Genomic DNA, 144,179 nt, shown 5'->3' with positions numbered 1-144,179 from the left:
TCTACCTCCCTTAATGACTCTAATCTTAATGAGAGGCAAATGACATTTTCAGAATTGGATATCTTTAAATATATTGGTTAGCTTTTCATGGTCCTGTTTGGGAACACTTCACTGTCCTAAGAAGCCACCAGTCTGTAAAAGCAGCACGATTTACAAAGGCAACGAAGTTTGACTTAATTAGATTTCCTTACCTTCTTCCATTACAGAGAGGGTAGAACAACACAGCTAATTACATACATAACCTTTCAGGGAAACTAAAGACGTTACAGGGTAGACAACCAGGCCTCAATCTATGCTAGGGCAGTCTGCTCTCAAGCCTTTGAATTTCTAATAAATTAATTTTTCTGTGTAACAAGACTTCTTTCTAAATTTCAGCTCTTAATCCCAGCAATAGAACTGTTCAACAAAAAAGGAGGAAGTATTAAAAAGAAATAGTAAGAAATGTGTATGATTTCATATGTTACTTTTTTCAGCAATCAGTTATCTTGTTCTCCAGTTTTAAAACTCAAAGGTGCATGACAGGGGAGGTTCTCTTCAAAACTACATGTGGTAGTTCACATTTCTACGCACCCAGTCATACTTCCTGGCTTAGGAGTAATGTCTTGAATACTTTTTTCCTCTAAATCAAAGGGTCAAAAGCTAAATTCCTCCAGAACGAAAGCTAGAATTATGTAGTCTCTGTGTTTTGTTTTGTTTGGGTTTTTTTCTTTTTTTTTAAAGAAAACATATGTAAACTAAATTTTCCCTGTTAGTTACAGACCTGGTTTTAATTATTGTGCTGTAGAACAAACGTGATCAACTCTCACTCACTTGGGACTTTTCTAATACTAATACTATTTTCTCTAACATTGTCCTCAGTATTGATTAAAAAAAAAGTAGTTTAAAAAAGAAATCTGGCATTTACACATCTAGACACTAGAACTACTAACAGTATTTGTTCTCTAATATCTGGGAAATTAGTCCTCAATGGCCTCAATGGCAGTTTCTCCAATTAGTATGAGGAAAATTTTTGTCTGTATATATTTTTATGTAAGATATAAATAATCAAGATGAATTTAGAGCTAAAGACAAAAGAGAATATATGACATTTTGGCATACTCCCAGCATAAATGCCACAGTCATTTAAAAGACAAACAAACCCCCAAAATACTCCAAACATTTTTAATGCTGAGCTGTTCCAAACAAAAGAAGCCTTACGCTTGTTACAGTCTCTCTTTACTTCAACTGAACTTCAATCATGGAGAAGTCACTGTATGAGAAGTCACATATGGGATTGCATCTCATTGATGCACTGCAAGGGAAAAGACTATTAAATGAGACAAATTCAGCTGCCAACGCTGAGAATATCAAAGTATTTAAATGACAGCAGAGCTGGAGTTAAAATAGCTGAAACACAAGAGTTTAAGAGATGACCTTCTCTTGAATGGTGACATGATTTGCCAATTATCCATCAAGCTCTTTGTGGGTATTCAATACGTTTATCACATATAAACGCATTCATTTTAATATAGTGAAGAGTGAGGTTTTATTCATTGTGAGCTAGCCTCATTATTCCATTGTGCTTTGTTATAGAGACAGCATAGCCACCTTTTAATTTCACCTCGAATGGTCTTTAAGAGTGAGAGATGCTCACCTGTCCTAGCTAACAGTTTCACTAAAAATATGTCCGTTAATAGCGGAGAATTAACTGCTTACCAAAATGAATATACCATTCCTCAGTAGGATTACTACACCCATCCCAATTACACTGCACTTCCAGATGCAGCACATATCTCTAGCTTACTACCAAGGGACATTACTTCTCCAGCACAGACTCTCTGGGTGATCCCTAGCCTCTAAGATTTATTTCTGTCTGCAGAGAGTTTTGATTTTTTTCTTGCCTTAAGTGAGTAGACATACTGCATTTTGGTAAATGCATTGCAAATTTGTCTGGAAGGAGCCAGTATACATTCAGGAAATAAACTACAAGGGACTGACATCATGGAGACAGACTGACCTGCTCTATGCAGATGGAGCAGAAAGAGCAGAAAAGAAAGGACAATCCATGACTACTGGGAAGAGGACATGAGTTTTAGCTCCTCATTTTACAATAACCTCTAAAATAAATGAGTGTTCTTAAAAAATGAAAGACACACGTTTGCTTCTTAAATTTCTCTAAAGAATAACTATTTATATATGATAAGGATAAATGAGATAATTCAGACTAACAGAACTGCTGAACATTGACTAGATAACGGTTGTCTTATGCAAACTCAGTCTGACTATAATCAATACAAACACTGAAGGGCTCTTCTGAAGGTGATGGAGATGAGAGAAGATGGTTCTTGTTGAGAGAAGAGAGGATACAAGAAGCATTGTTAGGGTGTGAGGAGGTAAAATGTCAGGAAGACATGGACAGTCTCTGGAGCTTGGAAGAAGAACAAGGATGAGTACACACAAGTAAAACGAGATTATGTGAGAGTTAGAAACTAAATGAATAGTTGTAGTCCCACCCCGTTATACTCATGTACATTCTCTGACCATAAGCAAACCCTGTCCAAGGAGTTGTTGTCTCTAAAGGAAAGTAAGAACCGACATGATGAGAAGAAAGCCCAAAAATCTCAATCAAGTGATTGAACAATATCAACAAAACCAACATAAAAATCAGTATGCATAACTTTGTCTCCATTGCTTGTTAACAATTTCAGCTAAAATGTTGTCATCCTGAGGTTTGCAGGTTGTCTTAGGAAAACTAGTAGGAAAATAATGTATTCCAAGGACAGAACAGAACAGAGAATGTATAAAGTGCCCAAAATACAGAGTGTATGCCTAAAAGAGCAGATAGTACAAAAATGTAGAAAAAGGACAAGGTGTATCTCACATAGTAAATCTAAACAGTGGCATAGAAGGCAGGTAGAGAAGAATTGGATGCAAGTAAAATACTGTGCTGTAGTGTAAAAATACTGACTTATTTCGAGGATTTGAAGAGGAAATAAGCATGTCATTTATCCTGGATACACTAGACAGTTTTCCCCATTCACTTTCAAGTTGTTAACTCAATAGATAGAGAAAATTCAATCAGATTGATCACATTCTTACCTTGCTTGGCATAAGGTGGTCCATCGATACTTGTTTTCCTGACTTTGCTATTACTCACACTTGTAGTAGTAGAGTTCAGGGGCTTGGACAAAATGCCCTTTCTCCACCTGGCAACATTTCCTTACTGAAATAGAAATTAAAAAAAAAAAAAGCAAACAACAAAAGAACAAAACAAAAATATAGTATAGTAACATATAACATGAGAATTTCTGAGTTGCAGCCTGAAATATGAAAGCCTGATAAAAACTGAATGCTTAACACGAGTAAAGGAAAGCAAGAGAAAGAGTCAAAAATAATAATGAGCACTATGAAAAAGAAATCCAGAGTCCCTCTTTTTTCTCCTCACAAAACTGTAGTCACAGCTATTAAAGACAATTAAAGTCTTCAGTTCAGATAAAAATCTCCATCACTAAATGTTACACACACACTCAGAGAGGATGAGAAATGATTGCTGCCTCAAGCACTGGCACTCTAAGAGGACAGGACAAAGGACAGAAGATAAAATAGGGGCACAGAGGACTTCTTCTTGAAAGATGCTGCATTCTTTAGGTTCTGAATCAACAAAGGTTTTATATATGCACAGTCTTCCTTTGAAGACATAGTTCAAGGTGACTGTTTCAAGATGAGTACGTGCTTAAGTGTCTTGATGGACTGGAGCCAAGTTTCTTGGCAACTGACAGGACTGAGCCCAGATGTCTTGTCTGTGATTGTGTTGAGCATGGGCAAAGGAATAATTACAGCCTGTTGATTTTATTGGTGTGAGCCCTAGTATCTCTGCTAAGCTGTCTCTTGTCATAGGCACTCATAGGCACACGCAGAGTGTCAGGTCCATTCAGGGCTGCTCCTTTTAATAAACGTAAAAAATGGCCAAAAAATGCGGAATCATGTTATGAAATATGAAAAACCTTCCAGTCACACTTCTATGCTGTGCATGTGGTAAAGTACAGAAAAATAGCCCAAATATGTATAATTTCCCTGAGAGAATTTGGAACACTTGAAAACACTAAATTGTTAGGTTCCACCATCCAATCTTACAAACATAGTTGTATGAGGTATCAGGAAAGATTGCAGAGAGACAAGCTGTCCAGTGGGTGGTATAAATTAGCAAAGAAATATTTCAGACACATAAATATAGAAAACATCCCACAGTTTTCTTACTTAACGCAAAACTGTCGCAAATACTGTTGTATACTTGCATATTTTCTTAGCTGCACCAGCTGAGGTTGAAGAATTCAAGTTGCATCAAGCATTGTGTATATATCTGGATTAAACAGAGCACACACTACCCAAGAGACAAAAGAGTCAGGATACATTTGGTGAGCAGGGATTTCCTTAACATGGACATAAAATGTACAGAATACAGTGCCCTGACAAAACCTGCCCTACAACATCCCATCCTTATCCCATCACAGGGAAGAACAGAGATGAAGGAGAGAGGAGAGATGGAGTGAGGAGCAGGGAGGGAAATCAGCTACTTGCAAATGAGCTCACTGTCATAAAGACTGAATTTTAACCTACAGAGGACAGATGAAAATAAGCAACCATTAATGGCTGGATTTGCAACTTTACCCATGAAGTCTGTATGTCCTTAGGTTGGGAAGAAACAGTTTTCTTCTTCAATAAATGCCAAGGTTCAAAATTAAAAAAACCAGAACAACGACAATAAAACAAACCACGAGATCTGTGTTGTTTGGCTATGTTGAGTCATATGTATTTTGTCCTCAGGTATTTGGCCCTTTGAAACCACATTTGTCTCTATGTACATCATGTTTGCAGGAAATAATAATTGTGAACCCTTAATGAGACTCATAAAATTTTTTCTGTTATATCACAGCAAATTAATGGTAAATAGTCTACCTCTGTGTCTCTCTGCCATACTGTTCTATCTATAGCCACAGAGGTCTTCCAGAGAGTAGGAACTATTACTAGTTGATTGCTGATAGGAGCTTTCAGAAGCTCTCAGCTCCAAAAGAAGGCAACACTTCTTAAAATCTGGTCAGCAGCATCTCTCACTCTGGGAAGCATCTCTCTATGTATGAAAAGTTTCACCAATGCTGGGGGTATTTTAAAGACGTGTTGGTGTGGTTGGAACATATCACATGGATGGGACATGGTTTGGTGGTAAATATGGAGGTGCTGGGTTAATGGTTTCACCCATTGAGCTTAGAGGTCTTTCCAACCCAAACAATCCTATGGTTTTACAACTTTTCAGTTTTTCAGTGGCTATCTGATGAATTTAGTACCTGTCCTAGCTTAACAGATTTCGGAAGTGGCACCAGCCACTGCAGCTATTGATGGAAGGTTTTAGAAAGAACTGGGTAAGGAGTGGAAGGAATTGCGGTGGTTCCTTATTACTTAAGAGAATTGCATGATTACATGAGAGACTGAAAAAAACATGGCACAAATAAAATAAATAGCTAATGAGAAACTTACATATCAAAAGAAAACAAAGTCTTAACATTAATTTCACATGAATACTATTGCCCATGCAATTTTTAGATATTATCTCTTTCTTTTCTGTCTTCCGAATAACAATGATGCCACAGACCAGCAATAATGGACTCAGAGGATTGAGATTCATTCCTTTATAGTTCTTTCCTGGGACATTTCAGGATTTGCATTGCTTCTAGTTTTTAAGAGTGGCTTTATTTAACTATCAGCTTGTAAGAAACGCACTTCTCTTCACCTCCATGCACAGTTCACACTGAGACAGGAAAAGAAATGAATGAAAAGGATTGTGAGACCAACTAGCACTGAGAAAGAGGAGGTGAAAGGAATAATATATATGTCCCTGAAGGAAAGAACGTTGTTAGAAATAAAGATGAAAAACTAAAGTAGATTTCAAAACTACTCAAACATACAAGACTGATTGTACTAAAAGTGAGAAGGAACACATTCTTAAGTTTTCATACTTAGTTTTACTTTCTCTTTCAACTTTGCAAAAAGTTCTCTGCTAGTAGAAGTATACATTTCTAATAAAAGAATTGCATTTAACATTAACAATATACCTTTCACCTATGGCACTTAAGTTGCTTCACGAAATGTGGTTCTCACAGTTGTTCATAGTTATATGAACAGGGCAGTTTAATTAGGTCCATCTCACTCTAGTAAAAAAGAGGAAGAGAAGGTGTACAACACATATTCCCAACACTTAAGTGTTGTCGGTTTCCTTAGATACTGCTACAAATCTAGGACTCTAGGCTCAGTTAAGGGGACTTAAAGTGTAGGGACTCTCTAACAATCTTCACTGATGTCGTGGTGACAAAGAAGCTAACATGTAAGGCTTTTGACCTGTGATCCTTCGCTCTACATGAGGCAACCTTTCAATAGGTACTTGCTCTAGACTTCTGACCTCCACTTAATCTCATATGTCAAAGGAATGATCAGCCTGGGTTAATTTAGACCACCGGGCTCTCACTGTCACTACCATGCCTCAAGAATACAGCCCTCATGCTGACATACTCCTGTTGGTATCACCTGTAGGCAGTGCAGTAGATTTTCAAGATCACCATTCTTCTGGCTGTTAGTACAGCTTCCATTCTGAAGCAATGCTCCTGCTCCACTGGGCATTCCCTGGTCACTGAAGAGCAAACAGCCAAGAAGACTTGGATACAACTTTCTTTCTGGTGGGCAATGCTGCTTCATCCATTGAAACTGTTTGAGCAGGGAAATGCAATGGTAGGAACACAAAGGATAACTCTGTCTTCCCTGTCCATTATTTTAGCCCAGCAAATTTAAGATGAACAGGAGTCTCAAACATATGTCTTTGACAAATCCTCAACAGCTTCCATAGACTTCAGAAAAAGCTTCAGAGGCTACCCTGAAATTCTTGAAGTAATGCAAAACAAGCCCAAAAACCACAAAAGAAAGAAAACCAAAACTTCACAGCATTTCTCTTCGGTCACACATTACTGTTGGATTTTTTTTCTCTTTAATAATGTCTGTCAATAAAGAAGTCTAGAAATCATATTCCAAGGAAGACCATCAAAATTTAGAGATGGTCCCTTTACGTTAGGACAAGTTTATTTCCAAAAAAAAAGATGAAAAATGAAATAATTCATGTTTGTCCTGTTAAATCTGACTAGGCATTTTTCATGACCCTTATACATGTACTGAATGAGACATGACCTTAACATTGGTCCTGTCCTGTAACACAAGAAAGTTGGATTTTTATTGCCACTAATTATTACATAAGCAGAGGAAGAAGAGGCAGAGCAAGAATTTTAGTGTACAAATATTTATAGTCACAAATCAAATAGCCATACAGTAATCTACTACACAAGGCAGTATCTTACACTGTATTTCATTGCCTAAAGAGCTAGCAATTGAGATCAGACTTCCCACAGGATTAAAAGTATACACTGAATTTGTCCATATTTAAAGTACCAGAAAGACAGATAAAAGTTTGAATGCCATGAGACTGTAAAGGGAAAAGAAAATCAGAGAAAGGTCATTGGAGGCCAGCAAGCAAGAGACTAAAGACAGCTTGCAGAACAAGAAGTTCATTTAAACACAGTAATTTGAAAACAGACACAACAGGAGACGATCTATATTATCTTTTATTTGCTGAATCTTTTTGCTTTTACTACTGCCAATTCCTCCCCTGCAGTTTAGACCTGGCAGCTAAATCTCTGTTGCTTTCCAGCAGCTTTCAGAAAACAGATAAGGAACCAAGCTAGTAAAGAAATAGACTAAAATATTCTCTCATTCTCTGTTCAAGTACAGTGAGTGAATCTTTCTTTACAGCATCATCTAGAGGCTTGGGAGCTCTTGACAGCAGAAATCTCACACTGACCTAGAAACGTCCAAGTCTATGACTACCATAAACTTCTTGATAATGGTTTCCTAAGTTATTTTATACTTTTCAGCAGTATGGTGTATATCTTGGCAAAATAATGAGACTTAGTTCAAGCTCAGGCCCCACGAAGGTGATACTCTCTTGATATGTGAGACTCTGGAGTGGTTTGGAACCTGCAAAGAGAAAAAGGAGAAAAAACCTCTAGCTATTATCTCGATGGCACAATCATTCTGCAGAGAAAGACCCATCATATTTTATAAGAGAAATTATACACAAAAGATGTTTAAAAAACCAGCATACAGACTATTCTGTAGCTGTGCATTTGTTGACAGACTTTTATTTTTCATAGAAATAAATATCTACTGAGACCACATGTTCTCAAATTATTCAGAAATATTTTCCTCACATCCTTTTGAGAAGCAGTTGCAGTATCTTTTTAAACTATCAGTGTCTGTGCTTGAATCTAGTTATTTTTGCACTTTGTTGACTCTGCTTAAGGGTTTTAAAAATAAATAATCAATGCATTTTGCACGTCTTTACTATTTAGAAAATAGTTGAAATGCTATAAAGAGGGGACAGAATTGGAGAACATGTCCTGCGTTATATGTACTTGTGATTACTGAACTTCAATGGGAGTGCTATGCATTGTCCTCGCTTTATAAAAAACTAAACTTTGAGCCTACATCTCACTGTCTATCATGGTACAACAGTGCAAAGCAAAGAATAGCTTAGAGCTCTGGAAATTTTGTCTCCTCTTTCCCAGGTGGTGAGTTACACTCTTGCTAAAAGCACTAAACTTTACATTCCTCCCAAGGCAAAGTCCAAAACGATATCCAGATTTGATCCTCTCACCACTGTTTTTTGATGATGCCTCACAGCTGAAGTTCTCTAATTTCAAGAATTCTGGTCTCAGGCTCTGTCTGATGAATGGTTATGAGTTCTGCTTGCTGCTTTTCCTTCAGCAATTTACTCCTATACCTTCCTTACCAGTAGTGATATGCCTATGACTTTCTGTTCAAATGCTACTCCTTCTAGTTGAGAAAGTTCTGCCCAACCATCAAAACAAAGTTTACAGACAGCTTTTCAGCTCCTGTGATCAGAGTCCCGGACTTTCACCTCTCTCCTTGGTTTCTCTCAGCACAAAGAAAAAGAAGGTTTTCTAGAGTGTCCTTGCATTCATTGCTTACTATTTTGCCATCCTTGGAAAATGTAGGCTCAAAATTCCTCGTTCTCAAGCGCAGTCCTGTGTGTGCATTTAGCCTGAAACACAAGCTGTTTTCCAGCTTTAGTAATTTTGCTTGTTATCTTTATATAGTCCATCCTGCTAAACTACTGATTATTTTGGTAAAAGCATGGGATAGGACTCTCATTCTCTGACCTACAGATCTGACCAGCTATTTGTGTCAGAGGAGACCTGGAACTGGAGATGATCAATCATTTCTCAAAAAAACTTTGATTCAGTAAGACAGAAAACTTCTCAGGAACACAAAGCTTAAGTTCTTCTCTCAAATAGGACAGACTAGACAAGAAAGGTCTGCTATTTGGCACACTTGATAAAAAAACCAAAAAAACTTAAAAGACATGACCCAAAAGACACACAAACTATACAGCTCTTTTAATCAAAGCTTGCAAAAATTTCTTCGCATTCAAACCATCAAATCATGATCCCATTAATAGCAAAACATCTAGAAGCTTAATGAGAAAGTGAGATTTAGGTTTTTTTTTCAGCAATGCTGGAATGGGTATGTAATCAACTTCAAAACAAATTTAATTCAAAGACTAATTCTGAAAGCGTATTGATACAAAGGGACCAATGCAAACACCTACTGAAATATGTAGGAGCCTTTCAATTGCATAATTTTTAAAGACCATTACTTGATGTGAATTCATTACAGGCTTTGGTCTTAACTTAGGAAAAACTTCATGAAGTGATAGAAGAATAAAGTAATGAAAAAATCTGAATGAGACTTAACATGATCCAAATCTTCCCAAACTCTGATGATGATGATACTGGTATCAGTCTAGGGTGAAAAAGACATAAGATTATACAAGTAGAACCAAAATATAAAAAAAAAAATCGTTGTGTAATATTGAAATTTAAAAGGCTAGTTTCACTTGATTCATTGGAACTTGAGAAGACTCAAAATATTTTACATATTTGTTATGATAGAACATGCAAAGTAAAACAATATCACTTGCAGAATAAGGTTTCTTAAGCTCATACTGTAAAAGTCAACTGGGCAGATGCAAATTGATCAGTTATTTTACTTCAGAGTTGAGAAGGAATAAGTAAAGACAGCAATAATAGGCACCTATTGAACCATTTCGAGTTTTCTTGTGCTATAAATTTCTTACATAAATCAGCAATTTTTTTTCCTTTATTGTGATTGCTACAAATCCCAGGAAAGCATTTTGTGAATTGGTCAATGCATTAGCTCTGCAAGCTCAATTAGCTAATCTACCATCAGGCTGTGAAAATCTACAATAAAAATAAAACAGCTCTAGCCCATTAGATTAAAAGTAACTACAAATATTAAGTGTTGCTCTAAATTGAATCAACTTTTGGATATGTCATCTGATTTTTGAAGCCTTGTTTAAGATTTAATTCTCAAAGGACATTGGCTTGTTTTCTTGCTACAGAGTATTAATACCTCATGAGAAAGCATATAAAACATGCATTAAGGGAACATCTATTAGTAATTAAGTACAGCTTTGTTCACACTCTATTTGCACTTTTTTATTTCATTTTTCATTGTGTTTCTTAAAAAGTTATTTGTTTTGAAAAAGAAAGCAAAGTTGGTCAGTAACAGATACAATTTCAGTAACCAAATACAGCACTTTAAATGGGTTGCTTACAAAACAAATGTAGATCCACATAAGTTCTAATAAGACAATTTTGATTAATAAATCACCTCTTTCAAATTAATTTTTCACATTTGAGTGCAAGGCATTACTGCAAAATAAGATGAAACAAAAGAAAATAAAATTATTTCCTTTGCCAATTCCCATGCCCTCAGTGATTCTGCAGTTCTGGGACCTGCTGTCTTTGTAGAAGACCTTAGGGAAGCAATGGTACTTCTTAATGAACCAGAGCAAGTTTCTCAGTGAGGTTCTGGGTAGGCTCAGAGAAGGGGAACTCATTTATACTTATAAAGACCCAACATATGTGAAATCCCACTGTTGCAATGCTATTTACAAAGTTGTAAACTTCCATCTCTGAAGTTTATTAAAACCCAGGAAAGCCAGCCTGCTGCTATATTTGCTGGATTTGCTCATACAGTTATCCATATGTAAATAGGAGGCCTATCTGAAGAAATGGATATAGTTCATAGTTCATGTGAAGTTCAACCCTGTTCAAAAGGCTAATTAAGGAAATCCTCAGTGTGTAGTACTAGGATTCACCTGTGGGCAGAAACGCAAGAAGACACCCAGACAAATCTGAAAGCACTGCTTCATGATCCATGACAGTACAACACATCCAGGTTTGCTCCAACTGTAACATAGCCTTGTAAATAAAGAGGGACGTTTAGCAAGGACAACGACTCTTGCAACTATGTGCTTTCCAGACCCTGACTAGCTCCCGATTCACATGGAAAATCTGTGCCTGCTCTGATGTGCCCTTTGCCAGTGTCATGGACTTGTTAGTACTGCTTCTTTATTTGTCTAAATCCTTGTATCATGCCCATCACTGAGGTGGCCAAAGATATGCCCCTGCTACAGACAGCTATTTTGTGGCACTTGTGGTTTTAATTCATCTATTTTATACAAGCTGAGTGGGACTTAAACAGCTCTATCTCAAATTCAAAACTTGCATGTGCATCCCTTTAAGTTGTGTTACTGAGGATGAGCTGGTAAGGACTCTGTTTCCCTCTCTGTTCTTCTTTCATGATTAATAGTGACAGTTGAAAGCAAGTGGCAGAAGGCCAAACAATCAAAGGGCATAGCAATAATAGCTCTGTTGCCCTGCAATTCACAAATTATTTCATTACCTTTCAACATTGCAATCAGGGTGCAAATCCAATACTATACCAGCTGCCTGGGTTACAGTCATTCAGGTGAGTTTAATCTGATTGAGTAACGCCCACTGTCTCCAAAAACCTTTTCAGCCCTAAGAGTAGACAGACCACTGGAAAATTTGATATTTTGTCTTCAAAGACCATGTCAATTGTACTTGACTACAAAGAAATCATTTCTGTGCAAGCACTGCAGTCTGCTGAGTTTGAAAGATCTGAGTGCTCATGTTTTGCATCCGTTAAAAAATGGAATGCGTTTTTCTACCTACTTTATAATCTGATTGTCAATATACTTCAAAAAAGACAAGTGGAAAAATATATTTCATGATGTTTTTAAATCATCTTCTTATGGGCTTTCTGAGATTGACAGCTCTGAAGAAAAAGAAACATTCTTCATTTGAAATTAAATAGAATAACTTGCAATATCTGAAATTGTCAGGAGGCTTTTTGAAAAGATGTCCTTATGCACACAACTGCAAGTCCATCTGTTGTTTTAATTTGTCTCTCTAATAATTCCCTGGAGTTTCACTTGGTTTGAATGTTAGAATAAACAGAAAGGAATCAAACCATGCATTCTTTAAACAAATTTTATCCAAAAATACAGTTCTGTGCATTAACTGTTGCCTGTGTCAGCCTCATTTCAAGTTTCGCCGTTTTCATTAAAATTTGCTGAGTGTCTATTTAAAGAAAATATTCATTCCAACAGTTGCTCTGCCTTAAGCAGAACTTTATACAGTTTAGAACTTAAAAATAATTGAAGTATGCAGCTTAGTTAAAACAGATAGCTGTATAAACCATATCAACTGTTTGTATTTCCAGATGTTCTTAAATTGTCAAATTTTTCCTAAACATGTATTTCAACTTTCCAAATAGTTGGCAACAAGAATAATATGTTAATAGTTAAAAAAAAATGAAAGGCAATTTGTTTACGTAATTTCAAGTTATTCTATATATTTGAATAAACAAAGAATAACACACTGTATATTAACAATTTTGCTAGCACTGATGCATGATTCATCTTGCTGTGTACAAGTTAGTGAAATGTGAAACTTGCTACATCTTTTTCAAAGTCTTAGGAAATATTACAATCTCTGACTCAGTGCTAGAAACACTGAGGATCCAGGCCACTTCTGGACTGATTTAAAGGAAAGTTTTCAATTACATTTAAGTAGCAATTAAAAGGAGAGTATAAACTGATTCTTTACATTACATGAACTGATGGTTAACATTATTTTACAGCTAGAAATAAAATCAAATATTTGCTTCTAAACTCTGTAAAGTATAGCAGTCTAAAGAGGCAACGTCCAGATTTTTTCAATTTTTCCCTCAAGCCCAAATTCTACTATTTGTGTAGGTGGACTAGATGTTTCAAGCAGAAGCCAAATACTGATCTTTGAAAATGATAAAAACGCATTGGAACCAATATGCCAGAGGCTATTATACATGCAAATGTTATGTTGCGTTGAGTATCATTTCCTTCTGTTAAAATTGACATTTGGAGTGAATATATTGGAATTGGGTCCTAAAATTGCATAGTAAAACATAGCCTTCCATTTTTTCACATATTAAGGTCAATTGTTTTTGTAGCTGACAAGAAAAATCACACAGAATCCAATGAAGGAGACTTCATTCTCACTCAAATGTCATATGAAATTTACTAGTACTTACAGATGTGCCATTAAAATCTTAAATTGGCTAAAAAAGAATAAAATATAGTGAACCACACACTTTTAGTTATGTTTATTTTCATGCCCATTTTAAAACCCAGGCTAATTTCTGAACAGTTATTCTGGATTTTACCTGTCCACTTCCACAAGTGATGTTGCTGACTTAACGTGTGCTCTCATTGCTTTTATCTGTTGTCCATATGAGGTAATGGTGAATTTCCCATTACATGTAGATGAATTTGAATTGGCATCCCAGAGGCCTCTGCATGTGCTTGTTCAGTTTCACCTGAACATGGATATGATGGAAAGCATTCTATGGGAAAGTCAAAATGTTACAGACTCTTAGTCAAAACTGTTACAGCCTGTGCTGTGATTGTTTCCATTACCTACTTCATAGTCAAACCTTCACCTGGTAGAAATTGGTACAATTTTGGCAAAAACTGCGGATTAAAAGATTGGAGAACACAGAAACAAGGAGACAAAAAATAAGTCTCTGACTTAAAGTTGTATTAAATCTCTTTACTTACCTAAAACACACAGACATGGGGGATTTATTAGTTTTATTCTATATATCAAGGAGGACAGGAATGCATATACTGTACAGCAAAGAGCAGTTCCTTCTCCAGGTTCTCCTTTCAGGTTCACGAGCTACATGATTATAAAAGCTGCCTTCCTCTCACTTGTGTGGAGGCCACAGGCAAACTGATTCTCTAGTCTTCACCTGTGCTTGCTCAAGAACTTCCACATCTGTCTTCCCTGCCACAATACTCATGGCAGGCTGCGAGGTCCCACTGACAACCCTGAAAGTGTTAACCATTAAAAAGCAGGCAAAAGGCATGACCAACTACCCAAACATATTTTTACTAGCCCAGACTAATTTAACCCAAAGGCTCAGTTGGTACATAAGCAGTGTTGCTAATGTCTCATACATATCTGACAGGACTAAGACAAAGAAGGGCCACAGAAGTTTGATGTGGCCCTGTGGACAAAAGCTTCTTTCGGTGATTCAGATATTTGGAAAGGTAGTCCCAGGGAATATCAAGTGCAAGCCAGGGAGATATTGAAATTATTTTTGCATTACTTATTTTTACAGCAATGCATAGTCATGTCTGATTTTTCACTCCTTTCTATTGAAGCCTTCCTTATTCAATACTGTTATGACTAAACTACATCATTTCGTATTGTTTTTGCAATACATTGCAACTCAAGCACCTCACTCTTCAAAAGCATTGCTCATAACTGTGTTAGTTTTTCCATCCAGTATCACCACGTTACACTGACTTTACTTAAATCAGCATCTTATAAATGGTTAATGTCCCTCTCCCAACCTCTGTGAGATAAAACTGTTATAAAAACTGTGAGCATTGAAGTATGTCAAAACGGCAGGCTGTCCAGCATGACATGCTTGTTGAGCAGAGATGCCAGAATGAAGACAAGCTGGATTTCTGCTTTGAAAGGCCCAGACGCTTTAACCTCAAGCAAGAGATGCCAAAAACTACATACCAATGTTCAAATACAAGATTTTGTCCCTTCCTCCCCTACCAGCCCTTGGTCACCTGTGGACTTGCTCCATTTGCAACTATTAAAGGAACAAGGTTTTTAAATGATACCTTCAGTAACATGCAGTACACCATTAGGTGCCCAAACACATACAGAAGAATTATTAATTCAGCTGCCCAAGAGAGATAATAATGATTCCTGAAGGCAAAAGTATTCTAGTTGTGATTGTGACCAACACTGCTGCTTTAGGTAGTCAGAGAAAATAAAAGAGGTTAATAGAGATGTGGGAAAGCCAACATGAAAAGCTGAAATAGTGAGGGGAAAAAATAATCACACTTCTTCCACTGGAAGAGTCCGCTCAGCTGTAGTCTGTATGAGGTTTCACTGAACTAGATCACCTCCTTAAAAAACACAGATTGCTCCTTGCTGCAGAGAAATAATCAGGGAGTGCAAGAGGGGAAGGCTGAATTTAAATTCTTTGTTTTCCCTGCTTCCTTCTGAAGCTGCATGCTTATTTACTGTCTCTTATGGGCTGCTGCGACTAATGGCATAGTCAAGTATGCAAAGTTCTTCGAAGACCTAAAACCAGTGTGGATCCTGCTAAAAACACATACATCTTTCCCTCTCTGGGACCATGCAACATTCTGCACATCCCTAAGGCAAATGAACACTCAGATTTTAACAGTGACAATGTATTAATTTTAAAAATCACTGAAGTGTTTTTGGCTAGAGGGAGCCCAGCCTAATCACTAACACTCATTGCCTCAGGGAGGACTGAAGACTCTAGTTTCCCAATATTTCTGTATTAAGTCTTTAAAAAATATATAAGACCTAACCAAGAGCAAAACAAATCTCCAAGTTGCTCAAATATTCTCCCAACGATGCAAAATCCCCGCAGCCAGAAATATGCTTTAGTTGTTAGTTATGCTGCTATTAACTATGAAAACACCCTCTGAATAAGCAGTGGGTTGCAGACAGTTCTGACAGAAGAGACAAAAGCTTGCTATACATAGGCAGTGCCAAGTAAAAATCTTCAGCACGGTGCACAGACATTAAACTCCATCTAATTCTCCCACAGAAAATGTTTCTCTTTTGTTTTATTGGTTTCATTCATCAAGAATGTTTTGCCAGACTTTCATGTTCTTTTGGGACAAATTCCAGGACTCTCTCAGCTGCTGTGCTGATGGGGACCCAGCAGACCAGCAAATTATGCTGCATCATGCACAGAGAGTACTTAAAGGGAGTTTAAGACCAAATAAACCTTGCAAATATCATCACTGGATTTAAATTACATGCCTGGTGAATTCAGTTCTTTTTGTTGGATCTAATCTAAAGAGGATTTTTTTCACTCTCCTTCCTGAAGGATTCGTTTGCCCCTGCTGCTTATTACTCATCAAAAGTCATCATTTTCTATCTGTGACATCCGGATAGGCTGTTGCCGTGGAAAAGATTATGAAGCTGAAAACAAGGAAGCTGATTTGCATTAAGAAGTGAGTTTCAAAGAGTGCAACTTCTGTTCACAGAGGGACTAAAGACATATTTGATCAGGCAGAGATAACGTTACAGGAGAAAAAGAAAAGACTTGACAAAGACCTTTGCTTTTTTCAATAGTGTGGTGATTGGTATCACAAAGCAAATTATAAAATCAAATTATTAAAATTATTTTTTTCAAACACTCCTTTCCTGAATGTTCTTCTCCAGATTACTGAGCTCTGGAATAACAGAATAAACTTCCCACTGACCTGATATCCTACAGATATGGCTTGGTATAGCTCCATTAACTTAGGGGAAGTTGTACCACTTTACGAAGCAAAGGATCTGAATCACTCCTTCAGAACAGAAATAACATGGCACATCAGGAAAAGTAACCTCTCTGGGCAAAAAGGATCACTTGACTGCAATCAGCCCTTGATGTACTAGCAACTAAGTGTAGATGAGCGTAGCTAACAACTGCACTGCTTCATGGCATTTACAGCTACCAAAAAACAACTGTTAATTGATTGGAGCACGAGATAAAAGTGTTTATAATTAGACCTAACAACATTCACACATCTTGATTTGAGATGAAAGCATCCTCTTACCTCTGAGTTCTCTTTTTGCAATATATAGCACTGCAGATGCCTGGCTTAGCAATAGAAAATTCTGCTGAGGTGAGGAAGGGAACAATTTATTACTCCTTAATGTAGGAATTGCATGGAGATGCTTTGCTGCTTTCCTTTTTGTGCTTCTCTTATTTGAGTAAAGAAAGAAAACCTAATTACCTTTGAAGTCTATCTGTGCAGCTGGATTTCTCTACTCTTTGACCTACCACAGATTCCTCTTCCTGATATTCAGTACACCACTCAGACCCAGAAAATCCAAAGATGGTTCCAGAAGTCAAATGGTTTGGTGGGTCCTTCTACCTCTTAAGTTAACAGTTTGTCTGCAAGATGATGCTGGATAACTATTAACAGTGGTGCCTATATAGATGAGTAGCCACACTCAGCTATATATTTTATTGATTAGAGCACTACTTTTGTGGTGAAGGCTGGTCTCCAGCAGCATAGGCTGTTGTCTTAGTCGAGATCCTTCTGGGAAAATATCACCTACTTCATGAAGGATGAAGTCCAGGAAGATGCAGGTAGCTCTGCCAACCTGCCTTTTCCAGCAGCTGCCTCTCTGACACTTCAGGAGGAGTTTACAGAATTTCTTATTTCAGTCTTAGTTTTTGTTGTGCTCATACAGCAGTGCAGTAATCAACTCTACCACTTATTTATTCATTCGCAGAACACTAAAAAGTGATGAATTTCAAAATTCAGTGGCTTAATTATTTTATTTTCTCTCCTCTTTCTTTCATTATCTTTGTTCATTAAAACTAATATTCTTGATGATATTATTAAAGCACGACACAACATTAATTTTACAGCCATTTCCCTATGAATATAATAAATTAGTTTATAATAGACCCAGACCATTTTAATTTTAAATAGCATATTACAACAAATCTTACTGAATTCATCATTATATTACTGTTAATCAGTTAACATAAAGTAGTTTTGAATTTACTTGTTAAGCTTAAATAATAACCTTTATCTATACTGTTGACCTTTCCTTATAATGTCCTATAATCTTGCCTTTGTTCCAGCATTTGGAGGGATCTTCCTAGAATGTTTGCTTTGTGAGGTCAAAGGCCGCATTTCTTTAGGAGGTTTTAATCAATGCTCTGAAATTCATTATTGAGTACAGAGGAGATGGACAATATATCCCAGGGATTTTAGAACTGGTTCAATAAACTGAATATTTTTGTGAAGTAATTAAATAGTGGAAAGCATAGATTCTGGGCCTACAGGTTTTGCCACTGAATTCAAAGACACAGTCAAGCAAATCAAATGAACATTATGCCCCAGAGCAAAGAGATTGAAAATCAAGAGCAGAAAGTCCCTTTGCCTTGAACCTGTACAAAGTACATATCTCTTGACTGTTCATCATTACGTGTGAGAGTTGCTTGACCCCTCAACTCTGCTGAGTCCACTCCCTCCTCAGAGCTAGAAAGCAGAGAATCGCCTGTGCCCAGTGTATTGTGTTGCAGGCTGCCACACAGCTGCATGTCACAATGTGTCTACTGGCACATACAAGCTGCATTAGAAAAGAGTAATCTTAAGACATCTGAAATCAGTGGATGTTTTTTACCTGCTTTGCATCCGTCTAGAGGAGGATGGTCTTCAGTGCAGTCACCTGATGGCAAAAACACCTTTTGAAGAGTGAGTTCAGTTTGGCCACATGTGTAAGGATTTACAATAGGGAAAAAGACATCTGCATAACTAAGTGAATGCTTTTCAATACAACAAACATTTTAACTCTCTGCAAGCCTATCCTAGTCCTGAAAGCTAACCATCATGCAATGTGACACATAGTGAAAGGGGAAAAATCTCTCCAAGCTGAAATTAGGTGGTAAAGAGGAGGGTAGGAAAGGAAGTCAAGACTTTGAAGGTGTCTTTTTCTTCCTCCAGTTTGACTACATTTTTATACTAAAAATGTACTAGAATGGCAGATAAAGATCTATAATAAAATTCCAAGTGCTTATTTGATCTGCTAATCACCTGCTTAATGCTTGTACCTATCTTGCCAAAGCAAAGAAATACAGCCTTCATTATGCAAGATCTTAAATCCTCCAGTGCCTGCAATGATGATGCTGTTGCATTCTCTACCCCTAGGAGCGTGAATATATAGTCTAATCTCCTCCTACTAAAGCCAATGCAAGTAGGGGTTTGACCTGCTGGTTTTTAGCCTCTCATCTCCATAAGAGAGAGAAATAGATAACTACAAATTTAAAAGTTAGATTGTTTCCTGAATATTTTTCTATGCTTTATTTAAAAGTGCTTTGAAAGTATTTTGCCTGTTTAGTCTTTGCAACAAGTAGGAATATTTGCCTGAATGTTGTATTTTAGTCACATTTCACTTACAAGTGCTCCAACAAGAATTTGGCACCATTTTTATATTTAGTCCTTAATGCTTATTTTGTCAGGCATTAAGATTATCAATGGTTCTGTAGGTCTCTGTATGCAGCTTATTTGAGATTATATCCACATGTCACCTATTAAATTTGGACCGAGACAGCTGCTGATTGTTTTGAGTTTGTGCTTTTTTTTGCCAAAAAAAAAAAAATGGGGGCCTTAAGCAAAAAAAAAAAAACCAAAAACAATGAAAGGTCTAGTCCTAAATATTTCACTTCTTTGGGATGAATATATTTGATGAATTTTATGGGAGCTTATGGAGTTTTTATCATCTTAAAACAGCATTTTACATAAATAAAATTAAATTGTTTTGAGTGTAATTATATAAAACTATAGAAATGAGTTCCAAGCTGTTGGTCATTTAGAAAACAGGGGGTTAGCAAATAGGACCCATAAAATAATTCTACCTTTGCATATTATATTTTTGAAACCTATACTAAAATGCTTCAAATGACTCGGGCATTCTCATTTCTTAAGAGTTGTTGACAAATTGAAGGACATGTGAAAGGAAGCCAAACAATTTAGTTTAGGTTTGGAGAAAGTGCCTTACACTGAGAAACATAAAGATCTCAGTCTCTTTATTTTACCAGAAAGAAGATTGAAAGGTAGTTTGATTACAGTGTATGGACATCTTAAATATGGAGGAAAAATGGGTTGCACAAAGGTGCTTAATCTATCAGGAAAAGGCAAAACCAAAGCCAAGAGCTGGAGTTTAAAACCAAATTGAAATAAAATTAAATTAAATAAAAAAATTAGTATAATAATAAGTAGCAAAAGACTATCTGGATTCTCCACCTCTTTTTAACTCTCTATATAAATGGGATGCTCTTTCAGAAGACAAGCTTTAGCCAAGACAAATTGTTTTAAATTTGAAATAGTTATTACAGTCAATATTGGGTGAACTGGTTAAAGTTTAAAGGCCAGTAGTACTCAGGAAATCAGATTTGGAGAAAGTATGTTGATTCTCTACTAATGAAGTATAACTTACTAGCAGAGCAGAAAGCAAGACTGGACTGAAAATCCCACAGAGGACATTAGCCTGGGCTTTTTGCCAGTGACAGGGATGGCAAAGGCAAAGGGCTAACAAAGTACTGGACTGCAGCTTGCTCCATGATCCTTGGTCTCAGAGTCTCTTGGCCTCAACCTCTACAGAAGACAGGCTAACAGTGCTAATTTGTGAAGCCAGTGCATAAAAGTTTTGGCTGTAATAAAAGTATTTAATAACATGAACATTCAACACTTAGAATGAATTTCATCAGCATTGCTGTGGACGATTCAAAGTGAAGTGCAGCAAAAAATGGCACTTAAAGTGCTAAGTCATCAGAAAGCTACTGTTGACTTCAGTTCCTCTAGGAATATCAGCTATCCCAAGCAAAGACCTCTCCAAACACTTTGGAGTACACTGAATAAATATATAAATAGATTATAGGCATTTTAAATACTTTTCTTCTCTTTTTTCCTTTTCCCACCTTCGCCTCCAACCTTGCCAACCAAAAGAGCATCAACAGCCACGTGATATGCTGTGTGCAAGATTTTGTGCAGCTCGCTCCCAGAGAACATGAGGACTGACAAATTAGACATCACAGATATTTCAAAGGGCTGGGGACAGGCCCTAAATAAGAATATTAAGATGAACTGAGTAATTTTGCAAAGTACAAGGGAATAAAGTCTTTCAAAGATTCCATCTATGCCTAGATGCATATGGGCCAGAGGAAGAGGAGACATTGAAAGTAAGGTTACTGAATTCTCCAAATCAATCGCTGTCATAGAACTTAGTAGAAAAAAAAGTTGTAAAACTAAGTTCAGCTGTACAGGGAATTAGTTGAGATTTTATACACACACTGACAAAACACACATCCACTTACAGAAGAAGTTTCAGCATCTAGCAAGAATTAATCACTTCCAGAGAGAGACCTTATTTAAACTAAGGACTTTGATTAGAATTAAGATAAAGTCAGATATAAATAGGCAGAATGATATGGCATTGAAATCAAGATCCTCAGCATTAAGAGAGGTGAACTGTTAATCAATTCATATGGGAATATACTGACCAGTTGACGAACAGCAGAAATGATCATGCTGGTATCAATCTTTCCACAAGTGAAAAGCCATTTAGTATGTCAAAAGAAACCTCAACATTTTTTTTTCTCGAGCCAAAAAGCTCTGAGTCTCATGAGCAAAGAGAGCAAAGAGCATAGGCAACACCCCTCCGTTGCTCTCTTCTTCTCTGTTTACACCCCTTCCACAGGATCTTTTAAGACCTTCAGAAGTAAAAGCTATCAATGCAGGAGAGAATGTGAGATTGTGATTCCAAGCCCTTCTGAAGCTGGAGACCCAGAGTAAGACAATCATATATTAGGTTAATGACACCTATTAAAAGAGCCTCATCTTCTCTCACATACAGGGAGGGCAGAAAAAAGCCAAGAATGAACCATATATATGGAACTTTTTGATTCTTGAACACATTTAACTCTAGCTATCAGCATTTGTAAGACAAAAAATGAAAATGAACTGCAAGAATAATAAAAAGGGTTTTTCTCTCCCAGCAAAGCTCACAAGTGGTGCCAAACAAAAACTTTTAACTAAGCATACTAAAAAAGATGAAAATAAATAAAAATGACACCTTCTATATGTTTTGTCTTGGTTAACAATGCTATTATTTATGCCAAAATATTAAAACTAGCTGTGGTGGTTTGACTGTGGCTTGGCACCAGGTGCCCAAAAAAGCCACTTTAGCCCTCCCCTCCACAAATGAACAGAGGAGAGAAAATATAATGGGAGGCTCCTGGGTTGAGATAAGGATTGGTAGAGATCACTCACCAATTACTTTTATGGACAAAACAGGTTCAACTTGGGGAATTTTGTTTAATTTCTTGCCAATCAAATCAGAGTAGGGTACTGAGAAATAAAAAAGCAAGCCTTAAAACACCTTTCCCCTGCCCCTCATTCCTTCCTGGGCTGAAGTTCATTCCCAATTTCTTCTACTTCCTCCACACTAGCAGCAGAGAGGGACAGGAAGTGGGGTTGTGTTCAGTTCATCACACATTGTCTCTGCTGCTCCTTCCTCCTCAAGGGGAGGATTCTTTACACTCTTCCTGTCCTCCAGCATAGGATCCCTCCCACAGGAGTCAGTTGTCCATGAACTTCTCCAAAAGGAAGTTTCCATGGAAGTTCTTCATAAACTGCTCCAGAGGGATCTCTTCCACACGGTGCAGTCCTTCAGAAACTGCCAGTAAACTTGCTCCAGCATGGGCTCCTCTCTCCTTGGGGCCAGATGTTCTGACAGGAGTCCGCTCCAGCATGGGCTTCCCACCGGGTCACAGCCTCCTTTAGGCACATTCACATACTCCAGCCTGGGCTTCTCCACGGGCTGCAGGGGAACAGCCTCCCTCACTGGGATCTGCACCATGGCCTGCAGGGGAATCTCTGCTTCAGTGCCTGGAGCACGTCTTCTACCTGCTTCTTCACTGACCTTGGTGTCTGCAGGGCTGCTCCTCTCACATATTCTCACTCCTCTCTCTCAGGTGCTGTCGTGCAGCAGTTTTTTTCCCCTTCTTAACTATGTTATCCCAGGGGTGCTACCACCATCGCTGATGGACTCGGCCTTGGCCAGCGGCAAGTCCATCCTGGAGCAGGTTGGCATTTGCTCTGTTGGACACAGGGGAAACTTCTGGCAGCTTCTCACATGAAGCACCCTGGTAGTCCCCCTGTCACCAAAACTTTGTCACGCAAACCAAATACAGTAGTTTACTAGTATTTTATGAGGAGTGTCTGAGGCAGGTGGGGTCATTTAGCCTGATGAGAGGGAGGCTCAGTAGGGAGCTTCCTGCTCTCTACAACTACCTGAAAGAAGGCTGTGGCAAGGTGGTGGTTGGCCTCTTCTCCCAGGCAACTAGTGACAGGACAAGAGGAAATGGCCTCAAGTTGCAGCAGGGGAGGTTTAGATTGGTTATTAGGGCAAGTTTCTTCACAGAAAGGGTTGTCAAGCATTGGAACAGGCTGCCCAGGGAAGTGATGGAGTCACCATCCCTGGAGGTATCTAAAAGACATCTAAATCTGGCACATAGGGATGTAGTTTGGTGGTGGATTTGGCAGTGCTGGGTTCACAGTTGGACTTGATGAACCTAGTGGTCTTTTCCAATGTAAAAGATTCTATGATTTTATGATTCTATTCTTCAAACCCCATATCTATTATTATGATGAAAAGTCTCATCCCAAGATTTTTTAAAATAATTTTACCATACAGTAGAATTTATCATTCTCCCTCCAAAACGAGGAACACTTTAAACAGTGGATATGTGGTTACAGATCGAAATTTTAGTTCTTTGGGACTAGAAAAAAGCTTTGAAATATATACACATACATATACATATGGCATGTATATAATACAAAACATATATAGAATATAAATATACTCTTTTTATGCATACAGTGTGTGTGCACTACAGTTATATTAGTGAAGAGGAAACTACTCATCCCTATTTTGTTCTATTTGCAGGCCCTTCAGTGTGCTAAATACAGCATAGCTTGTTGAGTCCACTTTAGTTTTGGCTAAGTACCAACCCAGTTTTTGAAAATAACTTGAACATGTGCCTTACTACTTTCACAAAATCAGAATTTTGCAAAAAAATAAGATACAGTAGTATCTTATCTGATTTGTCTCAGCTGAAAATCTTGCCCATTGTCTTTAGGCTCTAATTCATTCATGTAGGAATATGTCTAGTTTTAATTCTCCTGATTAGAGCTAATTGCTCAGCATGCCTTCCTTCATCAAATGTTTATCACAGATACCAAGTATCTAAATTATATCACAGTTTTTGTAGACAGATTAGATCTATATCTACATCTGTAGTCTTTTTCCCTTCCTCTCACTTAGTCCTTGACAGAAGTCTTATGTTTGTTGAAGACCTATTAGAAGTGCTGTTCCCATTGAAACAGAAATAGCAAAGTGTCTTCAGAGGATGACAACAAAAGAACAACAAAGGAAAACTTTTTTTCAAAATGCAGTGTATTTCCATGTGGAAGCCCCAGGATCTGTACCTGTATTTTCATTTCTTACTGAGAAATATTCAAACCCTGTTACTATTTCGCTGTTGTTTTTAAATGCAAATTCAACTGAAACTTTTCATTTTTCAGAAGGAAGAGAAACCTTTGCTTTTCGGTTACGTTTTAGAAGAGCTTTATTTTGATAAGTTTGTTTTATTGTTTTCCCACAGGTTTCAGGTAAACAGTTTCGCATTCCACTGCTTGATGTATCCAGGATGTGACAATGTCATTTCTGGGGAGTGTTACTGAAAAAAAAAAGGATTTTAGAGAAAACTTAGATTAGTCCCACTTTTTGCAGAGTTATCCCAGTTTTGGCTGTGCCATGTCATGCACAGTTAAATTAAAGTACCAGGACATTAAAGAAAAGAACATAGCAGTTATATGCCTACATATAATTCCATAACCACTACCACAACAATTACAAAGCCCAATTCAGCCACATGGGGTTTTTGACTGACAGATAGTTTTTTTTTATAACACATTCAATACTTCCCATAACTTCTGGTTCTGAAAATTCAGAGAGAGCCGACTACCTTTTCACTAGGGCCTTCAATATTGTTGCTTTCACTTGTAGTAAAATCAGGAATTAGTTATAAAAAAATTAGATTATCTGAAGACAGAATTACTGAAGTTACACCACCTTTAAAGTCAATATCATGCCCTTAAGATGGCCATTTCTTCCCTGCCTTGCACTGTTGCATAGTGCAAACAGAATCAGTTCAGATATATGAGATACATGAGCTACAGAAATATTATCATGTATGGACTATAGGCTTCTCTGCAGCTGTTATCACCTTCCTGCCCACAAGCCTTCTCAAGTATGAACCTTGTGTAATCAGTGCTAAAGTAGCCTAAAGAAGGTACAATTTGTTTAAGTCCTATATTAATAATATTATTAATAATATTAATAATAACAATAATAATAATAATAATAATAAAATTTATAATTTATCTATGAAGTTAGCTCATAAGAATCAAAGGATTTATGAGAAGGTCTAAGTATTTCTGGTGTTTATCATATCACACATTTATTTTTTTTCAACATGAAATTTTACAAATCATCTAGAGTACATAGATGTATTATGACTCAACGATATGAAAAAATTAATAGGTCTTAGTAGACTTTATATGTGACTTACTAATGACACTATTTACAAGAAAACAAATATTGTAATCAGTTCTCCTTAGGAAAACACCTCTAAGTTAGTATTGCATGAAGGAAGACTTGCTTATATTGTAATAGATAAAGCTCTGAAAAATACTCTCTTTAATTTAAGACCAGGCATTTCAGGTTTTAAAAAACACTTTTAGCACTAAACTTTGCACATCCAAAAGTTCAAATTTATGATCTACTTTTTCATTTGTTTTCCATTTGACGGTGTGTGGAAGCTGGAATGCAGACAAAACACGGATTTCTCTTGAGCTGATATTATAGTTCTGTTTGAATACAACAAACTATAGTGTATAAATACGACAAACCTCTCAGGACAAGAATTCAATTTCACCTCTTGTGCTGAGCATTATTGCAATTACTCAAATGATTAAAGTTATAGATGACTTTAAGCACTTCCCTGAATCAGGGATTTAATGCTTTAAAATCCCAGGATCAAATCGAGCAGCACCAATATGGTTGTGATTAAGGGAGGAAGGCATTTTTCTGGTCTCCTGTTTTCTTCTCACATAATTGGGTAACATAGCATACGTGGTTTTACTTGGCGAACTTAGAAACATAGCACGGGAACACAAATTCAGTTTACTGGAATTTGTGGAGCCTTTATGAAAAATTAAATTAATGCCAAATCAACTTAAATAAAAATCACAGTTGTCTTTAGATCAATATCTTGGCTAAAAGAAATTAGGGCAGAGAAAAACTGTCATAGAAAAAGTAACCAGTCTTCTGAAATTGCGAATAAGTTCTCCATAAACCCAGGTTCACCTTTCATAACATAATAGCTTATAGAAACTCACAATAATTAATGAAACATATTTCTTATGCCACTCGAAGTGCAAGGAACACTTATTATAGGTATTATTGACAAAATCAAATGGGTAAATACATGGCTTTTTGTATTTGAGGGGGTTATTGGTATTTTTCGCTTAAAGAATGTTTTCCAGAGAAAGCCAAGAAAAAATTTTGCTTTTAAGCCTGAGACAGACATAGGCAGACAGAGAAACTCCACCCATAAAAATCTTCGTAGCAGAAAAAAAAATCTCTAAATAAGCAAACAATAACTCAGTACTGGCAGACAACATAACAAGGGACAACAGCCATAAATTGCAACTCGGAAGGTTCAGACTGAACAACAGCAAAAACTATTTCACTAGGACAGTAGTAGGTACTGGAACAGGTTGTTCTAGGAGACAGGGTTTTTTTGTCTTTGTCATGAAATTAAATGATGACCTGTGGAATATATTGTTCATTTCTGAAGGATGGGTAAGGTAAAAAAAGTCTAGGTGAGGTTAAATACAGCAAATATCCTTCAAAAGCAAAAAGCAAAAAAAAGGATGACTCAATTCCAATTTCCATTCAAATGCCCACGCATATTATTTAAAAACACCTGAAAAAAAAATAGGTACATGAATGGCATGCTGTGGATATATCATAAGCAGATTAGATCAAACCAATTTATTTTCCTTCTCTGACAGAGAAATAGATTTTGTAGAGAGATGAAGTGGTCTTTTACGCATCTCAGCTTTAGTAAGGATTTACCTCAGATAGCGCTTTTGTTGCCCAGCTCAGGAATAACTAAAAGGTCTAGACAAATGTACCAAAGATGCACAGGTTTTTAGAAACCCTTTCTCAAGGTAGTTATCAACAACTTAATGCTAAAAATGAGGGCATCATTACAGGATTCCTCCTTAACTATAGTATCAATCTATACAGTCAATAATAACTTGATGAATGAATATAGTATATGCTTATTAAACACTATTCATGGTACCAGACTAGGAGGGACACAGTGTACAGTGAAAGTACCTAATTCAAAAGGTTTCTAGTAAATTAGATATCTGATTTTGAGGGTAAAGAGATTACAATTCAAGAAGCAAGCAAAAATCAATTGTAACAGAATTATAAAAAGATTATTACAATAGAACTATAAAAATCCCAAACTGTCTACCCATCAACATCATGCCAGAACAACATCGTGAAAAGACCTCATGTAGTGGGAGGCATTAATAGGCATACAGCCTGTCAGATACAGAATACAGCCCTCCAGTCTTATCCAATCTTGGAATGGCCTCAAAGTATTGCATCTACAAATATACTTCAATGAAAGGTATAACCAACTGAAAAGGTCAAGAGATGAATAAGGAGACTCAAATGGGTAAAAATAAGAACTTAATGGCAGGTTAAAGAAATTAGTGTTGGTTTTAATCTACTGGGGGAAAAAAAACCCAGCCAGCTTGAACAAGTGGTTAAATAGTGCTGTTAAAACATTTTAAAATCTTCTTTAGAGTATGTTCGTCACACTCACAATCATTAGAAGGAGAAATAATAGAGTAGAAGTGATTCATGGGAGTTTCAGATTAGGCTGCAGGGAAGACTTTGTAAAGGTAAGAATGGTAAATTACAAGAAGCTGCCTGCAGAAACTGTAGAGTCTCCATCATTAGGAAACACTTTAGGGCAAAACAGGCAAGCATCCATCAGGAATAGCATAGATATAACTGATTCTGCCTCAGAGTAAGAGGAAGAACTTAACCTTTCCAGTCATCTGATGACAAAAACAATCAAACAGTTCAGAAGAGACCCAAGGAATAGACATCAAAACTGGAGTCCTCAAGAAATTATTTTGGAAAACAAGCTATGACACACACAAGGGTGCTTTGAATGTCAGAGTAACCAGGTTATATTTGACTGTTCATGGGGATGAATGGTCAGGCACAGAGAATTAAGGAGAAATACACTGGAAAACAAATGGTGGAGAAAAAAATGCACTATGTAGATAATGCCCAATACAGGATTAAAAATATGCTCTTGTCTATTGTTTCATGTGACGTATAAAATCAATAGAACAACAGAGGACAGAAAAAACGAGAAACGTATCTAAAGAGGTTTTTAAGAGAAATGAGAACTCAGATATCTACCAAATTATGCAGCAGTAGTCTCCCATATCCATACTGGTCTCCTCAAGAGATACCAGATAAATTATTCAAGTTACTTGCTCTCTGACTGAGCAATTTAGGCTCATTCCCTTTTCACTGTATAAGACAAGACCTCATACATGCATCCAAAATAAATGGGGAAGAGTATAATATATTTTCTTCTTGCTACTGAGATGAGAAAATCTAGGAGAAATGGCTGAGAAAATATTGTCCATGACTCGCTGATGTTATGAAGGCCTATTATGCAACAAAAAAAAGACAAAACCAAACACACCCCAACCCCAAAAAGTACTCCACTGGCTTGGGGGACTTAATTTGCTTGTACTGAAATTTATTCTGTGATTGGTAACAGTTTTATTAGAAAGAATCTACTTTTGATGATATAAAGGGATATTATCTGAATGAGATTCTAATTTGGAGGAGCAATAGAAGAACACAATGAAGTATTTTTGGTAGCTCAAACAGAGGGGAAGGGGAGTGGAAAACAAGAGAACAAAATGTAGTAAGAAAAAAATTTAATGAACAGAAGAACAAATAAACAAAGGAAAGCAATATATCAAGGAGAAAGGAGAACTGCAAAAAAATGCACAGTATTTGGAAGCCAGTGCTGATCATGCATTTCCCAATAAAAGCAGTTATAAGAAGCAATGAAGAGTTTCCTTTGAGTGCAAATTCAGTTTGGTAACATTTAGACAAACCAATACAAAGTGTGTGTTAACCCCTACTTTCAATGAAAAAGTCTCTTGAATTAAGATCTCAGTCAGTTTCTCATTCTAGGAGTTGTTTTTAACAATATTGTCAGAACTGGAGACCAATATCTTCTTTTCCTTTAGTGTCTGAAATGTCTAAGTGTTGATGTGTGCAAAAAAGAAAAAGCCTCTTTGGCCTTCGCCTACCAGTGTAAAAGGTTTCACATCTTTATTTATGGGAGGCCAGTGTTAGATGAAATTGACCATAAACTACTTATTGCTGTTGCCAAAAAAGATCTGACAAACACTCCCACTGAGAAAAGAGGGAGGTTTTTTTCTTGCTACAAATATAGGATTTGCAAATTGAACACAAACCTGGAAAGATTTGTGGCTGTAGGCTCACCCTCTAGAGCATTTCAGCAAAACAAAGCAGCTGAACAAAGTCCAGAACTAAATTAAATGCACGTCAGTCTGAGGAAACAGAAACATGTACACATCAACCACCAACTGTCCAATCTCAGATAAAAAACAAATGGCAATTGTCAGAGCTATGGCTAAGAATGCAGAGAGTAATGAAGGCTGTGATCACAGTCCTATTATCAGTCTGAAGGACAGCAGCTCACAGTAAATGAGTTATTATTTAAGGGCACAAGATGGCAATTGCCTAAGCAATAATGTTTAAATATCTAAAGAAAGAGACCTTGTTTCTTCCTCATTGAGACAGACCAAAAGCTCCTTTAAACTGTCTAAAAAAGGTCACTACAAACCCTACAATAGTACAGGGACCCATGGAGCCACATGCTGTAACCAGATCATGATGTTTGATTCCAGCCAATGATTCTGTTTAATGTTCATACAGACATTTCATTTTCACATCGTTCATACTTTTCACCTTGCTTTACACAAAAAGTTCAGTTTGGTTGTTTTTTTAAAGCTGATAATTTCAAACCTGATAGCTTCATTCATTACCCTTAACCTTTTGTATTAGAAAGGTTTGTGAATAACAATTCCTTATGTATCAAGGTGGGATATCAAGAATGCCACATTGTGTTCAAGGCATGAGCAGCATCATTATTTATACAGTTGTATACTGTTTTCAGTTCTGCTCACTGCTCCTTTATTAACTGGCAGGAATCTATGTGTTTTTCATGACTGTATTTGAGCACTGACCAGCTCTCATTGCTGCAGTATGACAACTCATTCAAATGCCGTCTCTGAGGAATTACTTTACATTTACTCATTTACTTTGTATGAAAGTAATTAATAAATGAAAAAAAATAGAAAATCTCAAACAAACAAACAAGATAGAAGAAAGGGCAGTTCTCGTCCTCCTCCCTTGTTGGCCAAAAAGCTACTACAGAAGTCTCAAAGCTGAATAACTGAAGAAATTGAGTGTCAGATCTATTCCAAAATATAACTAAACACAACAAACATCACTGAAATAGTGTTGTTACCTCCAGACCAAAGATCCTTGAAACAAAGTAGAGTTATATTTTTAGGCTGAAACAATCCTACCTCAAAACAAAAATAGCCTTTAGGCAATTACTGGAACTCTCATACGATAAAATTATCAAAAGATGGTATGTCTAAATGAGTATTTGGTCTTATAAAATCCATTTTCTGTAGACAAGGCTCTTTCTGACAGTTGATGCTAGTTTGGTGAGGACAGTGCGAACTCAGACCTTTAAAGTTCTTATTTCAAACAGGCTTATTCCTGACAAGCAGAGTCTGCTGAAATCTCTTAACATGACATAAACATGCCTGTTTCATGGCTTGTTCAAAGCATTAGCAAGCTAATCTTAAATTATTTTTCTATTAAGGACCATGTATCTCAGTTACTTTTTAATGTTCTGTTTTCTTACAATATCCATTTATTTAGAAGGTTTAATTTTTTATCATACTTGGATTTCCTTAATTTTTTTTGCCTCCACCACCTAATAATAATCCAAAACTCTTTTCTATAGACAGGAAAATACAATGTGGTCCCCTTAGAATTCTAGTCTTCATACTTAGGGATAAAACCAAAGGTATGAGACTCATTTTTTAGACATCAAAAATAGAGTCACAGGTCATTTAATTCTTAAGATTAAAGAAGGTTAACAGAAAAAATGAACTGAAAATCTGCTCATCGGAAAAGACAATGGATTCAGATGTCAGCTGTAATGAATATTCTCACGTATAACTGCTGAAGTCTGCTAGGGCATAGGTAATTGAAACACTCTGATTTCATTCTGATGCTTAATATGAACATAAACACAACCCCCCTTAGTGCATCAGCTATACTGTCACAGCATATCTCATATCAGAGTGTAAAAAAGACTCTGGATCCTGTGAGCAATGCAAAGTTATCTCTGCTGTGAATTTGTGACTTCACACAACCAACAGAAGAGATAAATGGTATACTCTCGTGTCCTCAAAGAATTAGTCACTTGTAAAATCAGCAAATTAAGAAATAAGCCTTAGAAGGCACAATTTTAGTGCATCAGATGCATGAAAATATAATTTCAGACAAATGTACAGAATAGCTGAAGCATTTAGAGACACATAATAGCCCTGTAAATTTTTGAAATAAATAAAAAAACTTTTTTCTCTACCTCCCACACAGTGTTTTGTTAATGAATTCTACAGTTTGCACAAGTTAAATAAGATTTTCTCATGGAAAAGACAGACACAATCTAGGAACAACAGAAAAAAAGTAATTACACTAAAAATCTGTACTAATAATCATGTTAAACAGATGAGAAATCATCCTCGTATGTAATTAAACCACCAGCAAAGTTGTTTCGCATCAAAATTATAAAGCAAACTTTTATATAATTCCAAATTGCTTTTAACTCAGAACTTAGGAATGTATATTTTTGCCTTTATATTTATCAAGTTTTCTCCTTGTCTTTAAAAGTCTAATATATTCAAGGCTATCAGATGCTGAAAAATTAGTTAGCATGGTAACATTCTTTGTCTGCCACAGAGATCTCTAGGTAAAGCGATAAAAAATTTAAAAAAAGAGTACTGTATTGCAAAACAGTACACATATAATCAAGCAATACGCTGAGCTTAAAGTGTAACTACAGCACTCACTATACACATATCTCATCATCTGTTGCAGGTTCTTTAGTCAGCCTCCACTAATTCTTTCCCGGCTACATCAATACGGCAAAAGACTTGGAAAGGAGGCATTTATCAGAATTCATCACTATTAGAGGAAGCATTCAGAAACCGTGGCAAAACAGACTCTAAACATTCATACAAGTTAATAAACAGATTCACACCAAGTTAACTGAAATCACAGCCTCAGAAACTGCTGCATGCTAGCAGTTAGGTAAATGATTTCCTAATCTGATTTAGTCTGTTTCACTGTGCATTCATTCTCCAGGATATCAAATTACCTCAGGGACTACTTATCAATACACAGCTGCTAATCAAAGCAATTGCTCAACATTTGAGATACATGTTGCTCATACAGAAAGGTTTTGAACACTTGGAGATAAATAACCTTTCAATAAAGTAATAAAAATGACCTCTAAGTACAACCTTTTATTGAAGATGCCCACTAAAATTATTTAAACAGCTTTGACAACATTACATGCTTAAAATATTCTTCCTCTAACTCACCCACACAATTTTAAATATTGAAAAAATATCTGCTTATGTCTGCATTTTATTCAAATTAATCTTGAAAATTTATGTTATACATTTTGATGCCATTTGAAGGTGAAACATTTGGTGGATTTTATATTTTCTTTTTATTATCACCATTATAAATATTAACTTATAGTAAACTACAATAGTGTGGTTTTTGCCTCTAAATATTTATTTTCCAAAATTTTTACAGGAAAAAGTATTTCCTTGATAATCTCCACAAAGCACTCTGGGAAGATAAAGAGAGTACTAGTTGCATGTACTTTAGATGAATACTATTCAGTTTATGAGAGATTGAATGTGTTGGAGAGAAATGGATTATAGGTGACTTTGAGGCTAGATTCCCAACTCAAATCCTCTCCTTCTCAGCTTTTTTGAACACTTGAGTGCCACAGAGATTCTTTGTACTAGAAAGCATTAGACAAAATGAAGGCCTGTGCTCCAGAAGTACACGCCATATACTGACACTTTTCATGATAACAAGAGCATTTGAGATCTGTTGAACCTTACAGGAGAACAAGTCTGAAGTAGATCAGTTACAGAAGAAACCACCATTACTTCCTGATTTCATACAAATGAAATAAAATACTAGTGATAGAACACTTTCCATTAAAGAAATTTTAAAATACATGAATAAAAAGAAAAAAAAAGAAGCATAATTTATGACTGTGCTATGGAAGGAAACACCTTCAAAATGCAGTTAAACCACTACTGAAAACCTGTCTGAGAACTTTTATTTGCACTGAAACTTCAGAAATTAGTTATGCTAGTCTTTCATTGTGGATTTATGCAGAGAAGACAATAAGCACAGACAATAAGATCTCTGGTACATTATATGTTACTTTTAAAGCTCTACATTAATAGAAAAAATATTATTATTATTATCTCAAGGTTGACATTTTATCAACATTTACATGGCTACAATGAGGTTGTCAGTTTATGGTGCATGTGGATGAGCCATTCTAGTCTTCACAGTAAAGTATTTGCTTTGCTCTTTTTGTAAACATATATTAAAAATGTCAATAACAAAACACAGAAGTAAAAAAAAAAAAACCACAAAAAACCCAGAAGAAATAAAAATAAAAAAACCTTCCCATAGAATATTTGAAATTTCAGTTGATAGCAAAACATATAGATAGAAGAATGAAACAGTAAATTGTACTCTACTTTTGGGCAAAATTATGATAGACAGAACAAAAAAAAAAGATTGTTCACCATTAGGTAATTTAAGACTACCCTATGTACAATTTTCCTCCTTATCTTGGCAGACAAAGCTGTAATCAACATGCAATTACTAATATTAGTGAAATACATTTTTCTTCAAAAGACAGTCATATCATATTTACTCAAAAATATGTTAAAATTTTTCAGTCTGTTTCAGCAATTACACGATACAAAGTGTTAAGATCTGATGAAAATAAGCAATTGCTATAGAGAGAACATTTTTTTGAAGGTGGTAGACTGTCATCTCTTTTCAAGGGCTGTAATAATAGTGAAGATGAAATTACAATTCAAAAAAATGCTGCATAGTCACATTAAGTGTTTGTGTTGATTCCAAAAATCCCAGCTGTCTCACCTGAGATGCTTATTTTGGTTTTTGGGAGAATTTTTGTGTGTGTGTGTGTGTGATTCTTTTAGTGCTTTAAATTAGTATCTGAAGCACTGCTCTTTGTGTGTTGTTAATCAGCCCCTTCAACCAGTGTAATGTGAATTCAGAGCATTAAATTTCCATTAGGGATACTACACTGACATAAGTGATTGCACAGATTGGCCTTATCTGTAAGGTACTCTGCACCTGTAATTTCTATTCCCTTCATTTGAGCTGAGGCAGGTATTCAATAGTCGGTTCAAAGTTTCAGTGCACTTACGGGATCCCCCTAATTTTTTGGCTGGTCACAGCTGGCTGTACTTTAAAGTAATAGGAGTCTCAGATCATCTTGCTGAACATCCTTGTCTAGGATGTTCACTTTACACCATCCCAGTCTCAAATACTGTCCCAAATTTTTCTAGGAACAACACACTTGCATCAAAGTATCTCCATATTTCAGCACAGAATAGGAACCAAAATATCACCTTGGACACCTTGCATCCAAAATAGTGCCTTGGACACACTTAGCCTTATGTAGAATCGCCGATTTCGCAGAATTGGCACTGTCTAATGGAAAGAAAAAACAAAACATAACTAAAACGTTAGATGGAATAACTGGCAAAGGGGTCAACAGTGTTTAAAGGGCTGGTATGTTTTAAGCCAACGTTGAGGACACCAGTACATTTTCCAGCTTTCAGAACATTAAGGAACTAGTGCTAAACATCTAAACATAATCAAATGGACTGTGGTGGGTGCAACAACGTAGCTACAGCCTCTGGTCCAGGTTCTAATCCTAGGTAGGCATAGTACAAGATCTTGCAGAAAACTTTCATCAGTAAAAGATGAGTACCTTGGGAAATGGAAGGCAACCAATTTCTTTCTCATTATGTGTTCATTTTTTAATTTGCAAGGGATAAGTTTTGCTTCTTTGTAAAGCCTTGCTGGAAGTAACAGGATTTGCATAGGTGTAAATGAGGGCAAGATATGTCCAATTATTCTAGGCTTCGAAATTAAAAAAGGAATTACTACTAGATTGCTGTGACCCTTCATTTTGCAAAACTACCAACTTACCATCCCTTTGTTTAAGAGAGTTTTTGTCCTTTCACTGTAAGCACTCACCACTGATTTGCAGTCAGATGACCAGAAATGCATCGTTTTCATCCTAGAGGGAGACTCTGCACTCTCTCAACTTATGCACCACTTGGTAAGACTGAGACTTAGAGATGTATATTCCATTTAACATTGTTTACCTTTTATTTTTCTAAGAGCAGGAACTTTTTGGTTTAGTTCAGGGAGTAATAAAACCTCAGAGGATGCAGATCAGCTGTGACCAGAACGCTTTGCTCCTTCCACACTCTTGGCCTTGTGTAGAATCTCCAATTTCACAGAATTGGCAGTGTCTAATGGAAAAAAAAAAAAGAAAAAAGTTAGATGGAATAACTGGTAAAGGGGTCGACAGTGTTTAAAGAGCTAGTAGGTTTCAAGAAAATATGCCCACTTTGAAACTTTTCTAATTAAGCTCTGAAGCTTTTCAAAGCTACTTAGCTCTGACTAGAACAGAACCTTTTTGGCAAGAATAGCAAAACTCTGATGATTATTTATGGCAAGAATCTTCTATAGTATTATAGATGCGGAAACCAGGCTAAAATATTCAAAAAGGCAAACAGTCCCCTCTAAGGAGATCTAAAGAGTAAATGCAATACTAGTATGAATCCCTTTTCTAGATCCTCCCTTAAAGAATATGACAATAAAACATAATGTTATTGATTTTTTTAACTTTGTGGACTCTGAAAAGCAGAGCATTTTACTTTTTCTCTTTTCTTTTATGGCTGACAGAAATGAAGGGAGAAAAAAATGTCTTCAATGTTACCATAAGACAGGTAAAACTGAGTGAATTATTGTCAAGCAGTAAATTGTACTTGCATCAAAATCGTAAGGAAAAGCAATGACTTATTTGGTTTGACTTGTGTGTTCAGACTCTCTGATTAATGTCCTCCTACAATTTCTTTTCTAAGTTGGATATCTTGTGAAGTGATGCATCCCTATAAAGAGGAAATTTGGCAAAAATGCCAGGAGGCCTCCATGGATGGATAAGGAGACGCTGAGCAAACTCAGAATGAAAAAAGAAGTTTTTAGAAGATGGAAAGGAGGACAGATGGCCTGGGAGGAACACAAGGAAATTGTATAGGAAGCTACGGATAAGGTTAGGGAAGCCAAGACTGAGTTAGAATTGAGTTTGGGCTGCATGAAAAGGAGCGTGACCAGCCGGCTGAAGGAGGTGATTCTGCCCCTCTACTCTGCTCTTGTGAGAACCCACCTGGAGTACTGTGTACAGTTGTGGGGCCCCCAACATAAGAAGGACATGGAAGTGTTGGAGCAAGTCCAGAGGAGAGCCAGAAAGTTGATAAGAGGACTGGAGCACCTCCCCCACAAAGACAGGCTGAGAAAGTTGGGGCTGTTCGGCCTGGAGAAGAGAAAGTTTCATGAAGACCTCACAGGAACTTTCCAATACATGAAGGGGGCCTACAGGGAAGCCTGAGAGGGACTCTTTTTCAGGAACTATAGTGACAGAAAAAGGAATAATAGGTGCAAATTGAAAGAGGGGAAATTTAGGTTAGATATAAGGAAGCAGTTCTTTACTGTGAGGGTGGTGAGATGGTGGAACAGGTTGCCCAGGGAGGCTGTAGAAGTCCCAATGCTGGCAATGTTCAAGGCCAGGTTGGACAAGGCCTTGAGCAACTGGTCTAGTGGAAGATGTCCTTGCCGACGGCAGGGGTAGTTGAGACTAGATGATCTTTACGGTCCCTTCCAACCCTTAACATTCTATGATTCTGTGACCTTGTCTGCTTTCCATTTCCCCTTTTTGCTGAAACTGCAGTTAATCATCAGTAGCTACCTGTCAGACATTGTACAGGAATAGCTATCATAGCAGAAGGAAATTAAAAATAAAACAGAAGACAGAGTTAAAGACAATCTCCTCTACCTCCCTAGATTTCCTAGAATTGTTTATGGAATCATCTCTGTCAACTCCTGACTTTGTCCATTCCCAAGGAACAGCAATTCATTGAACTCCAAACTGCTGCATCTGCTACTTTTATATGATAGGTATTAAGAATACAAAAAAAAAAAAAAAAAGCAAATGTTGGTGATGTTTTCTGGAAGCTGGCATAAACAGATCTGAGTTATTATTGCAAGTGTGCCAACCCCAAAAATACCTGCAAAACCAAAAATAAAAGTATGTACCTTATCCTTCCATTTCACCTTCTTCCTTTCTATTAGACCCAGTAATTTCTTATGTCACATCTCATCACTTCCCAGTATAAATATTATTTGTTATACCAACCTGCCTTCATTCACCTTCTCAACGCAATACAGCCAATTAAATGATGATGCTCAAGGAAAATAAAAGACGAGGTATCTGAACCTAACAGTACTGATCATTTGGATCTTCATCTTGTATCAGCTGTAACTGAGGGACTTTTGTATTCTTTATGTGCTTCTTTCCTCAAGGCTATATATTTCTCCAGTAAAGCCTGCATCTTCTTCTGTACCTTGAATCGGGTGAACTGGATTGAGCATACTGGATTAAATCAAACAACTGCAGCATCCCTTTCAATTATTTTTGAAATTTACAAGTGCTTACTGTAGTTCTGAGTTCTGAGTTCAGCTGACAATACAAAAAGCAAGTATTCACCACTTTTTGTAAAAGGCAGGCAGATAAAATCTGGTGCCTTGAACAGTGATGAGAGGAATGCAAGTCTAACACAATCTGATGATTGGGTTTGTTTCTTGAAGAAAATAACGTATTCTGAAACAGTACAAGAACCATCGCTAAAGAAATTAGACAGCCAGACAGGGTGACAATTCCTTCTCTTGTGCTTTGTACTGTTTCATTTGGTGCTTTAGAAGTACTTTCCTGTAATTATGTCTAGAGGAAGGATTAAAAAATTTATTAGGCATTTAAGCTGTGAGGGTAAGGTTAACAATATATCAGGACCTGCAAACAGAACTCCAATGGGGATAATTGGCTTGTAGGAAGCCAAGAAAAGCTACATTAAGGCTGTGAGCTTCTGGTTGTCATGATTCACTCCCCAGCACTCCCTCAGTGACACAGCTCTGCAAGACTTGCTTTAACAGAACTTGTACACTTTCAGGGTATACCCGTGTCTCTCAGTCCTTACATACATCTCCCTTACACTCATGTTCTTCTTCCTGCATGTGTCAGAGACTGCAGGAAATAATTCATCAACTTCTCAGAGGCAATGTTAGGGCCATTCTTTACAGGACTATCATTGAACACTTTCTTCTGTCAACGCTGCTGGCTCTCCAGGCTGCTGACTCACCTTTTCTTTTCCTACCCACCCTACATGTCTACACCCTCACTCCAACAACCAGTGCCTCCTTGAACAGATGTAGAAGGAAACAAACAATACTATCATGGGGTTAGTCACTACCTCCCCTCTTCACTTTCTTCATAGGCTGAGAGGACTCCACATAGCAAGTGCTCCACTAACCTGTGTGTCATATTAAATCTATGCTATAGTTTAGTTGAGGAAAATCTTGCCTTTTTACAATCAAATAAAGCTAATCTTTATTTTTCTCATTTATTTATTTACTTTCTATTCCCATAAATTCTGCTTTACAGACTAATTTAGAAGAGTTGCATGAAGAAAATAAAGAATTTGTTACCTACACTTCAGCTGAAATATTAAGAAACATTCAGTCAGAATGACGACACCTGTGGCAAAGTTGCTCATATTTTGCTTTCAAATGATCCATTTCTTTTCCTTAAAACAGAAGAAAGAAGAAAAGCTGGACAAGTATAGAGAAATAAAGCACAGTTTTGTCTCTCAGTTGTTCAACACAAAGGATTACATTCTGGGCCATTAGAAGGGGAAATTAATACAACTGGCACAGGTAGAGCTGATGAATTTGATACAAATTTCTCATCTCTGTTGAAGCTCCTGTAGATGAACACTGTCATTTATGCTGAGTGACCTTTAATCCAGCCCTTTTCTTAATGCACTACCCAGAAATTTGTAGGGGTATTACTGGAGATATCAAAAACAAATTCAAAAGTAACATGACAGGAAAAAAGGATTTTATTTATTGCCTCTATCTTTAACTAGATAAAGAGCTGTTGAACCCCATGCTGTTACAGATGTCTCTATTTGATCTAATAGACTCTCTTGTGCCTAGTACAACAAAGAGCTCAGATTTTCAGCAGGAGGATTGCATGCACACAGTGCAACTACACTAATTGACATAGTACCTGTTAAAGAATGGTCTTATTTAATTGAAGTCTTGAAACAAAAAATTGTTTGAACTTTCTGGACAGCACTGCATCACCTTTAGAAATGCTCGCTCTGGGCTTGTTCTCTGCCTAATTACATGACAGGCCTCGGCCTGATTCTCATTATAATCAGTCTAGAAGTTCCAGACCAGACACCAGCTAGCCTGGCTCAGCCTGAGCATGATTTTGGAAAGAGAAATAACTGGGAAAAACTCTAAACTCTCCCACAGGCAAGTCTTTCAAACTTAAATGCAGCCATTAGAAAGCATTTGTGTCAAATCAAATTGAGAACAGAAGCAAATATCCCAGATTTTGCTAACTTCAATCCTACAAGCTCTTCTTTCAGAGGGCTCAGCCTGGTCCCTGGTCTCCAGACCAACTGTGGATTTTTGCTTCTGTACAGCTGCTTTCATATTAGCATTTCCTAAGGGCTTGCAAAACTGTTTTATTTCATCTGAACATACCACAATCCCTTTGGTACATTCTTTATTTGGAGAGCAAGTTGCAGCGCCTAGCTCTCTTTTTTTCTCTTGAACTGTTCACATAGCACTGCTGGAGATAGTGATAATTGCTGCCATTCTTCTAGACAAAAAAAATATACATATATATATATTTACTTTAATTACTATTTGAACTAGAAAAAGCAGAAAGTTTGTTTTCCAGCATTTGATGATGGCTGTGTGTGTGCCTCACAATTTTACAGTAACACAGACCTCATGGGCACTTCTGCTTCTAAAGATGACAACAGTTTAAACAAAACAGGAAGTTTCATAGGGAAAAATAAATAAAATTACTAGCTACTACCAATGCATGGTAATTTATAGTTCCAAACAGCAACCCTAACTACCGCTAGTAACTCGTAAATTGGAATGGATTACTAAATTTCACATTGTTCTTGTGACATGTTGTTTTTTGGGAAGTGAGGAGAATCATAATGTTACTATGAAATGCATAATGAAACTCTGCACATTTTTTACCATGTCAATAACATAACTAAGTGTACTAAATTATGCCACATAGTGAACTAACAAACAGTAGCATTATCTGAAATTACCATAAGATCTTGCTTAAAAGCTCAAAATTATCAGTGATTACTAAGAGCGAACATACAAGACTGGATGTCAGCACTGATACTGCACAAATACAAACATGTTGCTGTGGGTTGCCCTTGGCCACCTGCCAGGTGCCCACCCAGCTGCTCACTCACTTCTCTTCCTTGACAGGGGGAGAAAATGAGACGTAAAAGCTCATGGATCAAAACAAAGACAGGGAGATCCTTTACTGAAACAGACTTGACCTGGGAAAATTAGTTTATTGTCAGTTAAATAGATTTGGACGGTCAGAAACAAAGGAAAGAAATGGAACACCTTCCCAGCATCCTCCCACTTGTTTTCCCAGGTTCACTGTCACTCCTTCACTCCTGACTCTTCCACCTCTTCTCCCTTGAGCAGCACAGGGAGATGAGGAATGGGGTTTATGGTCAGTCCATAACAGACCCTCTCTGCTGCTCCTTCCTCTTCCTGCTGTATCCATGCTCCAGCCTTGGGCCTTCCCACACATTGTAGACCTTCAGGATAAACATTCTCCAGCGTGGGCTCTCCACTGGCCATAATTCCTTCAGGGCATCTCCACCTGCCCCTACAAGGTCTCTCCCAGGGCTGCAGGGCCATCCCTCCCCTCCTCCCACTCTGCCCTCCGGGCTCGCAGGGCTGTTTCTCACGCGGTTCCCCTCCCTCAGCCCTGGCTGCCGGGCAGCATTTTGCCCTCCCTTGCCCAGGCTTTCCCCTGGGCTCTTGCCCGCCCGCCCGTGGTTGAGGGGCTCAGCCGTGCTCTGAACTGGAGTCGCTGGAACCGGTGGTGTCAGGGAGGGTCAGCCCCAGCCGCCCCTCCAGGGCTGTCACCAGCACTGGACATCTGCACATGGTACAACATGTTCAAAACTAACACTTTACAGTAGCAGCAAAAGATTTACCACCCAATGGAACAATTGGTTTACAGGTAAAATAGCAAATCCCACACACTTCCACCCAGTGAATCAACATGGATGACCGGCTACAGACAAACTTTGGTCCTATTTACTGATTTTATGCTGAGTGAAAAAATCTTTGTCTTCCTTATACATAAGTCCCAGTGGTATTATAGCTCCCAGCCTTAAAATCTGTGAACTCATCCTCCAGAACAGAAACATGATGCTCTGGCAAACAAACTAGAAAGGAATGGCTGCTTATTGCAAGGCTCCCCATGCTGCCCTTGCAGCACAGGTCACAGGTTATGCTTGTCAGCAAGAGCAGTGTAAATCCACCCCAGTTAACAGACAGATGAGAATTGTGCAGCAGGATCTAGAAAAGCACTACAGAGCTCAGGAGCATGGATAAATAATCCTGTTGTTCTCCAGGACTGATTATATTAGCATGTGAATAAATGAAGTGACTTCATCAGCTCAGTAGGTAAGTAATGCATAAATAGGGCAAGTATCCAAAGAAGTTACTCCTTGTATGCAGTATTTGTGGAAATCTCCCTCCTCTTGCAGGAATGGAAGTCACTTGATAATTTTGATCAGTGGAAGTGCAGTTGCAGTGGGTAGCTCATAATAGTGCATCATCATAAAATTTGCTTGAGTTTTAAAGAGCTTCTAAACAAGCTGTTATGAAAGACAAACATGTTCTTGTTTTAACAGTAAAACAGACTCTATGTGACAAACACGATAGTGAAGTTTTTGCCAATAACACAGCACGTTAGTCAAGAATATTTATCCAGCTCCAAATATTTCAGACTCCTTAAATTCAAACTAATAATTATTACAAGAAATTAGGCCTGTTTCTCATAGTCTTTTGCTATTAATTTGTTATTTTCTCCCAAAGCAGCTGCAAATGTCATGCTGTGCACAATAAAATATTTTAAATTGCTCTCCTTCAGATCAAATCTCTAGTATTTCATTTTGGCTGCTCCTAATGGAGTATACTTAGAAAAAACTTGCAAGTGTGTTTTCAATCTACTAAGAAATTCTAGTCAGGATTAATTGGAATTCAGATATCCCTCTTACAAATCATGACTTCTTGATCCAGACCCCATAGGAGCCTTGAATTTTGATTTTCAGGTTCTGCAGGCAGGTGTTCAAATCTATGCTTCCATCTGTGGCTGGCACTGCTCTGGCCTTGAATACATGGCAAAATTTGTTATCCATCCTGTGCTTTTATTCTTTATCAGACTCAATAAAATTACTGTTCCTGTTCCCAGATGTTCTGAAGGAGGATTCATTCTCAAAAGATGCCTTGTGGCTTTTACCGTTAACCCAGTAATTGCCACCACTGTAAAAAAATCAGGCAAGTGAGAATTATAGGGGAAAAAAAGCTATTTTACATAAAAGGTCTGCAATTAGATCATTTATTTAGGAAAAGTAGGACTGGAATAGATTTCTTTCTCTGCTTGCAAAGACACATTCTCCTTCCAAGGTCCATTAGACTGGCTGTACTATCTAGAGGCTATACATGTTGGTGGCATGCAATCCATCTTCTTGAGAACTTTCTAACAAACAGAAGAGATATCTTATGCTACAGATAGAAGCTCAAGAAAGAGCTTGAAAAAGTAGCCTAGTGATTAGAATGGTCATCTGGAAAGGAAGTTTTGTGGTTGAAATTTCTGTTCCGAAGAACAGTAATATATTCAATGACTATGCCATGTAACAGGGAAGGTAATAGATAGGTTTGGAATGGGGTTTCCCCTCTTTTTCCTTTCACGTCTTGCTGGAATCAGAACTCCGAAGTTTTTGCTGTGAATCAAGTTAAACTAGATTTGTATCCAAGGGACCAATTCTCTACTTGACTAAAAAGTTTAAACATGGGGATCCAAGACTGCCTGGTCTTCCTATCTGCATATCCTTAGAGATGGCTGCCAAGAGTACTAGAATATTAACAGAAATGACATTTATATGGCAAATAGGCATTACATACACTTTCATGAGCTAAATGTAGGTAAAATAAATCAAGTGTTTTGAAAGTCTGGATACTTCCTCAGATTTGTACAGTTCTAAGACCTATGAAATCTCTTAATCTTCAAGGAAACAAGAAGATTTGTTCTATTGTTGCTTATTTCTAGTATAGTTGTGAGAATTTAGGAAGAAAGCCTAGCTTTAGCTGAACATATGGTCCAGTTATACAGTTTATACCGTAATGAAACATAAATAGAAATGCTTGTGTGACACTTTTAAGAACAAACTGGCTTGAAAATTTCGAGTGCAGCATTTTATTGACTGAATGACACAATGAATTCTAGCATCCCTCTGCACTGCCAATGGATAATTATGATTATTACAAGGAGCATGCTTTGACTGAGAAGTGGAGTCTCCATTTTCTGTAGCTCTGAAAGACTACTTCCCTCTAGAGGCCATATGCAGAAGCACAAAGCAATTTTATATTACAATTTTCATTTTGACTTTTTAAAAAAAATAATTAAAATGCATATGAATTATACCTTTCACCATCCAATATAATTAAGGGGAAACAGGATCCATAGAATTAAGAAGTACTTCAAGTACAATATGGGATTCATACAGCCAAGTACATCCATTTTAAAGCCACTGGAGCAAAGCCTTAAACAACTAGATGCAAACAAAACCCACTCTGCCAAATTCCGCAGATCATTATCCACTATTGAAAGAACCTAAAAAAGTGACTTACGAGAGCTGAAATAGTGCATATATTATTTCCAAATTACAGACTGTCAATTTCATTCCTTCCAGAAAAAAAGAAAAAGAGAAAAACCATGTTAATCTGATGAAACTAGGCGGTTTTTTAATGTTTTTCACTGAATAAGCAGAACTCTTAAATATTTCAATTTGAATGTTTAAGAAGTGTGTCCCTACACATAGTTTAACATACAGGACATTATACATCTTTATCCACTTTCTCACAGGACGCCCGAGAAAGCACACATTACTAGTAGGAAATGCTAATAGACTGCTTTCTCAAAGTACTCTTAAATGAAGGAGTTTTTGATAAAGTATCCACAAATTTAAAAAGCAAGCTAAATATCAAAGACCAGAAACTGCACCTTGTGTTCCCTAACCTATCTGTACATACTTCAGAATGCAGGGTGGAAACCCTTCAACCTGCCACACATACCTCTGTCATTTGAGTAAATGGAACTACCCTTTGAGAAGTTTAGTGTCTACAGCTGGAGCAATCTCTGAAGGAATAGACAAAGTTTTCTCATCTTGCTTCTCTTTTCCAGATCAGAGCCAATTTGTCAAATATGCAACTGTGGTTTTCTCCCTAGTTTTATAGGGTGAGTGACAGCCAGGGATTCAACTTTTTCCTTCCCATTCCTCTTCAAGCTTCATTTCCCAGGTCTTTCCACACAGTCTTTGTCCAGAGCCTCATCCTTCCCAAACCCATTGAGCCTAATGTCTCCCTCATACCGTGCTTCTTACCTCTACGAATTCCAGTGAGCTTCTTTCTTCCACTCTACATTCCCAGCTTACCCAAGCTGTCCCACTGAATTTGACTGTGATTTGGCCATGTATCTTCCCTGCCAGCCCTCAGATCCTTGCTGGAGGCAAAGGGTATCCAGATGATACCTTTGATGGAGCCAATGGTGTTTAAGCCTACAATTTAAGCAAAACATAAGCACTACCTTTTAATCTTGAATAGGGGTTGCTCATGTGAGCTCCTTAGAGTACCTGCTCCCAAGTCCATGAAATCTCCTGCCAGCTGCTTTCCCTAATGTCCAGTCCTGTTTCCTAAAACTCTCCCTTGCACATTACCACAGTCCTTTCCCCCTCTGCAAATATAAGCTGTTTGGCTTCAACTATTCTAGATATCTGAGAGAAAAGATTCCTACAGGGATACAGAGAGGCAACACACAGTTTCTGAACAAAGTCAGGTTCTTCCTGAAGGTAATGCTAGATATCACAGATGATTAGGTAAACTCTTTTACTGTTTAAAATTAGCTCGCCTTCATCAGACATTCATGGAGAAAGGTAGGAGACAGATTTACTTAAGAGGAAGAATTCCCCTGAATTCATTTTGTGGCTAGAAATCTCTCTTCAGTTTTCTCAGCAAAACGTAAGGCTTCTCAAGGTGGATCCAGGTCATTTGGGTTGATCCCAGACCTCCCTGCAACAATTTCTTTCTTTCTGACCATCTTTTGGCTCAGCATTTTGTTCTAAAGAGTCCTTTGAAAAAAATTCCTCCTCCAGCTTAGCACCTTATACACCTACCCAAACTTTCTTACCAGTATTGTAGTCTAGACTCCAAGGTCTCATCTGTTTTTTAGCAGTGACTATCCTTATTTCTTTTCTCTCTTTTTCATCTGAAAGATAGGAAACCCCACCTTCTTACTTCCAGTGATCTCCTTACATGATTTATTGCTGATCAAAGTGTTTTCATTAAAATCAAGCATGGTAACACTACTGTAGACTAAAATATGTATGGAAAGGCCAGGAACATATGCTGGCAGAAGCATTTTAACAGTAATTTTAATAGCATCGCTATAGAAAGCTTGCAGTAAAAGCAAACTCTACAAACGTAAATTGTGTAGAAAACCATGCCAAATCGCAGTGCTGCTTTACTCTACTTCTTCCACCTGCATAGGAAATTCTGTTCCATTTTGAGATCTTGGCCTGAGGCCTCACAGGATGAGGTTAGAATATCCCCCAGCAAGAGGTAGGGAATGGAGCTCAGTAGAGGCAGTATATGAAAAAATTAAGTTTTCTGAGTCTACTAAGCAGAGTGTTTCAGCAAACTAAAACTCAGCAGCACCTAAGCAAACTATGACAGGAACAAATGAACACCTTGATAAGCATGCAAAATTTGCTTCTGAAAAGCATGTATATATTAAAGCTTTTCATTGAAATAGCTGTGACAGCTCATCATGAATATGATGAGTTATGCTAATATTACTGTCAAAGACAAACCAAAAGCCCAACAATGGAACTGTTAAGACAGCACGAAGAAAACCCCCAAACCTAATAGTTACAGTTAAAAGTTTGCTTTTTTTCATGGGCAACAGCAGAGTTTACCACTGTGCCATCTGCGATAATCTTGCTTTAGACCATCACATCTGTGAATGTGGATGCACGACCCAGATCAGTTAAAGTTTTCTAGAGCCTGATATATAAACCTGCTGAGTGAAACATGGTCACTTTAACTGGCAACAGTTGAAGCATTTAGTTAACAAGAAGCATGAATCATACCCACAATTGATGCAATTCACACCAGCCCCCAGGATGCATTCTCATGAAAGTCAAGCTGGGCAGTGTGTGTTGCATCATACTAAGAGTCCTCAGTGAGGGATCTGGGCCTTTTTACATAGGGTGCCCTGAAAAGCAACACTTATATTCTGAATATAAAGCAACACTTATTTGCTAAACCCACAGATTATGCCTGGAAGCAACCCCTAGTGTTATTTTTTCCCCTCTCCTGCATTTTCTACAATGTATACTGTAAGGATTCACTTTAATTTACTAGATAAGTTACTAATTAGAAGCTGCTCTTCAGCTAACTAAGAAGAGGTTGAAACAGCTTTTATAGTTAGTTACATACACTTAGGTGAGTCACAGGGAAAGGCATACACTCATTTTCAACTTTAGATTTTCAGGGCTACGTTAATTTAGTTCTCAAAAAAGTAAAATTAGACACATACAGAACATTACTCACTATTTTGTTCCTCTTATGGGTTGTCTTTGGTATCAAGGACACTAAGAAGGACAAGTTATTCTTCATATGGCACTATTGTTTCATGGGCCATGGCACTATAAAAGGAGTAGCGTCTTCTAATTGATCACTGGTAGTACATCTTTCCAATTGCAGTGTTGAAAATGGGATTGATGACAGCAGGGATGATTTAAGTTAGCTTTTACCACAACTTATGGAGAAAAGATTGACAAGAAATTATTTGAGGTGTAGATGGCTAAACTCAATCAGACAGTTTCATTTTCTTGCTATTTGCTTTGACAGCTGTAGCTCAGATTTCTAGTTTGGGTTGCTTATTATGTTTCTTTGTCCTTCTAGCTTTGCTGTCATTATTACCTTTTACTTATTACTTACATGGTTGATGGTACTTTTTCCATGTTAAAAAAAGTATTTTCTTTTTCAGAACAAACATTCAGACAGACTTTCATCCCACTTCCATAGAAAAGTACATATGGAAATGGGTGTTATTTTTGTGAGTCAGATTAGACTCTGCATCTATCACGATATATCTGAAAAGGAAACAAACTGTACTTTTGCAGGAGATCTAGTAGACTGACTATTAAAAAACGCAAGTAGTGAAGTATTTTTTGTTTGGTTGGTTTTGGTTCTGTTTTTTGTTGTGAGGTGTGGGTTTTTTTAAAATATTAACTCTGCTTCTACAGCAAGGTAATTGAAAGTCATTGACTCTGTTCCTGAATGAGTCCTGTCACATCAATATAAACTTTAGATGCATGATCTTTCACAGAAACTGTGACACATAGTATCTGGTGTCCCTGTCTGAATGACTAGTTGTCAGAGATACAAGACACCAAGAGAAGTAAACCTGTCCTTTGAGTGAACATGAGCACAAAGACTACCACTGCCAGCTTGCTCTGAACTGAAGTCAAAGGTATAGCTCAGTCACACAAGCAGCACTGAGGCAGCAGAAACCCCCTTGGTGCATGTTTTCTGGGTCCTCTCTGGGATGCTCTGCTCAATAGCTCTGGTGCTTTTACAAGCTCTCAGCTGTCACTCCTTTCCCCACTCCCCCATTTGGTTTTCTCATAAAACCAACTATCTGTCCTTAAATTCCTTTTTCTTCTAGCTAATTCCCATCCCAGGAGCTCTTCGTTGAAGGTCGGACAAACATAAAGCCCACATAGTAAAATAACAAAAGGTCCAAGACTGGACGACTTGAACCATCCAAGAATTGCTTTTACTTACTTTTTTCGAGGCACGGGAATTTCAGTATGCTACCTGTTGTTTTCCTTGGTCTCAGTTCTCATGTACCCATTTGTCACTTATACATTTTATGGAGCAGTTTAGATCAATTTAAACGTAAAATTCTTGTCCATCCAGAGACACATAATTCTTTTAAAAGAATTATGATAAAGAAATTCATGAATGTCAAGTATGATGCGTCAGGTTTGAACATAGGGTTTTGTTCTTCCTTTCTCCGTTGCTTGCTGTCTTTCACCTTAATCTAGGAAAAAATGGACATTCACAACACAGAAAAGAATGACAAAGAAATGAATTGCATATTGTGATTTTAATTCCATTTAATTAAACGGCTATATGTTTAACCTTTATGTCTTTTATTCATGGAATATCAATTAACTTTAAGTTCTTCAATTATTTCAACAACTTAAAACAGTTCAATTTTCCAGATTTAATAAAATAAGTTATTTTCTTCTAGGAAAGTACCCTGGGATGGCCTAATGCTATAATTACATCTAAAGCAAGTATAATAAAAAATACTGTTAGAACTTTACTAATTCAATTATGAAAGGATCAAGAGATGCATTAAAAGCTACTTTAAAAATTCATTGTAATTCTTACATACTGTTATAATTTTGGTATCCCGTCTAAGTGAAAATAACTCGTCTTCCCTATATGAGGCTAAGATACAACTCTGGCTTGTTTTGGAGGCTTTTTTTTGAAACCTGAATTGGAGTTGGTATCACTAAGAGAAGTAATGGATGTTTTAAAAATGTCAGTTATAATAAGGAGAAAGAGGACCCCCTTCTAAACCTCCACAGGATACTGTGGGTTTGTAGGTCTAATAGGAACTCTACTGCTTACTTTGGAAAGGCTGGAAATGGAGAAATAAGAGGGAGAGAGCCACATGTAATAGCCAAGACCAATAGCACATGCGTACAGTGTCACGGAGACAGAGCTGAAAACAGGATAAGAGACATAGCAATATAGCTGTACCGTGTGAGAGAAAGGAACAATACAGTTGTCTGGTAGATGCAGTAGGCTGTTTTTCTTCTAAGCAAAATCACCAGAGAGGAAAGAAGTAATTTCGAGCAGGACTTTAGGCACAACTTATGTAGTTATACTACCTTGTTAAAAGTTGTACAAGAGATCTAGGCAAATACTATTCACCTTCTTAAAAGGAGGTGTCTTTGATCTTGGTGGTGACCTCCACCTCTGATATAAAAGACCACAGACTTCTACTTATGAGAAAGTTAGATGGTAAGTATTAATTGCTTTGGCCTCCAGGGAACAGAATATTAGCTTGAACAATAGATAATAGAGCATATATCTTCAAACTATGTGTATGGATATAAACACCTCTGTAGTGTCTTCTCCCAGTTCACAAACATAGCATCAATCAGCTTGAATTTCAGTAGATGGCCTTCATTCAAGCTCTCACCTCCATTATGCACTAGGTAAATCACAAAGCAGTGTAATGCAGACAACACAGCAATCTCTCTTCATTACCCGTTCTAACAGCACATATAGGCATTGGCCAGGAGATGGGACAGGAGAAGATCCATCAGGATCCTATCTAAGAGTCTCCTTGGAACAAAACAGCAGTTACTGAGCATGACCCTGCTATTATTTATCCTACCTAGTTTAATTGAATGCCAAAATATGGTCATGGTTATTAAGAGAAATATGACAAATTTTCCTCTATTAGGCTAACGAAATAGCACACAAGAAGTCTTTAGCAGCCTTAGCCTCTAGCATTGCCAGCTTTGAAGGTAGAAATATTATCTTCTCTAGTGAGTTGATGTGGAAGCAAGAACTATCCCAGTCCTCCAGAAACACCATCCCCAGCAAACCTAGGTCCTCCTCTCAAAGGCGTGTCTGGATTTAACTAAAAGCAACTGAACTGTCCATTCGACTTCTTTCTCTTGTTGCAGTCCTTCTGGCGGGTATGAAACACTGGACAATTACAACAGCAACATTTTAAAAAACAATTTGCGCAGATATAAATGGCTATCCCATGTACAAAGCGATCACTTTTGAACATCCAAGTTGATGCTGTCTGGTCTAGAAGAGAAATAATTCTTTTCTCCATGCAATTAAAAGGGAATGAGAAAAAACAAACCCCTAAAATATCTGTTATTTCAGATGGGTAATCTACTTGCATTTTAAAATAAATAAATTGCTTTTTCAAAATTTAAAAAAACCCTTTAGGGTATTAAAAACCATCTGCACAATTCCTTGACTCCAGATGCTATTAATATAAACAAACAAATTTAAGAAGTTCATTTTGCATAAAGGATGCACATAGTTCTCCGTAATTCAGCTCATCCTTGACACTACACATGGGCTCCTGAGTAGCTATTCAATGGGGCAAGGCTGGTGAAGAAAGCTTCATTAGCTGCTTTGACCCTATGACAGTTAATTACTCTGAAAGAATTTGTGTGTGGAAGAACAGAACAGGGAAAGCAAAGCACTCATAGTGGAGCTTTTCATCCTGTTATTATGCTTTGTTGGTGTTGCTTTGTATTTCAAATCAGAATGATTGCAATATCACTTCTGAGAAAGTCAAGGGCATGTGAGGATGGAGTCCCTGAACATGTGCACAACCAGAATCTGATCAATCTCACAGGGATAAGTACATAAAAAATGTAAAAAATTTCTCTCCAGAACATGAGATATATTATTTCATTATTCTTCTTAGCAGAGAAACTTCACAGGAAAGGATCAGATTAAAAACTATCCAATATGAATTAAAAAAAAATAATCTCTGCAATGAGACAAGCTCTTCAAGAAGTGACACAATTAATTGCAAACTGAAATGAATGTCACAGAGAAGCTCCTCACATTCTAAAGACATCGTGTAGAAGGGCTATGCTGAGTTTATGGTTGTCTCATGGTCAAAGTGATATGCAGTGCATGCCTCTGGAGACAGTATAACTTCTACAAAGTACAGCTACAGGTAAAACTTGCCACATACATTATGTCTCAACAGCAAAATTAGTTGTGTCATTTACACTGTGTTACAGGATGCCAATAGCCTTGTAATAATTACCTGTACAGCATTTTACTTAATCTTCTTGTTACTTGTATAAGGTGACATCCACATAGCAGAAGGAATCCTCCTTCAAGAAATACAACAAAGTAACCAGAAGCATAAATTTAGATGCACATGCAATATAGGGGGAGGGGAAAAAAGCTTACTTGCTTCATGAAGTTATGGAGGTGAATATATTCAAGAGCATCAGAGGTACAATGATGCAATGGTTTACCTAGTTTTACAGTGTCACCACTAACAATACTGGACCATCTTTCCCTGCCCTGGAACCAGATACAAACTTTTCCTGCTGTTCTGAAATGTCCTGAAAGGTCTCAGAAGCTGTTCACAGTGAACAGCCTTCTAAGAAAGCATCTACCTGCGCATGGCAGTTATTCTTACCCAGTGCTGCAGCTGGTGTCAGCTCTCTCAATACAAAACTTTCAACTTCTACATTCCCCACAAGTGAAAGAAACAAAACAACACATGACTATGAAAAAAGAACTTGTCTGTCTGTTCACCAGCTCCCACTCCCTGTATGTTATCCACCTCCCTCTCAAGCATCCATTTTATCTCAGACCACCACAGTCAGGCAGAAAAATGTTTTGCTTAAAATCAAAAAAATTCTGCAAGAGAGCTAGGAAACGACTATTGGTCCCCTGACTCCAGATTTAATGCCTTGCTTTAAATCCACTTAAATTGTGATGTGGACTAAAAGCAACGTGCCCTCCCCACTCCACACATAACAGTCATCTATTAGCAATTCCACAACTGAGGCAGTAAATAACCTATTTTTCCATTGTTTCATATGCAACACATGAAATTAATTTCCTATGCTCCCTGGATCTAGAAGTGAGCTCCTTAACTGGCTCTCTTGTCCATGTTCAAGGTAATCTTTCATAAGAAATTAAAGGAAATCCAGATGTTCACAGTGTTACCTTGGAGTTTTTGATTTTTTATTTTTTTTTTTTTAAATTTTTATAGGTTTTAGAAGTAGTTATGTAGTGAATGTAAGTTTTAGAAGTAGCTGTATTATATCCCTTACCCTTTAGCATGGTAGTTACACATATACACAACCCTATTACCCCAATTCCATATCAATTCCCCTAAATTCCAGTGGAATATTTAGTCTTTTTTTAAGGTAGGCCTTCATTCTGTTTAAGAACATTTGCACCCTGGCCTGGACAACCAGATATCACCCAGTCAAAGCAACCTTCAAGCCCAGAACTTTGGGCAGTCTCCAAGGACTTTATGTGCTGTGAAGAAGAAGAAGATGAGGTAGAGAGGGTCCCAAAAGGCCCCCAGACTCAATTCCTGAGGAGCAGGCCAGGGGCGGAACAGGGCAAAGGCCAGGGGATGGACAAATGGGGATGGGCTGGACATCATTATAAAATTGTAACGCTTTGGTCGGGGGGTGCATGCGTGGTTTTCTATTTCCCAGAGTCTAAGAGGCTTCATTAAAACCTTCCCTTATCTTACCTCCTTTCTAAATTTTCTTGAAGTTTTTTTTCTCCTGAATCTTTTGGTGACAACGTGACTGGAGAAGAATTGAGTGGCAGCACATAAATCAGCAAGAATGGTCTCCCAGAACAACTTGTTAGCAACTGATGTAGCATTTGTAGAAAGATGTCTGTGACAGTGTTCTTTCTGAAAGCAAAATATCCACTAACTATTTGCTAGAGTTTTCTCCTCCCCTGCTAAGTAAAGCATCAATTAGATCAGCACCATTTAGAGTTGCACAGTTCGACATTTCTAATCCCTTGAAGGCTGCTCTTGTGCCTTCCCTGCATGCTTGCATAAGAATTACATGTTGCTTGTCAGCTTGAACAATTATTTTTCTATTTAAAGGAAAAAAGAACACACAAAAAGGAAGAAAAAAGAACAAAAAAGAAACGTTTCACCATAAAATATACAGAAATTTTTCCGGAGGTAGTGAAGAGGGATAAGTTTATCCCCAAGTCACCCTGAATCTGAATCATATCTGATCAGAGAAAACAACCTACACAATGTCATAACATGGTCTTTCTGTAATCTTTCCTGTAGCTGATTCTGTTATCTTATTTGGTAAGTGACTAAAAAGTGAAGGGCTGTGGTCTCACACGGAAGGTCTGACTCTGCAAAACAGATTGTTCCCAAAAAGAGCCACTGAAAGATGCTCAGTGAACTGTGTGAGAGCGAGCATGCAGGGAAAAACAAGATTCCCAGAACTTCCCAAGGCTCTGAGCTCCCTTATATACTTCCACCAGTTTTAGGTCAGAAAGATTAGACTTAAAGGCACTTAGGAGATTAGTGTAGAAATAAGAGGTATTTTATCTTGTTTAAATACTCGTAGATGGTCCCAGTTGAATATTGGCCTCCACAGCTATAGCATCGGTTGCATGACTTGTTACTTCCCCTCCAAGCCCTTTTTACATCAGATAAAACAGTTGTTACAGATCAAAACAGTCAAAGAGGAAAATTATTATGGAATTCTCAACTGCGCAACAGATGTTACTGGGGTTACAACAAAACATCATCCAATGCTTCATAAATTTTTGGGTTTGAGGGACACACCAAATGCCCAGCACATTCAGAATACACATTAACCCACTGAAACAGGAATGAAATTTTCCTTGGAGACTGATAACTCACTTTTTTGCTGGCTTTCAAAAGGCTTCTAAAAATTTGAGCAAGATCTAAAATCATCTGCTGCATCCAAGGGGCCAGAAAATCCCTATGGAAAGAACAGACATACAAACCGCACAACTTGAATCAGAGTTCTGAGGCAGAAAAAAAGAAAATACAGATTTGTACACCTGTTTTAAAACACCTGCCTAAATGCAAAGCTGCAGTAAACCAGGTCACAGCAATGTGCATGCTAATAAGAATCCTGTTGTGCCATCCGAGGGTTCAGGAGGAATCATGAAAAGCATTTAATGTTCCCTTTTCTATCCCCTCACAGTGTGTGATTATAGTCAAACCTTTTTTTTTTTTTTTTTTTAATAGACTTAGAAGAATGCAAATGGTCTTTTTAATTGTTCATGAGATGTCATTAAATTTTCCTTTTACGCTTAGAGTTCATTCTTTTAATCAGTTGTTTGGTCCCTTCCAGACAAATGTAAGACGCTTCATAGTTTCTTTTATTTTTCTTCTTTAATAGAAAATGGAACTTCAAAGTGAAATGATTGGAGATTTTAATTTTTTTAAAAAGCATACACTTGGGGGGTTAATTAGCATTTAAAAATGGACTTTTGTTATCAAAGCTAAACTATCTCACCTCAGCTTTGTATACTCATTTTGAATTCAGATGCTCCTCAAGGAGCCTGATTTATGATAAATTATTAATATTTTTCTACCTTCATTTTGCTGCATGCAAACCACCACCACAGATCAACAGTTAAAAAACCTAGGAGAATTAAAGACCCTATTCCCAGAAGCAATGGATACATTTCAATAGACAAGGTGGTATGAACACCACCTTTTTTTTTTCCTTTTCTCAGTAGGAGAGCTCTTCTCAAACTCTTTAGAGTGGGAAAAAGATACTCAAAGTCAGCCTTAAAACAGTAACTGTACAAATGTTCTGTTCAAGCATAAATGGTTGCAGGAACTAACAGGAAGACTATTGGAAAATATAAAAAAATTGTCTTCAGAATACGTTATACCAGCTTTATGAAGACTCCTCCCAAACATTCATCAGACCTGGGAATGACAGGAGGGGCAGTATATCTCCACAGCCAAGCAAAGGCTAAAAGTTTAAATGGAAAGGTCATGAATACTACAAATAAAAAACAAATATTTAACTCCAGTGGAACAAGCGATGCTCCTGTAAGTGTGTGTCTGTTTTCAGTGATTGGATTAGACTGCAAAGGGACTCCATTTTATATGCAGTTTCAGTCTTGTAAATCTAAGTCTCGTGGCCTTATCCCAGTTCTTTCTTGTGGATATCATAAGACACAGCACAATCAAAAACCAGGCCTAGAAAACAGTTGAATTGTGCTTTGGTGTTGCCAACATGCATGAGCCCTTACAAAACAACTAGCCACGTAGTATTTGCTGAAAAATCAATCTAGATAGCCTCAAAGATAAATGAAAGCCAAATTAGCTAAGCTAGATACCACTGTCAGTGTGATCATACATATTTTTTAATTTTTTTTTCTCTACTTCTTCATATTGTTGTTGGGGGACAGGGAGGAGGGGATTTTTTTTGTTTGGTTGGTTTTTTGTTGTTTAGTTAGTTGGTTGGTTTGTTGTTCGGATTTTTTTTTTTTTACTCGTTTTTAGAGTAAACTACTAGAGTTCTACGAGTCCAGAACCTTAAAGTCTTCCTCTCTTTTATGAATCTGTGAATGCTGGCAGGTTTGTCTGGCAGTATTTTTTCTTCTCTTTCAAAGGTAACTAAGACTTTTTTTTTTTTAAAGCCATTCCTGATTTCAGGACTGGATTGAAATATTAATAGAGATAATATCTCTGCTGGTGAATCTCTGCTGGTAGGTTAAACATTTAGCAGGCATCTTGTGATTGCTTTCATAGAAATAGGGCAGCAAAGATCCCCAAACACTGAAGTGACCTGTGATTAAGCCATGTTCAGTGACATAGACAGACACCTACAGATACACCTCACAGGGTCCTTGAAGACATCAAGTGTGCAAGAACATGTTGCTATCAGTGAATATCAAGTTCATCATTATAGCCTGAAACAGAAATAGACTTTAATCACATGATTATTTTAAAGATACAATTTCTGCTGGGAGAAAAATAGAAGAATGTAAACTACAGACTCTTGCAGCTACATATTTGCTTGGCTGTAATCATCATCAGTAATCGTGCGGACAAATAAATCAGAGACATATACTAATTTCCTTTTCTTCTCTATATTTCTCATTTTGACGTATTTTTATCATGCAACAAAGCAAATGTTGGTTCCAAGAATAGACCACCAATTCTCACAATTCTTATCTATAGGCTGAACTTGCAAGCTCAATTCAGAAGTATTTACTTAGATTAGTTACACTGACTGAAATAAGACAAAACAAATCAGTATGTTTGTTTTTACAGCCTTTAGTGCATAAACATTATGTTAATGGGGTCACTATAATACAGGAAGTATCAGGCAAGATCCTACAGTTTCATGAATACAAAAGAAAATATTCCTTATAGTATTTATAAAATTTCTATTAAGAATACTAAACCCCCATATATATAAAATCTCCTTATTTTTAGCACTGTAGACTATCCAAGGTGTTTCATAGAAACTGTTCATTTGTGTTCTACTTGTGATTTCAAAGCTTTTAAATCTTGCTACTGAGGGGCAGCAGAAATTTTTAAACAGGGTGCCTATAAAGAAACCTATGCATTGCTTATCGACAAACTTAATCTAAAATCTTACTGAAAAGACTAAGACACACTCCATGGTTCAATCATTCTTCTTTAAGTTAAAAAAAATGAAGGTTTCCTGACTACCACCACCAGAGACAAGTTTCTAATACATCCCTCCCCTCCCTTCAACAGGTCACAAATGCAAAACTGGGAGCAAAAGTACAGTTTCCCACACTGAGATTTTACTCTCACTGCAAAGCCACAGACTCCGAGTCAGCTTAGTTTATCCAGGAAATTACAAGTTTGGCTTAGCTGTAGGACACAGAAGCCATTCTGAGATCTGCTGACCACAGGATTGTCCTGTCCAAGCCTTGCCCTGCAATGGGATGACACTCAGATACACCCTTGTTCCTCAAACTGTTTCTGTGGCATGGGAAGACAATAGCATATTGAAGAGCATTATACAATCGAGCAGGTCAGGAAATCTTAAAATGCTGAAGTTCTCATAGTAAAATGAGGAACTTCTATCTTTCAACATCAGACACACTAACAAACCTTTGATGATTTCATGTGATATTTCTAGTGTGTCTATTACAGCATCCAAAGCACATGCTGCAGGCAGCAAAATTATGGCTCAACGCTGTAGACACTAATTGATAGATGAGATTTCTGAACTCTTGCCTTGGTAAAAGTAGGATGTATTTTCCTTAGCAGTTCTACTGATTTTGCTAATATGAACAACAAGTTCTATTGGGAGAGAGACACCTGTAGTTGCACTATTAGTTGTGCTTTATTTAGGTGACCTATTTATATTAGGTGACAAAACATACAGCTTTTTGCATGTTGATTACATCATCTGAAATCAGCCTCAAACATCTTAATATTCACACTTTTTTAACCTTTGAGATATTCTGTTTTCGGTATCACAAAATCCAAAGCTCAGACCATATGTTGAGATTATAATATCTTCCCAATAGAGAAATCTCTTGTTTCAATGTCTCTAAGCTCACGTAGTCTTGAGCCCATTAGACATTAATTGCATATTTTATAATTAAATGGGACATATTGGCAGATAGCAAAATCTGAATTAAGTCAGCCTATGATTACTACAACAACAAAATCACAGAACTTATCAAAAAACCAGGCAAAGAAACAGTCTGTTCAAACTACTGAGTAATAACTTGTAAGTATTTTCATACAGTGATTTGCTAATTCAGATAAGAAACAGTGATTAAAGCTTTAGCAATTTTTACTTGTAAGGGAATGAAAATTTCATGATGCACCATGTTACCATTAAGAGAGAAAGCATAGATTTTTCCTCAAAAGAGTCAAAGTAATTTTCATTTTGTAGGTCTTGAACCAAATTATTTTGGAGAAAATCATCCCTTGCATTATACTATTATCTACTAATAATCTTAAAGGATAAATGTTTTCCAACCCAGTAACACCTCCTAATACAACAACATCACCTTCAAATCTTCCTGTCTCTTTACGGTCTCCATTTTTGTTTTAGCCAGTTAGACTTTAAGCTTCTTACTCTCTCTACTGAGCGTTTGTATAATGCTCCCAGCATGAGGTTGCAGGCTTGACTGGGATTTCCAAATATTACCACAATAGTAGCAAAGCTTATTTGACCTTGTATCTCTACTCTTCTCTTCCCACGCTCACCTCCTACCAGGGGTGGGTAAGTATTCCCACTAATTTTACAGAGAAAGCACTACAAGGAAATTTATTTGAGGGAGAGAGCAAGCCAGAAAAGAGACCATCTGACTTCCAGATATACAAGACTGCCATAGCACTAACATACCTCTCCTGCAGACTCAGTTCCCATCTGTGTGCTTTATCCTCATTGGTACAAACAGACATTAAGTACCTGACTCAAGGTTTTTCTGTGATTCAGGTCCCTTGGGAATTAGAAAAGACAGATGCCAGAGGGTGTGCATGAGTGTGGGAAACAACACAAGCTAAGTAAAACTCAACACAAAGTATTTATCAGATGATCATCATCATGGCCAGGCTTTGTGAATGAAGATTTAGGAAGGCTCTATCCACATTTGTTACAAGCCCGCTGGTGGCTAATGAGGTCAATACAAGATAGACATGTCTGATTGCAAAAGGCACAGCAGAAAGACTCCTTAGATGGTGTATTCTGCAAGACATGATTCTTTCTGTGTTGCCTTTTCTCCTCAAGAGTGATCCTGCGTGCGTTCTCAAAGGAAACAGCAGCGTTATAGGTGGCGTGTCTCCAGGCCTCCTGATTGGAGGCCAGAGTAGACCAGATATGTAGATCAATATGGTCGAGGCTGAGATGTTGTTTCAGGGAGTCCTTGTATCTTTTCTTCGGGGCTCCTCTCTTGCGGCAGCCGGTGGCAAGTTCACCATAGAGCAAGATCTTAGGGAGGCGGTGGTCCTTCATCCCTGAGATATGCCCTGCCCATTGCAGCTGTGTTCTCACTAACATGGCCTAAATTTATCAGATGATAGACAGAAAACAAATTTCTCAAACAGTCTGGCACCAAGCAGACATATTAACACTGCAGATTTAATAGGTCAGTTCCCAGGTAGAAGTATGCTGGGAAAAGCTAAGCCTAAAAGAGTTAAAATAGGCTAGCAGACAGTGATGAACTGCACGTAGAATTATTAATAAAAAGGTTCATTTGTAATTGACACCTCAAGCAGCTAGAGTCATGACCATTTCTGGTGTGGTACCCATTTGCATAAGTCCTATTAGACTTGCTGAAAAAAGGCTTTAAACTGGGAAAAATAAATAGAAAAGAGGAAGAAAAAAAAGAATCTGTCTCCACTATGACTTTAAAACCAAAAACAATCTCCTCAGCCTGCCCTTCCCCAAAGACCACAACTATGCAAAGAATGCACAAGCATTATCAATTGACCAATATTGTAACAGCAGTGTCAGTCCTTTATATGTACTGAATTGCAAATAAGATTTTGTGGATTGCTCTCAAGCATGAAAATTATGGTACAGAATAGGCTTGAAGTTTCTAATGAGCAAAACTTGCAAAAGGGAGAGGGATACCAATGAATATCAATTTTTATGATCAGTTACTGGTCATGAGAGAACCAGTTTTTGAGATATAGGCATAAATTGTCAATAAGTGAGAGAAATAGTAGAAGATTCATTCAGGCTGTTTGGAGAAAAAAACCCCAAAACAACAGCAACGCATCTCGTTGGTCTTTAAGAAGTTTTCTACTTGAACAGATAGGGATTTGGATTTAGATTATGCAGAGATGTTGAAAGACAGAGTGCTCCGTTCTGTACAGATTTAATTTGTAAGAGACTAAGCTAGTTTCAAATGAAGTATATCGAATAGGGAGTTGTTGCCCAGATTTTCTTGGGTAATCCAGCAAAGACCTCATGAGGACCACTCCAGTCAAATAATTAGGGCAGTCTTAATGAAAGAATTTTGAGGTTGCTTTCTGGCTCCTGTGGATGGATAGCACCCTTCCCTACACAGCAGAAAGTAGAACCAGTTCCTTAAGTGAAGTTGTTGAACCAAGTTATGCTTCGGCTCATGTTTGCCAAGGATCCAGGCACTAGTAAGGCATTTGTAAGTGGGAGACCTTGGATTTCAGGCTTAGCTTAGCTTGAAAAGGTTCAGGGTCCTTCCTTAAAGGATGTTGTGACCACTGCTTAGCCTCAGAATTGTCTTTCCTTCTCCTCCTCCTCCATGAATGATCCCTGAGCAAAATAGCTGCATGTTAACTGGATCAGATAGTGCTTTCTGTCCAAAACTTGGCTTTCCCACTTGTCATGGTTGTTGGAGGAAACTGGGCTTGAACCAGCTCACAATAAAAAAGAAACTGAACATCATCTATGCACGGCAGCAATCTAAGCAGTCAGCTGTTTTGCAAGATGATCTGTCATATGCTCTTTCTCACTAAAATCCATTTTAGAAGGAAGTTGTAAACACAAGTGAATTTTGTAGGTAATTCTTATCGGTCAGTGTGCTTTAAGTATCATCAAAATTAAGTCACTTCAGGAGTCTGACAGAGTAACATTTCAAAATGTTCCCACCACTGATTATTCTAATAAATCTTATTATTGTTATATCCCATTTTTATAGTGGAAGGAAAACTAAATTTCCAGGCAGCTCTGATCTGTAGTAAAGTTTGGTTCTCTGAAGGCTCCAATCCATTCAAATATCCCTGAGGGGTAATTCTGTCCTTTCTGAAGAATTTAACTTTCTGGAGGTGTTTTCAGAACAACTGTAACAAGTAAGCATATTTCTTCTATTCTTATACCAAGGCTTGTTTGTTTTAATCTAAAATAAATTAAAAAACAGTCTAATACTTTTTTCACTAATCCTCTCAAATTAGTGCAATACAATTTAATTCAGCTTTTTCAGTCTCCAGCAATCTATTCTCACAATCACCACATTTAAAGAATGCCATTGCCAGCAGTCAAACTTTAGAAAGCAAGCAAACAATGCAATGGTTCTGATTTTCCACATCAATCTGATCTTGTTGTATTTCAAAGACAAAAGTGGTTCAGATCTGAGTTCAAGTGAATCCTTCCTTGCCTTTAAAGTTTGGAGTCAAAAAATCCAGAGGAAAGTGTCACTAGAAATTTTCCACCTTGTTTTTAACCATGAATTATTAGTGATGAAGTACACTAGGCATTAGATCTAAATCAAACATGAATGCAATTCAGTTGAAATAAGGAGAATATGATACAGCTTAGGACAACTTTCTATTTTTAGTCTAGATTTATGAAATTTATGGGACAATAAGCAGTACTTGGCGTGGTACAAAGCTATACTATACATTGAACTAAAGAATAAAGAACTAATTTTACTCAATAATTTGAATTAACACCAATTCAGCATTTTGGGTCACATGGTTGAGATGCTTAGGACATTTTTAACTGATAACTGTAAATGCTCAGCTAGATTTATTGTATCATCAGGCCACAAACTCTCATCTATTTTTGTGAATATGTGATTTCACAATCGGTTAATTTCTCAATCCTGTGAAGAAATTGTATAGAACAGCAACAGTTTAAAAAAGTAATTTTTATGACACAATCCCTCCCATTTTGGATATATTTTTTGCAGCAACACGATACTGTTGTATGACTAGGACTATAATAAAATGGAACCTGCAATACGTACAGATTGTTCACATTACTATTCTTTTCAGTACTCTCACATCAGAAAAGCAAATAACAGTAAGTGTTGCTGGAAGAGTCTTTGGCCTGTGTAAATGGATAGCACTCATTGACTTCAGTGGAGTTTTGCAATTTACATCAAAAGTTCACTTCAGATGATTTTGAGCTTTCAGCTGCATGCATAATGAGAAAGAAATCAGCCATGAAACAGGGCAAACCTTTCATAATAAGATCAAAAAAACCAAACAAAAACAACAACACCCCCCCCTCTCCCAATGCCCCTAGGTACCTAAAAACTAAACTGCACACAATGGATTAAATGGGAGAGAAATATGCAGTCATGGCTATCGGCAGAGGGGTATAGACAGAATGCTCACAGATCAATATGATTGGCAAAAATGTCCCCTTTATTAGAGGAAAGACAGCTTATATACTGCTTGTGACACACAGACATGTGATTCTTTCCCAGGTTACATTGGATACATAAGGAAAACATACTGTGTTGTACAGTACTAATTGGACCACAGCAGGTGTCCATAAAACTTGTTTACCTGCCAAGAGAACTCCTCTTTCACCTTGGCACAAGGCCTGCAGCCATATTAGTGGTGCAGTATTTTTTACTATCTGCACCCAGCCATGCCAAGGTAGAGGTCGCAGAAATGCAATAGAAATTGTTCACACAATTTCTGTCCTCCAACACATGGCTTTCCTCATGTTTTGTCCTAAGTAACTTCTCAAGAACTTTAGGTAAGGTCCAGCATACATTGTGCAGTTTTCTCTGTGGATTCAGTATCTTCAAGTGGGATCTGGAAAGATTCAGGATATCTAATACATTCCCTTACAGGTGGTTTCATTTCTATCTTGTTCATAAAGCCTTCCATTTTCATGGGACAGGTGAACAAGATAAATCATTATAAATATATTCAAATGTGTCATCAGTTCTGCACAGTGTAGCCTCCTGAGTTACTATATTCCATGATCAGTGACGAGTAAGCTGTTGATTTTCAAAATATCAGCTTTAGGTATCCCCCATGAGTAGTTATCTCAGTAAAAGCTGAACTAGTTTTATTTACTACATTACATTTGCAACGATTCATATTCTCAAGCATTTTTAGTCTGGTAGAAATAAAAAAGCACTGATTTAGAAACAGCAACAGGGCTACAGTGACACACAGACCACCAAGGACAACTATATCATAATGTTTTCAGCTCCCCTGACTGGTAGTGGCATTTCCACTATGCAGTGGTGGGATTTTTTTTGACCACCATACCCATGCATCATACCCACTAAAGGGTGGTATGCACCCCTGTCTCACAAGAACCCTAACTCCATTTGCAGGTGGGAGGCAGATAGACAAAGCAACTGGGAAAGATCCCTCTGTTCTCTTTCTTTGGCTCTCTTTGGCTTGAGGAAGATGGAGCTTGTGATAATCTGGATCCTTGAAACTTACTCATCTTTTTGCCTCTACCACCACTTTCCCCTAAAGCCTTGTGTAACAGACTTACTATAGGTGGCTAAAATAGATCACTTGTACAACAGCAAATGCTAGTTTGCCACCTTGAGTTCCCCAGCTACCAGCACAGGGGCTGTGTATCTCCCTGGGTCACGCAGTATCCTGCCTTGGCAGGCAGCCCAAAAACTGAGCAACTGGGGAGCCAAAAACCTCGGAGGACTAAGCAGCTAACCAGTGCAGTGACAGAAATGCCTTCCAAAATGCTCAGCAGCAGGTTTTCAGCTAGGAACACTCAAATAATTTTTCTACACAAATATATTAATTAATAAATTGCATCTATTTTTTGTCAACACTGGAATGTTTTTGTTTTCAAAAAAACCCTGATTTTTTTTTTTTTACACAGAAAATTTTATTCCACAGTTAGGTCTATTTACTTCCCTGTATCCTATCTATCCTCTCTGATGTGTATTTATTCCCCCTGGGTTGCTGTTATTTGTGTGCTGCCTAACAGAATGAAGCATTACTCTTAGCTGGGAGATGAAGGAGGCATTGTAATGTGAACAAGTAATTATTATTATGAACATTTAATCAGGAATAGGATGAGCTTTGTCTAATACAAGCAGCCACGTCTTAATCTCTGTGTAAGAAGAAATGTGTTCAAAATCTGTATTTACTGTGTCTTGTTCTTGGAAACATTTTGAAAAAAGAACAAACCAGAGCTATAGTAGGCCAGAAATCTTCCTTCTGGCTGGATATGGGATCATTAACAAGTAGAGCATCAACAGTAAGCTGCCACAATCACACGTCAATCCCCTTCAGGGAGCTGCAAGAGTGGGTTGCTTTTTACAGGGTCAGCCAGGGACTGAGGATGACAGCAAGGCAGGCACAGGCAGTGTCCTCATCAACAAGGAGCACAGTACTGTGGGATGCTAAACATAGAGAGCAGGGGTACTCTGATCAGTGATATTAAGCAGGGTCACCCGGGAATCCAGACCATGGAGCCAGCCCATAGGGATGTGACAGGCCTGAGGTCAAGTCAGGAAGGCAATAAGCCAGATCAGGTCAAGATCAGTAGAGTCCATGGACTGCCAAAGGTACAGCTGCAAAGTAGTCAAGGCAAGGATTAAGGGCAAGGGGCTGAGCATAACCAAAACCCCTGAGTAAGAGAGGGGCTAGGTGAAAGGCATCTCCCAGCCTATTCTCAGATGGTTTTTCTGCACAGTAACATAGCTACACTGCATCAGAGCTAGACTTGAGCACAAGTGGCTAAACTTTGAGAGCCCTGAGAAGACATGCAGTTTTCTGTGTCTGTACAAAGAGAATGCTTCCACACTTTTGTGGTCTCAGCATCAAGAGAGAGCACTAACCAGGTGACACATCTGTTCAGATTGGGCATTGGAAGTGTTTTGGAGTCCTGTGTATATCTGTAGAGATGAATTTAACACATCTCCAGGAATATGAGGGATCTAGCAAGATATACTTCAGGGGTTTTTATTTAATTTTAAATATTTTCCCTCTGTTTTCATTAAACTGCACATGGTGTTCTAATAAGTTCTGCTGCCATAGGGTCAGCCATGGCCTCTAAAGCATCATTTACAAGTGAGGTTTTGTATCACAAAGAAAACCTACCATCTTAGCACAAGAATATCAACAAAAGTAAAAATATGGAAAGAAAATTGGAACAATGTACTTGGCTGCAAGATCAGGCCTTTTTGGAGATATGATGAACTATCAGCCTCAAAACCAAAATATTTCAGTTTGTTTTGGTAGCAAAATTGCCATAGAGAGACCACCAGCTCTTGTGTAGAGAGCAGTAAACACCTGTGCCTTTTCTTTTTTTTTTTTTTTGGTACAGCTTTTGACCGTAAACTGTTCAGTTCAGACTCTAACAAAAAATCCCAGTCATATACCTACTTCCTAATTTCACTCTGGTACTTCCAGTCTCTAGCATTCTTATGCAAGAGAAAAAGAAAAAATTTAGTAGAGTTCCAACAAATAATTTAATATGGAAATTTAATTTGATTTACAAGAACTGTTTGTAAATAAATCACATTTACTAACAAATGAAATCTCATATATTTGACACTTCCTGTGTTAGATCCCAGACTAATTTAAACTCTATAAAGCAAGGGAGCTAAACTAGTAAATGCTGAGGCTCTAAACCCACAGAACTCTATCCTGTTTGCAGGACTTTTTCAAAATCTCCATACAGGTAGAATTTTGTTACATGCTCTATACGATCTTGCTTTTCTCCCAATATATTTTGATTATATTAAATAATAGAATAATGGAATTGTTTAGCTTGGAAAAGACCTTTAAGATCATTGAATCTAACCATTAAACCAGCACTGCCAAGGTCTCCAGTAAACCATATCCCCAGGTGCCACATCTACGTGTCTTTTAAATACCTTCAGGGTATTTAATACCACTTCCCTGGGCAGTCTGTTCCAACACCTGGCCACCCTTTCTGCAAATAATATCCATTCTAAACCACCCTGGCACAACTTGTGGCTGATTCCTCTCATCCTACCGCTGGTTGCTTGAGAGAGGAGGCTGACCCTCACCTTGCTACAGCCTCCTTTCATGTAGTTGTAGAGAGTAATATGGTCTCCCCACAGCCTCCATTTCTCCAGCTAAACAGCCCCAGCTCTCTCAGCCATTTCTCATAAGACTTGTGTTTCAGACCCTTCACCAGCTTCGCAGACCTACTCTGGACACAAACCAGCACCTCAATGTCTTTCTTCAAGTAACAGCCTCAGAACTGGACACAGGACTTGAGGTATGGTCTCATGAGTGCTGAGTACAGGGGGACAATTACTGCCCTAGTCCTGCTAGCCACACAAGTCTTTATATAAGCTAGGATGCCATTGGCCTTCTTGGCTACCTAGGCACACTGCTGGTTCGTATTTTCATGTCTGGGCAACAGCATCCTCCAGGTCGTTTTCCACTCAGCAGCTTTCCAACCAACTGCCCAAAGCTTTGTAGCAAATACACATCACACAGTGGATTAAAACTCATGTATTCCTATTGACAGTAACCAGCAATCCAAACACTTCATTATTTGTCTATGAGCTCATTTCTTCCAATCCTGAAGGTAAAACTTCCTTCCAGAGATATCAAGGAAAAAAGCCCTTTTAATTTGAATAGGCAAGGACTTTTCCTCTCACTTTTGGTTGTTACCTTGAAAGGAGAAAAGGGTCAAATTAGAGTCCTCCCCCCCTGTATTTTCACAATTCAGGAACAAAACCACTAAAGAAATAATGAGATTCAATACCATTTGCAGAAGAAAGCCTTTTTCGTGCATTCTGAAATTTTTTTACAATTCACAGACTCACAGAATATGCTGCTTTGGAAGGGACCCAGAAAAATCATCAAGTCGAACCCTTAGCCCTGCACAGGACAATCCCCAAGAGTCATACCATGTACCTGACAGAATCATCCAAAGGTTTCTTGAGCTCTGGCAGACTTGGTGTTGTGACCACTTCCCTGGGGAGCTTGTTCCAGTGCCCAACCACTCTCTAGGTGGAAAACCTTTTTCTAATATCTAACCTAAACCTCCCCTGGTACAACCTCAGTCCATTCCCTTGGGTCCGATCACTGATCACCACAGAGAAGGTATCAGTGCCTACCCCTCTTCTTCCCCTCATGAGGAAGTTGTAGACTGCAATGAGGCCTCCCCTTAGTCTCCTCTTCTCCAAGCTGAACAGATCAAGTGACCTTAGCTGCTCCTCAAGGCCCTTCACCATCTTCATTGCACTCCTTTTGACACTCTCTAATGGCTTAATATCTTTCTTACATTGTGGCCTCCAAAACTGCACACAATATTCAAGGTGAGGTTACACCAGTGCAGAGCAGAGTGGGACAATCCCTTCCCTTGACCGGCTGGCAGTGCTTTTCCTGGTGCTCCCCAGGACATGGTTGGCCCTCCTGGCTGCCAGGGCGCTGCTCACTCATATTCAGCTTACCCTAGATCAGAATCCCAAGTTCCTTACCATGACACTGCTTTCCAGAATCTCGTTCCCCCATCTGTATGAACAGCCAGGGCTGCCCCATCCCAGCTGTAGAATCTGATACTTTCCCTTGTTGAACCTCAGATGGTTGGTGATTCCCCAGTCCTCCAATTTGTTGAGGTCTCTCTGCAGGGCCTCCATACCTTCAAGGGAATCAACAGCTCTTCCCAATTTTGTGTCATCTGCAAACTTGCTTAGTATCCCTTCCAGTCCTGCATCCAAGTCATTTATGAAGATGTTGAAGAGGTCTTGGTAAAACCAATATAGATGGAAAATTCTTTTTTAAGCATAAATCACAGTCACGAATGGTTTGGGAGCAACCTTTAAAAGATCATCTAAGTCCACCCACCTCTGACTTGGCTAGAACATTTTTTACTAGATTAGATTGCTCAAAGCCCCATTCAACCTGACCTTGTACACTTCAATTGATAGGGCATCCACAATAGGGTTGTCTCTGGACAACCTCTGTCAATGCCTCACCACTCTCATAATAAAAAATGTCTTCCTTATGTCGAATCAAAACCTACTGTCTTTCAGCTTAAAGCTGTTACCTCTTGTTCTGTCACTAGAGACCTTGGTAAAAGTCTTTCTTCAATATACAAAGCCAATCTATTTTGAAAGCCCAGAGACTTCCCTTCTCCAGGCTGTGCAGTCCCAGCTCTCTCAACCTGTCCTCATAAGAGAGGTGCTCCAGCTCTCTGATCACTTTCATGATAACTAAATGTAAGCATCACAAAAGTTATGGTGTACAGATTGTATATTCAGCTCTCATTCTTATGCTAAAGATGATTATTTCCACTGTGCCATCACAAATTTACACTGTGCCATCAGGTATATTTGCAATACATAAAAGAACTGGAACACGGTAGTATTACTGTGCAGCTTAATCTCTCCCTTAACTTTACCTTCCTGGACTGTGTTTTCCTGCATATAGAAAATTTTCTGGCTTTTGTGACATACTAGTAGTCTTTGCATCTCCAAATGTAGTGTCATACTCCTACTTGTTAAGTAGTTGACAGTGAAAGCCATAGAATTTAAAGGTGATGAGGAATAAAAACTGTTCTCTATCCATAGCCACAAACCACAATCTGTCTGCAGGTTCACCCATCCACTGTACAGGAGGATATGCACCCACATGTCAAAACCCCTGGTTTACACTTACAAAAGTCTTTATCAACATATCAAATAACCTGTAGGTGCAAGCATGACAGTGCCAAGCATATGCAGTGCTTTGAACTTCTCTAAAGTCTCTAAGAAGTTGTTGGGTTGGGCTTTTTTTGGGCATTGCTGTTCTTTTTTCTTCCAGAACATCTTAAGAGTAGTGCCAGTGAAGAAAGAACAGGCTTGCCCTACAACACATTCTGAAGCAACACACTACACACCTTCAGGCACATAAATCACTTTGGTGAAACAGTGGTTTTGCAGTATGGCCATAAATGGAACAGTCTGCCAGGTGACGGAAGAGATTGCACATTAGATGAAGATGGAAAATTCAGTATGTGGTGCCTTCATTACAGCTCCATAGCGGAAACAGATAGATTTGATTTTCATTCTTTTCCTAAGAGTGTTTGGGATCTGATTTTCCTTCAATTTACATTGGTATAAACTAAGGGGAAATCTGGTAATGTTATTGGGTTTTCACTAACATAAAGTTGGTGTAATGAATGGAAAAAATTACACCATAGCTCAGCATTTTCATCTTGTAGAGTTCCACTAGCAAGTTGATCCGCACACATATAAAGGTTCAGCTTGACTCACTGGTACTGCCTTTTAAAGTAATTTGGTACCTTAATTGCAGAATCCAGAATATTATACTTCTTATACATGAGAACAAATTGTGACAACCCAAGGCAAGCAGTAATACAGTTACAAACAGATCTTTTTATAGAGAAGAAAAAAATATGGTTTAATTGCAATTAAACAGAATGCTAGTGTTTAATTTTCTCCTTAAGAAAGAAAAAATGGTGTGAAGCAAGACTCAAGAGTTGTGTGTGCTGCAATTAAAAATGCACAAAACATACAAGTAGAGCTGGCTGTAATATTTAGCTTCACAGGCATGAGTCATGGCAATATACAATCTCAAAGACTGTGTCAAAATAAAATCAGGTTGGCTTGGTAGAAATTTTATTTTATGAAAAACTTTGTAAATAACTCTAATAAAGCCATTTGCAGAATGAGATGGTTTTTTTGAATTTGCTTTATTTAAAAGCTGTAAAATAAAACAAAGCAAAGAAAACAGTTGATTGTTAAACTTGATCCAGACCAGTCTCACGGGTTTCATTCCAATTTGGAATGACAGTAAATTTATAAGTCCTTGAATAATACTTCTGCAGAATCACTGGGGAGGTTTTGTCTCTTTGTTTTACTTTATTTGCTTTTTAATGACTTCCAGATGCAAATATTTTTTTCAGGAAAAATTCTTAGGAGAGTTAAAATTTGGAGCTTGCATAGATTTGAAGAACAAAAGACAGCACTGTAGATATTTTGACTATGCTCCATAACACAAAGCCCTCTGCAGTTGTTTCTACATCAGGCCCATGCCAAAATTCCTGCTTGAATAACAGCCTCTTTTCTAGAAAGATTTAGAATATTCAAGTGATGGAGAATCAAGATCCTTCTAGACAATTTTTTTTCCAACATGATCTATTACTCTCACTATCAAAAAGCATACCTAGTTTTTCTGTTATGTATCCTTGTTGACCTGTTTTGTAATAACTTCTTATTGACCTCTCATATCGGAGGGTTTTTCCATTTATCTCATCATATCCCTGAAAACTTTCAACTTTAGAAAAGACCAAGATAACATTGTCATATCTCACATCGGAGCAGTGTCCTTTCCCTCAGTTGCAAACATTACATTTGGCAGAGTCAACATTCATCCTTTTCAATGTAGACCCTTTGTCCAATTGCTCTGATTGACTCCATATGAGTACTCATCATTTACTACTTCACGTTATGAGACAACCCTAAATTTTACCAGCAGTATTTCTATGTCTGATTTCCAAGCATTAAGCATATATCCACTTGTTTACGGAAAACACATTTTCCTTTAATGTCACTATCAAAGTCCCCTAACAAAATTGCTCCTTGATAATGCCTCATTTGACAACCTCCTTATTAATCACTTTTTAATATGGGCTACATTGACCACAAAATTTAACAGCCTAAAAAAAGAGGCTGCCATTTTAGACAATGCCAGAAACAATCCGCAAAATTCTACAACTAATTGATATATAATCTCAGTTTTTCTGCCTTGGCTAAAACCAGCAACTTACAAGGAAAATGTCTGTGAGGGTTGAGACACTCATCTTTGTATGATAAGTTCAAGCCCTTAATAAGATCACATGAAGACACAGTGAATTCAGTATTTTCCAAAGGTTTCAGTACATTTTGGAATTTGTTTGAAAATCCATCTGTCTTTTGCAGGTTTTCTGCAGCCCATACATCTTGCTTACAAATCCCAGCTATGGACTTAAATCTGACCTAGTATCAATCTTGCTTTGCTCCACGCTATTGTAGCAACTTTGCACTATGGCTGATAGTATCTCAGCACTATGAACCTCCTCTGCCCGAGCATGGCCCACCTGCAGGTTGCAGTCCCTTGGGGTAACTGCTCCCATGAGCACATCCTTAGCCATGCCTCCACATCTGCTTTTTCGTGCCCTCTCTGCCACTTCCTCAAACATACCTATGCAGCACACTGCCACAGATGTTAAGAACTGGCTGTGACCACCTGGAACACTACCCCCTGTGTCTCCAGGTGTGACACTGCCAGACATGGCTAGCTCCTTCACACAAAGTGCCACCTGGTTCAGAAGACAGGAGCTCAGCTGACCCATCCTGTTGTCCTGCATGTGCCCAACCTCCTCAAGAGGCCAGAGGGAGCCTTTGGTCTGAAAGCACTTAGTAGAGCCAAGGTCACAGCTAGTCACAGAGAACTGACTTGGGGTTCAAGCACATTTCACTCTTACAAATAAAAGTCACAATATATAGTTCAGCTGTTGCTGTAGCAATCACATAAAAACCTAGGATCCACAAACCTCCCAATTTGTTTTTGTTATTAAATTTTAAATGAGAAATAACCATAACAATTGTATTTAATTTGGATACAAGTTATTATTTACACTGTTCAATGAAACCATTTATTCCAATCAATTGCACTTGAGTTTTCTCCATTTTAAAAGAAGCAGACAATTCATCATAACCAGATCAAATTTTTTCTCATTGGGGAATTCAGTAAGGATGGGAAAAGGCATTGTCACCAGCATTGGACCCTCCTAGGACACGAGAGTCATTCATACAGCTAAATACCTTAGTGGGAAGCCATTTCCAACCACTCTGTGGCTCCAGAAGGACTGGTACAGTGCAACGAGGCACAAGCAAACATTGCATAGCTCTGGGACAAATTTTGGTGGCCTGTCCTGGTTCAGGCCAGGACAGGGTTAATTTTTTTCCAGTAGCCCGGCTGGGGCATAGCCAGAATCTGGAGGTTATTTGATACCACCTCATGTAATTGCCAGCAGTGAGAGAAAAGGACTCTATTCTGGAAATAAGGTTTTTCTTTGTGTGTGAACAATTTATTTTCTTATATTTTTTCTTATTAATATTATTGCTGTTATTGTTCATTTTTTAATTGCTATTTCCAGTAAACTGTTCTTATTTCAACCCATTATTTTTGCCTTTTGTACCTTCAATTGTCAACTCCATCCTGCTGCAATGGGAAGTGGAAGGGGAAAAGGGGGGCATGAACAAGCAGCTTGTGGTTTGAAGGGGGAACACAAAATTGGTGAATATCATTCCTAAGCTGTGACGTGCCCTAAGCAGAGATGTAAGGAGATTAAATACAGTTAAAGGAACCTTCCCTTCCCATAGTTTTCAAGTGTTGAGACAAGTGCACTGATCTTCCGTGAAAGAGTAAAAAATATACACTTGGCAAAAAAAAGGTCATGTGGTTTGGACACAGAATGGGAACCAGGCAGTATGATGAAGGTTGGAAGGACCTGAAAAGAGAAACTCCAAACTAGAGCTGCTCTGCAAGTACTGAACAAATATGTCCCAACATGTGTGAAGAGAAGTTGTGAGTATAAAAGGGAAATTGAATCAACAGAAGGTGACTGTCTTTTGTTTTTATATGTTTTTTCCTTATTGTTTGTCAAACTCTGCTGGGTTAGTTCCACAGAATTGAAACAACTAGATGCACTAAAGTCAAGGAATACTTCCTATAGGCTTCAATAAGGTTTCCATCAAGGTTCAAAGTAAATAAAACCAAAGATCTGTAAAATCCCCTATCTTTCTTGATACAAGGATCTATCATGGCTAGGCTTCACGAACGAAGATTTGGGAAGGGCTATACCCACGTTTGTTACAAGTGCACTCGTGGCTAAAAAGGCCAACACAAGGATCTATATTAGAGTCGTAAGTGATCAGGTGATTTCCCCGGGATTTGGTTTACAAATCCGTGTAGTCCACTATCAAGTCTCCAACAACGGCCGTTAGAGAAACTTTGGGGCAAAGTTATGAGAAGTAGGATGAACATAGGATGACTTTCCCTCTGATAACCTCTAAGCATCTGCCAAGAACCATCCTTTCATTAAAAACCTTGGAATAATCTTATCTTAAGTTTATATCATTTATATTGCAGACAATCCTGGGTTTTTTATTATTCATTCATTTATTCCATGTAGTTCCCTGCCTATCAAAACCATCAGGTCCAAATGAGAGAGATTTAGGTAGTCTGATATGCAGATTCAAGCATGAAAGGGTCATGTACTTTTCAGAGGCTTTTCCTTTTACTCCTGCCTTTGTTCTGTTTCTGGGACTCCTAACCTGGAAAACATTGCTTCCCTCTCCTTTATCTCACTAAGAAGGGAACAAGGGAGCTTCTCTAAAACCCTTTAACCCTCTTTCTTCTTCACAAAATATGACTCATGCCTACCATTGTCAGCTACATTGCCTGTATGCCTTTCAGTGAATTAGTATTATCATGAAAGTGTCAGAAAAGAAGCAGGGGCTTTGTTTCTATGTTTTCAGGGTTGCATAATTCAGAACTGAATGTAATTTTCAAAGTAGAGTCCTTTAATTGGCGTAATATATACTTGACCAACTGGAGTTCCTTTCTTTTTTTGTTGCTTTTTTGCTTTGTTATAAGTATAAGCTAAGATTTGGCTTGCATTTAGAAAGACAGAGTGAAGCTTCAAGTTTTCATATCTTTGAAATAGTTTAATGGACAATATAATTTTTCAATGTAAATAATCTAGCCTTCTTAAGGCAGTGTGATGTAGTACAGGCCAAATCCTCAGCTGACACTTTGGCATAAATCAAATAAAGCCAGTGTTTTCAGATTAAATAATTGCAGAAGTGTAGAAAAACTGAAGAATATTTATAGATGTTATCCATAGGGACGCGATCGCATACAGAACTGAAACTAATAATTCAAAAACATCTAAATCTATAGTGTGCACTACATTTCTGTGAGGAGGAATATATAACTAGAGGAAAAATTCACAGGCATCTTTTTTGTCTCACATGTTAATCATTTTAGCTCAGATTTTTTCACAATATGTGAGCTTCCTCCCATCCCTTTCCCAAAAGAATATTATAGAGCAAATCACCTCCGATTTTACCTGAGAGAATTAGTAAGATTTAAAAGCGAGGGTAGACAGGACAATCAAGATAAATTTAGAGTCACCATTCTGACAATTCTTAACCAAATCCAGGAGACTCCCAAGTCCTAAAACTGGGACAGCCCCAATGTCAGTTAATAAAACATTCTATAAATGTGGAGACTTTTAAAGCTCTATATTTGACTATGTTACAAAGTTAACTTTATAAAGAGAAAAGAGATTTATTTGTAAGAAAGTTTTATGTGAATACACTTCTGCCCCTGCTCACATGGGAACAAGGATATTTGCTACTCACATTATCCACCACTGACTATTTTGCTTTACAAGTTTCAGACATCCAAGCTGAACCAACAACAAACATTGGATGCAAAGAAAAGCCAGCAATCAGAACAAACAGACTAAAGAGAATTGTCGCATTGAAAACTGTTTGAGCAGACTATTTGGTAAAGTCTTGTAAACAGTAGAAGAATCCAAAATGCTAATCAACTTGCAACTAGAAAAGAGTTTCCATGAGCTTCGTGGTCTTCAATAAATTGGTCAGATTATATCACTGAGTTTCAGATGTATCCTTACTTACTAGGTAGCATAGCAACACTAAGGAGATATGACCTATCCAAAATCCTTGTCTGGATTGAATCTCCATTTGCTTTCTTCTTTCTCATGTGCAATCTGAGCTCAGCACAGCAGGGTAGAGAGCTCCTATCAACAAAGCAGGTCCTCTTTCTTCTACTGCTTCCTGAGATATTAACATGCCTTAGCAGAAGAGGAGAGCTTGTTCTCTTCTTTCAAGAAGTCTATTGTCTCTATATACACAGACTTGGACAAGATAGTCCACAGATCAAAAGACCAACTTCACCTTGTTCTCTTCAATGACTGCTGCTTCAGCTCACCAACCAGACAAAACCAACAGTTCTGAAGTAATCTCTTACATAGTCTCTTATATACTATGTTAAAAAGTATCTGGGGTAGTGTAGGAATGTAAACTAAACTGAATCCTCCAGATTCCAATTCTTTTTTTAACTATGTCCTTGAAATTATCTTTCACACTGGAAATATATTTTTTCTTTAATGAAGCCAGTGATGGGAATTGTTTACTACCTAGTAATAAATCTTTTTCATATACAATACTTGACACGGAAAGTATTGTAGCAAATAACACTTAATAGCATGATATTAACAGAAGCATTAAGTTGATCTAGTTAAGTTTGAGTGCTATCTTATTGTGCAAATTAACCTTGGTAAAAACCTTGGCAAAATGTCAAGGTCACCTACCTAAATTAAGTGCATGCAGCCATGTTTTTGATCCCTGGTGGAAGCATCCTCTACTCATTCTGGTATGCATCTCTAATACCAAACATATCCATAAGGAGAATTGTAGCTAGTCAGTACATTGGAGCAGGGTCCAACATACAGGTGTCAGAGACTGAAAGAGTTAATGGCTTAAACTTTGTAAGATCACCAAAAGTCTTTTGCAAACTGAAAAGGAACAGTTCCACAACCAGCAAAGCCTATCCCTCCCTGAATATGCCTACTGCTAAAGGACCTTCAGGTCAGTTGAGTGCCATTGTCCCATCATCCCAGGGGCAGAAGGGTAAGCATACCTGCAGCTACAAACTGGATTTCCAGATAAAGGAAGAGGCTAATAAGAGGCAAATCCTATGAGGTGGAATAATCCTTCTTATCATGCCAATGTCCTCCCTTACACGTGACTTTGCCGTAAAAATCCCTCCGGGGACCTTTGAAGACATTTCGCATCTAGCCTGGGCTATTCATCTCAAATGTTGGACCATGATGGATCATGACTGATGCTGACATACTAGGCAGCTGTAATGTCTTAGGAGATGTCAGAGACTTGTAACACCTCCCGTGACACCATCCATTGTAAAACTCCAAGGCCCAGGGTAGGTACAAGGTGTTCCTATATAAGCTTGAAGTATATAATAACTCATAAATCTTTGAGTTTGGTGGGCTTCCCCCACCCCCAACAGATAAAGACCATTGCTTCAATCAATATATATCGAGGCTGCAACTACCAAGTTTCATCACTGGATCTAGCAGTGACTATATATATGTCTTTACACTTTTATCCTTTCTTTCTCTTCCTTTCCTTATTTGTTTCCTTAAGTGTTGTTTTTATGCTTTAATATTACTATATTACTATAGATGATAAAACCCAAAATGGCAACATACCTGTTTACTTTTGAAACAAAATTATTCTAAAATAAACTCTACATATTTATGTTTATAAACACCAATTTTTCAGTGTCATTTCACTCTAAGCCATCCCAAGGGATTTGTTAATAGGAACCTGGGTTACCCTCCCCTTCTGGGGCGGGTTGTAACAACAAGGATACAATACACAGGATGTAGAGAAACACAGTTTTCAGGCTTAGACTCTTTGAATCAGTGGAATGAGATATTCTTATTATATTCATATGCTTTTTTTGGATCTGGGTCTTACTTCAGTTGGGTAACTTTGATTTAGGTGAGCACTTATGCTAAATAGCTTAATTTTGCAAATGTAGTTAACTAGCATGATTCAGAGTGGGGAAACAAACTCAAAATTAAACTATTGCTGGTATTTCACTTATTTCATTCCATATAAAACTGTCTTTCAATTGTATCTTATCTGTAATTTTAAGATGTATGCAGCTGGTGCTTAATAAATTCTTTTCTACTGCTTATGAGTGTCATTTCTCACTATATCTCTTAGGTGCAATTTGCACCAGAAAAAAACCAACCAAACACCTTAGGATTAAAACATGATTCTCACGTCTGGTAGTAACTACTGCAGTAGGAAGAGAATTGACATTTTGTTATAATTGGAATGCATAGTTCTAAATATTTAATGATTTATAATATCTACTTCTACCCCAACAGTAAAACACTGGGTCAATCTAGCCTGCAGCTTATACTACCATTATGGCATTCATTTTCATTTGCAGTTACAAAATTCAGTTTTAAAGAGAAGGAAGGTGGAAAATACCACAATTATTAAGGACAGAAACTGCTTCTTTCAGGCACAACAGTTGTTGCTGTTGCCCTTGCTGATTTCAAATGAGAGGCAAAAAAATCTCACTACACTAAAACATGGAAATATAAAGCTGATTTTTATTCTGTCCCTTCTGACTCTGGGAAACCTTTGTATTATATGTCGATGGAGAATCAAGTGAAAACATTCTCCTTGTGGTCTACACACAACAGTTACTCCTCACTGTAGCCTGCAGAGTAGTGTGTAAGTCAGGAGGAGGAAAAGAACACAGAAGTTAAAAGGACAGTTCTGGTAAGGACTTCAGGGAAGATAAAGACCACACAGTGTTATTTATTTCCACACTACTTTTTTGCAGATGGGAACTTTGTGACTAGACATGTTGGAGTAGACCTTAATCTTGGTCTTCCCGATCTCAAGAGAGGGCTCTGAAAATTCTGGCCATGGGCTATTCTGGTCCTTCTTCCCATTAATTTCAGGTCCTGTATAATATATTCTGGTATTTATGACCTGGTATTTTCTAGCCTTGTGTTAGTTCACAGGCAATTCCCTACTTAACACAAAATAGATCAATAAAAACGAGATGCTAAGGCTACTAGAGCATTTTACCTTCCTTACAAAACCTCAGCACAGTTTGTACTCTCATATATTTATCTGATTATATAACATCTGTCTTCCTGATATCAGCCACATCAGGTATTCATTTAGCTCTGGCCTTACTGGCAAGCTGCCAGCAAACAAGAGATTTAAGGGTAGATGGATCCTTGGCACAGGGATAAGAACTCCAGCATTTCACAACAGAAACACATTTAGTCCACAGGACAAAAGTTCAAATGTAAAGAAGGAAAGGCATCCAACAGACATCTGCATCTTAAAAAGGTTTAAATAATTTACTGTCTAAGCTGTTGCTAAAAAAAAATTATGGATGCAGGCAGAAGGCAAAAGGATATTATAATATGGGAGAGAGCTGGCAGGGAGACTTCACCCAGCAGAGGCCAGAAGACTCCTCATCTAAGCAGTGAGCATGCAGAGACATTTCAGGGGGAAAGAAAGTAAGGCTTTTCCTAGGGACCCGGGCTAGATTGTGTAGAAAGAAAGGCACCAATTTACTAGGTTGAAAGTAAGACTAGAGAAAAGGACTCACCCTGAAAGAACTCAGAACTGAAAAAAGATATAGGCTTAAAAGCCTATTTTATTTTCAACTTACTTTGTATTTTCTCTAGTCTTTAAGAAGTTTACTTTTCAACTTTATATTTGATCTTAGTGACTAGAAACCTCATTTTTAAAAAGGTGTGGGAAATCTAGCTCAAAGCTCTGGGTTACTGGAGGATCATAGAAGTAACTTCTTTTTTTACTTAAAAAAAAATAAATCTATAGGCCAGTGCTATTTATCCCAAACAAATCTGAAACACTAAAGATGTGTGCTTCATTACTGTGAAAGCTTCTTTCAATTACAATGCATTTGCTTAATACAAACTATTCCAGAAGAGGAGTTGAGACTTATTAAAAAAACCAAAACCAAACACTTGGTCTATTTGACCCTGAATTCTAAGATTATTTCAGAAATAGATCATAGTTAGTGCATCAATATATATTTATCTTCATGTATATATTAAATAATGGCTAAAAATAACACAGAAAGTTTAATAAAAATATAGCTTTTGCTATTGTAGATATTATATGTCTTTAAATCAGACAAAGTCAGAAACAGATTAGTGTCTTGTTTTTTGCCTCAAATCACTTATATACACTGGTTCTCATTGAAACAAAGTAATACTAATATTTATATCAGCAGACCTAACTGATATGAACAGCACTCTATAGGCAGGTTCACAATGCATAAACCAACAATGTTAATTGTTTATAAAATAATATATATAACTCTTTCTATGATGATATTTTGCCTAATATCCAATCTAAACCTCCCTGGCACAACTTGAGGTCATTTCCTCTTGTCCTGTCACCTGAGAGAAAAAAAAAAATCAACCTCTACCTTACTGCAGCCTCTTTTGAGGCAGTTGAAGGAATTTAACTCCATTCACCACCTCTCTCTGGGCTCAGCCTTCCAGGTTTTTTTTTACCCAGTAAACCACTGAAAACTGATGTATTCTGGATAAAACTTCCTACTCAGATTTACAGGAGATACCCAGCTGCTGTACTGTCTTATCAACCTGGAATTCTGCATCAGGGTGTGTCACAGACAATTGTTATGAAACACTGAAACTGTAAGAAGGAATTTCTCCTCCATTGTTTTTATAGTTGTTTTGAAATTGCCAGGCCAAAGTCATTATCCAGGACAGATGCAGGTGTGGAGGATTCTATCATTTATTTATGAGGAGAAGCACTGTCCATAACATATTATGCTATGGACAGAAAAAGAGTTCTTTACTGTCCCACCTTTCTCCTGACACTGGCCTATGAAAAAACTACATCGTGTACCAAGAAATTGGAAGACGACAGAAGAAATCGCAATGCTTAAGGTAAAGGAAAATCATCCTGCAGGTTTCAGACTAGTGTAAGAGCACCTCTCAGATTTTGTTCCTGAACATAAAATTTGCACCAAATCAATTGAAAATGGAGAGTTTTAAGCATTGCTTTGAACTGGAATAAATCCCTACAAATGCATTGTTTGAAATTGGAATATGACTCTTCAGTTTAATTCACTGAGCTACTGAGTTCAGTTTAGTCAATATTTTATTTATTTTGATTTAAATACCTGAAGACACCTCTCCAGCATGTTCAGCACCTAATATACTATTAAAAGCGCATTTTAAAATTAAACAGCACAAAGCAATCGATTCAAGAGAAACTCACCCAGCTACTTATTGAAAACTCCTTATTCCTTTTTGCGTTTCAGAAGTAAACTTTAGCCTGCCTAAGAAAGAGAGTTTGCAGCAGGTCAGAAACTCAGTGAAACCAACTCTAAGACAGATGTGTCAGCAGCAATTTAAGTCAAGTTAATTAGGAAATCGAAAACCAAAATGGTCTCAATTGATCTAGTTAAACTCGCGTATTATGCTTTTGAGAGCAAATGTATCTAAGATAGGATAATATTCCAACTTTGTTACTGAGATACAAGTGGCTTTTAGATAATGTGCAGCCAACTAATGAATAGTTGTGCTTATCAGAGAATTTAATTTGGCTCTAGTGATATCATTCCAACTAAATAGATAATTTGCTTTACATATGAGCTTGATATTGTAAAATGCTATAGCTAGTACTGCATGAATACATTACTGGGAAACACAGGGTTTGTAATTACCCATCTTAATTATGTCTCTATAATCAAAGTGAATGCATAAGTTAAAAGAATGAATTAAAAACCTGCAGTTTATCTCTTAGCCTATTAATAATATAATATAAGCACTTGTTTTAACATGCTTATGTTCTATCTGTAATTTTTTCTTTATATAATATTATCTTAATATTAACCTAAATCCTAACAGCATCTTGAAACATCAGGAAACAGGAGGAATAACTGCTTCCTTCTCTGTAGGAGGACAGTTTTGCTACTGCTTCGTGTGCCATCAGACCTCGTATGGGACTGTTCCTTTCCTATAGGATTTGCCATTTGAAGACGAGAAAAAAGGATCTCCAAAGCAGTTGTCACTCAGCTATAGCTCTAAGAGGTGATTTGTCCCCTTGTGCAACTGCCCTACACTACCTCAGCATCTTCTGCAGATTCCAGTGAAGGAAAACTTTTTTTCCCTCCTTTTCCATTTATCCTCTAGCAGCTGGAGACCTAGGTGCCATTGATTTTATGCAACTCTCCAAGCCCCTTAGGCAGCTATGAAAGAGTCCCAGTCCACACAGTAAAAATAATGAAAACTATAACTGGTCTGCAGAAAATGAATGGGTCCAGAGCACATCAATGGCCTTTCAATTGCCATATACTGTAATTTTAATCTGGCAGACTAAGCATACAAGAGACAGTGTTTGCTTGTACAGCCCAGGGAGAAGAGCAATATACAAATTGTTACTCAGACAATTCAGTCAGGCTTCTCCAAAGCTCTGTGGGGTAAATAACTAGCAACACTCCTCTTTGTGTGCACTGCTGGGGAAAGGCCAAGGCTCTTCATACATATTAAATATTTACATCAAAGAGAAGTATCCAACTATAGTGACAGTTTTCTTCCCGAATTCTATTACACTTCATCTTCAACATGTGATCTTTAGCTTTTTCAATCAAAGTCTTGCTCACAGCAGGATGAAAAATGTATTTACTCTAGAGACAACAAGCTCAGGAACCAATAAACCATTCTAAGCAGACAATTCTTATGGAAAATAGTGAATGTTGAGTCCCTAATGCTCTTGTTGTACCCCTCCCTATGTGACAGTCCCTACCACAAGATGCAACCCATTACCATTGGCTTCATGGCTCAAAAACATTTAGAGTGCTATTATTAATGAAAAAAAGTAAAGTAATGCTCCCCAGACTGTTAGAATTGAGTTAGACCTGAAGGGGAAGGTAATCTGTGGTCATTTCTCCTCCAAGTTCTCTGCCACAGTTTGTCTAGTCTGCCTGATGGAGTTTTATGTAATGCCACATTTTAGTGACAGTGCTTACCTCCGGTATGTCAGCCTTTCAAGCTGCTAGTTTATTTTTTTTTATTATTTCCAAATTTTTCCTCTGGGACGTGGCATACAAAGCCTTTTACTTCCATTTAAAAATTTGTATTTGCTCTGATTATCTGCTACCACTTCTAATTCTTCTTTATCTGTGGTCATAGAGTACACATCTCAGTAGCAGGGCTCTATATCAACCTTCTCTATCTTAGCCAGGTTAGTTTCATGTATTTCCCACTTCCAGTGAACTGTATTTCAGAGACCTCTATGTTTTTTCAAAAAGACCAACACAAAATGAAGAAGTTCATTATTGACCTAATGTTGAGCTAGGAAATGAAAGGTGTACTGATTATAAAAGTACTCTTAACACTAACTTTACAGAGCAGACTTCTTTGAAGGACTAAGCACCACAGCAGGTTACACTGAAGTGCAAGGATATTAGTAGAAAATCTATGCACAACTCTTCCACAATCTTTGAAAACACCAGTTCAAGTTCATTTGTAGGACACATTAAAGTCTTCAATGTTATCCTGAGAAATAAACTTTAGGAGTTATGTCGCAGACTTGTGCTACATGTTACAAATTCTTCAATTTAAAGCTAATGTCACAATTCAAGTGTTTTAATAAACAGGAGTGAAACCATAACAAATGTTACATTGAACAATGGAACTTCACTAGGAGTTTCAGGGCTGGCGCCTTTTCTGACCCAGAAGATATACCACAGGTCAGAAGTCCATACAAATAGAGAGTAAAAATAATTTATTGCAGAACTACTAGCATCTCATTAGAGGAGATCTTCAGCAGGACTGAGTATTGAGTGAAAACTGGAGCAAAGATTTTAACATAAAACTACTAATAAAAAACTAAAAAAAAAAATGTGGCAGAGGCAAATCCTTTTCTTTTACAATATCGGTAATTGTAAGTTATTGACCTTGGGTTATATTTACAGAAGTAAAAAAAATTTTTTTCCTAATTCACATCTAGTTGCAAAATTCTTTTAAATAGAAGTGTGCTATGAGGACGTTAAGAGGGACTAAATAATTAGGCGATCTCATTAATACCACACAAAGGTTTGCAAATAAAATATTTTCACACCATAGTTGAAAGCATAAGAAGATTGCCACTTGAGACAGCAAAGAACATTGCTACTTATCTTCAGAAAGCATAAGCAGGTTCAGTACCTTTTTTAAGCATTCACCCCATGTAACGAGGAGAGTGTGACGTTATTTAGCAGAATAACTCTAGAGAATGAAGCAGTGTTTAGGTATTCTTTTGCATTGTGCCATTTAAACTCATCCTTAAAGGACAGAAATATCAGCAATAGGGTTAATCATTACAATTTGTTGATTTTCTTTTCCTAATTTAGCAAAATAACTTGAGGAGAACCACTGAGAATACCATGTTTGTTTGTTACAGCTATTGTGCAATATGATAGTCAACTCCTATGAGGCTTAGATATAAGCAGGTAGTATGTCTTATTAAAAGTTAGCTCTCACCATGCAAGCAGATTTACCAGTGAAATTTCGGCCATGAGATTCATCTAAAACAAGTAGTTAGCACAGAAACCTATCACAATCATGCAGCTTTGATTTTCAAGAAGCCTTATGGTGATTCCCTTGAGCTGCTCCCATCTTCCCTACCCTCTAGCAGATTTTTTTAACAGAGGAGGTTTCCTCAAGTCCTCTCATGATCTATTTAAATCCCTAAGAAAATAGGCAATGTCACTGCCCATGATAGGGACCTAAAACGCCAAGTTAAACCATGGGTTGACAAGCATGGATGAAGTTAAATTAGATCAGCTTGGTGCAATAAAGACTGTCTGAATAGCAAATTCCTGACCTCTACATGAAAGCAGGTGGCTTTGTAAACCAGCTTCATAAATGCAGTAGAGAATAGCCATATGGGGGTCTAAATATTTTATAAGTTTAATATACAAGGTTTACACTGGAAATCTTGACTACACTGACACAATCAGCATAAGCCAATTGTTTTTTTTGGAAGTCTCTGTGCAACAGCATAAGGAGAGAGAAGAAAGTTTACCAGTGCCTTCAACTCCCATTGAACAGAAGGTAACTTTATTAAAAAGAACGTCACAAAGCACATGCCTTCAGACCTGAATTTCAGTTCTTAGGAGAAAATGTAAGAAGCAACTGGGATGGGTAGTCCAGAAAAACAAACAAACAAACAAAAACCCAACCCAACCCCAAAAGGTCAATAAATAACCTGCAATACACAAAGGGGCAGTGGCTGAAGGAGTCAGATACTTGCTTTTGCTGTTAGACAAGAGGACATTAGAATCTTCACTAAGAAGATCAAGCTCCTTTGCAGGTCGATGAGGAGCTTTAGGTACCTAAAAATCCCATCTATTATTTCTACACCAGCAAAGGTTCAGAGGAGAGAATGCTGATAAAGTCATTATAACCTCCCAGTCTCAAAAACTGTCAAGCCTTTGAAAGGTCCTGTCTGCCTGAATTGTGTTAGTTACCAAAGAGTAATTTTCAACAGAAATTTCAAATTAATGAAGTAAATCATTAAGATTTGTAATGAAGTAAATCAGTTAAGAATCTTTTCTTGAAACATTCTCTCTGCCAGAGGCACAATAAAGGGTTTGGGTTAAGTCACTACAGCAGCTGTGTATAACATGAAGACTTTCTCTACATAACAGAAAGAAAAAATAAAATTCTTCACCTATCCAGGTATGCGAGTTACAAAGAAGACTACTTTCACTTTACCTCTGAAAACAGAGGGAAAACTTCTTGCAGTTGTTACTCTTAGCCTGAATATGCCAATTGGCTAAAGCAGAGTAGTGTCGTATGCAAAATGCACTAGCACTTAATTAGTTTTAAATAAACTCATTCAAGTGGAAAAACAAGGATGGTGGGTACAAATCAGGAATGTGTTGCACACCTCAACTTCAAAAATATAAGTATGGAGAGCCACATGCACACATCTAGACAACATCAGCGGAAAATTCAGCCATAAGGAGGCATAAATCTGTAAAAGGCAGGTTAATTAGACATGTGGGAATGATGAATAGCAGATCACACATGATTACTGGATGAGGGAAAAAAAGGACCAAAGTGTTCAACTGGAAAAAGACCAAATGGAAGTGAAAATAGTTTAAACGCTAAAAGAATGAAGAGCAAATACAAAGTCATAGTCTATGCGTAAAGAAGGGAAAAAAAGGCAGAGAAGTACTTCAGCTACAGTCACGGGAAGAGATCAGAAAAGTTTCTTCATGTCAGAATTCTCTAAGACAAAACATATCAGCTGAACTGTCTAAAAGAAGAGCATGCACCAATAAAGAATGCTATGTAAGTGAACATTGATAGCAGAGGGTAAAACATATTTTGATCTTGATAGGGAATAAGAAAATGTAAAGGGATAATAATAGGAAAAAATATGTCTAGGACGAGAACAAAATGAGACAAACCTAATTCTAAAGTAAAAGGAAAGCAAAATGACAATATAGTCAGTGACAAATTAACTAAAGTAGAAATAAAGAGTTAGCAATGTGATTAATCATAATGACAAGTCCTAAGATATCTTCAAAGAGAAGTCAAGTGATTAAATAGAAGCAACTTAGGGAATGTATAGCAATAAGTTGGGTATATTTATCCAGGATAAGCAAAGAAAAGGGCATAAAATATGCACATTTCCACAGTTTACAAAGCTTCCACAGAATAAAGGAAAAAAATAATTCCTTGGCTATGAATCTGTCAAGAAGTTGTTCAACCAGATAACCATTAACAAACTACATAAGTAAGGTTTCCCTCCAGTGTGGAAGAAGAACAGGAAATCCACTCCAACTTTCTTTAACATTTCTCTTTTGCAGTCAAGTAAAGAGGTGATAATTGCACCCCTGTGAAATATCAAGGAGAAAAAAAAAAATGAGTGATTTTTTGTGAGTGATCACCTCAAAAAAAAATATAATGTCCTGCTTTATTGATTTATTTATTGTTATTTAAATCCGCATCAGATTATGATTAGTCACAGAAAATGGTTCTACAGGATATCTTGCAGCAAAGTCTTCTCAAGCAATGTAAGTTATTGTTCATTGATACACCTTTCTGATCACATAGATCAGATTAGGATTTGGGATTGCATTTTTTGTTGTTTTATTAGGGGTTTTCCTTTTTTTTTTCCTTTCCCTTCCCTGTACTTTTTCTTCCAGAATCTGGTGCTTCAATTACTGTAGTCAATCGAATGACCAGGTCATCAGCAATTTATCACAGTACTAATGACTGTTTCCTAATCAGCCTCAAGTAGCTGCTAATATTCTTCTGCATTCCTGCTCTAAAATAGTTGCACAATTTCTGTGCCAGCTCTTCACATGCAGTACACTTCTTTTTCCTTTACACACCCACAACATTGCCTTCTCATGCTTGCCAACATAAATCTTCCTGAGCCTAACTCTGGGCAGATTTTCCTCAAGTTTCCTCTTGCACGTTAATTCTATTATTTAAAAGTCAATTCTAAATAGGCTTTGTGCTACACCTAAAGCAAACATTGATGCCAGCATTTGACCTCACAAACCTGGTTAAGTGACATAAATACCTTCACCCCTTAGCATACCAACCATGTGATAGACAAACTGATTTATAGCAAACAATTCAAACCCACTCCCCTTTTTTTTTTTTTTTAAGTAAAAATTTTGTTCCCCACTCCTTGTGGCTTTTCTTAATCATTGTGTAAAGTTCATGCCTCTATTTTTCATCACCTTATCTTCCAGTTGGAACAGATAATCTATGCTTACTAAAGAAATAAGATTATGAAATTGTAATCCTGCTTTTGGTTCCCAGATAGCTCATCAGTTTAGCTTTTACTCTACACAAAATGGTCAAATGTATGCTATTTTACAACATGACTGAACTGACAACTGAGCTACTTCTCTCTCAGGGGCTGAAAATTTTAAAGCTGTTTTTAATTTCCACTGTGGAACTCCAAAACAGTTAGAGAAGGTAAAAAATATTTTTAAGCACAATTAAGACAAACTTTGTAATCTTTATTATTGAAGAGTACTTTGAGGAGTGCAGAACAAGACAAACAGTGAATCCAGCAAGAAGGAAGTACCACCACATAGTCAAAGACATGAAAAAGGGAATAGCAAGTCTAAAACAAGAAGGTATGCATCGATAGTGAACACAACAAAATTTAAAAAAGACTGATGGAGAGAGGGCTGAGACAGTTCAAACTCAGAAAACAAAGCACAGCGAAGAGAGTCTTAATTATTGACCATTATTGCTATAGCATATCCTACTGTCCAATTGAACAAAACCATTAACTGATCTAAAATGATGGAGGTAAAAAAAAGACAGAAATTTCATATGTAACTTGTGACTTTTTTTCAGTCTTATCAGGGAAAAAGGGAGATGATATTCTCTTAATCCAGAGAAACAGTAGAGCTTCAGGACAAACCAACTCCATAGTTACTAAAAAAATAAAAAGTTTAACCTATAAGTATCCCAATACAAATAAGATTTTAGAATATTTGTAACAATAACTAATTTAATAAGAGATGGAGCAACTAACCATTTTGGTCAATTTGGAATTGTCAGAAAGTTTATTTAACAGATTGATTTCAAAATGACATTTCAGAAAGTAGGGAGAATTGGTTCAAAATGCTTTTACTGGTGCAGAATCCAGGATATAAATCAGATTCAGCACTGAGGAAGGTGATGAAACGTTTGACTCTGCTATCTAGGATATTATCTGTGTTGAATGTATCAAGAAAACTCTGCCTGGGATCAGCAGTCATTCAAATAAGGTCTTTATTTTCTCCATCTCTTTGCTAATACACTCTTCCAGTTTTTTCCACAGTATAATCTGCTTTATTTCAAGGTTTATTATGCATTTTATTTGTAGTAGCTGAATTAAGAAAACAAACTAAAAAGCACAAAATCCCAAACTCCCTCAGTACTACAGTGAAATGTAACACTTAAATAAGGTTGTCTGACAGTCATTTTTAAGAGATAGTTACATGTAAACAATTTTATTACTTGAAGTAATTTATTATTCATTATGGTGCTGTATAGTCACCTGATCCATGTGAAATGCAATATAGAAGAAGCCAGAATAGCAGTAATTATTATTTAATACTAATTTTCATTACTTCAGTATACTTTAAATATTATTTTGTGTAGTGTTACATTACTTATAATAATATGATAATATCATGTTAATAGAGTAAAATATATTTTATATATAATACATTAGTAGAGTGAATATTATATTATCATAGAATCAAAAATCATAGAATCAACTGGTTTGGAAAAGACCTCTGAGATCCTCAAGTCCAACCCTTGATCCAACACTGCTGTGGTTACTAGTCCATGACACTAAGTGCCACATTCAGTCTTATCTTAAAAACCTCCAGGGACGGCCACATTCTTATGTAAAATATAATGTTATTTTATTACAGTGAAAAATTTTGTGTGCAAGTATACGCATATACTCAACAGTTAGAGGCAACAGAGATTTTGCTGTCTGCACAAAGGTAACATATTCTGTTAAAACTTCGTAGTGCCATTATGTTAAGCAAAATGTATTATGATGCAGAGATTAAAATGCGTTTTCCATGGATTCACATTTCCAATTAAATTTATGGTCAGCAGGCACATAACGATGTTATTCACAAAACTGTAACAGATATGATGATAGCACCCAACTACATCTGTGCTGTAAAAAGTATAACAATAGTGCACTATCACTGGTTCTAATTGCCTCCTATCCTTTAGAGAGTGGCAGGTGGCCAATGAAATGTGGATATAAAATCAGAATACAATCAGATGAACGGAGATGAAGCCATTATTGGCTTTTAGTTATGTAAATTAAGAATTTTACTCAACAAGTTATTTAGTCATCCTGATGAGTGGAAACATTCATTTGGAAGACTAATTATACAGTACTTACAATGATTAGAACACCCAATTGTACTTTACACTCTTTGCAATGGAAACATCTTGAATTATATTAAGTTAGCAGTGAGAATGAATTTTGTTTATTTCTTCTACAGAAAGTCTCCAAAGAAAACCTAATACAGACAAAAGCAATTGGCCCAGTGACAAACCTGTACAAATCCTTTCTCCTCTAAATTGATTCTCTTTTGCTCTGCTTCTCAGACCTGCTTCAAGTCAATATCTTGCACACAGATGTACTCAACTACAAGAAACAGTCTTTAAGGCAAAGCACAAACGGAGGGCCTGTTCACTCACAGTCTCCTGAGATGGCACAGTACATCTGAAAGATTTGCTGATATCCTACCAGGCTTCCTCAGCTCCTAGGCTAAGCAAATAGTAGACCCATTTCCTCCACAAATATTTGACTGAAGTATAAAATAAACCGTGACTTGTACTGTGCCTATGACCATATCACATCTACTTCATACAAATGTAGTTATTATTTCCTACCACCCTTACCCACTAAAAGGACAGTTTTCACTTGTGATGCCTTAAAGTCCATCTGGTTATTTGATTTTTCTAATTTTTATAAGTTTTATAAGTAGTTATATAGCAGAAGTAGATTTAGAAGCAGCAGCATTTCATTCCTTTGCCCTTAACACAGAAACTCTCTAACCCTATTACCCCATTCTATGCTCCCCATATCAATTCTACCCCCTGAATTCCAGTAGAAATATTTAGTCTCTCTTTAAGATAGGCCTGTTTTGTTTGGACAATGCTTGTATCTTGGCCTAAACTGCAGAGTACAGTCAAACTCTGGGTAACTATGTGCCCCCTGTACCCTGAAGAAGATGAAGATTGATGAAGAGAGGGTCCCGAAAAGACCCCCGCCTCAATTCCCCGGGATGGGTCGGGGGTGGATCAGGGCAAAAGCTGCAGGGTGGGAAAACCTCTGATTGGACAAGCAGTATTATAAATTGTAACATCTGTACAGAGGGACTTGCGCGCATCTTGTAATCTTATGCCCAGGCACAAATGAAAATCCTTTCCTTATCTCACCTTCAAAACTAATTTGCCTCGGACTTTTTCTCCTTGAATTTTCTTTTAGGCATCACTTGGGTTTTGCCAAAGAGGAAAAAGCCTCTATTATGCAAATTTCCTAAAAGGCTGTATTACTTACCTACATGAGCCACTTAAAATAGAATAACAGAGTTTCATGATTTATTTAATGTATTAGTATGTCATAAACTGTGACTTACACGGGCATTTAATCTACAAGCGATCCATACAACAAGAAAAATTCACTGAGATATTTTGCATGACAAAACCCTAAAAGTATTGTGCTAATTCATGTTCATTCCAAAGTGGAAGGAATTAAGTTTCCGACATAACTGCCTCTAACACTGATCATTGTGGGAGATGAGAGAGATAGGGGACTGCAGATAAGGAAAACAAGGGAACAAGCAGAAGGTTTTATTCTCCAAAAACATAATGAAGTCTATTAATGTTCACTGTGCAAGTTTTCATTGATTTTTGCAAACAAAGTGCTGGAAGACCATTGGTTATAGCATTAAAAAAATCATAATGAAGACAATTTGTTACTATTCATTGCCTTGGCTACTGCAAGTACAATTATCTCTTTTGCAATCCCACTGACAAACACAAACCTTGAAAAGGAAACATTACTTTTCATCTTTAGAATTATTATATATCATCATATTATGTTACTGTGCAATAATAAACATGACTGCAGTGACTAAATTTTCCTTATTTACCTTACTAGTCTTTGTCTTATCAGAATTGCTTGAATCATAGAAATTTAGAATATCTTTAGTTGAAAGGGAACTGCAAGGATCATCGAATCCAACTCCTGACTCTGTGCAGGAAAACCCCCAAAATCAACACTTCAATTCTAAGATTCTTTTTTTCTTTTTTAATTTTGCTTTACTTTTTTTGCACATGTAAGTGAGCAGACTTCCAGATAGCTATTGTCTGTTGAATATCCAGCTTCCAAACTCAGGGATAATCTTAGCAAAGGTGAGATAGAAATGGTCTTGATTACACAGATATTCTTTCCTTCCTCCCTATCTTTTGCATATGACAAAAGATGACAGGATTTGAATTCCTTTGCCTCTTAATGGTTTAGATGAAGTAAAATCCACTTCAGAGTCATAGCACTATTGTTCTCTTCATTGTGGAAACATTCCCACCTGCTCACTCTCAGTTGGCACTGTGTTGAATAGAAGGTGCTTTAGAGGCAGCAGGGTGACCTAGTCCCCATGGGCTCCATCAGTTATTACAGGACACCTTCAATCACTCAATGCCCAACTTCCACTGCCTTCTTTTCTCTAAGGGAAAGGGCAAAGAGCATGACCCTCTGGAATTTCTCATCGCTGAGATTATGTGCATCAAATCCCATAGGATTTGGGCCCAGAAAATGACCCTGGAGCGTGGTCCTTGGGATGTGAGATACCCCAAAATTTGACATCCGCAGTTGGCTGCGGCAGGCCCTTGCCTTTGCTATACTCATATGAAATTTTAGGAGCTTCTGCATTTAGGAGAATGGCTATTGTCCTCTCCTCACTCCTACCACTCAGGCCACCCTCTCAGCCATAGTCTGCCTTGCATCCCACTACCTTGTCACTCTTATTTCTTGATGGCCAAGCAATGGGATGAGATCTGCAATACTGCTTTGGGAGGCAAGACAATCACACCATCAGCTTATTAGCCACTGCATGCAGAGAAGGGAGAACTGATGCATAGCATAATTGTGTCAGAAAAGCCTAGGAGGGCCCTACTACCATGGCAAGGCTTCACATGCAGCTGACTTTGTAGCAGGGACTAAGGGGTGGAAATTGTGTGGGTAGTTTTTGAGTTGGTTAGTCAGCATGCAGGAGACCACTCTTGCAGAGGAATAGCTTTAGAAAATATAACAGACCTTGCAGTCAGCAGACCAGCAGTACTTATCCCTCCTCTGAGCTGAACACCCTAAAGCCACAAAAAGCCTTACACATATCTTTCCTTTCACCCATGAAAGCATCTAAAGAAAAACGCTGCACCTACCAGGATGGCAGTATAGGACATTTCCACAGGAAGCTTCCTGTGTTGGGTGGGAAAAGGGACAGATTGGAGGATTGTCTCTGGATATATCTTCATTTAATCCTTTTGCCAGGTCCCAGCACTGTGAGCTTAGACGTGGATCAGCACATGCAGTCTCCTCTGAACCGTCCAACAGATTGGTCCTGAGATCCAAGGCGTCCCAGCATCTGGTTGGCTTCATGGTACATTTCTCTCTTGTTCATTGTAGATGTCTGTAACAGGGCACACCTACTAGGTCTCACACAAAGAGCAGTTGTTCCAGGTCTCCAGAAGCATGACCTCTACCTCCTTGAGCTCTTGCCATTGCTTATCAGTCTTCTTGCACCCAGTGGCAGTCATAAGATTAACAGACTTCTGGCTCCACCACCAAGTCTTCTGCCTCTGGAGAAACTTTTTCTTCAAAATTCTTTTGCAAGTATCAGCAGGAAATTAGGCTGAAGAGAGGACTTGCAGCAAGGCCATAGTACAAGTTGGAGATCAATTCAGGAAGCAAAGACAGGCACACCCACACTGTAGCTTAGCCAGGACTGCTAGCCCTTGGCTGAGCTGAAATAGGGCTCAGGTGAAAAGGTGGGTGGAGACCTCAGTAGAGGATGATTAGAGCCACTGAGTTTGATTAATATCCTCGGGGCCCTGACCAGCAAAACCTTAGCTTCAAAACGACAGTATTGTTTTTAAAAAACATTTACAAATGTAGATACAGCCACTGTGGATATCAGGGAGGAGAGCTAAGGGCAAAACAGTCTAGTCACGGTCTGCTTGCATCTCTGGCAAAAAAAAAAAAAAAAAAAAAAGGTCTCTTAGCTTTAATCTATTACTTTTATGTGGAATTGAAAAAAAGGAAAAAAATGATGCGAATAACTCACAAAGTCTTCTATGGAATCATGTAATTTAATAATAATCCCATCAGACACAACAAGCATGATAATTTCTATTAAACTCACATTCTGCCTCCAAACACTAACTTTAGGGGAAACAGGCTAAAACTGAATGTCATAGATTTTCCAGTTCAATGGCACAAGATATGCACTGAAATTGCATCCCTGAAGTTACATGTTGCTCCTCACAGTAACAATCAGGCCACCTGCTTGCTAAGACTCCCTTTTTGTCTAATGAAACAACAACAGAACACAGTTTTGAAGTTGCCTAAAAATCATGCCCTTTTCAAATGAAATGCACAAAGGACACAAACAAGCTGACATATCATTTTTTTGCTATTCATTTCTTTCTTGACAATTTAATTATTTTTTTTTATGTAACAAAGAAGAAAATGGGAAGTCGGTCCAAGAAACTATTTGAATTTTCAAATCAGAATTTATTTAAATTATTAGAACTGGATCAAATTAAGATTTTGTTTCTGAATCTCAAACTCTATAGGAAAGGTCAGATTCAGATCCAATATTTCAAGCAGGTCTGTAGGTCTTCAATAGAATAGAGAAAACAATCTAATACTATCACACCTAAACATTGCCATGTGTAAATGTAAATCAAGATCAAAATGCTGCAGCCCACATTATAGTCTATGATCATTCAGAAGGATTTTACTCATATCTACAAACTATGAGAGACATCTTTTGCAGCCACAGAATAACATATTTCTTATCTGAAGTACCATCTATTTGAAATACTATTCCTGCGCTCTCCTTTTCCTTAGCAAAACGGGTGTTTGGCTGACACCAAAAGGGAGAAATAAGAAAGATACCATGTGTCCCCATGCAAGCACAGAGAACAGCAAAGTGATTTGTGACCTGCTTATCTATGTATTTGTTTGAATCTGTGTGAATTATTTTACATGTTTGATAGGCAAAAGGGAAGGAAAAAAAATAAACATTCAGTAGGTCAACTATCGATATAAGAGTCTGAGCAAGCAACTGCAAAATTCACTATGGTAATTTATCTGCATGGGTCAATGGCTATTGACTGCCTGAAAATAAAGGTCGATCGCAGTGATAGATTTCAATGCCATAGCTATGAACATATATTAATAAATGCAGCACAGAAATGATTTTTGACTCCGGTGGAAAGGACAGATAATCAATATCCCTGCGTCCTTGCCCTGGCTGAACTTTGTACTTGGATTATGTTAATTAAAGTCTAAATAAAGTGCTGATGTTTTTATATAATTAATAGATGGAGGAAAATAATAATGTAGTAAGTGGCTTTTGTTGGTTATTTCGTACTGAAATGAGTAAATCAGACACCTAAGCCATTTGAGAGAAGCAACATCTGTTTTTCGCATCTTCTCCTGTCTCAGGTATCATTCCTACCGTATTTTTTCTGCAAGAACAAATTCAGCACTTTACATTCCAAACAAACATGGACAAATGGTTTAGACGATTTTTCGTATAAGAGCCCTGAAGGTCTAGACTGTTGTTTTTTTCACACAGGTGGCCAAGCTGTAAAGATCCATTCATCCCTGAACATTTCATGCAGAACTGAGGATTGTTTTCTCAGATGTTTGAAGTTTCCCTTCGGAAAGAAGCAAAAGTACAGATTCCTGGCAGCCTGACCCTACCTGAATGCTGCCGTCCCCCTTCCACTTACTTGCATACCCCCCACCTGGTGTGGACTTGTACACCTGAGCTGGGTAAGGGAGCTAATCCAGCTGAAAACTAAGCACTTGATCTGCTAGGAGTAGGATGCAGATAGAGCAGCTCCCCTCTCCCAGGGTGCTTTTAAAAATATCAGGAGGCTGGGAGTAGGATCATGAAACTTAAGCAGGGCTCAGCAGTCTGGCCTAAAGCAACCACAAAATGTGGTGGATGCACTCTGAGACACAAACAGCAAAGGAGTGGGGCCAAATATGTATCTTATCATGTGTGACCTGTTCTGTGAAACGACTGAGTTTCAATCACTCAGTGCAATGACTGGCATGGCAAGTATTCTATTGTGCCATTTGACTATTCTATCTGTTATTACAAGAAATGTTTACATGATTCAGGTATTTTATGAAATACCCAGCATTAATATTCAAGCCATACTGTGAAAGCAGTTATTGAGTGAAATGACTAACATTCCCATTCATTTAGAGAATAGATGCGTTGCAATAATGTGTTAATTATCTGAAATCATATGTAGAACTCTATGGGTCCAGCAGTGAGCATAAAAGACTACACAGTGTTATAAATATGCATAGTAGCAATAGTTTTACTTCTTTTGAGTTAGCAATTCCAAGTAATTATTTTCCATGTTATCTACCTAATATTTTCTATATTTTCCTATTATGAATAAAAACTTTTGCCAATTCTCAAACTGCTTAGGTTCTTAGGTTCATATCAGAACTGTAACATAGTTCTTTTTAAAATATTTTAAATTACCTTTAATACAGAATAAGCAGTTTAATTATGTATATATATCAAACCGCAGATTACTACATGATCCCAGATGAACTAGGCTTTCCAAATTGTAATCTTGGTTTTATACCTACGCATGAAAGCACACAGATAATGGCAGGTGCTATTTAATCTTTGTCTCCCTTCAAACCAACCATTTGAAATGTGGATGCACTTGGATAAGTCTGCATCTAGGTGGTATCTGCATAACACTTGACAATAACCTGGCAGTTAATGTGCTCAAACTTATTTGTTAAACAGGACAAGGCCATTTTACACTTCCATTATGTTCCCTCCTCATTTTAGCCATTTTTATTTTCACTGTACAAAAGTTGTCATCGTTTTCTGAGGCACAGAACAATTCCTACAATAAAGAAAATAGCTCCATGAAAAGTAGTCAGAGGCACATAAAATACTAGTGAAGGTGAAAAATCAGAAGCATATCAGTTATCTATTCCTCTTTAATCCTTTTTTTCTCCCCTCATCTCTCTATGTGAAAGCTTTTAGCTTTCATTCTTTCCCCTCTGAATTGAGCCCCTGCACCAATTGTCCTTCTAGTGGCCCTATCAGTAAATGAGTTTCATTTCAGTTTCTTTAAAAAATGCAATTCTTAGCAACTAATTCACAATCCCTCTTTGCTTCCAAAATGGATTGAATATTTACTAAACCATAAACATGCATGCTGTTACTTAAGTTGAATGTAACAGAACAAAATGTTTTATTCTGCTTTAATTTTTCTATGTTAAATTTAGCTGAATTTGACCTTTCAGCTCAGTTTAAAATTAAAAATTCATATTTTCCAAACATTTTTTATTTTTCTTTTTCTCTAGTGGAACTAGAGGCCAAATTTAAACTGATTTTATTACTAGTTTACTTTTATTTCTGAAAGGAACATAGCAGCCTCAAAAAATTTTTCACTGCACAAGCAGCATTTTCTATTTTCAAATTAATATTTTAATCCTTGACAATGTTTAACTATTTCCCCTAAAGCAGTAATATGACTGAGGTTTTGCAAACATCTACATTGCATATGAGCTGTAAAACCTTTAGCTTCTTGGCATTAACCTGTAAGGTTAGATTTAGGTCTGTGCATAGAGAATTAAACAAATTCTTAACTAATTATCTCTACAGTTACCTGAATTAAAAAATCAGCATTTAATTAGGTGATCTTTAATATTTGCTGTTTCTTGCTCCTGTCAAGTGACTGTACATATTTTAAAGCACATGTTAAAGCCTGAGAAGAATGTAGCAATATCTATATGTACACAAAATACATTGTACTTCATCATTTCCACCAAGTAAATTGGAAGCATTCACAATAGCTAAAGCTGTAGAAGCCCAATAGAACTCTTAGTTCTCTGACCAATATTCCCACTCACCCACTCACTAAGTCAAGAAAAGGAGATTTCTTATCAGCTAAACCACTTATATCTCCACCTTCCCATCCATTCACTGAATGGGAAGAGAGTTCAAATTCAACTATCTTGAATTTCACTGTAAATAAAGGCACATGTGTGTCTTAATATTATTTTCCCCTCCTTTCCTGCCTCTTCACATACATTTCCCAAATTTCCTTTTGAATATGACAAAATAAAAGTTGAGACCTTTCAAATATTTTCCTCTTGTTATAGCCCAAAAATTCCTACAAGCTATAACACTAATCTGTGGGTTGCACTGGCTTCCCAGCAATCACCGTAACTTGGTACAAATATTTCATTTAAATAAATACATCTGCAGCCTTGAATATTTCACAGTATAAAATCAGATTAAAAAAAAGTTCTACGGACTTATACCAGTGGTAGAGTTTCCTCCAGATAATACTCTAGATGTCACAGTGATATTAAGATCACTTGCAATATAAAGACTAGCTACTGATTTGCCAGTCATTTAGGTAAGACATTGGAGTGAAAATTACTTTGAAGACATCCTGTCTCATGTACCTTACCCTCTTTCCCATGGGGGAAGCATTTTGGAGATCACTCAGTTCTCATTCTGGTGTGGGGTCAGATCCCCTCTAAGGTATATAGGCAGAGTCTTAGATGCCTCAGTTTAGAAGAAAGTTGCCTTTGTGTACTCTTTATAAATCGAATATTAAAAGTTGCAGAGATTTATGTATATCTTTAATCTTAGAGCACTTTCCTTTTTAAAGTTGACCTTTTTAAGGCTAATTAAGGAAAATTATATTCTGGATTATTTTACTCTTCTTAATACCTGGAGCCCAGTTTTGTCTTTGAATGTACATGGCATTTTAACTGATTATATGACATGAAATGTGAATAGGTAGGTAGGATGATTCTACCTACATCTCCATCATGATGACTCTAAACCAAACAATTTAATATTAATTCTAATAGCTAAATTCACCGCAATGGTAGTTCAAGTGGTATACTGGAACTATCCATGCAGGTATACTAGAAATTGAAATTATATACTTACTATTCTCTTTATCATTAAAACATTTCAACTGCTTAATATTGAGTACTATTTTATTTCACAAGATACAATGGAGCTCTACCACCACTGATTTTGTTAGGTAGAGTGAGCATGAATTCATGCTGGAAATAATATAAATGAAGAACCCCTAAGCACTGCAGTTTTCAAAATCACTTAATTAATTTCCAAATTTCAGTGCAGAGGCGCTGCCTCAGACATCAGTGGGAAAGCAGTGTCTTCAGCAGCATCACTGCTAGGGTACTTCAGGATAAATGGGGTTTGAATGGGTTGTTTTGATGGTGGAAACCTGCTCCCCGCTTATCAGACAAACATCTTCTCTCTGCTCTAGTTGATTTTTTGCATGATTTTATTTTGAGTTTCTTTTCAGACTGTCTGAGCCGTCATGTCAGGGCAATACCCATGGCCTGGGATATGTGCTCAGCCTCTCGCGGGGGTCAGGTGGACAGTCAGTCTGGGAGTAGCATTCAAACCCTTGGGCTGGGCAGCCAGAGGCTGATCATTTCTCATTTTCCTTTGGCTAGAGGGGACAGCCTGCATCAGGTTTTGAGGTAGCCTTTCTTTTTGTGGATTTTTATTTTCTTAATGCCCTCTGCTTAACTATATTATACTTGTGCATTTCAGTTTGTGCTCACCATAATTTATACAAGTACTGAAATTAATAATTTAATGCCATCCAGGTATTAATTCCACCAACAGTGTGTTACTTTAGTGCCTCTCAAATAGTTAGAAGCATTAACACCAGTATTGGTGCTTAACTTCTCCCTCAGCTGGGGAAGGAACACAGCAGTTACCTCCTGTGTGACTGTACAAAAGATAAAGGCAAACAAAATATTCTCTAGTCTTTAGATCAATACAGGTTTTGCTTGGGTAAAAGATGGTGTTGTTCTTCCCCAGAAAAGCAGGCATTCTGTCTAGTGCAGAAATTCACAAGGTTGTTTCCTCACTCCTATTTTTGGAGGCAAACCTTTCCCCAGTGAGAATTAGGGGTAAGAGGTGTAAGAATTGTATTGAGCTTCAGATTTGGCAAAGTGGGGAAGTGCCTCAGTCTCCCTCTTGAATCCTGTGTACCTCCGTAGGGCACAGAGAGACCATGTTATCTTTGAAGACATTCTCTGAGAAGCTCAAATCTGATACTAAAAAGAGAATATAACAATCAGATGTGTGCTCTTAGCTTAATGTAGGAAGTTCAGAGTGACTTTTAATATAAAATGTTTGCCTGATCCCATCCAGTAGCAACTCAACTGCCCAATGTTCTTTAAATCACAGCAGTTAAAATACATTTCCCCTCTTGTAAGCTTCTCTCTGTATCTGAGTCCAGGGACTTCCACATTTATCAAGTAATAATACGTCTCCATAAAGCAAACATGCTTTAGGTGAAGAGATACCACCCATCAGCCTTCTAGCCAAACAAACAAAACCCGGCATACAAGTCCAGGTGGTTTGGGATTCCTTCTTGGCACAAAGATGTCCAGCAGAGTAGGGTACTCTGGAAGTATCACATGCCCCACTCAGAGACGTACCAGAAATAACCATGCTTTTTAAAGCTTTATGGGCATCAGGAATACAAGGCAATCTTAAACAGACTCATGGTGTTATTTAAGTAGAGCTGGCCAGGTACTTGATTCCAAAATATTTTAATAGATTTGACAGAACTGGTGATGGAAAAAGATGACTTTTCATCCCTAGATTATACAGGGATTTAAAGAAAAAGCCAACAAAAACCAAACGCAAACCTCCTAGTTTATATGTCCCGTTATATCAGTTTCAAAAGGAAGTATTTTATTTTCCTGTGACTTCTTGCTTCTTGTCTAGATGTATCAGCATATTACTATTGGAAAAAGATGCAATGAAAAAATATTTCAAAATAGAAACAGTTTGATTGATTCAAACTTTTTTTTTCTATTAGTAGATTAGAAACATTTTCAAGTTCTTAACCCTTAAAAGACTCTCCTGGAAAGAAAAATAACTTAGCTAACAATAAGACATATTATTAGGCACATGAATATTTCATGTGAAAAGAAACCACATGAAAGATGCAAATGTAGCAAGAACAAAGGTTCTCCTTAGCTTCTCTGTTGTGTCACTATATCATTTTGATCATGGTTTTTTTGAACTCTGTGATTTTGTACTTATTTTTGCTAAAGTGTTTGATCTTTCTCCTTTCCCCTCTTTTACCATATCTGTTCTCTTCAGTCTTTTCCCTCTATCATTGCCACCATGCAAAGCAAGGATGATCCTCCCAAGGGCCTGTGTGGCAATACGCTCAGTAAGATGAAGGGAAACATGTCCACACCTTCCTGACAGAGGGCAGTGGTAGGAACAAGGAGGCAAGAACAGGTATCTTTCTCCTGAGGGAGAGATGGTATGGGAGACAACAGAACAAAGCTGGTACAAACCCCTGACCAGGTCCAGATTCTACTCTTGCTGTCTTCAGAGGTGTAGAGAAGAACCTGACAGAAACACCAGATCTTATTCCTTCCTAAGTACCAGAGGTAAAGGAGATCTTTCTAGGCAAGATATAGATCATTACTTATTTCCTTAAGGTAAGGACTACAGAGAGTAAAGGAGATGTTGGAAAAGGATGAGGCATTTCCCACCCTCAGGAGAGATGCAGAAATTTTCAGTCTGTTTTTACTAGCACAAGACAATGTCCTAAATTTCACAAGCTATTTTCAAACTGTCCTCATATATTGCTGGTAACCAGGCCTGTGGTTTAAAATCACGAAGTCCAAAAGAAAATCTCTCAGGAGCTCCAGTTTCACTCCTCAGTCACTTTCTTTTTTCTCAAGCCTTCTTTTCCTGTGTTAAGAAACACAAAATGAATTAGTATATTCTCAGGCCTTAAGATTTTCACCACTTAGGGATGAATGCAGACAGACCCACAAAGTACACTTAACACAGATTCAGAATGTCCAATGTTTGCTTTGTGCCATAACACAGCAACATTGCAAAAGAGTGAATCAATACTAGCTCCTATTGATATGAGGTCTTTTGAGATTATATTCAATGCCTTCATGCCTTCCCTACATCCCAACCCTTAGACCATCAGTTGTAATTTTTCCTTTGCTAGAAACTTACAGAAGTTTCTTTTCTCAATTCTTTTCCGGGTCACTTGCAGACGTTATTCACAGAGCAACAAAGCACACTGTAAGGAAACAGATAAGGTTTGAAAACTTTAACAAGGAGAAAGGAAAATTTGGCACTTTACAGAAAACAATGCTAACATATTTTTTTTGACACCAAATTTGCCCCAAGATAGCTAACATTGGCATTATGTACCTGCAAGGAGAAGTTAGAGCATCCAGAGGGCAGAGACAGGAGGGTGTTCAAAGGCAACTTCCCTGACCACTTTGCACCATCCTATGGCTAATCAGCAGGATATTTCCAGATTTAATATTGCCAGATCTTCCTCCACCTGCAGCCGAACGAAAAGTTTTGTGAACTGCCTCTGCCACCATGTGGGAGCTTGCGGGAAATGCGCGAGTGCCCTGTAATCAGCAACCAGCATCCCTGCACCGAGCCTTGTCTTGCCTCTCTCAGAGAGAGAGTGCCCGGTATTGCCCCTTTCTGCCAGTCCGGCTGCTTATACGAAACATACTGTCAAAGAAGATTAATCTCTTCACTTTTATTTCTCAACGGATTAAAGAAAAAAATGCACCACCAAACTCCCAAAACTGAATTTGAGTATGCCCAAAGTTTGTGGCAATTGTAATCTGGAGCTGTGTATTTGTCACAGAGATCCCCATCCTTCACAAATCACTGTTGACTGATTAAAAACAAGGAGGATATTTTTCCAGTAAAATACATGTAACTTTAACTGATGAAGGAAGACAGTCCTTCTGCTGACAGTGTCAGCAGACACTGCTCAAATGTATTAGTTGAAAGCTGTTTAGTTCCTGGGAAATTGTGTTTTGGTACACGCAGTTGCAGGCAATCCCAGGACCATGAACATACATTTTTAAACCATTTAAAGACTAGATATAGTAAAAATTACAGAAATTAAATTATAAACTAAAAAAACTAGATTATTTTGAATGGACTAGAATAATCATGCAAAAAAAGGAAAAGAGAATCTTGGCATTGAGCACTCTGTGAACCCTTTCAGCCACTTCTTTCCTACACATCGTTGTAGACATGCAACTTACTTAAGTGAGATTAACACAGAATTTGAAAAGAGAGATTTTGCCGTTAATACCTTTCCAAAAATATTTCATTGCCAGGTCTTCGGTAAGCTGTCAGAAAGGTTTCTGCACCTAATAGCATAATCATAATATGCACCTAATAGCATAATCATGAAACTAGTTGGAAAAGAAGTAGGAGCAGGGGGGAGATGTGTGCATGTTAGTATTATCATTGTTTACTTCTGCTCCTCTCTGTTTTTCCTCTTCTAGCTGCTTCAAAATGCAGAACATTTTATTCCTTACAACAAAACACAGAAGATCTCAAGCCCTTCATAAAGACTAATGCAATTACCTAAAACATAGGAAAAAAAAAAACAGTAACCAGTTGTGTTAATTATTACTCCTAGTTCTTTATATTCATGTATGTATATATGCACATATACAAATGTGGTCATATATAGATGGCTACATCTTTATATATACTGCTCCTTACACTCATAAGAAAGGGAAACTATGTTCTAAGATCTTCTTAGTTTCCAGTAGGAAGAACTGTCATTATAGTATCTACTAATAGGACAGCTATGGATTCCTGGGAAGGCCAAAGATTAAAGACTATTGACAGTATTATCTGATGCAGATGAATTCTTCAATTCCCAACCTGGTCCTGGAAATAAAAAGGAGGGTGGAATGAGAGATTATGTTATTGTCCTGCAGTTTTTCAGTGTCATCTGAGGGCAAACATTTTGATCCAGTTGTACCGAGAGCAAATGAGGTCTTGTGAATTTTAATTTGATTATCATTGCACTAGTAGGCTCACTCTCCTTGTATGAATTATGGGTATTTTACAAAAGTTGAGAGGTACACAAAAACACTGCATTGTGCCTATCATTATATCTTACTTAACTTAGATGACATTTAAATAATAGCCTTAACTTTCTTCTCAGTCTGATTTCTTGTGCATCTTTATCTGGCTAACTTTTATGTTCTGACTCAGCATTTTCTGTGTAGCATTTCAGGATATCTGATTAGGTGCATACAGATATAGAGACCATAATTAAAACTGAAACTAGAAAACTGACATTAAAATTTCCTCTTCTTCCTGTGCTGTAGAGAAAAATAAGGCAACTATGGGAGTTGATGGGTGCAAGCACCTTGAAGAGAAAACTGAGTGTCTTGAAGGACTGAGATACCACCCTTTCTCCAGTATGAATTCAGGTTGTCTGAGTTAGTCAGTACCAGTGCAGCAACTACAGCATTATGAGTCCCTCAAGGCATAAGGAGCTCTGACACACTGAACTAGGGGCCAGGAGGATCCAGCTTTAGTCCTTGATCAGGCAAAGATTGATGCTGATTTTGCATCCATCCCTTTTTAGTAACTATTTTGTTTTAAGCCACACAGAGCAAAGACAATCCCCCAGCCTGGACTTATATCAAGCTGAGTAAACTGAGGCAGGCTCAGTGCCATGACTCAATATGCTCATGCAAAGCACTTGGAAGGGATTTGCCCATAGTGTGACAGCCATCTATTGTCTCTTTTATCCCTACTTTCTGTAGTGGAGGGTAAAAGGGTCCTGAGGCCCTCTCTAGATGAACGTTGCTGCTGTGGTCCAAGCTTCCACTCCATGCAAAGTGTTGCTACTCCTTTGTTCCTGCTGAGACTGGGCCTATGCTATTTAGCACATAAGCCCTTACCTCTTGGCTGTACATCTTCCAGCCCATGCTTTGTTATGCTGGCATTGATGGGAGCTGTTCAGTCTCAGCTCATATAGCCAAAACCAGCAACAATTGCCTGGCCTGGGGCAAGGCAACAGTCTAAAGAGCTCCCCTTGCCCTCCTTTTCTGGCAAAACTCCAGAGATCATCTCTGCTTTAGGCACGGTCTTCCCCACATCCCAGAGCAGAGCATATGCACCAAGCCAGGAATACCTCCAACCCCTTGCTCACCCCAAATGCACCTTGTGACTCCTGCCCTCAGCCTCTGTAGGAGCATCATGACAGGACAGAAGAGTGAGCAAACTTGCAAGCACTCAGCAGGTCATAGCACCTGCTAGTGGTTAGTCTCAGTCTTATCTCACCATTGCACTAGAGTTTTCTGGGCATGGACACTGATCTTTGATTCTCTTGTGCACCAAGGGGACCGGGGACCCAGAGCAGGAGAGGATTCTTCATCTCTCCTGCATTGCCCTGCAACACAGATGGAGACATGATGTAAGATATCACATGTGATCTCTCAAATACAAGGTTTCTTGAAGAAATGAGGGTTGACACAAACACCACTTTACTGGCCCAGGCATGGCCAGAATAAGGTGAGACTCTCACAGAAGTAGCAATCTCTAAATAAGGGCAGTAAAATGGCATCTGCATATACAGAAAAAGACTTGGGAGTTCGGAGTGTTGCGTATTTTCTATCCAAGATAATTCTAGCAAGAACAAAGCAAAGTAAAAGAGCTTTAATGTTAGGGAATCTAATCACATCACTTTTTTATTATTATTTAAAAAACATATCTACTAAAATTGACTTAATGAAAGTTAAACAAGCTCACTAACAACTTAATTTTCATTTGGCAATTCAAGGTCTTTCTGGAGATGTATAAGAAACCCAAGAGAAATGCTCTCTGCCTCCATTAATGTTTTATGTCAGAGGTATAATTTTATTCCATAACTGCCTTGTTTCAGCCTCTGAGAGTAGCATCATAACATCCTGGAGACCACTATGTAGAACAGTTTAATTACTATCTTATGATTGCATCAACACTGTGGAAGCACTGAACTCTATTATGGATGAACAAGTCAGCAAAATTAAATCACTTACTGGAAATGGTTCTTTAAATACTTCTGCAATACCGTTGAGAATTGTCTTCCTAGATTAAAATTCCAAATAATGTTCACTACCTATTTCTTTAAGATGGCTTTTTGGTTGGTTGGTTGGTTGGTTGGCTAGCTTTTTGGTTGGGTTTTTTTGGCCAGTGACAATGGATGGCATTTTCAGAATTACTTTGGCAAATAAGATTCCTACACCCCATTGATAGTAAGGCTTCCCAGGCTTCCAAAACTTCCAAAAGTTATCACTTGCTTTTGAAATCTGAGCTGAAATCTATTTTTGACCACTTTTGTTGTCATAGCATGTACTCTGCAAACAGTTCAATTCATTGGGTGTTTTATTTAAATTGAAATGTGCATTTTAAGTCAGATGTTCAGAATTTTATTGCTGGAATAATCTAACTGAGGAGAAAAATATATTGTAAATTTATGATGCTACTGAAAATGCAGACTTATGGAAGAAAACCAGCACAACAAAAATATTTTGGATTTAATGCACTGAATTACAGAAGAGCTGAATGAGTTTGCTCAAAAGTAACATTGTAAAATTTCTCATGAATAATCAAAAAAGAAGAATTACCTTAAGTCTCCCAGCGAGTAGACAAAACCTTTCATGTGTTTTTAACAGCATGTATGATTCCTTTGAAAAGGCCCGCCCTTAGTCCTACCCTGCTGAGACTAATGAGCCTAGTTACAGGCAGAGAGAAGAAGGAATACACTTGTTACAGCTGGCATTTAGGAGCAAATGAAATCTACTCAGATGCTAATTCAAGTAATAATGTAATGATTTGCCAGCTTTTCTTATATCTTAATGATGTACAGTTATAAAATCCACTATGATGATAATAGAGTTCATTGGGTAGTTTTTTGAATGACTAGTTTTGTCTTGTGTATTCAAGGGTACAAAATACTGATGACTAAAATTGTTCGGAAGAGTCTCAGTCCTACAGTACACAAAGGGCTGAAGAGCACTAAAAATCTTTTCAAGGATAAAATACAAATAAGCACTGAACTCAAAGAAAAATATTTCAGTTAAAAAACAACAACAACAACAACAACAACAAACAAAGGATAAAGTGCTTAGAAGCAGAAAAAATCCACCTCTAATTATTTCAATCCATTGTAAATCAGGAAAGACTGAAAGTTAGCAGTCAACCTAAGTACAATGACTAACCAAAGGTCAAAAGCACTGACTAATAAAACAAGTCTTAAATAAGAAATGTTTTTCTAAACCAGAAATCACAAATCTAGAAAAAATTTCTGGGATTTACAGACGTTCTTAGCGCTTTTTCTTTCCACACACTCCACAGCAGTACCAGTGACTTTGCAAATTGCATAGAAGCAAATGTTGAGCATGTATATGTAAGGCATGTGGATCCACTTAGAGTCACAGAATCACTAAGGTTGGTAAAGACTTCCAAGATTGTTGAGTCCAACCTTTGACCAAACACCACCATGCCAACTAAACCATACCACAAAATGCCATATCCAGTCTTTTCTTTAGCACTTCCAGGGATGGTGACTCTACCACTTACCTGGGCAGCCTTTTCCAATGCCTGACCACCCTTTCAGAGAAGAAATTCTTCCTGATGTCCAACCTGAACCTCCCCTGTTGAAGCTTGAGGCTATGTTCTCTTGTCCTGTTTTTAGTTGCCTGGGAGAAGAGAACAATCCTCACCTGGCTACAACTTCCTTTCATGTAGTTGTAGAGAGCAATAAGGTCCTCCCTGAGTCTCCTTTTCTCCAGGCTAAATAACTCCAGCTCCCTCAGCTGCTTCTGATATGGCTTGCTCCTTAGACCCTTCACCACCTTTGCTGTCCTTCTCTGGACATGCTCCAGCACCTCAGCATCTTGCTCAAAGGGGCCCAGAACTGAACCCCGGCTTTGAGATGCGGCCTCACCAGTGTCAAATACAGAGGGACAGTCATTGCCCTGGTCCTGCTGGCCACATTATTCCTGATACAGGCCAAGATGCCATTGGCCTTCTTGGCCACCTGGGCACACTGCTGGCTCATGTTGAAACAGCTGTTGACCAGCACCCACAGGTCCTTTTCCACCAGCCCGCTTCCAAGATATTTCTGAATAATCATGAGTGACTGTGGTGGGATATGACTGTACTGAAGTATGACACACATGTTCAGTGGCTCCTCTTTTTTTCCACTTAGATTAGGAGTCTGCATACAGCCTAAAATACTCATGAGCACTGTAGCCTTCTGCTGACAGCCATAATCAGATGGTTATAAATCAGTTTATTAGAGACAAAATAACAGGGTCCCATTGACAGGATTGTAAAGAATTTGGCTATGATCAGAAGGCTATTCTTCTGCCTCTGAACTAGTCAACTGTATAACTACCAAAATAATTTCTCCGCTTAGTCTGTTTTCTTCCAATCAGTGATCTGACTTACCTCTATTACTTTGCTTTTTGCTTCCCCATTTTTCTTGTCACTTTTTACTGTAATTGTTTCAACTGCTAGATGCTCTGTCAAAAGCAACTTCAGTTTCTAGTGGATTTACTCGTTGCTGTTATATCCAGGAGAATAAATAATCAGTAGCTACGTCTCTCTGAGCATATTGACTCTTGCAGGGGACTTCAAGGAAGCTCAGCTGCTTTTTGGCTTGGTAATAGCTCTTTATATTGCTGAACTTTAGTGTTTGAAGACCTGAGCTAGTCAGGATTTACTCCAATCAGCTTTATTTTCTTTCAGAAGTTTAAGAAATCTTAGCAACCAAAAAGATTTCTTAGGTCTGTAGAAAGACCTGTGCTATGCAGAGCTACCCTGGGAGTGTTAGTACTCCAACATCTACACTATCTGAACAAAAGTGTGGATGCACTGGAGAACCAGATGAGGCTCAAGCCCCTACAGTTACCACTCCAAGAATGGTCTCCCCTGTCCTGCTCATACAGCTTTGTCAGTGTTTGCTGGGTTTTGGGTTGGGTACCACTACATCTCTTGTGTTGCTGCACAAAACCACAGTAAAACAAACACCCTTCAATATGGCAACCTCCTCACAAACCATGAAGGCACTGGACAGGAGACAATTTTGTTAAAGCTGCAAGTGATGTGAGAGGATTCTTTTTCACTTGAACACGTTATGGGGCAACCATGGTCTGCCTTCCCCGGAGGCAAAGAGAGGGCTATTAGGGTTTAACTGAAGCATAGACACAAGATTAGATGGGAAAGACGGGGAAGAAAGGACAAAAACTGGAGACAGAGAGATGGAAACAGTGGTGCTGAGAGGCAAATGCAAACTTTTGAAAGAGAAGGGAAACTGATAGCATCCTGACAGAGATGAAGCAGGGTCAAGATACAAGTGACGCTCAAAGCCCACACAGTTCTCTATGCAAGCTGTATTTAAAATTGTCAAAAGGCTGTAAAGCCTCTCTTCTTTCCTCTTTGCTGTTCACTACCTCTGTTTGAACTATTTCAGTGTGAGAGAGAGGTATAGTCAGGCAGGCTTCGTAGCAGGACCAGAACCATCTACATCAATATCATTTAAAAGGCAGGTGGACATTCAGATTGAAAGTAGGATACTAAACAAGGTTTTCACTGGTGTCTAAGAATGACAGATGAGAGTCTCCTAGAAAGACTTTGCTTAATAATAATCCTTGATACAAGTTTCACAAATCATTATACATTTTTATAGAAGAGTCAGCAGTTTCAAAAGAACCCTACTGGTCTTTCATCACTGTTGATAACCCACATCATACAAACAGTATTTTCCAGTGTATTCTAAATGCACATATTAACCAGCAAGTGGTCCTGTAGAAATTGAAATGACCTTTTAAAGACCCTTTGCCTCTTTAACAAAAACCAGTATTTTTCTGGGAAATCTGTCCAAATTAAGAGAATCACGTCTTAACAGCATAGAAAAGAAACCCCCAACCCTTACTTGAAACCAGTTTTAAAATGATTTAGTGTTTGTAGGCCTGCAAGAGATGTGGCACGTTTTTTTTCCGGGCACTGGGTGATCTGTCCCCTTGATCTTTCAGGCATCTCCTATTAAGAATCTAAATTAAATTAGGTGTTAAAACATAAGGTTTGTTTTCTGTGTCTATTCCTGTAAATTGAATTTGCTCCTTTGCGGTTAAAGAACAAGTAACTAGGTTAGCAAAAAGAAGGTAGAGATAGTACTGGGAGGTGTACCAATCAGAGAAAGAAGATTGGGAAAAAGCACCGAAGGGGTGAAAACCATAGCATGCTGGTACCATGTCCAAATGATGTAATTGAAATCGTATTGATGGAATAAATTTAAAAGAGCCTGGAAAGTTTATTTGAAGAGGATAGTTACAACAATGCTCAGAGGATGAAGTAGATCCTTCCAGGTCATAATTCTGTTAGCTTTAATTTCTATAATTCAGTTCTACCATTTTCTGCTCACAATATATTTTTTTAACTTCCACTGTGTCTGTATGCTGCATGTCATGCATGTACCGTAACTTAAGTGGATACAAGTAACAGTCCATAAAGAAACAATGGCTGCCCTAGTAACTTTAATATTTACAAGAAGACTTAATGAACAGTCCAACAGCTGTATCCTTCTACAACAAAGAGAGCTGTAGTCCATACCCTTCTGACAAATGTCATGGGAAATGACAATGTTTTGCAACTCTTCAGTGGGGCAATAGCGGAACCACACACACTACACTACAGGGCTGCTGTTACGTTCTTCTCAGATGAGCATGCAGCACTGAAATGAAGACTTGAGGAGAAATGTTTGGATCCTCTCTCTTTCAAGAGGGAGGAAATAAAGTTTTTCTGGCAGTTAGCTTCATGTTGCAGAAGATATTTTGAAGACAGGCTAGGAATGAACAGGGAGTGCACCTGAAGGAGATTGGGTTCTCAAGGGCGACAAAGCACTGTCATTACAGTTATTGTGGAAAATAATTAGAAAACCAAGAAGGAAATTAAAGATAGGAATCAGCTGCCTGTGATTCTACTCTGGACTAATAAATTTAGCAACATTTTCTTTGTTCCTGTTTCCTTTCCTGCAGCTGCTGCTGCTCCTGTCACCATAATGACTTTTGTCTGGTTGAAAATAGAGAGGAAAAACACTCCCCCATCCCCCCAGATTCTCCAATATTTTGCTTTCCAACTTGAATTAGCAAAACTTGATTTTGCTCATACTGATAAAAAGCCTTGAACCAGTTCAAAGGGAACATAAGTTGTGCTGTAAATTCATTTTCTTGAAATGTGTTTTTGGTTCCCATTCTTGAGCAGGAGGGAGGCTGAGAAGAGAAAAAGAACAGTGACACCTACAATCTTGTCACATCTGCTTTAGATTTTGACATAGCTTTGGGGTAATAATACCTCCCAATACTTTCATGCCACATTCTCCTCAGAGTGAGCTACTCAAGTCTCAGACCTCAGATCTCTGAAAGACTCATGGAAGAGGAGGAAGGTAGTTCTCTTTGAACTAGAATTAGTCTGCTGCAGGCTCTGTAGGAAGAATAATTTTGTTTTTCACATTTACTCTGAGAAAATCAGTCACCAGCTAATCACCACAAAGCCTATTGACATCCATTTGAGACCCAAAGCATGGCAAGAGACACATAATAAAAACCAATAAGAAATCTAATTTATTGCTAGTTTTCTAGTCATAACTCAAAGACATCTAAGGCACCAATAAGTACAGACACAAATTCCAATACTCTTGTTCTAGTATTTCTCTTCTTTGGATATTCATTTGACATTTGAGCAGTCATAAAAACACTATCATGTTTTTGTTTCTTCAGCTTTTTGATCCTGAAACAGAACAGCATATACAGCTTTCTCAAGTGGGAGAAGCAGGGACCTGTTTATCTGCCAACAGCTGTCTGACAATCAATGAACATGTATCACATTTAGCACGAGTGCATAAGGTTCCTTTGAAAATTTGTGCCTGTAAGGTTTAGCTAATTGAAACATAGCAATCTTTGGAACTGCTTCGTTCCTGAGGTATCAGTCACAATGACACATTGGGGTCTCCCAATGAGCAGGCAGTGAAGAAGTGGCAGAAACAGTGCTGGAACTGAAAGCTTCCTCATGTTGAGAGGAGGGACTCTTTCAGCTATACCATTCCTGGTGATGGGCGTTGAGTTGAAAGACAGTAACTGTCACAGCTGCTACAGTTTCTGAATTTCCCAGAAAAGGATTGATCTCTTCTTTTTAAATCATGCAGGGGAAAGGAGAAGCTAAGTGTCACAGCTTGCTACAGTAGCCTCTTTCTGCATTCACACTGATAGATTTTCTACTGTTTCCCATTTTTCCATAGCAAAGTTGCAGCAGATAGCACATGCCATAGAAAACCCTGTCATTGGAGTTTTAAATTGTTTTTTCTTTTTTTTTTTTTTTATTTAAAGACCTAGAGTGTGAAACAAAGATACACAAAGATTTCAGATATAGATGTGATTTTTCTGATATGCTTCATCATTAGAGTCACTTTTGTCTATGTGTACATGAAATGCTCCAGGCTCAGAGAAAAGGGAGTAATTTTGTATAATTCAAAATTATGTAGTTGTTCCACAAACCCTACAGATATTAAACCATTACAGTGGGGGAATACTTAAATAGGAGGGCAAAAAAATCCGTTAAAAAAATCTAATTCAATCTTATTGCTTGTGCAATGAATTAGACTCAATTTTCTTCCAGTGTCAGAACTTAATAAAAATTATAAAATAGAACACTCATTTTTAGGCAATTAGTCTCCATATTGAAAAGCTGCAAGATATCCTTCTATAGTATACTTTATAGCCATTACTCTAGTAATTGCCAAAGGATACACACATTGATCAGAACCAATCTAATCACACACCACTTTATATGTACAGGGGGTGGGAGCCTTTTCATTTTTGCATGTAATTTCCAACTTACTTCAAGGTTTGCACAAACCTTTGCTCTGACCTGTGTATGAGTTGTGACACAAACAGAAATCCAGGCCTTTGCTGGTGGCCACAGTCCAGTCAGGAAAGCTCTCCTATAGTTCCAACAACCTGGTCCCTCCTCCTTAATTTTCATTGCTTGATGCTGGCAAGTGCATATACAACAACCAGAGAAACCTCAAGACAAAATCTAGTGTGCTTGCTCACCCCTGGGCAAGATCAATTATAGCTACATAATTACTGGACAACATTAGCTAATCTGGTTTTAAAAACCTCAATTGGCAAATGATTCTGTTGCTTCTTTATAAACTAACCTGTATTCAGTTGTCCCTACCATCAGGATGCTGTTTCTTAATTTTGAACCCATAACTCTCCTTAACTGTTTTGTTTTTTTTCATCCTATCCACTATCAATATGACGGGAATATACTGTGCTTCATTTTTGTGGAAGCCTTTTAGTAATTTCAGAATCATCATGGTGCCTCTTTCCAGTTTTCTTTTCCCTAAAGAACTCAAATTATTCCAATGCTTTCTGGTAAGTCATATGTTCAAGATTTCCAACTATTCTCAGACCTTCACTGATTTTCCTCCAGGTTGTCCACATCTTTCTTGAAAGGAAATATCCAATAGTGGACATAAAAATTCACATGAAGCTCTGAGACATTTCCCATGCTACAAAAAGAGAAAGGTAATCTCTCTAATCCTTGTGCAGTCAGTCCTTTATTGCCCCTTAGTAGCTTTAAACTGACACACCTTTGCTTGACTACATAGTAGGTAGAGCAGGAACCATCCACTGAAATAAAAAAAATCATTTGAATAATTATGGAGGGAATTCTTAAGCATTCTTATGCTGCAATACAGACACACAAGACAAGTAACAAGACTCAGTCAGTGTTGCAGATGTAAATTGTGGATGTGAGCAAAACACAGACTGAGGATATCACAAAACATAGTAGAACTGACATGTTCAAACTAAGATGCAACAACATTTCCTACGAAGATGTGATGCAGTGCAGCAGAAAACAACCAAGAGCATTCTAACAATGAGATGGCCAAACACAGCTTCAAAATCTCAGCTTGACTGTAGGGAAGACAGCTACAATTCAAGGTCTCTCAAGCTATGACTTTCTATTTTACTCACTTTGCTGCCAAAAGAGGGAATGATGATTTTATAGCATTCAGTTCCTGCTACCAGACCCAAATCAAACAAGAAAGAAAGTATCAGCCCCACAGAAAAGGTAGGATTCACACCAGTTCAGAAGAATTAAAGTCTGTTTGTTCAGATACCCCCAAAAAATAGTGAAAAAGAACCCCTTAGTCAAGGACACATCATACAATGAATTTCAGGCTTTGTGAAGTAGTAAAGAAAATTCATTTATAAGATGAGTGTTGTGAAAACATCTATACTTCTCCTAGTGTGTACCAATGATGACAGCTTATTTCTACCCTTAGAGTGATTAGTGCCAAGTTCAGTTAATACTAAGTAGGAAACTTCTCTATTTAGGTATCTCATTTTCACAGATCTTTTCCAAGTCTTTCAATTTCTTCAAGGAGAAAGTAAACATCTGTTTTCCTGGTATTTGTATTGGAGAAAAACCATTGTGAAAAAATTGTCACCTTATGGCTATTAGGTAACCATTGTCAGTCCTTCTTCTGTCATCTGTTCTTTGATTTTGGTATAAATCTGCATACAAGACAAGGATGAGTGTGGTTAACAGTCTTTCTGAACAAAGAAAAAGAAAGAAAAAGAACAAAGCTGCTTTTTCCACTCTGCTTTATACCTGGCTTTGCAATATAAGCTAGCATGCTGTTCAACACAGATCAAAACTTTCATGGGGATGACTCTAACTGAAGAAAAAAAATTTGTCAGAAGAACAATGTATCATTTTGACTGCATAGTTTCAAGTGTCATATGGCCTTTACTGAAGCTAGAAAAAATTCTGTCTGAAGAAACCAGGGTGGGGAGGGAGTAAATTCAAAACGAGGACAGACAGTAAGCCCCTGAATTTGAAATAATCTGATAAAGGATTAATGCAATTTTTTCATTCTGGGGGTTATCTGATGAGTATCTGATGTGACTACTGCTTTCAGTAGTCATACTTTATTACATGCTTTATTACAGCTCTACTACTAGTTAGACGACTGCTTATTTCCTTATCAGGCAGGTCCAAACCTCAAGAAGTTTTCATAATGGCTAAACAAACAAGGGAGGCATTATAGACATGGGGATGCTATTTTACCCACCTGCAGTAAGAAATCACCTACTCCAGTACAATTCTTCTTTTCCTACTTCTCTACCTGGTCTTGTAGCCTCTTGCTGATCCCACGGATGGAGAAACTGTGTACTTCCTTCCACTTTCTCTCCAACTCCACCAAAACACCACAGAAAGTGATCACCAGTTGCCTTTAGTGCATCACTTGCAGCCCACTGCAGGGGGAAAAACTCATTCAGGCGTCATTAGTACACTCTGTGAATGAGAATAGTGGTAGAGACCCAGCAAGGCTGGGTCATTCAGTCTGCAACATATGAGTAAAGTCAGAGGTGAGTGTAGTTGTATTAATGTATCACAATTTCACTAATGTTGATATAACATACATTCAGAATTATGTTACTCCTGTGGCAATAATTCAAATCTCTCCACTACCAGAAACACTTCCAAAAATATTTTATTATTTTCTTTGGATGATACTTATATGAGGTTTTATTTCATTTATCTTTAGTTTAATGGTGAACATGGCAGTGCTGGGTTAACATTTGAACTCAAAGATCTTAGAGGTCTTTTCCAACCCAAATGATTCTATTACTCTATGATTTTTCCAGTTCTACTTCTGACACTGTTGTTCTTTGCACATTGGTTGAATGTTGATGTTTGAGTCCTCATTACACTCAAACAAATGAGATCAGACTATTGATGTTGACTGCTATTAATATTGATCAGATTACTGACTGCTCAGTGCCTTAGTATCCTCCAGATTGACTGAATTATGTTAGAAACATTACCTGAAGTAATTTATCCCATTCTGTTCCAGTGGGATGTTCCAGAAGCACATATTGGTGAGTTAAGACTTCAAAATCAAAATAAGTTTATTTCTCTGCTTAGGAAAACCCAAATCAAAACAAAAACCTCTCCTGCTCTTTGGTCTGAAGTCAGAGGAATTGAAATATATTTAGCAGTACCTGCATGATTTGTACTCCAAGTCCCATTTTTCAGGTACCCTTTCTACTCTTTGTCTGGAGAACTATTACAGAACTACAGAATCACAGAATAACAGAATCAGCCAGGTTGGAAAAGACCTCTGAGACCATTGAGTCCAACCCATGATGCAACACCACTCTGTCAACTAGACCATGGCACTAAGTGCCACATCCAGTCTCTTAAAAACCTCCAGGGATGGTGACTCCACCGCCTCCCTGGGCAGCCCATTCCAATGTCTGATTACTCTCTCTGTAAAGAATTTCTTTCTAATGTGTAACCTAAACCTCTGCTGGCAGATCTTAAGACTGTGCCCTCTTGTCCTACTGCTGGTTGCGTAGGAGAACAGACTGAGCCCTCACCTCGCTCCAATGTCCTTTCAGGTAGTTGTAGAGAGTGATAAGGTCTCTCCTGAGTCTCCTCTTCTCTAGGCTAAACAGCCCCAGCTCTCTCAGCTGCTCCTCATATGGCCTGTGCTCCAGTCCCTTTGCCAGCCTCGTTGCCCTTCTTTGGGCACTCTCCAGCACCACAGTGTCCTTCCTAAAGTGAGGGCCCCAGAGCTGGACACAGTACTCCAGATGTGGCCTAACCAGTGCTGAGTACAGCAGCAGAATCACTGCCCTGGTCCTGCTGGCCACACTATTCCCGATACAGGCCAAGAAGTCATTGGCCTTCTTGGCCACCTGGGCACACTGCTGGCTCATGTTCAGCCTCCTGTTAATTAGAACCCCCAGGTCCCTCTCCGCTTCATCACTCTCCAGCCATTCTGTCCCCAGCCTGTAGCACTACAGAGGGTTATTGTGGCCAAAGTGCAGGTCCCAGCACTTGGTCTTGTTAAACATCATACCATATTTTTCTTAACCAAGGATGATAACTAGCACAAGTCAGTGCTACTTGTTACTCTTCTCATTGTGCTTGCTTTGTACAGAAATCCACTCATATTGAGAACATTTTCCTGGAAAATGCTGAGTTCTCTTGTCCTAATCCCTCTGGTTTCTTATCCTTACTTCTGTACCTGAGACGATCATAGAACAGATCCTCCTAGAAGCTATGTTAAGGCACATAGAGGACAGGGAAGTGATTCAGGACAGCCAGTTTAACTTCACCAAGGGCAAGTCCTGCTTGATCAACCCGGTGGCTTTGTATGATGGAGTGAATACATGAGTGGACAAGGGAAAGGCTACAATGTGATTTATCTGAACTGTTGTAAAGCCTTTGACATTGTTCCCCACAACATCCTTCTCTCTAAATTGGAGAGACATGGATTTGATGGATGGACTGTTAGATGGATAAAGAATTAATTTGATGGTTGCATCTAGAGGGTAGTGGTCAATGGCTCAGAATCCTGTGTCCCTCAAGGGTCTGTATGGGGACCGGTACTGTTTAATATCTGCATTAATGACATAGACAGAGAGACAGAGTGCAGTCTCAGCAAATTTGCAGGTGACACCAAGCTGAGTGGTGTGGTTCACACACCTGAAGGATGGGATGCCATCCAGAGGGACCTGGACAAGCTTGAGAAGTGGGTCCATGGGAACTTCATGAGACTAATAAGACCAAGTGCAAGTTGCTGCACCGGGATCAGGGCAACCCCTGGTACCAATATATATTGGAGGATGAACAGATTGAAAACAGCCCTGATGAGAAAGGCTTGGTTGTGTTGGTGGATGAGAGGCTGGACATGAGCTTGCAATGTGCACTTACAGCCCAGGAAGCCAAATGTATCCAGGGCTGCATCAAAAGCAGTGTGGCCAGCAGGTTGAGGGAGGTGATTCTGCTCATCTACTCTGCTCTGGTGAGAGCCCACCTGAAGTGCTGCATCCAGCTCTGAGGTCCCCAGCACAGGAAGGATATCAACCTGTTGGAACAAGTCCAGAAGAGGGCCACCAAGATGGTTAGAGGGATGGAGCACCTCTCCCATGAGGAAAAGCTGATAGAATGGGGTTTGTTCAGCCTGGAAAAGAGAAGGCTTTGGGGTATTCTAATGGTCTTCCGGTACCTGAAGGGAGTCTACAAGAAAGATGGAGAGGGACTTCCTACAAGAGCATGAAGTGATAGAAAAAGGGGAAATGGATTCAAACTGAAGGACAGTAGATTTAGATTAGATATTAGGAAGAAATTCTTTATTGTGAGAGAGGAGAGTCACTGGAACAGGTTTCCCTGAGAAGCTGTGGATGCCTCATCCTAGAAGTGTTCAGGGGCAGACTGGATAGAGCTCTGAGCAACCTAGTCTAGTGAAAGCTATCTCTGCCCACAGACAGAAGGATTGAAACTAGATGATCTTTAAGGTCTCTTCCAACACAAACATTCTATGATTCTGTGGTTGTATTTCCTGCTGCAATCCAGTTTAAAGTTTACTTTTAACTTTATTTTCAAATATTTAACAGTCTGAAATAGGGAAAGAAATACGTAAGATTTCTGAATAAGACTGCATTTTCAGAGTGCTTTCTCTGTCTTTTCTTTCCACATAAACCAAAGGTCAAAGACATCAATGTGTGGGCCGTAATGTCTTGTACCCTGTGAGAAAAGCTGTATCATACTATTAACCTGGCTGGAACAGGTAGCCTGTGTGCATCTTAATACAGCATTGGAGAGGATCCTTGTAAAACAATATGATGGTCACTTTGTAATGATATATGTGCAAATAACTCTTTAGGAAAATTCAGGTTTTTCTATCAAACTGGAGTTTAAAGGCAAACAAACTGGACTAAAAATCTTTCCTTTCTCAAAGACACACCTCCATTAACTGAAGAGAAATAAAACCTAATGAAGTAGTAAGATGATCTTTCCAGCTTAAACCCATGAAAATTAACAGCCAATCAAACATGAGGAAGCATCATGTTATGTTCAAAGTAATCATTCTCCTAGTGTGTTTTTAGGCATTTAATTTTAAGTCCAACACAATGTTTCCTGTTGCTCTGGTGGTTTAGAATGGCATTAACAGGCATTGGTAAACCTAACCATCAAGTAACCAATGCTGTTAACTTCTCATAATAGTATCTCCCGGGTGAGTTGAGTGTCTTTGCCACAAAATGTCAAGGTTAAAGTCTATGAACCCCTACAGATAATTAATGAACCCTCTGCAACATTATCCTGTGGATTGTCTGCATGAGAAACTTAGTGAGCACTTAGCTAGGCTATAAAATAGTGCTATATTCCCTGTGTCAGCTCCAAGTATCTCCATGAGAGGTTGGTTACTGCATTTTGAAAGCTATTCCATGCTGAGTATTCAAAGAACTATTTGCATAAGGAAATAGAAGTAGCTAACATGTTATAAATTTACACCTATCCCACCTGAATGCTGACTTCTTTTGCAAATAAAACTCCCAGACACACTGAACTCCATATGCTGTACTAAGGTAAATAGCCGTACAAATATTAACTTTTACTATTCTATATTCTGCTTGCCAGGCATTAGTTTGGCAAGCAAGCTTTGCTCTTGAAAGAATGTCAGCTTCCACAGGCATTTTAATGAAAAGACAAGAAACGTGAGTAGTGTGCTCTTCTGATTCATACTAAGAGACAATAATAACTAGTCCTGGGATCTGATAGAAGCCTTCTCAAATATTTTGATTCATTGTACTTCCAAATATTTGCATCAGCTTAGGAAAATGAAATCTGCGTTTGTTGGAAGAATCAGAAAGTAGATACTGCACCATACAGTGGTGATAGCAATACTATGTTTCAATTTTAAATCTTTATAATGCATAAGCAAAGATAATCTTGGATTACACAACCTTGCAAAATCTTTGAGCTCACTTCTGGATTTTAGTCCACTTCCCCCGAAAGGAACAATCTATGGAAGAAATCTATGCTGTGCACCTCAGCATTCAACTGCTTTTATGTGCAACAGGCAAAATTTCCTCCAAATGATTTCCTAATATGAGGCATGGAAGCATATTTATCGCATTTATCTAGAAGTTTTTGGGTGGAGCTAATGGACTAGAGCTGAAATAAAGTTGCAAATTTGAAAAATTCAGACTCTTTAGTAAATGAAATACTAAAATTGGCTAAAAATATAAGCCATAATTATTCATACCACCTCACAAAAACAGCAATGCCCCAAAAAGAAAATTAGCAGTTTCCTCCCTATATTCACATACCAGAGCTAAGTATTTTGTTCAGGAAGCGTAATCAACCTTACTTTGTTACAAACCAAATATCCTGAAACAAGAGGGTAAACTAAATGACAGTTCTGAAGACAGTCAGGAATTCAGGAGCTAAAATGTTGCACGGGTAGTGTGTTTAATTTTTGGAGCTGGCTTAGCTAATGCAAGAAAAACCATCTTTGAATTAGTATGTGTTATATTATTGCATAAGCGCATGCAAAACTTATATCTACAATTTAAAATGAAGAACATTCCTCTTTACTATCCCATCTCTTCCCATTTCTTAAATTCCTATTCCACTTCAGGGTGAATTGGAAAAAAGAGTGATCTTCCATAAAAAAACACAAACAAATTATCCAATCAAACAAAAACCCCAAGATCAAATAAAAAAACCCCAAAACAAACAACCCCTCCCCCAGAAAAAAAAATTATAACGGTACTTTATCTATAGGATTGCTTCTACATGTGTGTGAAATAACCTTATATATTTTTCGGAAAGCACAGCCAAAGTATTGTTGTCTATCAGAAAACTTCCATTACTTTTAATCAGAAGATATCCAAAGACACCACAGGGTTTTAAGTGCTTTTGCAAATGTAGATGCCATCCCTGCTGTAATGGTAATGATGCTGAAGAACATTTTCTGCACTTTCTTGGCTCTTCCCCCAAACACATAGTTTCAGCAGTGTGAAAAGCAATTGAACAATAACAAAACCCCCTATTTCAGATCAACATGAAATGTTTATGCATTGAGTACCAAAGCACTTTTTAAAATAGTTTATCTATGAGCCAATACAGAATAAACACGCTTCATTTAAAAATATATCAAAGTGAGGCATTTCAAGTTTTCCTCAGTTTGGAGAAAACTGACTGAAACAGCAGACCAGAATTTGACAAAAATTATTAGTCAGTTCTCATTCTCTTCAAAAATAGATTTTTCAGTTATTTCATAACTTCCAGGGATGAGGAATATAACCTGCTCTGTCATTTACAATCAGTATCAATGACAACTTTATGTGAGTTAATGCTGCCAGATTTCATATAACATTGTTGGATTCAACTCCACATTAACATTATAAATAAGACTGTAAACTACAACATGTCAATTTTCAGTATTTCCGTTTCCAAATCAGATCGAATAATTTTGTCACTGTCAAATATCAAGGAAAAAGAACCAAAGAGAATAATGTAATTTATTCCTCTGATTAAAGTATACAGGAAATGTGGTATCAGATTCTACTACTAAGACTATTGATAATACTATATATTCTTTTTTATTTACCATATTTACCATGCTACTAAGTTCATTCATGTCACCATGAAAACCATTGAGAAAAATAAAAAACAACACTAGAGGAAAAACTGATTCCCAAGTTCTTCTTCCTCAGCTCCTTTCCATCCAGGAACTACCTTAACATTTGTGAAAAGTGTTCATATGCCATTTGTGCATAGAAATCCTTAAATTCCTCTTTCAGACATTTAATGATGTGCATATTGTCTTCAGTGATGTACAGGCTCTGCCTCAGCCCTGCACACAGACAAGACTAGGATGAGCAGCAACCACGCACACCTCAGCACTGTTGGGTGAGTAGGAAGAAGCTGGAGCACCAATTTGCTGATCAGAATATAGGGCCATACCAAACCTCCTCCTTAATATTGCCCTATGGAAAATTACATTTACTAAGTAACCGCTTTGTAAAGCCATTTATGGACCAGGGGGCTTTTTTGCCAAATTAGAAGTCAGCTGTCATGCCCAAGCCTCTTTCAGGGCAAAACCTTCCAAAACCAATAGTTTCTACTTTTTTCAGTGTCCTTAATTTGGATGTGATTACACTAATTTCATTTTTTAATTATGCACTAGATGCAGGTGCCCTTGTGGTGGCAGCAGCACTGGGGGTTCTGCCAGGGTGATCCCTGTGTGGAGCAGCTGGGACTTCCCAACCAGACAGAGCCGGTTCCAGCAGAGCAGAGGAGAAACCCTGGCAGGGATGTCCCTGCAGCCTGAGGAGAGGGAAGAGTCCATCCTAGTTTTGAGTGTCAATGAAGAAAAGTTTATACATGAGAATGTGCCAAGTTTCTGACTTGCTTGCCATGCTTCAGAGTACGGATTCAGAGGCTGAGTCAACAGATTCTACCATTGAGGCAACAGGGAGCAGAAGCACCATCTCCTAGAGGCAAAAAAGCAACAAGACTGTGGAATATATCCATGAGAGTACAATATGTCTTAGTCCACTTTTTTGTCAAGTACAACAGCCACTCTCTACTTGTTGAACAGGGTAAGCCCTGAATAAAGATCTACAAAAAGCAACTTGTAAAACTGAACCCTGTTTTTATGTTAGTCTTCTGCAATGCATTCAGTTGTGTTACACTGTACCATGCCATACAGGAAGTTAACAGTTTTTCCTCAGATGGTTTTCTAATGCATTCTGATACACGTTGAATCATTTAGTTTGGAAAAGACCTCCAAGATCATCAAGTCCAACCACTAACTTAACACTGTCAAACATATATATATATATGTATATTTACTCATAGACAACATGAGCATGGTACTCTCCAATTTACTAAACAATTTCAGTCAGTAACAGAGCTTAAGCAAATTTGCAATGTTCCTTGTAGATTACGATGGCATTATTATTAAGACTACCATATAGCCATGCAATATCTATCATTAACCATTTAAAATACAGTAGTAATGCAACATTTGTATCATGAATACTCAGTAAGCATCCATGATACCACTTAATAAGTGGTCAGGTATTTGAGCATTGTTTGATGTAGACAGTTCTAAAGTCATAAGTGAACATAAGTCATATGAACACTGAGATGTATAACTACTTAGAATTTGTCAAGTCAAACATTAGGGGATTTGCATAACATACAGGAATAAATTTATCTAAACTTTCTCCATCACTTTTTTTTGGATGCTAATATCCTTGACTTTAAAGTGGAAAACTAAAACATGAAAAGCTTTCCTAACTTTTGTCACATGACTTCACAGTGACAAACCAAAGCAAGCAAGGAGGGAGCATTGCCCTCTGACATTACATTTCCCCAAAGTACAGCTGAGGCAGCAGCATCAGGGTGACCCCATCCTACAGCTACGAGGTCATACTCTTCCTGTCCAAGCACCTGAGGTAGTCAGACCTCTCTGAGGACTGTCATGGTCCATTTGAATATCTTGAATTTACAGGATGATATACTCTGATTTAAACTTTATTTCAGGAGCTCACTAAGAAATACACAAATAATCATGACAAGCAGTTGCTCAATCCCCTTTTACCAAAGTAACCTATCACATTAACTCAGTCATTCACCCTTCAGGTCCTAAAGTTTCATAACTTATAACTTATAATTCAATTTGTGCACTTTTAAGGATAAAATAAAGTGACCTAGCCCATGGTGAGTGTGGTCATCCTTCCTCCTTTACAGCTTTTTATGTGTACCTTGTATCACAATAAGCATGAAGCAGTCCAGCTGCTTTGGGATTCCCTTAAAATTTTTTTTGGAATAAGCTGATATTTTTGACATTCCAGCTTGGAAGTTTGATCTATACCATTTCCAGAAGGCAGCAGATTCTGGCAAAACTGTCAGACATGGATGATGAACAGCAATTTGTGTATGATAATGGCTGCATAACAACCCTTTAACTCTTTCTGGCCACCTGTCTAGCCTATGCAGTGCTCTCACTTTGACCTAATGGCACTGCTCCCAGCATACATCATGCCTTAGCATGAGGTACATTAGTCAAAATCTATGCAGGAGTTGAATAAATAGTCAAAAGTGCACAGCCACATCACTGAGTAGCACGATCATCACACCTACATTGCCAGGGTGTTCTGAGGAGTCCCTGAGACAGGGCTGAGAGCAGGGTGGGGAAGCAGGAAAAGGGAGCATAATCAGTTTTTCCAATGCTGTTGAGATCCTAGTGTCACCTTTTACCACCCAGAGGATGCTGCTTTCTTTCACAAGCTCCTCATTCCCTAACCTCTAGTGAAGGTCAGGGCCAAGGAGCTCAGTGCCAAGCCCACTCAACTCACCATACAATCCACCCAACTCCCTTGGCTTGGGATCAAACCCCAGAAAGCTTTTCAGCACACATCACAGCTCTTTTACAGTTTGTTGCAGCAGCAAGACATGACAAGCACACAGTGGCTTGGCCAAAGTGACTGCAGGGCAGAGCAATGTCAGCCAGATGCCCTCTGCATGCATCACTGTTTCTTTGTGCCACACAGCTATGAGTAGGAGAAGCCTGGTCACACAGTCATCCCATCTTTGCCCCTGCAAAAGAGAGGGCTGCGCTCTTTATGCATCTTCATAACAAAGGCATGAGTGATTCTCTTCCTAAAAATTAGAACAAAGACTATTTGTTTAAATTAAAAAAGTGTGGAAAATATTGCAGAAACATGGTTGATGGAAAGAGGACATGAGAGAGAAGCAATAGCTCTGGTCCCACGGTAAAAGTGCTGGTCTCTCGGTAAAAGTGTCTATTAGAAGGCCACTGTATGTGTGAAACTGACTACGTGATAGATAAATACAATAAAGCAGATGGGAAAGTAGAGTAAAGAGCAAACAAGTAACCATAAGAAGGTTAAAGAATTAGCATTTGCGCAAATATAACTTAGGTAATTGTTAACCAATAACGAGCTTAGATTTTGTAATATGCATAAGGCTAATTAAGCACCCTTTATAAGCACGAAGCACGCAGCAATAAAGTTTGGATAAGTTATTGATCAATTTTGTGGTCTAAAAGTGTCTTTATCCCGTCGTCTACAACAAAAAAGACAAACCAAAAACACTCGACAACCTAGTGATATCACAGGTTCATGGCTATCTGACAGTTTTGGCAGTTGTTTATTATCACTGGGGAAAAAAATCCCAAGAAGAAGACTCATACACTTAATTTTGAAGTTTGTATCCCATATCATGTTCTTTCAGCTGAGAATGAGTTTACTTTTGAAATGTCCTCTGGTTCACCCTGTAAAAAAAAAATAAATCAAATTCAATATTAGCAGGTGGTTGTTTTTTTTTCCCAAAACACCTTATTTTAAGCGTATTTCACAATGCATGAGAAATATGATCAAATGGATGTTTTGGTTTTTGCAAGACCAGGGTGCACTAATATTTGCCTTTTTGCAGAGAAGAAAGATGCTGCATTTTTGATAGACAGACGTGTTAAGGGGTAACCATACAGTATTATTATTATATAACTGTACCAACTGCGTCTATAAACCACAGTTCACATTCAGATTTTTGCTACAAAAGTAACTGAATTTATGTGAGCCGTGAATTACAGCTCCCTGGCTAGAATATTCCAGCATTTCAGAGTCATGGCTTCAGTTATTTTTGCTGAATATTAACACTGGACTATGTAGCAGAGTCTTTGTTCTACACCATCACATTTGATACTTTATCTGTGAGACTGCAATAACCCCAAAGCATTGAGGGCTGATTTAAGGTAAAATTACAACCCTGTCAATTTATGCTCTGTGGAGCAAGAGGGTTTGACATCTACCTGATGTGTTGTAGAGGGAGTTAAAAATTTTTTGAACCAAAATTGGCCTGTAAGACAGTCAGGAAACCGATACTACCTAGTAAGGCACATTTAATACACAGACATTTATTGTGCGGTACCAACCCACTTTACCACCCAACTCCAAACAAGTCTGAAAGCAGTCTCAGCTCCCAGCCAGTAGCAAGTATTTACAGTGGCAAAAGGCTTGCAGATTGTTTTCTGTCACCTGTAATGCAGAGGACAATGCATTGAGTTTGGCAAAAGTAGATTATGTAATGTACAGAAATATTACATTATTTGATGACTTGCAACTAAAATCAGTTTTATTTAGTTTATACTGCTCTAAGAGATTACAAAGCCATACGGATTTTTATCTGAAAATAGATTTATAAAGTGTAATTATAAGGAAGAGTTATGTACTATTGCCTAGTACTAGAGCCCAAGGGAAGATTTTTTTCCTTTCCTTTGATTGAACTTTTCTATAAACTTCCTGCCTTTCAATTATTTTAAGGTACATGTCTACAACCAAGCTGATATAATAAATTTATTCAATACAGCCTCATTGACAGTCAGTAGCATTCCTGCACCCCTTGCTTCCAGCTAAGTTCTGTTAAGCTCTAGGAAATGACACTGAAGCACTGCTTTTTTCTATTTAAGTCCTATAAATTTAGTTTAGAATACCAAAGTAATTATGATCTAACCAGCCCAGATTAATATATCTCACCACCATGTGAACTAAAACCAGACAAGAGTAACATCAGACATTAGGTAACAAGTAGCATCAGGAAGAAGCAACAAATAAGAAGCTGACTTTTAAAGCAAGGAAGGAAAAATCTGAAACTTCAGGCAGACTACTGGATGTTTTTTTGACCTTCTGCTTGCAATTTTTTTCCACATGGCCAAGTTTGCCTGGAGCGCAGAAATTTAGGCTAATAAGCAATAAGTTATGTTTGCATGCCAGATTGTCAGAATGATACTCAAACTATTTATAAACAACGGCTTTGCTATCACCAATGAGGCCTAATGCATGCTTAACTTAATTGCAAACATCAGGAATGAAAAATGGTGGCTCGTGCACTTTATGATATCAGTGCCCTTTTACACCTGCAAATTATATTATAGCCTGTCAAAAGTGAACAGAACTTTTTCAGTCCTTTGCAAATAAAATTTCATATCCAAATACAAGTAGTAGCTCTCCACTAAAGCTCTCAGACATGGCTGGCTGCCCTGCACTGGTTTATCATACCTCTTGCTGAACAGGGGAGAAGTGGGAATATGGTCAGGAAAGGAATGTTTTACACAGATGCTGTCCACTACTATTGAAAAAATAAATGTATGATCACACCTTGGGTTTATCTGCACTAAAAGGCCAAGATACAGGAGCAATTCTTATAACTTCACTTACTACAAAAGATTGGTTTTTACAGTACATACATGTTAGTATTCACTCTAGCTGTGAAACATTCACCAGCTAAACCAGTAGTGTTGAGACCACTAAAAACTTGATTGAAGTAGTGAAGATGTCCTAAAATGACAGATGAGTAAAACAGATTCAGTGTAATAAATAGTTTTCTCAGAACAGTCTCTACTATGTTTTGTGAAGTGAGTAGTTAAACGTTTATGCAGATCAATGTGGAACACAAAAAAGAGCATGTTTCACACTAGTGTTGGAAAAGATACATTCCTCAGAAAAGGATATAATGGAAGCTGTAAAGCATTAGGCATCATTAAAAAAAATCAACTAAATTTAATATGTACATTAGGGTGACACATACATGTTTGCTGAAGTTAGTTATTTTGGCAGATGTTCAGAAGCATCCTATTTTCTTTAGAGCCAGAACTCCATATGTCCTTGAATATCTGAACAAAATTGAATGATTTTACATCTTTCTGTTACATTCTGTGCTGTATTGAATTAAGGACTGTGTTCTGCTTAATGCCTCTGTAAAAACAGCAAAGAAGTAAGCTGAAAAAAGATGGGGGAAAAAAGGACATGAGAACTCAGTCAAGCATTTAATAAACAATGCCATAATTAAGAGAGGGAAAATGGAACAATGCAAAAACCAATCCAGATTTGCAAAAGCATTACTGTTTCAAATGACTTTGTCATCAATGAGGGAGTAAGGAGGGCATTTTCCTCCACCATTTATAGGTATATATTAAACTTTTGTATCTAAGTTATGAAGTAATACTTATTGTACCCAATTTAGTAGCCTAGTTTTTTGTCACTGACCATGCAGAGACCTCCTAAATGAGACAGCATAAATAACCCTTCTGATCTATTAGCTGGTCCCAGAGTAGTACATCTCTTTCCATCATATGTCTTATATAATAACAAAACCTTTTTAGAACATTATGAACATCACTGGAAATAGAGAATTGTCAAAAAATGTATACTACATACCTGATAAACCTTTTGATAAACCTCAGCTTTTCATACAAATCTAGTCTAATCCACAAATCGATATTTCAAGCATCCACGAAGCAATGAAACAAATGAGGCATGTATGTTTTTGCTACTTTACCTGTGTTAACTCCATATTTTAGGATATCCCTATATTCAGCAAGTATTTTTTCCAAGGACTCTGGCTGGTTCAGACAGCTCCAGGCTGAAACCTTCCAAGACTTCCAGAAGCTGATGGGGATGGTGAAAGTCCAGGACTTTATTTTCTCCATCACAAGTTTTCTTAATATAACACAGGAGAATCTCTGCCACCTCAAGCCAGAACCATTCTGTGAAGCCTTTAGTATTTTTTAGCAGGTAAAAAGCCATGCAAAAAATAAGAACATGCAAGTAAAGTGTTAAGCTTTAGCAGCTCAGCCAGGCTGGTCAGAGACTGTTTTAGTGGCTATGAATATCCTGCTGAGTTTCTTCCTGTATATCCAATCCACAGGCAATCAAACAGGAATGGGGATATAAGAAAACAGTGAGGAAAGGCAAAAACATAGTTAAGAGCATACCGCCTTAAGACATGAATGTTTTTGCAACATTTGTAATTATGTTGTACTTCTTTCTTCTGACCTAAGTGCCAGAGTGCCACCTAACTTGTGAGAGATTTGTTATTTGCAAAGTGACCACCTGCCCACAAGTAAGGCAAGGAAGGGTGAGAAGCAAAACATTAGCTTGTTTTGCACTCATTCCTGGGACACAGTAGTTTATTGATCCACCTTCCAGCAGCAGTGACAGAGTATGCCTCCCAGCAGGAAAGGCAGAACTTATCCATATATATTCACATTGCTCCAGAGGTGACTGTGAGAATGACCACTGTACTTTCACAGGAGCAAGTGGAGATCACAAAAGGTGACCGTCCCTTCTCTCTCAGCATGGTCCTGAAAATATGTTTCTTCACATTTACAGGAAGAGAGACAGACACAAGTGAAGGATGGGAAAAGATTTCAGTGACCTGGCTAGTCTCTCTCTTTGCACAACTCTTTTAGGAATCCACACCATCATAGATTTTCAGCCTCTCTGACTGAGACAGCAACCTCAATACTCTTCTCTCAGATTTTGTCTGATGAGATGAACAGAAATTTTATTTCTAGGTAAGTTTTGAAGAGGAAAAATATACAACAAAGATGAAAAAAGACTGAGAGAATCATGAAGAATGATAATGCACAGAGGCAGAGTTTAGAGAAGGGGGATCTTCACGCTCAGTGTACTTCACTTCTTTTTCTCCTCTCTCAAATGTGGCAGTGGTTCCTAAGGACTCTGCCATACTGTCTGCCATACTAGCTCCAAAGGAAGCTACTGAAGCCCTGTAAGATTTCTCTGAGACAATAGGCAAAAAGGATTCATTCTCAGTAATATTTAAAATGTAGAAAATCTCAAATTACAAGTTTTTCGATTGATTTTTGGGGAGAGAGGTAGGGGGTTTTTTTGTTGGGTTTTGTTTCCTTGCTTATGTTGGGGTTTTCTTGGCTTTTTTTCCTTTTGTTTTGTTTTTGTTTGTTTGGGGTTTTGTTGTTGTTGTTGGGGGGTTGTTTTGTTTTTGTTTTATTTTAATTTAGGCTTACCTGATGAGTAGGTATTTGAAAAATAATACCCAAAGCTCTTGGTACAAGTCTCTCTCTTCTTCCCCTCTTGCTGGAGATTGCTGGACTTGCTTCTCTAGGCTTAAAATTAATAACTTCCTGTGCAGAAATAACATCAGGATAAGGGTGAAGGAAGAGGAAGAGGAAGAGGGAGAGGGAGAGGGGGAAGAATAAGAAAAATATTACTGTGAACTTAAGAACTTCCATGCCTATGAGATTGGCTCACTACCTGATCTAGCTGAAGATGGGATCGTCATTTGGCTATGAAAGTAAATTTTTGGTCTCACATAGCACTGACACTGAAATAAACAACAGATTAGAGAAGCTGAAAATGGAGTGAGGCATCTGAAATAGCTCCCTTCATGTACAAGTCCATGAAGGACTTAAGAAAAGAGACCAGCCTTTTGTGATGGTATAACAACAAAAAGACTAAATGAAGAGGTTCTATAGCCACCAAAGAAGAAACCTGAAAGCCTTAAAATTCTTTCAGTCTTTAGGGCTCTGATGAATCCTGTAATTTTTCACTTTTCTGAAGTTCCTATTATCTAGTTTTATACATAATAAGAAATACTTTTCTCAAGGTGATAAATTTTTAATATACCCATGATATCAGTAGGTCCATTATCAGGTATGTATTAAGAGAAGCATATGTACCACTAAACTGTAGAAACAGAATGTCAGGGAGCAATTTATTAAAGGGAGAAATTTATTAAAAACATCTTTTGCAGCAAATACTTACATTTTTTTAAAGAAAGAACTTACTTTCATTTTAGACATTAATGAGACGAAAAATCAATAGCATGCTATCAAAAGAAACATATGCCACTTTCTCTTGAGGAGTATGATTGGTGTTGCACAAATGCAAAATAAGGACTATATTGATTCAAAATGCTCTGTTTCAGTGCTTATTCATGAAAAGGAGAATAGGGGAGACTTGAAAGAAGGTTTCACTTTCTTTTCTTCCCCCTCTGCCTCTTTCAATGAGACGTATTTCTCAGTGAAAAATGGAAAAAATGTCTACTGTGACTTACTTCTCACTGATTTCTAGATATTTTAGTTTACTTTCCAACCAATTTGTCAAATGATATTAGCTTAACTTTTTTATTTTTTTAAACTCACTGTAGAGAGGAAACTTTGCAGACTCCTACCCTGGTTGTACAACCTCTAACATGCACAGACGAAATAATGCTTTTAGGTCCTAGCTTCTTTCTATAACTGTTCTGAAACTTTCTGTTTCTTCTGTAACTATTTTCTATCTTGTAGAGATATTTGTATTCCAGCATCATAGTGCTCATTAGGTATGCATGTGTTTTTTAATGGAAGACAGTAACAGTCTCACATGCAGTTTTGACCTTTTTGCTCTCTTCTTCATTGTAATTGAAGGTTACAGATGGTTAGAATAGTGAAGGTTTTTCCACCAAAAGTTTCAGAGAAAGTAAATGTTACTTAAAATCAAACTTTTCCCTAGAACTCCAAACAATTTTTTTTCTGAAGTTTGCTTAAACTCCCACTCCATGTGCAGGCTCTCAGAAGACATCACTCTCCTGAGTCGTCTTTCCTTGTCTGCAGTAGGAGAAGTTTATGAGCAGTACCTGTCCTACAGAGGATTTCAGGGAAACAAGAAAGGTGAATGAAGTACAGTTTCAGAGGGGCACAACAATAATTTGAATGTAAGAGATCTATATATTTAGAAGAAACATTTCAAGAAAAAATAAATTTAGGTTTCCTGTGAAAAGCAGCTTTCTTTTGCAAAAGCAATACCACTTTACAGTGGAGGAAACAAATTATATGGACTAAAGTGTAGGGATTCCTTGGACCAGCCATCATTGTAGCAAAATTCAGGGCTTTCTGATAATTCCTGAATTAAACCACAAGGCTTGTTTCATCAGTGTCTAAGCGATCTCCCTATGAACAATTGCATAACTCACTGAATTTTCCCTTGTCTCATCAAACCATGGGTTGAAAAAGGAAGTGTTGGGATCCAGACCGAGTGACAAGGGTGCAAGTAGAGTTTGCCTTAGGGGTAGGCTTACTGAAGTAGGTCTTGCTGATATGCCCCATTCTAGATTTGGAGTTGTTTTCCAAACATAAATTGATGAAATGGAACTGAAACACCATATTTTTCATTAACTAATGGCAGGTTGGTACAGTCTTTTTGTCGTGGTTCTACTGCAGTAAGAAAGAAGTCCTCCATCGCTGCATAGAAATAAATGAGGTGAACATCATGTTATCTGGCATCAATTGTTACATGCATACACATGTGTAAACTAACCTACACGTTCCCTGTTGCATGTGCAGTGAAAAAGTATGATGTCTGACAGAAGCTGCCCATGTATTTTTAAGCCTGTGAATTCTACACATGTACGTTTTCTTTTTTAACATTTCATCCCTCTGCTAGCTCTGCCTAATTTCCATTAATTTTAGCAGAAAATTTGTATACAAATCTAAAGATTAAATATTTGCCTTAAATGACTGTCTAAAATTAAAACCATTACAATTTACTAAACTTTAACTATTAGTCTTCGCTTTTGTTAACTTTGTTCTGAACTAATTTTTCTAATATAAAATTCATATTACAATAAACCAAGTCTTTCTGAATTTCACATTTATTTTAATTATTCTTTCCCTGAAAAAGGCATGTGAAAAGCCAAGTACTCTTCAGCAAGCAATATTACATTAAATTATGAATCCCAATTATTTTAAATCTAAACATGGCTAACATGAATTTAAAGCAACAGTGGAAAAGGACTTGGAAGTATTAAATGTCAAGATTTTTGATGCCTAGACTATAAAGTGTTTGACTTCAAGTTTAGCAATTATAACTATAGTTGTATAGATTATCAGTAGTTGAAATTACATGTCACCTCATCAGGAATGAAACTAATTCTTTCTGAACATGCAATATAATTTTGGATTTTACTATTGCTTTTGGAATTCGACAAAACTTCAAGAGACCAGACCAGAACCTCTCAAAAGATTTACTCCATTTTCCTCTGTGAAGTTAATTTTTACTGCATTTGCATCCCTCGTCTCAGCCAGTATCTTCACCAACAGAGATGTGACAGCACGCTCAGTAGTTTACCTGGTCTGTTGAGTGCAATACAACCCTTTCTTTACACATCCAAGCAAAACATCAAGCAAACAGAAGCCTTGAATTCTCCTGAGTACAAGAATACTTCGAAATTAGCGTGGCTGGTCTCTCCAACACAGATAAAGAACAAGAAAAACAGGCATAAAAGGAAACATATGCTATTCTCAGGGCAACATTTTAAGGTTGTATGAAGTCTCTTTCATTCACTTCCAACATAAAGCACTTTCTTCATGGCTTAGGAGACCCTGTGTTCCTTAAAACTGGAATAACACATCACTAGCCTACCTGCGTGTGTGAAAGATAAGTGCAAAATAACATCAAGAAGCTTCCTGCTCTCTGAATTCATTTGTATAGAAAGAGCTTGGAGAGTTAAGGGGAAAGCACTTAGCTCAAAAGACTCATCAGATTAGACATCACTCTTGAGGCACAAAGTTACATCCCATTTAACATGTTGGAGGGAGGTTGGGAGAAGGACAGAAAAAAAGCTGTTAAAGTGGCTGCTGGCTTTCAATTTCCTCAGAAAAAGATAAGACAAGGACCACAATAAAGCCTGTCACAACAATTTTGGAAGCTGTAAAAGCTACATTTTCCTTTCAAACAGCTCCTTTGAGTACTCCATGCTCTCAACAACAATAATTGAAAGACAAAGCTTTTACAGCTTCTGAAATGCTTGTCCCTGTTCCTCCTTTACATAGATCAAGGACAGTAAGAAAGTAATTACTGACTCACTGGAAATACACAGCCCACCAAAATCTTGAAAAGTAGGAGATTTACCCTTTTTCTGTTCTTAGCCCTTTCCTTAATTTGAAGAAAAAAATGGACTGAAGAGTGCTTCAATAACATTGGCTCTTCACCTTTGTCAAATACAGTTATTTTACAGAAATTAATTTTTTCCCTTAATCTCCCTTTTTAGCTTGCTGCCTTCAATGCCCTATAAAGTCCTAAAATTAACCTACTTGACCACAGGAGGATCATCCTTGCTTAGATATCTCTTTATTGTAATTACATCTGCATTGTCTTTTTCTTAGACATCAAGGAGTTGACTCTTTCATGCCTGCAGTGGTTGAGAGGTTTTTGCCTTATTGAATCTTCAATCTCCTTTGGACAAGATCAAACAGTATCCATACTGCAAACTGGTTGCTTTGCCTCCTAACCCAATGCCCATCCACAATATTCTTCAGCTGGAAAGTGCAGTCTCACCTGCCCTGCAGCACTCAGCATCTATCTGCTTCACTCATGACACCACTGCCCCAGCACTCTGCAGAAGGCCATGCCAAATGCTTGACCTGAATTACTGCTCAAATCCCACTCACTTCTCCCTCTGTTCCTATTGATGATGGGGAGACTATAACACCATGAATTGATTCATTTTTGGGACAGAGGCAAGACATGAGCAAAGGTGCTTCCTCAGCTCCAGCAGCAATTCATGTTGCTTTAAAATGACCATGCAACTATGGCCTGAGATTATTTAGGATTTGTGTATAAGGTGAATGTCCCATACATCCACAGGCACAGAAATATCTAGAGAGCAACATGTTCTGTAGCAGGTTTCCCTGCATGGTGATTGCGCCATCACTTAGGATAGCCTGGTGCACAGATTATTACAGAGAATGGGAAACTAAACCCCATCCAAAATAAAGGCCTAAAACTGACTCAAGAGCATTCATTTAGTTTTTGGTGTGGGCTGAGGCTTACATGAACATAGTTTCTTCATCACCAGGGCACCGGAGAGGTAGTTTAACAGTCAGCCTTGGCAAACTGTTCTACTTTCCGTGTCACATTACTCAGTCTGCATCCTCAAATCTGAAATTAGCTGTAGGACAGGGCTCCCTTTTCCAGGGACTTTTCTGGTTTTTTTAAAACTACCTCATTTGGAAGGTGTCACAACACTTGCAAAAACATCACTTGTTACCTTTGCCATTTTGTGTGAACAGTGCCCACAAAAATGAAGACACGAAATTAGTCATAATATACTACACTACCATTAACTGGCAGCCCTTTAGAAACCTTAGCAGTTTTTTATATCTAATCTGGGGCTAAGACTGACTCCAGATAAGGATAATGAAATATTCAACACTTATTTACAGAAAAAAAATAAAAGAAGTCTCTGACTTGAAATTTACAATCTACAATGCAGAAAAAAGTTGAAATCTTTAGCAAGTCATCTGAGTGACACACAACAGGTTCAGTTATGATTCATGTCTACGGATCTAGCCTATATGAGATAACTTGCTCTATTGCCTCTTATGCTAATATACAGAAAACTGTGACATTAATTCCAGATCACAAAAAAAAAAAAAGAGGCAATAAAACACTCTTTTCATTACTTAAATATGACCCTCTAGCTTTGATGACATAATCTAACCTCTTCATACAATTATGTCCTTGATAAAAAGAGGAATGAGTTAATTTTGAAGATACTGGAAATGCTACTTCAATAAATCACCAAAGGGAAGCTGCTCTTTTTTCTGCATTATAACAAGTTACTTCAAAATCAACCCAAAGCAAAAACCTAGCATCAAATGAAAGGCTAAAATATGGAAAGAAAAGGAAGGAAATTAGAACTATTGGCACCCCTAGCATACAACTCACAGTCAATGCCCCAAAGCCACTCAAAATAAGCCTCCGAAGACTGCTGAACTGTTCTAGCCATCATTCTGCTGGTGTTAAGCTTTTGTCTCATTTGTGGGATAGATCAGTGCTAATAACTATTTGCCTTGCCCAGAAGTTAAACAGCTTTTGTTATAACCACTGGGAAATGTTACAGAAACAGGATGAAGTTCTTCAAATGGGTCATAGGATGAGGAGAGGTGGAGGGGAAGAAAAAAATCTGGGACAAAGTTCTACACCCAAGTAATCAAAGAGTAAAGTAGAAATTTGATGGCTAAGTGAAGAGCAAAAGGCAAAACACAGACCAGTGTGCAGATCTGAACAATAGAAGAGCAGTGTGTACAGAAGAAATAAAGAAAACCCCAACATTTATAAATGCAGGAGAATCAAACCTAGGCTTAAACGAATGTCAGATGTTTCAAAGCACCAGTGCATTATTAATAACAAGAACTTGACTACATAAGTATTATTAAGTCAAATAATTATGGCTTGTAGACTGGGAATTAAAAGCTCTCCTGGCTTCAACAAACAAGTCATACATCTCAGGGACTTTTCTGCCTCCAGTTAATTCTGTGTGTGCTTCTCCAAAGGCAAAGCAGCTGTCCTGACTCCTTGCTGCTGGCATCAGAGAATGGGGGCACTTCTCCTCCAGGAATTCATCTTCTCAATTCTCAAGGTGTTGCTGGAGCACAGCCTGACTCCCCACAAGTCAGCTTCCTAGCTGATGCTATGGATCATGCAGAGAAGTGAAAATATTCCAGAGCTGCTCTCTCATTTGATGCTACTGATTCACACACTTCTGGAGTTTTGAAAGGTGCAATTTAGTAATCAGCCTATAATTGATCTAGGTGTGATAGAGACAGTGTATCTTCAGAAAAACTATTAGAGATCAACACTGCCAATGTAGTAATTTGAGAAACTAGTACCGCTTAGAAATTATATGCACATTGGACATCAGTATATAGCATTTTTCTCCTTGGTGTATGAATTAAGCCAATTCAATCAGCACATACACCCAGCAGCAGCTGAAAACAACAAATCAAAGACACTATTAACATGGGAACAGAAGCTAAATTAAAAAAAAATGTTCTTTATAATGATACAGACTTAGCAGTAATACCAGGGACATAAAACAACTACTAAATAAAACACTTCTGCAAGGAAAAAATGAACATTTTTCTGTCATGCTCATAGTACTCAGACATTTAGAAAAATTTATACAACATTTTTAAAAAGTCACTTATGCCCCCAAGTTCTTATAACTACAATAATTTAACATTTTTTTTATTCTAATTATTCAGATGATATAACTATAATTCCAACTGTAGTTTTAGTTTTTTTAAATGTAAAACCCTTTGTGAAACATTTTTCATGCTTAGAGTAAAAATGCAACAATATGTGTTACACCCAGAAATATTCCCCACTCAATAACCACTTTCTATAATACAACAGAAGTCATAAGGCTTTTGTATAAAATGTGCTTAGAAACAGACTTAAAACTAACCAGGAATCAGGCAGCCTACACACATCACAGAATAATGAATTTCTCAAGTTGTGCAAGGTTGCAACTACTTTGAATAACGAAATACATTAGTATTCTAATGAAATACAATAATATTCTAATATTTAGAGAAATGCTTTCACTAAATTCTAAAATAAAAAATATGTTTTTAAACTGGGTTTTTAATAGAGTGTTTTATTGTTTCTTTTTAATTTTCCATAGAAAGTTTGGAAATGAATTAATTTTCCTCAGCTTATTTTTTTAATATAAAACTGAAATTATTTCTAATTTAAAAGACTGTGATTGAAATTTAGAAGATTACACTTTGAGTGAAAGTATTTTGTCCTATTCTGGGAGGATATTAGGACAAATATTGCAGAAAAATTAGAATCAGAATGAAAAACTGATAATACTTTTTTCATGAATCTTACTTAGAACAGTTAACTGATGTTCTCTATGTATTTTCAAAAATTTCAGTATTTCATGGCTGAAATGCATTTTTTTACAACCATGTTCAATTTCTAAAGACAAGGTACCTTTAAAATAAATTTATCTTTTGCTATTTCTTTTTTAAAAACTTTGCTTAGCTTTTGTTTCCCCACATAAAAAACTGATTGCACTAATTTCTTATGTGTTTTGGTTTTGCTCAACAATTCTAGTGTTTACATTAAGTCTTCATTCTGAAGTGTGCTCAAAGTATTGAAGGTACTTTTGCACGATTGTTTAAAGAAAACATATTCAGTCAATATTGCATGTTCATTTTTTAAAAAGTGGTTTACATGATGTTTCAGGCTGGCACTAATCCTCTACATAATATTGACATCAAAAAGCTCTCTGGACTTAATTTTGCTATGAAAATGAAGTATAACCTGTAGTTTGCTCAGACAGTATTCATTTTTAAGAGGATATTTCTTCTGAACTTTTATGGAGCCTAAAACATTCCTTTAGGGCCTTTTAACTTATTTACTGACAAAATTAAATCAACATTTATTTATTGTAGCCCAAAGTAAAGATGATGTCTTTATTTTAATTCAAAACAAACTGAAGTATTTGGGTTGTGGTCCAAACAGAGATTGGCACAGAACTGCAATGCCTCCAGAAGAGACTGCAAGCTGATTTATCATTGCCTTGCCTCTGCTTTATTCCCCTCCCTGTTTTCCTTGCTCAGCTGTGTCTCTGGGGTAGACTGAAGGAACAAGTGTCTTGACAATCCCTCAGAAAGCCTTATGTGAGAAACAATATAGAAGGCAAAAAAAAAAAAGGCAATAAAGAAAGAAAATTGAAATCAATTCCGTAATGAGTTGCTATTTTGTAACTCCTCTTTAATCTCCATCAAAGCCTTTGTGATGCATTTAAAACCATTATAAGAATCAATTAGGGCTAAAAAAAATAAAATCTTTGAAAGCCTAGAGGAATTTTTCCTCCCTTCATTTTTGGAGGATGCCAACTCTTGGAAAAAAAGTTCTTGGAACTGAAACTTGTTGGGAAGGTTTCTCAGAGCTATGCTTGCATTTCTCCTTATGACAAGAGGCAGAAGCACAACAGCCAGCAGGTCAAGTCATTCCTCATAACTGTAACCACATGGGGAACCTGTTGGAAATACAGGTGTTCTGCAAGCACATTTTTATGGCCTTCTATGATGGAATGACTACCTTAGTGGGCAAGGGAATGGCTACGGACATCATCTATCTGGACTTCTGTAAAGCATTTGATCTGACCCCCTACGACATCCTCCTCTCTTAATTGGAGAGAGATGGATTTGACTGTTAGGTAGATAAGAGATTGGTTGGATGGTCACATCCAGAGGGTAGTGGTCAAAAGCTCAGAGTCATGAAGGACATCAAGTGACTGGGGTGTCCCTTGGAGCAGGGAGGGAGCACAGGCAGCGTGTGACAAGTGGTGTCCCTCAGGCATCTGTACTGGGACCAGTACAGTTTAATATCTACATTTATAACATAGACAAAGGATCAAGTGCACCCTCAGCAAGCCTGCATGTGACGCCAAGCTGAGTGGTGCAGTTGACACACCTGAAGGTCAGAATGCCATCCAGAGGGATCTGGACAAGTTCGAGAAGTGGGCCCATGGGAACCTCATGTGGTTTAACAGGATCAAGTGCAACGTGCTGCACCTGGGTCACAGCACCAAAAACTTTTGTAAACAAAAGATGTTACAAAAGAAGATGCAATTTAAACCAAACCGTTTTGTATATTTTGTTGGAAAGCAGAACTGTCAATGCACAAGCTCCGTCTATATCTCTCAAGGAGTGTGCCACACAGCATCTCCAGGCTGGAAGGACATTTTTCAGTTGCTGCTGCTTTAGTAAACACAGGGCACTCAACACCTTTGTCTGTTTCTTCTTACTTGTACATGCAGAAACTGCTTCCTTTTATGAAGAGTTTTAAAATTCACTATCCTGCTTTTTTTGTCTACTGTAACTACAACCTGATAAAATGAAAGTGCAAAATATGACATAAGATGTAACATAACTATATTTATAGTAATGCAGTAATAATTATAAATAATTATATTTTAATGTCATCTGTATCTGAAAGCATGTGTTGTCTCTTTCTTTTTATATTAAGCAAGATGTGTGCCTGACTCATAGTACTAGAATTACCCTCTTTCAAAGCAGATGTTAACACACAGCTAATGACATGAGCTGGAGGACATAGGGGAGTGGTGAGAAAATTATAAAAGAGGCTAAAATGAGGTGAAAATAACTGGAGAGAAATCCATGGAATGAAAAAAAATAAATAAATGTAAGTAAATAGTTAACTGAGGGAAAAGGAAAAGGAAATATTTCTCAAAATAGAAATACATTGCAGGAAATTAAATCTTTTGATCTTGTTTTCTCTATGACCCAAGTGGTCAAAGCTTCCAAATTCTTTGCTTCCTCACTTAAATTATTTGACTTATGGGGCTTTAACCTGAAAGCTGTCCCCCTTTTTTTCCCTTGTAAATTTTCAACCCTAAAACCATGCAAATGTGCAAGGCTTTTTTTTTGTTTGGCTGGATTGTAACTTTCCGGTTTGCAGTTGTTCAGTGTAATACTTGTCTTCTTCAAAGTATCACTTATAAGCAAGTACTAATCATGTTTTTGGTAGCATGCCTAGAGATGAGAAAACGAAGCCATTTTCTGGGTTTATCACGAACACAACCTGACTTAATTTTTCTTATACACCACTTCAGAGGTTATCAAAGAGGTGAACCCTTTCCCTATAAATCTGTACTAACAAACAATTCTCTGAGACTTATGCTCCAAGAAAAATAAAATTCAAAACAAACCCTAATAACATCATCAGGAAAAAACCCAGGAAGGTAGCAAACAGCCTTGGAGGCAGAAGCTGATCTACTGAAATTTAAAGTGTCATGGAATAGTTATCCCAGCTCTGACATGGAAAAGCATACAGCACCACCTTGTGAACTTCCCCTAAAACACTCCTAAAGGGATTGTAAAGATATAGTTGGAAGCACACTGATCAGACTTACAGCATGACTAGCAAAATGAGCAAAGGCTCTGAAGCTTGGATTCAGAATACATATTCTGTATAAAAGCAACTTTAAAAAAAACCAGTAAAAAATCAAATAGCATTCTGAAATAATGCGCTAGTTAATGAACCCTGAAAAAGTTACCTTTATGTATATTGAATAGGCAAACAAATACTCTGAGTCTTACTAAAGTCTTTCACCACAGAGTCTGCCAAGAGTTTTTCTAAATAACAGCCAGATCTTCAGAACTCCTGCATTTCTGCCCTTGAGGAATAGGGCAGCATTACAGCAATAGAGCCAGTGACAACATAAACTACAAGCTCTGAATGAAAGAACAAAACCTTTCTGACAGCTTCTGCTACTTCAATCCAAGAACAAAAACATCCCTTTTGGAGCCCATAGTAAATAAAAGGTACAGCCACTGCATCCCTTGTACACACAGAGAGAGCACCATAACCAAAATGCAGTCCAAACAGAGAAATTTTGTATATTAAAATAATTATGTTGGGATAAGCCCTGGTGTGACTGCAAACACACATGAATAAAAGTTCCCTAAAATGCTGCAGCTTACACCCTTTTGATAAAGTTATGTCAACACAAGCCCATGTACCAGTGAAATAATACCAAGACTAGAGGAGTAGAACTTTATGTCATGGTTTAAGCCTAGCTGACAGCCAAGCCTCATGCAGCCATTCCCTCACTCCTACCAGCAGGATCATGGAAAGAATTGAAAGGGTAAAAGCTAGAGAACTCGGGGGTTGAGTAAAGACAATTTAATAGGGAAATCAAAAGCTGCACACACAAGCAAAGCAAAACAAGGGATTGATTAACTTCTTCCCATGAGCAGGCGAGTGTTCAGCCATCTCCAGGAGAGCAGGGCCCCATCACACGTAACTGTGACTTGGGAAAACAAATGCCATCACTCCAAACGTCCCCCTTTCCTCTTTCTTCCCTCCATATTTACTTAAGTCTGCAGGAATTACATAGTTTCAATTCCTTTGCCTGCAAAATAGGGTTTTTTACTAAAGAAGAGTAACAGGCTCCTGATGGTGAACTCATGCTCCTATTTACTCTTGTCTCTGTGACTTTAATTACTCTTATGTTTATAATTTGGTTTTAATCTTTGAAAGCCATTGAGGTCAGGGTAAAAGGCCAGTAAATAACCAGAAATTGTTGATAATATTGGCGCCTGACAGAGCAGCTTCGAACAAGAGATGCAATTAGACGCACTTAAACTCATCAGGCATAGAGGGTGCTGTTGCACTAAGCATCTAACGGTCTTCGTACAGCTCTGAAATCAGGCATTGTCTTTTACTGTGTCTTATAGCTAAAATTCAGGATATTTACTGTTATTTGCAAAAAAAAAAAAAAAAAGAAAGAAAGAAAGGCTATTAAAAAAATAATAACTCGTTTTCTTTCTTTTAAAAGTGAAGATGAGCTGATGGCAGCTTCATGGCCTTAATAGCAATAGAATTTCTAGTTCATAAGCCCACAAGTAAAACATTAATTTCAGTGCCTGATACCAGCTGTAAGTTTTAAGCACAATAGGAATGATAGGATCAACTCCTGTTGTAACAGTCTAATACAGAGACTTTTTGTTGGTATCTTTTTAACCATGAAGCATAGGGTTGGACTTGATGATCTCGGAGGTCTTTTCCAACCCAGTTGATTCTATGATTCTGTGATGATAAAGAATAAAGTTTGTAATTCTCCATTTCTCTTGCAAGAGTCAGTACTATTAATATCACCCTCAAAGCAGGGAAAGGTGTCAGGGAAAGTGGACAGGTTAATAGACAGGTGACTGAAAGGAAGGAAACACTTAAAAATATAATTCAATTTATATTTTATATATTTTTTTTATGCAGACAGTCCAATTTTAACTTGAGCCTTTTAATAAGCAGGTTATTACTTTTGGGCTGTCTTGCTCAGGTTTCTGATATATTCCTTCTAGATAAATATGCCAGTGAAGAGATAAAAAGGGAGATAATCAGCTTCTGCTAGCTAAAGACCTTTCTCTCTTTCTACGTGCTATGGATTGAAGATGGCTTAAAAAGTAAGTCCAAGTACCTGAGCAATTTTTAGAAGGCCCAGATCTTGGAAACTTTTTTCTCAAGGGGGAGGAGAAGAGGGAGAATAGTTTCCCCCTGCTTCTCTACTTTCTGCCTAAATAACATGGTTGTGAAGAAGCCTTTGAAATATATAGCTGGTATATCTTAAAGGTTAAAAATTAGGTAAAGAGAAAAAAACTTATTTGAAAATATACCCTTAACTCCTCCCACTCTGAATTATTTTTGCATTTGCTTTATGACAGTCAGGTAGGAGCAGGTGCTGTGTGAATACTAGACCGGCAAGCCTGAAAATGCAACCCTTATGTTGTTAATGGATTTAATTTCTTGTTTGTTTGTTTAAGAACAAAAGATTCTGTCTCATGAATAAGCATTCTTTTTTTTTTCCCCAAGAAAAATAGATGTTCACATCCCCTGAGTAATGGAAGCTTATGCTATCTTTATGTGATGTTTTACAAATTTTATCTTATAGTCTGATGTTGCAGATTTTCAGCACATACATGAGTTCAAAAGAGAAGGGTAAAGATTTGGCACTATAGTGTTCATAGCTCTTCTCTTAGGAGTCCATAGTGCAGCAATGAGAGCTCTGAGAACATTATGGCTGAATAAGTTATCATCCAAGTGGGTTATGTTGAGTTGCTCCCCTAGTAGAGATTTGTCTCAGGAAGAGGAGATAACAATTGTGGGTTGTGGGGTTTGATTTTTCGTTTGTTTCTTTCTTCCTTTTTGGTTTGATTTTTTTTTTAAAGAAATGTCAAATAAATGCAATTTGAAAAAGAGATAAACCCCACTATTTTAACTGGCAGTTTCATAATCTCTTCTGTACCGATGTAGATATAAAGGAACAACAGAGAGCCCTGACTGCGATGGCAAGAAAAATGACGTAAGTGTATCAGGTAGAGTAGTCCTTGAGGAACTTCAAAAACGATTGTTGTCACAATTTTCTATAAGGAAACAGGAAGAGAAGTTGCCTACCAGCAATTTAGATCACAAGCTCTGTGGGACATGAACTTCACCTGTTTGAGTGTCCAGCCCCTTGCATCACACATACCTCAGTAGTGACACAAATGCCTTGCAAACCACGCTGTAAAGAAATCAGTTAATACAAGAGATTCAGTTCAGTGGATTCAGGACCAGCACAGTCACAATACACATACAATGCCTAAGTTAGCACAAATACAGTATCTAAATCTAAAATCAAATTTTGAAAACATTAAAATATGGTTTGTTCGATTGGATCAGCATGATCAGCATGATCAGCTTGGTGAAAGAAAAGGCAAAGGAAATGTATGGCAACTCCAAGTTCACCCCTGAAGTCAGAAAGACAGCAATTTCCTCTATGAGTTTTTGGAGTATACATTTTGATGTCTGATTGCTGGGAATAATGGAAGGTGAAAGATGACTCAGCTCCAGACAACTAGTCGATTATTAGTTTATATGGGGTCAGCTGAAATCCTGAGCTGTAAAATCAGAAAATTGAGGTTTGTCCAACAAGGCAAAGGACCAATTTTCAGTATAATGGAAGAACACAAACGTCTGTACATATGACAACCCTGTAATAGTTTGGTAGTGAGGACAGCAGTTCAACGTACTGAAACTAGCATTTACAAGCTTACAGGTACTTTAATTGCAATAAGCTGACTCACTAACACTGATGCATTCTCATCTAAACCAAATCAGAAAACAAAGGTGATCTAACATAAGGTGCTCTGAAGTTCAGCCAAATTCATTGAATCATGGCAGAGCTGTTATCCTGCAGTTCTTCCTTGGACAGAACTGTAGGCTCCAAATAGGTCCATTTAAAATCATGTCTTTTCACCAATACATCACTTTACTACAGACAGTTCTCTGAGAGCAAGTCAATCCGAGCAGAACGCTCTCTTAGAGCCCAGTCCGACCTCTGGAGAGCCAGTGAGCAGAACCAGGTCATCAGCTTGTCTCTTTCTCTATAGTGAGATAGGTCTGCTTTTTCCATTTGAGCTGCGACAACAGCCAGCCTTGCTTGACATTCTCTTCCCTTTCCAATATGCCCTCCCAGATGGTTAGTCTCTCCCTAACCTTTTATCTGATCACTGTCTTTTGATCCTGGCTTTGGTGAATAACCATGTGTGATGCTCTGTTTCATTTGAAGTGGTGAACCCTGCTAGCACTTTAACTTTCTATTGAATTTCTTTAGTGCCTTCTGGTTGATCTACCTGCATTTCACATAGTCTACGATCATATCCCAATTTCTTGTTATTTATGTCTTAGATGTGAGAAGTTTCCTTTCATGGCTTTATCATCTTCTACTTTATTTCAGTACATTTTTGCATGTTTATGCCAGCTATAATTGTAGAATGAAGGCAAAGCATGAGTATAGCTATCACCTGTGATAAAATGTTTTAAACTAGCAACAGAAATCTACGAAGAAACATCAAAAGATGCCACACAAGAGGATTTTCCCTATTCTCTGACTCCTACACTCTGGGATTTGACAGGGAAAAATATTGCGGGTGATCTTTCAACATCCATGAGAAACTCCAAATATAGGATATTTGGAATAATATCTGTAGAGAGTTTTGCTGTGGTATTACATTGCTATGTTAACAAAACTGGTTACAGACCTAATTTGAAAGACATTTCTTTGTTCTGAGAAATCTTTCCCTTCTTCTACTTGTCTTCCCAGCTCTTTGAAATTTATTATATAGTGCTTCTGACCAAAGACAATTCTAATAAGTCAAAGAAACCTTTCAGTAGTAGTTTATGAAATTGAAATGGGAGGTCATATTTAATCATTAGACTTAAAGAATAAGATAAAAAATTAATTAATGACTTAAACACAGAAGGAGTCACGCTGCACTTCAGGGGGCACTCACATAGCACACAAAACAATTGCCACAAAGCTGAAACTAGAACAGGTGCTACTGTAAAAGACAGGTATTTCAAAAAATTAGCCTGGATAAGCATTAGAACAGATTATGACATGAGCTTTACAATTGCTTGAAATCTTTTTATTCAAACAGAATGGCTTTGTGTACCACAGTGACAAGGTAATCATCCCAAAACTGAGTGAAATTTTATACTGGTTCTCTGAGGATAGCAGATTTTTATTAT

Source organism: Lepidothrix coronata, unplaced genomic scaffold (genome assembly GCF_001604755.1).
Source record: "Lepidothrix coronata isolate B3197 unplaced genomic scaffold, Lepidothrix_coronata-1.0 Scaffold26, whole genome shotgun sequence".
Classification (NCBI taxonomy): Eukaryota; Metazoa; Chordata; class Aves; order Passeriformes; family Pipridae; genus Lepidothrix; species Lepidothrix coronata.
This window is presented reverse-complemented; position numbering follows the sequence as displayed.